Consider the following 103,179-nt stretch of genomic DNA (forward strand, 5'->3'; position numbering starts at 1 on the left):
ACCTATCACTTCTAAAACCATGTTGAGATTGGGTTAGAATCTCATTTTGATCAAAAAAGATTGAATATGTTTTGCTAATACATACTCTAGAAGTTGACAAGTCATGCAGGTAAGAGAAACAGGTCTGTAGTTGTTTGGCTGGCACCTGCTACCTTTCTTATAAATAGGTTTCACTCGAACCATTTTCCATATTTCTGGTAGTACGCCTGTGCTAAGAGTATATTTAAATATTTATGTTAATGTATGAGCAATACACAAAAAAGTTTGTAAAAGTACTCCAGTGATTTTATCAGGACCACATGATTTAGATGTTTTAATGTGTGTAACAGTGCATGAACACCATCAGAGTCAACTATTAAATTTGACTGGTCTGAGGTGAAAAAAACAAAATCCTCCGGGAGGTTTGATCCATCATTAGCTACATAAACACTTTGGAAAAAATCATTAAACATAAAAGCTTTTTCGGTAGGCAGTTTTGCTACTTCCCCATTAAAAGACAGGTTTGGGATAATATCACTGCCATATGCTTTATTTTGTTTGATATATCTGTAGAAAGGTTTGCTATCAAAAAGAATTATAATAAATAAATCCGTTATTAACTAAACTTATATCTTGAGCTACAAAAGGAGACGGTGGTGCGTGCCTATATAATAAACATGGCGGTTAAAATTCAATGTTCAAGAGACGAAAACAATACGTTTGTGTTACAACAAAAAAGCGTAGACATCTTTTCAAAATCATTTATTCAAGTTGATTTATTTAATGAATCGAATTTATTAAACTTGTCTATCTAAGTTCAGAAAGGGGTATACACATGTGCATGTAATTGGCTTGTCAGCTCTAGTCGTCCGCCTATTACAGTCTAAAGTGTTTTTTAAATAGTGGTATCTGTTTTTTTTCGTGATGCCACATATCTCGAAAAGAGAAGCCATTAAAAAGAACTAGCCACGTCTAAACTTTTTGTCACATATTTAAAATACTATACGCGACGTAGGGCCAACAATAAGACCAGCGATCTAAAATAAAATTATCCAACTGCATTAACAGTGCAGTAGGACGCAGCCTTGGAGATGTGAAAACAAGCTTACAGCGAGTAATATTTAGTCATTATCATTGATCTCGCAAGTCATTGTGCATGACAAACTGAAGCCATAATAGAAATCTTCATTTCACGCACCGCTAATCGTTTTGAAATATGTCTGCATAGACTGAGCGTTAACAATGTGACAATATAGTCTTCAAGTTCATTAAAGTGTTTAAAACAAAGCCTACCCCTCAATCTTTCTTTACCGCTCGCCGCCATTTTAGGAGCGCTTTACCTGCATTACTTATTTGGCGTAAATTCTCTGATAGGCTCTGATTGGAATAGTACTTAGCTTCAGATGTCTCGTCTAATGAGGCCGCCTAATACATCTTTATTTGTCCGCAACGTTCCAGACTATGCCAGGTAGTAATGATTTAGTTATGCGTTTTGTTGTAGGCGTTTTACCATTTGTAAATTTATATGTAAAAAATGTCTTTCGTAACACATTAAAAAGACATATATTCTATCTACAATTTTATCATTGTAAAAGAATGTTGTTAATATGCGTTTAATAGCTAATGTATTATCTAGTATCTGCTCTGTATTAATACCGTTATAGTGTAGATCATTTTGTACTGCGCTTTGCGGTAAATATTGGTATTGTTATATTGTTTTTAGGACTGACGAACTACGTGATTTATTTGGTAAATATGGCCCACTGAAGGATGTCTATGTTCCCTTGGACTATTACACGCGTCGTCCCAGAGGCTTTTGTTACGTACAATATCCTTGCCCTTACACCACTTTTTCATGGTTTGTATACGTTGACGGTATTAACATTATAACAATTTTGTTTTCTCAGATCCAATATTAAAAAAAGATCAAAGGGAAAGAGCCGTAAAGAGGCCACGCTGATAAGTGTTAGAGAAAGACAGAGCAGAGGGTTTGCCAAGCTAAAAAGTACAGTTCTGTAATTGATCCATACAGCACAGATTAACTATGAAAAGAATTACAGACAAGCTCTGACAGCTACAGAAAAGAATACTGCAGCCTCTCACACCGAATGCTACTGGCAGAGTCGGTTGCTATGGTGGTGCATTCAAAGTGATGGAGCTAAAGCTTCTCTCGGTATTCTTTTCTCAAAATGTGGTTTTGGCTCAGTACTTTAAATGTAAAGCGGTAACTGTAGTAGTTTTTTTCTGGGTCTTGGTGGTTACACATTATACCGTTTAGCATCTTCTTTGTCCTTGACCTTGCGAGTGTAAGTATGAAGATGAACGAGATGCCGAGGATGCTCTGCACTACCTAGACAAAACCAAATTTCTTGGCAGAGAGCTGGAGATTGAGTTTGCTAGAGGTGACCGTAAAAGTGAGTTGTTTGCTATGGTATTACCATGCACCACACAAGATTGTTCCATTTTAATCACTGTCATTTTTATTCATGATTGTCTGAAGTGCTGCTTGGATTTTATGGTCGCAAAATAGCAACATAGTAGCTGTTCTAAGTGTAGGGCACTCACTGAGTTACTTTATACTGCCCCACAATCTCTTATAATGTTGTTTCTATTGACAACAATACATTTGTGTCTATTAATTATGTAAGTTTAATTAAATGATTCAAACGCATCATTTCAAAGTAGATCCTGAATAAAGGCACATGTACTGATACATCACTGCAAATGTGTATGTATTTTTAATATACCAGAGTCATCCATTGGAATCATTTGTTCATTGTGATGTACGTGTTCTCCAGATCAAATTTTTAAGATGTATTTTCTGCTCGTTTATTGTCTTCACATGTACCGAAACATAGACTGCATGATTTATAGGCCCTGGCCAGATGAGGGGAAGATATGGAGGCGGAGGAGGAGGAGGTGGTGGAAGGTATGGTGGTGGAGGTGGGCGCTACAGAGAGAGACCCAGATACCGCTCGTGAGTTGAGTTTATGTTGTTGCTCTGTCATTCTCATCTGTCGGAATTGTGCAAAAATCATGGGTAACATCTTTTGCAAGCAGTGCCAATTTTATACGCATATCTCCAGTTCTAAATGATATAACTTTAGGCGAAGCTATAGCCCTAGAAGACGCAGTCGAAGCAGAAGTCGTTCAAGGAGGCGTTCTCGCTCCAGGTCATACGATAACAAACGTTCTAGGTCTCGCTCTCATGGATCTAGGGATCGCTCACTTTCTCCAAAACCAAAGTCGTGAGTAGTTTTGCTCGAAAACAGTCTCTAATGTCAAGTATAATCAATAACTACTGAATACAAGCATTTTATTTGAAACCACAAAACGATACTGCACACGTTGTAACTCAAGCTTTTTAATAAGTTCTCGACAATAGTTCTACAAATTATACAGAGTGGTCTTGCAGTATTTCTATTTGTTCTTTGTACACCCAGGTTACCAAGTAGCCGATGTTTAGTCAATTAGCTGTGAGAAACCAAAATTTTGATTTTGTGGTCATTCAGATGGAAGGGAGACAGTTTAGGAAATTATACAGAATGCATGCATGTTAATCAGATGTTTTTATGTAATTCGATATAGTATGCAAATGTTGTAGTAGAAGCAGATCTGGCAGTTACGGGAGACGGTCCCGTAGTCGAGACAAGAATGGCCATGGTGATAGCCCGAGAAGACGTGGAAGTATGAGGAGAGATAGTCCAAGGGATGAGAGTCCTCCTCCGCCCATGAGACGCATGAGTCTAAGTAGATCCCGTTCTGGCTCACGCGGATCACTTCGCTAATGTAATATGACACTGGACTCATTCAGATCCTTGTACATACCTTCTCATCCATATTACATAGCTCTGCTTGCATCCTAACTTTGCGTTTGATTACTTTTTATATATTGTATAGAGAATGTACAAAAAAGAATAAACTTGGCAGTCAGTTTTAATTAGTATCTAAGTAAACATAAAAACCGAACTTCCAAAATAGAACATTATATATCACACAACTGCTGTCAAAGGATATAATATGCACGGTGCCCTATTGTCGCTGGTCTATCTAGTCTACTACATGTATTTCAATCAGGACATTGTCAGGAACTGTTTCTACTACTTCTGGTGCAGTAGCTACTTCGGAAGGTTCTAGATGGACATCTGTGTGCGCTAAAGAGCATCCTACCATTGTTGGTCGTATTTGTACATTGGTGTTATTGCCTTGTTGCAGTTGCATTGCATCAGATGTGGCTTGCAATTGATTCATGTCTGTGCTGATGCCTTCCAACTGTGTTATGCCTGCGGGCTCTTGAAGTGTGATATCACCAGTGGGAGCTGTCTGAAATCGGTCTGACTTGTCCATTGATTCATCTATTTCCAGAGCTTCTCTTGGTATTTGGCTGTGCAAGGCTGCAGCCTGATAATTGTGAAAAAAATGGTGTAGGACTACATATTATTGCAAATGTAATACAGGCTGACAAAAATATATTGGCAGAAGCAATAGTTGGGAAAATTTCCTCCTGTATGTTCACAAAGGTAGGTATGTTAGATGATACCAAATCACATTCTTGATTGAAGTGACAAGGACTAATATTAGAAAGGTAAATTGTGCTAGTCGTGGATGGACCTTTAGGAAAGAATGTCCAACACTGTTTGAAGGATGCTAAGGGTTGTAGCTATTTCAAAAACACGAATATATAGAGGAATGGTTTTAGTACTACATCAGTAGTAATTGTCATACTGTTGACTCGATGATTAGCAAAAAGGTAGGGGGCAGGTGGAGAGTTCTAATATCACAAAATGTGTGGAAGTTGACTTCAATAGAAAATCCGTGTTACCTGCAGTGGATCCATCTCCATAGGAATTGATTGTGAAGTTTGCTCTTGAACAACAACTTCTGCAGTTTTGGCAATTCTAGTAGCAGTCGGTGGAATTTGAAATGAAATCTTGTGCGCCTTCAATCCTTCTACAATGCATACAATATAATGAATAAATCAGGAGTAAAATGAACAACTGACTAGTTATCTAATTTTTCATTCTCTTGTATTAATTAAACTGAACAATATTTGTTATCTTGGTGCCTGATGGCGTCCATCTCTGCAGCCAAATGCCTCATGTTCTTTGCCAATGGATGCCATTCAGTTAACTCCCTTATCCTCCTTGACCTCTTGTACCATTCAGTTGACTCCCATGCCTTCTTCAACCACTTTCACCATTCAAAAGTTCTACTATGGTTGTTAAGAAAAGTTACTAGTATACCTGAATGCACAAAGAATTTAGTCACTACTCCAGTGGCACCTCCACAATAAAAGCAAACTTTGAAAAAAATTGTGCTAGGCTTACGATTAGTACATTTAATCTTGCTGAGACAATTCTTTTATTTGTGGCTGGAATATTTATGAAGTATTTCCACGAAACACTGCTCGGCTAATCAACTCAGCTCACATACCCGTGGCGTATAAAACATGTCTCCTGGTGCATCAAAACCACACTCTGTACTTACTGTGGAGATATGCATACAATCTTTACTATAAAAAGCTGTGTCTGTTTATCTGAAGCCACAATTATATATTGGGAAAAAGAATGTTTTACACAGGAATCGAACCCATGACATTCCGTTTGGTAGAACGACACTATCACCTGTGCCAATCGATGACCTTACTGCATTTTGGAATAATTGTGCAGTTAGTTATTACCTCTGATGAGCTCTCATGGCTCACCCGACTACCAGACTATTTGTAGATATATACATGAGCAGAGGTACACATTTATATACGAAGTACAGGCGCGTATGCTCTCTGAATAGATGTATACATGTATGTACCTACCTGCAGTGTTGGCTATGGTTTCAATTGTTGTGTCAATGTGTCCTGTCACTGACTCTCCGTCTTCACTCAGACTAGGTGCAATTGCGTTCAGAGCGGATATGATGAGTTGAGTGACATTAGCAGTACCATCAGTAAGGTCCGTTATGGTCCCCAGTTTGATAGAACCATCCTCGCTGGACGATGGAACCAAGTCGGACTGTCAAATAACGACAGGGTGCAATGAGTTGGGTTACTAATAGTAAGAACACCAAACAATTCAATAAACATAAGCAGAAAGCCTTTGAAACAACATGAAGCCAACCAATATAAGGACACGTAAACACTTTTAGTGTCGGAGACTTTCATTTAGCATACTGCTATGAAAACTCCAGCAGAACTTCCAAGATTTGTGAGAATTTACGGTAGACGCTGCTATAACATAAACATCCTATATTGTAAATCACACTTGATGTAAAGAATTTATGTAAATTTTTTGCTCCGTATTACATAAAAGCCGAAGGACAGATGCAGCTCTTACGATAGCAATTATGTATTTTTGTTTTAGCTTTTTGAGACCTAAACAATATTTTGTGTTTTTTTTCTTTGCAACATAAACCTTGCTGTCTAGGAAAAAAGAGAAAAAATCAATTAAATTGACATAGAAGGTGTGTGCTCTCCTTAACTTAGCGTAAAACTACCGTAATCATGAACACTAAACCAAGTGATAGTGATCAAAAAGTCGTTGATACAAACCAATAATACCAGAGTTACTGTACAGTCACTAATAATACCAGAGTTACTGTACAGTCAGTAAATTAAAATGTTAGGTTTAGCTTTTCTCCGTTTGGAGGGCCAAAGGGATGAGTTTGGAACAATCTTGGAATAGATTAGGCAATTTAACCACAGATTTTACTATTCGTATAATGTGAAATTACTGTAACATAAACGTCTTGGAATGTATTACGGTATTTACATTGTGTGAGCGTCTCCTGTATATGGTCTTGTAATGTACATAAGTTTACATACGGCTTTTTTTAGGTTGTGAGACTTGTCACAAACTAAAAATAGACATCTAACTTGCATACAATATTGTTTTTATCAGCCATTAAAGCTACTCACTAATACATATTAATATAATAATACATGATAATAATATAATCATAATATAATACAATAATAACACATAATAATATAAATACAATAATAAAGATGACAAAGCCTACCTCATTGATGAGCCCCATGTCATGGTCCCTCATGTGATTAGTGAATAGTGTTTTATTGACTGATCGGTAGGGGCACTTGCTGCAACTGTAGCACTTATCTGAACCGGGGTGTTTGCTTTTTAAATGTAGCTTCAGAGAGACAGCCTGTATGCAGGCATAACTGCAATGAGGGCACTGGTAAGGCTTGTCGCCAGTGTGTCTCATACGGTGTCGTCGCATCGAATTGTGGTCTGCTGTCACATACTCACACAATGGACATCTATAAATATATGAACATGAGTAACAAGTACAATGGTATGTATGCATAGACCTATTAACTATACTTATATAGTTAATACTTGTATAGTTAATAGGTCTATGTATGTATAACATTATTAGGAGTGGTCATCATCAACAACATTATGTTTTTCATGACGAAAAGAAGAAAAATTGAAAAGACAAAAATCTGGAATTATTGAATTATGGTAGCAGAAATACTTAATGACTAGAGTTACATAGAGACTTGGCTGTCAAATAGGCATATCAGAGTAGCAACTATCCTGGAAATGCAGCAGATCCAGGATTGACAACTACATACAGGTAGGCTAGTAGCTAACCCAAGGGGTGCAGGAATTGAATTTGAGTTCTCGTACAAGTTGTTCATAGCTTTATCAGACATAAAGCAAAGCAAAAATCGACTCGAGTAGATAATTTCACATTGGTTCACAGCCCTTAGAATATATTGAGTTGTCTGTACGAGTCAATAACTGAACAACCCACTGGAAAATATTTCTCACAAAATTAAAACAGCACAGCCTATAGTAGCCAGACACTCTTCTGCCATAACATTCTGGTTTATTTACTAGAGAGAGTTGGAGAGCATTACTTGAAAGGTTTCTCTCCAGTGTGAGTCCTCATATGAAGCTGCATCATTGCTTTTGTAGCCGCTGTGTGGCCACAGAACTTGCAAGCGTATGGCTTTATCTGTATGAGATAAGTTTATGAGTACAGCTGTTAGGAACTCAGTCTCACAACATGCTGAAGGCTCAAATGAAACCTAGGATATTTTCAGTCAAAAAGACAGAAAACGCACTTGGAATTTTAGATTTTTCCTGAACCTCCGAATGGCACAAATTCCTTCTGTTTTAGCGGACATCTGCGAAGGATGACTGCTGAGCTAATGTGAGCTAGAATAACACTCTGGCCTCTCTTACAATTGTACAAGCGACAACGCGCTGCATGAATAGCCTCAGAATGATGATTATCTCTAAAAAAACTATTCAATGATTTTTAAGACTGAACAATGAATAAAGACATACAAAAGACCGGTTACTACCTATAAAAATCTAATTGTGTTCGCATCAATATAAACGTCTTCACTGTGTAGAGGTGAAGTAACCAACACAGGCTGAGTATATGATAGCCTGTGTTCCTGAGTATATGATAGCCTGTGTTCGTTTCAAAACTATGAAATTATCTATGTACCATATGTTCAGGACGATTAGCAGCTACTTTTTCAGATGTTTTGAGCCATGTGGCTTATTTAGAGGCTGCGGCTATTCTGTGGTTTTTTCTTTCACCGCTAGAGGTGCATTAACACGAATTAGAATCAAAACTAAAGAAAAGTTACGGAAATTTTTTTTAGTTATCTGACAGTGGGGAAGATGACTTCATGGGTTTCAACGGAGATGATTAATGCAAAGCATGAGAAATGAAGTTAAGTAAATACTGGTTATTTTCTATTGCTTCTGTTCCGTTTTAACCAACAAAATTTCTGCTGTGTTAAAAAGCATTGTTATGAGTTCTGCGGTCTGTACAAAAGGTGTGGCCTATGTATTGTGTTTTATTATTGGTTTTTTAAATACAACAGACGCGGCTTATATAGTTGTGTGGTTAATAGTTCGGGAAATACAGCATATATATAAATCTCAGTTTTTGTCATTTGTCATCCGTAAATGAGAACAAATGACATTAAGAACGAAAAATGCACTTCACACTGAAATTGAACTCAGAACCTTCAGTTCTACAGACAGGCGCGCTATCCATTAGACTACACGTCCAATTAGCATTACCAATGAATAATTATGCACATACTCATTACACTGGTTAAAATACTCTGGTTACTAACAGAACGCTTGAAAATCATGAATGCGTGAGAGATCATGAGGCTTAACGTAACGATTACAAGATAGCTTAATGACTCTTATTATAGTAAAGATTTAGACAAACTTATGTTACTAGCTTAAGTTACTCAAATTAGCAAATTTGTCAATTTTGCCATTGGCTAATTAGTCAACTTAGCCAATGGCAACTACATTACCTGGCACTGTTTATAACTGTTTTTATTACCCGTGCAACGTACCAAACAATTTCTCCTAACTTTTGGTCAGCTGCTATTGAAATAAAGTTAAGGATAGTATTGCATCTAACCCTGTTTTGTTCTAATAATGACATTCAAGTTCATCCTGGCAATAGCATTTATCCTATTACCAGTATTTCGGTAAAACGAATTGTGTTCGTCCAAGTCACAGTGTTTCTCAGCTACTACAGAACCATCCATCTTGGTAATACTGTTTTGAAATATTCCAAGAATTTAATATCTGACAGTTCGTATAACCTTGTTTATCTTGGTCGCACAAAATTGCTACTATTCTGTAGCAAAACATCAACATACAAAAGTGCAAAACATGCGGGATATAGCGCCTATGAAACAAGAACATTATTACCTTGCAATATATAGCATTAGAAAAATCACTGACCTTTTGATGCACAGCGTCTATGTGACACTGCAGAGACTTCTGGTTCGCAAATGTTCTTTTACAGGTCTCGCACTCTGCCTGAACAAACCAATGCCTGCCAGACACACTCTCTTTCTCCTTGATATCTACACCAGCTATATGCATTAGAGAGTGGTTCTTTAGCTGTGCCATCTGTTTGAATGCCTGCATGTATGTATCATAATTTATTAATTAGTAGAAATATAACATTAAGCGAAATAAAGATATGGTTTTAATATTCATTAAGTTAACCAAAATAAATGTAAGCTTAATTCCAACTTGTTAAGGTATGATGAGGCCCACATGTGCAGTAGCACTGCAGCTAGTCGAGGTGCTGGGCCCATAGGAATTGGCACACTCAAACAGCAAGGCTTAACAAATGGCTTTTAACATTAACTCTAAAACTAGCAAATGCAGAGGTTTTGCATAAGTCTTTTGGAAGACTGTTCAATTGTGATGGTACTCTGTATTCGATTGTTTGTTGACCTGAAGCAGTATAAAATAATGGTAAAGGTAAATTGGTTTCTAGAAACCTGGTTTTATAGTGTGACTCTTTTTTTGTTTTGTCATCACTTGAATAAAATTTTAAATAAGCTAACATTCAGAACTCAACACGTGTATGAATGGATCGAAATATCAGTGTATGCAGCTATAGCCACTTACTTTAGCTGCATGTATAGAAGTTATCAACAAGACGATGAACAAGCAGATGTTTTTTGCTAAATTTGTCACCAAATTTACTAAAAACTAAGGTTGCTAAGCAATGAAAAGGTGGGTACGAGAAATTAGTTTTTGAGCAAGTGAGATTTAGATAAAATGATTGGTTCATCGGTTAGTCAATTGCTGTAGCGACAGACTTCAGTGGTCATGTGACTTAAGCTTCCCATGCGCTGACAGTTGAGGTGCTGTTATCTACTTATAATACTTATCTACTAGCTTTCTCTCTTTTATTAGAAACAAATATTTATTCTGTTTATAAGTAAAAATTTTAAATTGTCTAGTAACAATGTTTAATTGTATTAGAATTCCCCACTTCTAGGTACCAGCCAATTAAGGGAGTTAGATGTGACTTACCTCTTATTTTAAACCCTCTACTACAAGCTCTGCACGAAATCACAACTCCTCGGCTAAAGTTTTTTTAGTCGCTCATTTTTTGTTAATCTAGACATGCATGCGATTTCTCAATCAATGCAGCTTGCCTAACTTAGAAAATATTTTTTCGTCTAGAATAAACCCTGAACGCAGACAAGCTACTCTGTCAAACAATAAACATGAAACCATGTTAGCTCACCTTATGGCAGACCTCGCATGTGTAGGGCCTCTCTGAACTGTGGATCTGTTTGTGAATGACCATCTTGCTTTGCACAGTGGTTTTATAGCCACACAAGTCGCAACCAATCATGTCCAGGTCTATCTACAGTCAAAGACAGTAGTCATGAGATTATATCAACACTCCCAAATCTTTAAATCCAATTTCCTTCAACTTTATACTCAAGCGTAATACCTACTTGGTGCAACTTCCATGCATGCTGCTTCAAGTCAGCCCAATACACCGTTTTAAAAGCTGTCTCTTCGCTGCAAGCCGGCTCAGGACATTTGAAGAGAAGCAACTGTGTTTTTGCATCAACCTCATTGCTGTGGGTTTTCATGTGATAGTCCAATTTGTCCTCAGTGGTGAACCTGGGCAGATGTGAGCAAACAATAGCGTGGCTTATGAACGCCTCACTTTGACTAATATCACCATCACATGTTGAATGATTAACTCATTTCATAAATAATTACAATGTACATACAATGATAGCTGTTCTCTAAGTACCAACTATCTTTTGCTGTTTTATTAGAAACAATTATTTATTCTATTTCTGAGTAAACATTTTAAATTATTTAGTAATTATGTTTATTTTTATTAGATTTTACAATCTCTGGCACCAGCAAACTGATATTGAATTACCTTTTTATTTGCATACAATAAGACTCTTAAAATATTACAAAGAGTTTTCTTCTCTTGTTCTAAATACTACATGATGACGCAAGCTGAAATAGGGCAAATCAACCTAGCTTACCTATTCATCAGATTTATTAGGAACGTGAAAAAGTGAAACTAGAGAGAACCGAACTATAAACCGCGGATAAGTGCCAGACATGGATTCATACTCACATAGAGTAAGGCTATAACAGTCAGTTATACTTCGACATATGAGCTTAATGCGTTCTGGGACTGAGCTTGTATGTCGATGTTCTCTTATCTCAATGCAATATTTCCTATGTAAAACAACTAAATACATGTATACCTGTTCCCATACTATGACATAACCCCTTAAAAACAGGATATTACGATAGAAAAATGTATTTTTAATTGCTGTAATTTACTTCCTACGCTCACAAAGTAACAAATAACTATATGGTGGTTAAGATCTGCAATAAAATTTAATATTACTATATAAAGTACTGTATAGAGTTCTTACCTTTAACAGACATGGTGGCTAACAGGGGTGTGAGAGAGACTTGAAAGCAACACGGGCGGTACATTAAACTTTTGTGATGCTACATAACATAAACTTTGAATTTACCTTTAATGAATTAAGCTCACTAAACACACACGCTTAAAGCTAAGTTTTAATCTCTTACTAAACTTGACTTTAACTTTGTCATTGTCTTATTTTTTTTAGTATCTGTTTCTGGCTTGGCACTTTTTGCTTTGCGTTCACTTTAACTTTTAGCGGACTTTTCTAAAACTTTTCTAATTTTTAAACTGATTCGACGAGAAAGCTTGAGCAATGCAGTTCTCGACAATGGCCTCTCGCATACTTAGTCATTTAACGGCTATCGATAACCGGCTCATATGCTCCAATCTCAAAGATTACTTGCATCTAAAGGCAGAAAATTGCTCAAAATTGTGCTTGTATCTCAATATTCTTGTATGTAGGAGCAGTTGTATCTTGAGGTATGACTGTATTTGACAGAGCCACAGAAAAATAAGCTAGGTGAATTATTACTCCTATTACCTCGCACGACATTTGTTGCATCTGTTAGGGGAAACTAGAGCTCGAGAGAGGTTTCTTCTACGAGGTCCTCGATGATGAAATGTGCTCGAATCATCACTTGCGTCCGGATTTGTCATAAACTTTGTCTTGAGTGGAACATAGTAGCTATCTGTAAGATGTCTGGGAACTCGGCGCTTTCGCTTGCCAGGAACCTCTATCTCGATATAACTGTCAAAAAAACCTATCTTGTTTTTAATCTCAGACTAAAATCTGAAAACTCACAGAGGTAGAGGTGACATTACCTTGTAATAAGCAGATTGTCATAAAATTATAACAAAATGCACTGTGTATTAGCACTGACATGATAACAACACTGTTTTGAGAGGTTCCGGATGAAATCATACAAATTTTAATTCAATGCAAAAGTATGACCCCATGAAAAGTGATGTGATGCTTTCAGTTTTTCATAACTATGATTTCAGAGATCAACAACAGAATTTAATCGATTTAAGCGTTCAATAATAATCAACAATAATAGTCGATAATTGATTCAAAATTTAAGCGTTTAATCAATAGAACATTATTAGATGTACTTTTATAAGAACATCACCCCACAGTTGGTATGGGAGCAAGGAGTTGCATCAGTGGAAAAACTGGTTAAAACAATGAGTGCCCTGGAAGAGACTGATGGCTCTAAATCCAATGACCCATAACTAAACCAAACAGTTAAGAGGTCTATTCACACACTCCGGCTTCGTAACTGGCAAGATTAGAAAAAATTTGACGGAGTTCTCGATGACCGAATAGATCCTTCATCTCCCACAGCTTCTGACTGCAATAACGAAGTCGATCTCATATACCAAGTCGAAGAGTCATCAACTATTGCTGGCAATGATACATCCAATGCTAACCATCCTGCCTTTTATTTACTGACAAAACAACAGTAGCAACTTCACACATTAGAGTTGTCTCATCCTAGTCTTTTCTACCCGCAAACTCTGACATTAGAGTTGTTTCATCCTAGTTTTTCTGCATGCAACCTCTGACATTAGAGTTATCTCATCTCTGTTACCAGTCACCAATAACTAGGAAAGAGCGCAGTGAGAATAAGACAATAGCCTGTTAATCACTGATAACAATGAGCTGTTATTAGTAGGAAAGTTGTCCGACAGATATCTCCATATGAAGTTATCAGTAATTCGTATGCTGCATCCCTAGACCTACAAGAAGTTTTCTCATGATGCTAAAAGCTAATACTTACGTTACTGTAGAGTCAGCTGGATCTTCATCAGGATTATCAACAGCTGTATCTGTCGGTTCTGGACTAGTTGGTTCAGAACTAAGGCCTTCCCTCTTCGCCATCTCTAAAAGCTCCGCTTTCGACTTACGACCCACTTTTTTCTTTACAACCTGAAATAGTTTGAAGAGTTGTGTACTCCTTGGAACAACCAAATGAACTGTAGATATACTAATTTGGCTGAAGAGAAACTTTCTGATCAAGCAATAATTTCATGTGAGCAAGTAGTTTTGTTTTGATGGGTTTGGTGTGCCTCTGGTTTCGCTGAAGCCAAAGTGTGAACAGGTTGCCACATCTCCGATTTCTGCTTGGGAAAGCCAAAAAAAAAGATTCATTGACAAGGAATTAAAAGTTGAAAAAAAAATTTCTGTACAAATAAAACTTCTCTAACCATCACTAAACTTCTCTAAAATAGACTACTATTCCACAAGAAGAATGTTTGCCTGCTATCTGCTATCTAACTACTGATAACTGATGAACAGATGTAAAACATGAGGTATCAGAAAGTGGGTTACCAAGGCAACACTACATTTAATACACTATGACCTCGATGAAATTCTGTCAAGGACTTCAAGTCTTTCAAAGGCATTCAATCTGCTTACAAAAGGTTAGTCAAACTAACACCCTGTAGACTGAAAAGAATGACATTAACCATCTTCAAAAACTCTCCAATGATGGAAGCTAAAAATGTATTTATAGAAGAGGTTGAGATGGGTAATTGCTCAGGTGTCATACCTGGGTGCCCATGCTAACTCATCATACCTGGGTGCCCATACTAACTTATCATAACTAGGTGCCCATGCTAACTTATCATATCTGGGTGCCCATGCTAACTTATCCTACCTGGGTGCCCATGCTAACTTATCATATCTGGGTGCCCATGCTAACTCATACCTGCGTGCCCATGCTAACTTTTCCATTAGGCATCTCCTGGCGATCTGCAATAGCTAACTCAGTGTGTTCTTTGCTTGTAGTTTTAAAAGTAGTACTACTATTACAAGTTGGAGGGGCATCCACTCTGTCCGTAGCGATTTCAATAGATGTAGAATTCAAGCTTATTGCAGTCGCAGGAGCGGAAAGATTCTCAGCATCAGCTTTGTGAGATTGAACCATGTGTGTCTTGCAGTTTTCCACAGTCTGCAGTCAAGTGAACACTCTGTGATTGACAGTCTTTAGTACACACACAGAACATTCATAATATAAATAGTATGTACTGCTATATAACCTTATAAATCTGCTTGGCAAGTTGAATCATGCACTAAAGTCTGAGGCCATTTGCAATAATATACCAACAAAAAAGTGGAACTACATCAATAAATTTGCCACCATTTTCAAGTTCAGAATCTCTCTCCGAGTTTCTTAGCTATCAGCCTTTACCGGCAATGTTCTGTCTTGTTATGTCGCTAAGAGGGTCTTCAATGCAAAAATGGCCTTCTTCAGTCTGCGTATCGTAGCCTGACAGGCGCCAAGCTTGAAACGGTGTTATAGTTGCCATGTGAAATTTTAGTCATAAAAATCATCTGGTCATATGTTTAAATATATATAACTAAATATATAAGCATAAAATGTGTACGCATGCCCACACACATATGTACTTCTATAAATATATATTTCTAAAAGTCCGTCTGTCGTCCTTCAATATGTCCAGCAATAGCTATTATTAGAATAGCTGTAGCTGGACAATGCTGATGCAACGTAATGGCATACCGTCATTAGAAGCCTAGCATTTAGCAAGCTCACCTATTTTTCCATTGGCAATGTGCCAGGCCATTTGGCAATGGCCTGCCACTTGCTGGAGAGTTGCTTGCCAGCAAGTGGCAGGCAACTCTCATTGCTTCTCATTGCATATAAGTTGATTTTCAATACCATTTTTTATTGGCAATATGCCAGGCTAATAGCAAGTGGTAGGCAACTTTCATCACATCTCATTGTTTATAAGCTGATTTTAATACCCGGGCAATGCTGGGAGGCACAGATAGTGTGATATATACATGTGTGGATTTCTTTATCTGCTGCATAAACTTCTGATAAAAAGACAAATAGAGTTTACGAGATTGTTGAGAAATATATTGATGCGCTGCTTGACACTAACCTAGAGGTCTCTAGGTATGTCGATCACTAACCTAGAGGTCTCTACGTATGTTGATCACTAACCTAGAGGTCTCTAGGTATGTAGATCACTAACCTAGAGATCAACTTAGTTATTATAATGTGATAATAACTAAGTTGATAATTATAGATGATGTCAACTTGTGTTACAAGAATAGAAGAGACCTACTTGAAAGCCCATGTTGCATTGGCCACATAGAAAAAGCTCTTGTTGTGGTTCAGTCTGAGGAAATATCTCTCCAGCTGATCTTCCACTTGCTGTATCCACCAACACCACCTGATTTTAATAGAATTGAGCGCTTATTCACTTATTTCAAAGGAACTTAAACATTCTGAGCAACATTCGGAGGTTCCGAGAAAAGTAGTAACTAACTTGCTCTGTCGTCGCATCATTCACGTATGTCTGTATGCTTATCGGCTGTAGACCACTGCCCTGCATGTACTGGCCATCTATCGAAGCGCTTGAGTCATCTACAAGGGTCATAAGTGTGTTGGTGCTATTTGCTTCAGCTACATCCTCCAGGCAATCAGTTCTGCTCTACAGGAGTGAATTAGAGCTCATAAATATAAATGCCATCTAGACAAGAACTGCAACAACAGAATATGATAAATTTGACCTTGGAATGTATGAAGGAATTGCTTCACCCTAAAGTTTGATAATCTCCTAGCAGCTTTGAGTTTACTCATATTTGTGAATAAAATATATATCACAGACACTCAAGGTCACAAAGGAGGATGATAAAATTGAAGAAATGCTTACAGCTGTTTGTTTCTTTATTTAAAACATAAACTAGGGTTGACATACACTATTTAAATTATTGATTTATCGCAAACTTTTTTATAATTAATTACATGAAATTTGAAAATTTTTCGCTTACTCTCACTGCTTCAAGAGCATTACAGTGAATGTATACCACATATCTGAGTGGAGTGTCAGTTTGTATTTATTTTTTGGTCCAAACCATGTAGCCCAATAATGCCATTATTACAAACTATAATTTTAAACCAAGACGTAGAGTAAAATTTTGCAGAAGATTTTAGATGCGACAATATTTTATTTTAGCGCGCGTGTACACACCACAATTAGTATCATTACGTGTTCGGAATATCAGATAAAATTACAATTCTGACCTTAAATTTATTTATTCTAATCTACAATTTATGCATTTTTTAATCTGAAATAGCATTTACTCAAGTTTGTAACCCAATATAATTAGTGTCGAATAAATTACAGTAAACCAAGTACATATGATCATTCAAATAATTCTAAACTTACTTATTGAAAAAATATCATTTTGCAAATTAATTATTAAAAAAAATTATTATGAAAAAATTATATATATTTTCAACTATGCTTATGGTCAGTGTTTGCTAGTTACTCGGCTAGCAGTTGATTCTGGTTAGTCATTTTCCTTATTGCCATTGTTGTCTAGCTATTTTAAAAGGAGGAAAGGTATGCTTTTGAATTTAGAGAACTTGGATTTAACATCTCCCAAACATGCAAAATTTGTTACAGAAGCCATGCATTTCAAGTTAAGTCATTCTATGAAATTTTGGAAGTACGCGAAAACTCGCGTAAAAATGGTCATATTTGTTCTTTCCAAGAAACCGTAAACATAACGCATTTTCAATGGTTGAAAAGGTATTTCCACAACACCGCTGAAGCTTGGAAGTGCGGATAGCAACATTTAAACTCACAGAATCAAGATCTGGTTGAGAACTGTTAGAGTGCTGTGATGGCAAGTGTTTGGCCTTCACGTGATTCACCAGGTCTTCTTGTTTGTAGCAAATGAACGGACACGCTTTACATTTAAATGTAGTGATAACATCAATGAACTGAGACACCACATCCATAGCGTCTGCTTGAGGTTCAGAGTCATCCATGAGATGGTATACACAAAGGCTGCAATATATGGATAGTATTAGAATGGCTATGAGTGCGATTGAAATAAAATAGTTTACCAATGTAGCCTATATAACCTACCAACAGCGTACCAGACAAAAGCGATTAAATACTTCAAACACATAAAAAGCTGCTGAGCTTTGAGTAAATCATGATTAATAGAGACTGAATTTTACAACATTTTTTTTATTGCCTTGAAAGTTGACAGTATTGGTATGTGCAACGTGAACACCATTTATTGGTCAAAAATACCGAATAAAAGTATAAATCAATCAGTTCATGTTACAAAACTATAAAAGAGAAACAGAACATTTTCTCCTTAGCGATGTAGAGACCCTAAAAAAAAACAAGGTCATACAAATTCAGACCTTAACCAATGACAGGGCTGACAAAGGACAGCAAATGAGAAAGCAGAACTTTAACTACTGCAAACATCGGAGAGTCCTAAACTCAAAGAAAAGGAAGCTCAAACTTGCTAAGTTAACTAGAAATACAAACATTTCTGACTGCAAAATAATGGACAAATTACATGACGAAGTAACACTGAACACACTGAGCTGCATGTCATATAAATGTTTAACTATTCCTTACTTCTGTAGATAGGTGAAACTCTAGTTTTCCATTACTGTGTTTAATTAAAAGAAGACTTCAGTTTCGCACACATACACTAACCCAAATCCATCATTTATTCCTTTCAATAGAATACATTCTTCTGAAGGTAACAAATTTCACCTATCTGCAGAAGCTTATTGCAGTAGCGGAAAGATTCTCATCATCAGAATCTTTCCGCTCCTGCTACTACAATAAATGATAATTAAATAACTTTATTTATTTGTACTCACCATGGCTCAAACGTACGTACAAGTCGGGATACAAGTATAGCCATACAAAATGATGAACAATAATTAACGCTTTGGAGTTGTCTTTCCACAAAGTAAATAAGAGTTGTCTACCTTTTACAACAATCCGCCATATTGTTTGTTACACCAAAAGTTGTAGTCTCCAAAATCATTCGTAACAAAAACTGTTTCGTATTTAGAGCAACCAAAAGAAATCAAATATCTAAAAGTCTCTACACTTACTTCAAGACTTCAGTAAAACTTTTTTCTTTTTCAGTTCTAGAAATGTAGACTTTCACAGAAACTTTCAGTTTTTAACAAGTCGCGTTATTTTAGGTTAGGGAGGGTAGAAAATTATGAACAGCAACTTGATTCGCTGTATCTTATTTTCCACATTCAAGCAATTCGATGGAAAGAATATTGTTATTATTATTTGAGTAAAAATTAAAAAAATGAATTTATTATAATTCAAAAATTAACTATATATATATTTCATCACTAAATTCCCGAATAGCATTAATGGTAACATTACTCACTAATGCTACGCATCCACTGATAAGAAAGGTAAAAGCTAGTTCCCATCAGAAAAGTCGTGCGCTCTAGGCCTGCGGTATATACGGTAGTTATACCGTATATATCTGCATGTATATACTTAGAGGCCTCAATAAGCTAAAAAAGTTACAATAAGCTGAGAAAGCTACATAATCCTGCAAACCTGTCTGATAGACTTTTTCTTCTAAAGCCTAGCTGGCTTCCTTAACCTAAGTTCCTGTAACATAGTCAGGTACCCGAGATACGCGTGCATAAACACAAGCGAGACTTTTCTGATGGGATATTTCTACCGTATATACCGCATGCCTAGGGCGCACGACTTTTCTGATGGGAACTAGCTTTTACCGATAAGAAATTCCAAACTTTTCCACAGGATGGCTTTTCCACAGGATGGCTTTTCCACAAGGATGACTCACAGTTTACTTAACAACAAGCAATTATTTAATCAGTATTTTAGGCGTAGTCACTTTTATGGTGAAGGCACAGTGGTCAAACCACACTTATAGTCGTTAACATTTTTTGCTATTAGACATAATTTGACGTTAATGCGTAATTGTGTATAATATATCGTGACTTCATATTTATAAACATTTCATGCATTTTGCCAACAGGCAGGTATAAACAATACATTATACTTTTTACATTATCAATATTGGAAAGATGTTGGTTTTTTTGTTGTAGAGGAACTTGCAGCATTTTGTAAAAGTGTATTTTGACTGAGTTGATGAATTTTCATCTCTGAAGCGCTGAGCAGCAGCCAAAGAATCGCCATAATAATCATCATTATCAGTAGACATGGCAATGGTAAGTCTGTTTAAGAATTTTATTGTGATTATACCGACTTTGGATGATTTTTTTTTCATGTTTTTTGAATTGTTTTTGTACATTACTAATTCAATAATAATCCCTTAACTGATGACCACTAAAATCAGGTTTGCGACTTTCCTGGGAAAATCAAAAATCTCCCAGACAACCCAACGACCCTAAAAACCCGATGTTTTTCGGACGGCCAGAAAAAAACAGGTATTCATTGGGAAATAATGGCAAAAACTACAGTTTATAAAATCTCTTCCTTTTGCTAACAAGAAAAAATAACATTAGTCTTTCACATCATGATGGACCTACTTAACATTACACGCTGAGAATTCATAAATAAAACTCAATTTCTGGGTTGATTAAAAAACCATTTTTTTGATTTCGGGCTTGACAGCCAAAGATTTTCTGCATTGACAGCCACTCAGTTTGCAAGTTGGAGTTTTGCGAGTTAAAGCTGGATCAGATTTACTCGGGTAGACTAGCGGAGTCAACTTTACTTAAAACCATCTTTTTGAGAAATACATCTTGTCAAAACAATCAGAGGATTTCAGTGGCAATATCAACTCAGTCCCATTCAGACGCACGATACAACTGGTTCATTTTCATTCTGTTCTCATTATTGTTCGAACTTTGCGAAATACATTGATGAGATTTAAAATAAGGAACTAGTTATTGTTTACTGATTTATTTAATCCTTGAGGTATCATTGTTTGAAGTGGATAACAGTAGCATCACCACTTTATCAAAAAAGGATACAAGCTGCATTTTATATCAGTTGAAATATCAATGCCTTTATTCTATAGCAGTTCAAGGTTTTAGTAAACATATTTCAGTGCATGAGAATCAAAATGAGAAATGTTGCGAAATTTTCTCTAGTGTTCACTTTTATATTTTTCGAACTAGGTTTTCCCCTGCCCAGTGGTTACCGGAATTTTCCAAGTGGAAATAATTATTAGGAATTTCCGGTAACTTCATCACAGGTTTTCCATATACAGTGGACCCGCCTTACAATATTTATTCGTTCCAGTGTTGGCATCGTAAGGTGAAAATGTTGTATCAAGAGGTGTAGATCCCATAATGATTACCTAATGTAAACACAAAATTCAACATCAAAATTTTATATATGTACTGTACATATTAGAAATTAGTAGCCAAATAGTATGTCAACTTTAGTAGTTACAGTTACCTGACGTAACTTCAGTGTATTCAGTGATTATGATTTACAATAAAATGTAGCATTACAATACGTGTACTATGTGCAGTACGTACCTAATGGGGTTTTTACCTTTATGACAGACATATGACATAAACTTCGCATTTACCGTAAATGGATTTAGCTTACTAAACCACACTTGAAGCTAAGTTTTAATATGTATTTTGTCATTGTCTAAAATTTATCACTTATCTGTTTCCGGTTTCTGGTTTTCACTATAACTTATAACAAATAGTGCTGAACTGAGGGAGAGTTAGGGTTTCAACCGCGATCAAGTTTCGTCGATTTTAATCTTTAAACGTCTTGGCCGTCAGATCACCTGAAACATCAAAATTTTGTGTATGTTCATTTTTAAATAGCAAGTTGAGCAGGTTTTTGTTTCGAGGCGGTTTTAAAAGTTAACATTTTTGTTAACAAATATAAAATTAGTATAATAATATAAACATGTTAAAATAGCTCAAAGTGGATGTTTTGTACTGTTTGTGAAAATAGTTATGTTCTTGCATTCAGAAAACATTGAAAGCTGTCAAGTGTCCAACTGATGAGCTCAGTCTGAGCAATTGCGCGATTGTGCAAGTTGGTGACTTTGATGCCAAAACATGTCCGTAAGTTATTTAATGTCATCTTTACTAGGTAGTTTTGGATACGGTTCTTTGAAAGCTGATTAGTCAGTCTTTAGCATAACATGATCTTGCGAGTGACTGGTGCAACATAATTTTACTAGCCACTGGTCTACATGGATTCTCTAGCTATACTAATTACATATTGATTCATAAGTTAATATTGCCTGTGGGGATTACAGGATGTGCATTCTCTCATTTTTGTCCACTTACTGTTGTTACATACTTATTCAATTGTTAAATTCCTAGTTTTTGCAGAGTATTTTGTAGTTTTCATAATAAATAGGTTACACCTGGGTGCAGTAACTTTATATTTTGATCTTAATCAGGCATATACACGGTTCTCAGTTTAACACTTGTGTAGTCACACAGGATCATTTAGAAAATAACATTGCGTTGTTCTAGAATAACCAATGGTAACTAAAGCTTCGCTATTTCAAAAAAATCTCTAGAAGATATTGCAGATTTATTCGATATTGCAGATTTGCAATATCGGATAGCGATATATCGCTAGTCATCTACTTACAGATGACTAGCGGAATGTATGGCGTTGCACAGGTAAGCAAACAAGTTTTTGCACAGAAAATTTACCTATTATCAACATAACACAAAATTTACCATTACAATTTTTAAATGAAAGTGTTTTCTTATTTTTGTGTACTGTGTTTATTTCTGTGTAATTTACGCTGCAGTACCTATTAAAGCTCTATACTGGTTGCAATAGTCTTGCTGCCCATGTGAGTTTAAGCATTGTTTTTCTGGCCATTTCTAGCATGATGCTAAAATAATGCTAGCTGAAATGTTTAGCGTGAAGCTAATAAAGAAACACTTGCAACTTAATTCACATTACAGTTAATCGGTATTAAAAGGTTTAGCATGTCTTACTCTGCTTTGTTGTAGGTGCAAAATATGTGGAAATGTGATTACAAGCTCTTAAAAGCTCAAAAATGAACAGTTAATCGCAGCCATTACAAAAACGCCGAGGTTGGAATCCCTTTCCAAAATGGCTCACATGGGGCGTAGTTGAACACGATGTGCTGTTGTTTTCACTTTCATGCAACCTTAATCGGCGAAATATTTTCACAAATATACTTCACCCAACAAGTCGCTATACCATGAAGCTCTATTAGCAACAGTTGATGCATACTTTACATCACATTACAAAGGTTTAATTTGGTGTTCTAGGCACATAACTGTGACTACGGGTCCCTCACAGAACTTTGTATTCAGCATAAAGAATGATGGAAAAGTTGCACCTGGCACCATAGGATTTAGTCTGCCGCAGAGAAAGTGGGCTTCTCTCTCTCTTAACCAGGAGATCACAGTGAGTCATTTACTCCACTTTGATTTAAGAGCCTCAGCATCTGGCATGAGAGGTTATCTTATTGCGCCTGTATTAGCAAGATCTTAATGCTTTATCGATTGTAAGTTCATAGGCCTCTTTTTTTCATCACTCTATAACATCCCCACTTTTTCTTTAGTTGTTTTAGAACTGATGATGCTGTTGTTTAGATGTTAGTCTAGTTCCTGAAGTATTTCTTCAACTGATATATGCAATATTTATCATTTATGCATAACAAGTCAATAACTATTATCCTCTTGTGATCTGCCCTTGCAGGCAAAGTTCTATAAGCATGTTAGCTGTGGGACCCAATAATCAATACATGCCTTTACTGTTCTCATAGTCCTTTTATTATGAATGCTGGCTATTCAACGCTGACTGTTATGTTGCTGACTATGAATGTATACTTCTTTATGGACATGTCACTTTAATAGCACACACGTAGCAGATTTAGTAAAGGTTTTGTGAGGCAACTCCTTTCACCTATGTTACAAATAGAGAGCACAAAGATTTGTATAGATATGTTTATTAGCAAGAACAAGTACAAGATAAACTGGTCTGTAGGTAATTGCACAATAGTTTTAAAGAAGGTTTTAGAACTAGAGTGGGCAAGTTGAGAGCCATGCATCGCAGCGAATAAGTGGCTATCTGATCTAGATCTCGAGTAAGCATTTGATCACGGAGACAAGCGTTCAGTCCAGTGCTTATTGGCTGGCTTCAGTTTTCAATCTCTGATTTCAAAGGCTAACAATTTTTAGTATAACAAGAGCCGTGTCCGTCTGCCCCAAACAATGCTAAGAGTGTTAATAAAAAAGACTGCACGGAATCAGTTCCAGATACTCGGTTTTCCAGCTAGGTGCAGTACAATCTGCGCCACTTGACCACCTTTACACATCTAGGAATAATTGAGCACATAGTTATTGAGCACTATGAGAACAGCCATGACCTAGTGGTCTAGAATGTCTGACCAACAGGCAACGGGTCGGGGTTCAATTCTCAAAACAAAATGTCACTGGTGGTGACGAAACGAGAACTACTCAGTTAATAACAAGTGTAGGTCCACAGTTGTAGGTCCACAGTTATAGATCCACAGTTGTAGGTCCACAGTTGTATGAATAATGAGAAAGTCACATGATTTTGTTGAATGTCTCCCATTCATGTAACTATAGACTGCCTACTTGTAAACAACTTATTCATTGGTACCATAATGTTCACTGATTAATAGCCCGAGATTGATGGCCCTTAATGATTGATTCTATGCAATAATTCGATATTCTACATGTACAGTGGACTCCTTAAGTTATTAGGGTGTTCAATTATAGTGCAGTAGACTCCCACGATAACTAGAGATGTTATTGGTACAGCGAACTACTGCAATAGCTAGAGGTTTTATAGGTACAGCAGAGTATACGATAACTAGCGGTTTTATAGGCACAGCGGAATTCTACGATACTTAAAGATTCCGTAGGGACAACAGACTTCTGCTATCATTCGATGTTCTATAAGTACAATAGGTTCTAAATACCGGTATGGTCTTAGATATTAACTGCATATCCTCCTACGCTGGTCCCAGTTAGCTTTTATCAAGCTCTTGCTATTTGAAGGTTAGACCGTACATGGCCAATCCGGCCAAGGAGTATATTTCTAATCTGACGCTGGCTGTAGACTATCTCTCCAAAAAGGGGTGAGTAAGAATACCTAACAACAGGTGCTTGTTTTATTTTTAGCTTTTCATTCAGCTTTGCTCACTTATATCAAATGATCAAAAGACAGCATGCGCTGTCAAGAATGAACTATGGTCATGCGTGGTTGAAACGCGATCATAGTTAAAATGTGATCATACATGTAGCTGTCTGGTGTGCCTATATGTGCTGTGACCATTTGAGTATGGTCATGTGCCAAGCGCTTTCGAGATCTGACTATAGTTATGTGCTGTCGAGATGTGATTATTGTTATGAGCTGCTGAGTTCTGATTATTATTGAGATGAACAATTAAATTAGTTTTGCAATTATAACAAATGTAGTTGTACAACCTCCAGTTGCAGCCAAAGTGTTGATTTAGAAAAAAACTGTTTGTGTATTAGAAGTCATAATTTTATTATGGCTGTTAGTTAACCATGTGCTTGTATAATATACTTTAACTGACTTTAAGTTCTCAACAAGAATGCTTTACATGTACACATTGCGCGAACTTGTATTTTAGGGCCAATTCTGCAGAAGGGTATGACACAGAGAAGATGGAAAAAGAATTTGGTATGTCGTTTGCTCCCAGCAAACTCGCCATGAAGGAAGACCAATTCCTCGTTTTCCAATTCCATGATAAGAGGACGCTGATGCTCCAGGTGAAGGAGTTGGAAGGTAAGTGAAGCTTGACCTGATATCCACGATATTCATTTTCATGTCCTTTCTCAATCACTACAGTATGTTAATTCTAAAGACATCGGTAAGTGTAATGAATGGTATATGGACTTCATACTATGCCTTCATTTTAGACATAAAAATATGGAATTTCAAGATGAACTTGCTTGAAATTTGTTGCATTGATGTTGTAATTGATTACTTACTTTGTAATCTTCTACTGATGTTATATAGATTAGACTTTAGTATAAGTGTAGGTCTTATGAATTTGTTCCTTTGTAGTACTGACGATGTCAGGGGGAGACCAACCAAAGCCAAGAAAGGGCCACTTTGGTATCCTCACATCAAACACACAGATAAGGTTTGAAAAGGTAGAAGGCAGCACTATCAAGCTCACCGGCAATCGAAAAGGGTGAGATAACTACTTCCTCTCTTGTATAGCCAACATTTTCTCTGTTCGTAGGCCTAGGTAAATGTCACTCTCTTTATTTTTGTAGAAAAGTGGTCTATCAGTCCGCCATTCCACAGGACTGGGACTTCACCAAGATGGGCATCGGGGGACTCGACAAAGAGTTCTCTGATATATTCAGGAGAGCGTTTGCTTCTCGGGTCTTTCCTCCTGATCTTGTTGAGCAACTAGGTTCGTTAAAAAATTTTCACTTTCTTTTATTTGTTTTGTTTTATTTCATCAAAAGATATGAAAACAGAGAAACAACGAAAGAAATAATGATGAGGCCCAAACTGCGCAGTAGCATTGCTAGTCAAGGCGCTGGGCCACAAGTTAACTGCGAGCAGCCAGAAACTATTTAGTCACCACTCAACAGGTACAGCTTGAGGGCACGTCTAAAAGCGGGCCCACTCACAACCCTACGCAGTTCATCAGGCAGAGCGTTCCATTGTGCTGACTGCTGGTGCAATGAGCAAAATTCTTATCAGTTAGACTTGGTCTATCCAAAGTGTTTCTTTGAACTTATCCGATCTTGAGTTAGATAGCATGGTGCCAGTTAGGATGTCTGGTGATGAAGGCATCATTGCCAGTTTGACCAGGGATAGTGTATTGCTGTTCATCTTGTTTTTCTGCGCCATCCTTCCTCTTGTACAAGCATTTGTCCTCTCGTTTGATTGTAGGTGTTAAACATGTGAAAGGAATTTTGCTCTACGGTCCTCCTGGTACAGGAAAAACTCTGATAGCCAGGTAGTGACAGCACCATGTGTGGGGCGTGACAAAGACGTCACATTTACATCTACTTTGATATTGATGCTGTCATTTGCAAGTCATCCAAAATTATTTTGCAAATAGGAAAGAAGTTTTTTTAGTATTGCCTGTTTGTAGACAAATCGGTAAAATGCTTAATGCTCGGGAGCCCAAGATTGTCAATGGTCCACAGATTTTAGACAAGTATGTCGGTGAATCTGAGGCTAACATCCGTAAACTATTTGCTGACGCCGAAGAAGAGCAAGCCCGAGTGAGTGATCCTAGCCTCTGCATAATGGCTCCTCTTTCTGTTCATACATCATGTTCTAGCCTCAGCTCTTTGTCTTTTCTCACGTACAGCCGCCTGGTATCGCAGTGGATGCTTTGTATGCCAACCACTGCACTAACTTACTGTAATGGTTAACTTGAACACCCGCAGTCACACTACATTGCTATGGCTCATTGCAGTAAGTTAGTTACACAACTACGGAAGTTCATGCCTGCCTACTGAATTTGATGATACCTGATAACAAAGATAAGATATTGCAAAATAGATCAATAATGCTTCAGTTCAATTAGTTGATTGAAGTCATATTTGTGGTTAGTTATGACAGCCTGTTCTCAGCGTAAAAATGAATGAATAGTATAATAGCGTAAAAGCACTGAAAATTCAAAGTTTTTGATCTTGCTAAAATCTTCAGATATTCAGTACTATGTTGGATCATTGGCTTGCAAGTACTTGTCTGTACTTGTCAAGTATTTGTTTATATTTGTCAAATAACTGCCCATACATATCAAATACGTGTCTATACCTGTCTATATTTGTCAAATACTTGCTTATACTTGTCAAATATGTGTTTATACCTGTCAGATAGTCGTCTATATGTGTCAACTGCATGTCTATAATGGTCAAATACTTGTCTATACTTGTCAAATACTTGTCTGTCACAAAATATAAGTTGCAGAAGGCTGTAAATGTCGAGCAACGAGTAAGTGGCTTCAATGACTTCAACACAGAATAGGTGTTGTTAGGCAGTTCTTTGTCCACCTACGCTTCTAGATCGCAATGCTTTGTTCTGTGATGAATGAATCCCTTGCTGGAAATTACACTTCATAATGTTTACTTTCCAAACACAGTTGGGAATTCCAACTTCTTTTGCAGTTGAGACACCTTGGATTTTCCTTGAGTTTGAAAATTTCCTTTTTGCTCATGAGAACCAGTGTCGTATAGTTTCACAGAGTCCCGTGACCAAAAACCGGAAACAAAAACGCTTGATTCCAAACAAACCCGATCGACATACTGATCTCTAATGGAATATTCTTACCTCGCTCTCAACATCTCACTCTTTTGCATTTACTTTACTTTATTACAAAAAATCATTTGTAGTTTCTTGTAGGGAATTTTGTCCTTTTTCAAATGGTGTATAATACAACAATCAACTTCAGAACGACTGCCAATGGGAGTAATTTTTGTTGGTTAGTGTTGCGGCCTCTCCATTATAACTTATATAAAACAATACTGGGTGCGGCTTGTTTGTTTGGAGCCGTGCGAGCTCCGATATGCACATCCGTTAACAGCGAAACTCTGTGAAGCTATACAGCTCTGTACTGGCAGAGTCATATAGCTTTAAAAAGTCTCGCGACCAAAACCGGAAACAAAAACGTCCGATTCCAAACAAACCGGATCGACATACTGATCTCTAATGGAATATTCATACCTCGCTCTCAATACCGCTCTTTTTTGCATTTACTTTACGTTTTTACAAAAACGTTATTAGCAGCTATTTGTTGGAAATTTTGTTTTTTTTTCAAATCGTTCGTGATACAACAATCAATTATAAACCGACTGCTAATGGGAGTAGTTTTTGTTGATTAATGTTGCAACCTCTCCATTATAACTTATATAAAAATAGTAGGCGTGGCCTGTTTGTTTGGAATCGAGCGAGCTCCCGTATACGCTTCTGTTGGTCGCGGGACTCTGTGAAACTATACAGCTCTGGCGAGAACAAGTTTTAATAGATTGTATTCATTAGATAGGTCTGTCTCTCTATTTCTCACCTATACCAGTCTACATTGCTTGAATGTGTCAACATATGATTTTCTATTTGTTTTTATTATTTATTTTTTTCTAAAGAAAATGAGGTTCCTAAGTTATAATACTGAAATGAAGCTGCCTAAATTCTGAGATAAATGAGTTTTGCCCAATATTTATTAGATTTCAGTTAATGAGCACACAATTTAAACATCTTTTTTGACAAATTGTACTCATAAACTGTCTGAATGCTTAGAATGTATAGTAAGTTGAAACCAACTTTATAGTAAACTAAGTGCTGAATCAACACCTAATTTTGTTTAATACATAGACATAGAGGGAGGTATAGCTATTGATTTAAACAGATATTGATGTACTGTAAACTTACACACAACCATAGATGTAACATAGTCATAGACATAAACAGACCAGAACATAGACATAACCATAAATGTACACATACTGAGACCCAGCGTAGAAATAGAGATAGTATATATTTACATACAATATAAACAAGTAGACAATTCACTATATACTTGTATTTGCTACCATATACTTACAGTGTGGTAACATGAGTGGTCTACATATAATCATACTGGATGAGATAGATGCTATATGCAAGGCAAGAGGTTCTGTAGCTGGCAGCAGTGCTGTTCACGATACAGTCGTCAACCAACTGCTTTCCAAGATCGATGGAGTTGATGAGATAAACAACATCCTTGTCATCGGTTTGTTTGCCATTATTCTATTCCACCTTCTTGTCGTTTGTAGTACTTTGCCCTTTACTTCATAATATGTAATGATCAATCACACCTAAGGCTTGTTAACCCTATACCGCGATATGGGGGGTTGTCCTTTCACCGATTATTTGTTGTCTGTGGGCACCATAAACTGACACCATCGCCAACGTAATGCGAGTATGTCGGAAAACATTGCAGCTATCAAACTTTTCTGATATTTTGTAGAGCATCCACGGCAGTCTGTGCAGTGCGCACCTCTTCGGCGATGGTGATTAGCTGTCGTGGATTGCTTGATCTATACTTATTTCCTTTCATGACAGTTGCTGCGGTACTAGTATTTCATCGTTTCCACAACAGCATTGTATAATGAAGATGCCATAGAGCAGACCATTCACTGAAGTAAACACTGATGGGTTTTGTGATAGTGTGAACAATGTTATCACAGACGATCACTGATATACTTTGTCATTATCGTCGACATCCTGTGATACCGTGTGAACCTTTGAAAATCACCGCTTCTTCTACGGCTAAGACGACCTGAATTTTTCTAGAGTTTCAAAATTTTCCTTTTACTCTTAAAAACAGGTTATAGTTTATGGTAATCATTATACAATAATGTTTGTGAGGTTTCATTAATCTTGTTTCTTAAATCTCCTAAAGCTATCAGAGTTCAATCAAACTTTTTGCCGTATTTCTAAAGTTATTAGTTTATGCTACTCAATCCACGCTGATTCCGTTGCCAGGAATGACCAACAGGAAGGATATGATCGATGACGCGCTGCTGAGACCCGGCCGGCTTGAGGTGCAGATGGAGATTGGTCTGCCCAGCGAAGACGGCCGTGTTCAGATTCTCACAATTCACACATCGTCGATAAAGGGCAATGACAAACTAGATAGTAATGTTGATCTCGTTGAGTTGGCTGCACAAACCAAAAACTTTAGCGGTGCTGAGCTGGCTGGGTTGGTTAGGGCAGCGACCTCAACAGCCATGAACAGATATATTAAGGTTGGTGCTCAGTCGAGCTTGTTTTTTACTGTACTAAATCAAATTTGCTAATTACTGTAAGTCTTTATGATTATACCGAGATTGTTAATCTGCCAAGCATTTCTTTTGTTTCTCTACAACATACAACAGCTCTATGAACACGACATTTAGCTATACAGTAACTCTTAATTATGAATGGCGTCCTTCGCAATGAGTGAAAATCCGTGAAATAGCAACTAATTTGTTAAAGTATAAATGTATGAGCCAACTTTTAACACCAGGACACTTAAATTGAAGTTGAAAAGTACATTGAAGGTACGCCGATTGACTATCCGAGTTTATATTTCAACTTCATTCCTAGTATTTTAAGCCAAAGAATGCATTTACGTAGTACAGGTGTATTTCGGACTTAATCTCGTCTGAATATGTTTACTCGTGATTAACTGGGTTCATTGTGAAAAGCAAGTCACATGTTGGTATTTTATTTTATGTGTATATATTTTTGGATTTTAATTTTTTAATGTTTTTCAAGTTTTTTAATTTTCTAACAAACATCTTTTAACCGCAAAGTACTGAAACATCGAAATGTGAGCCATGAAGTATCGAGGCAATACTGGAATAATTTGATTGGAAATTCTTCTAACTCTTTGCACAACATGTACTGCGGTTTTCCACAAGACCTAACTCAACAATAATGCTGAATGTAAATTGTTGTTATATGATACACAGAGAGTTCACCAATTATGAGATATTAGTTTTTAACCTTGAGCTATTTTAAGAGCTGTTACATTTACCTATCGTATATGCAATAGATTTATGCAAAGGGAAGTGTCAATGAAACTATATATTAAATTTAGACATTTCTCACCCACCTGTCAATCCTTCCTGATTTATGTTCAACAAGAAATGCTGAGCTGCAAAACTGACTCATTGACTTATTTCTATGATGAGCCTCCAATAATATACTTTTTTTGTTCTAGCACACCTCCAAGATTGAACTTGAGCCAGATGCGTTTGAGAAAATGAAGATTTTGCACCAAGATTTCATGGCAGCCTTGAAGGATATAAAACCGGTATGGCATATCTTTTTTTTTATCTTGTAAACCTTTTTTCATAGCTTTTCGGCTTTGCTCATTTTTTTGACTGCCACAAATGGCTGAACTCAAATTCAATTTTTTTAATTTTTAAACGTGCCATCAATGGTTTGTAGCAAACATTATAGTTATGAAACATGCTATTAGCTTACGCAACTTGTAGAAAGTTTTTGTAGATCATATCAAAGCCACTGGACTTTGGTAAGTCATGGACAACTATGAGTAGGCAGTGAATTGTTAAAATTACTAGACTTCCATGCTTTCGGAGTGGAGTTTCTTCCACTCCAAATCATAGAAATGGTAAAATCTGAACAGATTCAATACTATGTTGCTTCGCTAAATTTGTGCGAAGGCATTCACAGTGAGACCACTACTTGACCTCACAAAAACACTCTGCTGATGATTACGAATCGATTATACCTGTCTAAGCTCTTTCTAGTGGAGGTAAAAATATATACCGCATTTCATCATACCACCACGCGGGTCTCTTCTATGTACTATCACAAGCGATGGGTTGCTCGCACGACAATATCAAGATAATTACCTTTTTATTTATTTTATTATGATTTGTGAATATCCTAAAACATCATTTTTTTATTTTAACTACAATATCTATGTTGGTAGTATCACCCTTTCATCTTGCCTGCAAATAGAGGCTTATTTTCCTATTCGACTCAATATAGAGTTCATCATCATCATAAAAGCGACTGTCGTTCATGCGACCTCTGAAGTAATAACTCTACAGCGAGTAATTAATGTTGTTGCTGTTTTGTAATATAAGAGTGCAGCAATAAGAAAAACAAAATGAAAATTCTGATTAGCCTCCTGGCTGAGTTAGTGCAACAAGTGCATGAAGTGTGAATTAAAAAGTTGTCGAGACCCGAAAGCGGTATGCTTTAACTTGTTCTGTTTTGAAGAGTACATCGCTAGTTTTGGAAAGATTGATTCAGTGATTGAACCTGGATTGTTGGAACAGTCGGGTATGAGTTCAATGGCAGAAATCAATGGCAGAGGTCAATGGCAGAGGTCAATGGCAGAGGTCAACTCCAAATTCATTTAAAACATGGAAACTCAGTTATTGTTGGTTCGGTAACATTAGAAATTTTTATAATAGAAACTCATGGTGATAGTTTGGTTTGTGCAAAAACTCTCTACTCAAGTTTAACAGCTTCTTAACTCTTTTGCTATCGCATTAAATTCTGACTGAATGATTATTCTGCCCGAACTAATTCAAATGGATTTTCAAAAAATCGATATACTGCTATTATTTAAACAATATCTCGAGAATTAAAACAGATATCATTTTACCGTAAAATGCATCTTATTCAGAACAAAATTCTCTACAGGATAAGTATAAAATTGTTTAGTGAATCCCACTCTCGCAAAATTTCTGGCGCTTTCTTTGCGTTAATTGAACGCAGTGTGTTTCTTATTGCCATGGCGATAACGATCTGGTTTTCCCGTTTTGAAAAACAATGAGAAATGAATTGCTGAGCCAAAAGATTTTTGATTGGTTGCACGTGATTGGCAACAAGGTTGTTTCATTGGCGTCAAAATTTGATTGGTCTAGCTAATGTGTAAGTTTCGTAATGAGAAGAAAAGTGAAACCCTATTGATAAGCAGATACATCTGCTTATGATCTGTACTTCTATTACCGCGACACCTGATACATCGGCTTACAGTAGCGAGAGAGTTACAGATGATCATATCTATTAATAACAGAAAACATGAGACTGCTGGCACAGCCATATGCATCTTTATACAGCTTTTTCCAGCTATACAGTATATCAGTATATAGGCTACAGCTATTAGTATTCAGCTATCTACCGCTATATGCAGCTATATACAGCTATATACATTTTTATGTAACTATATACTGCTGTGTATAGCTATATATGGCTGTATATACCGTGAAACCTTTATTTGAACGCCATGGCATTCTATTTTTCAACCTATTTATGATGGCGTCTAATTAGAGGTGCCGTTCAATAAAAGGGTGGTGTTCAATTTTTCGACTAGCTGCTCAGAATTTTAGGAAGTTAAATTTCATTTATTGAATAATGAACATTAACATAACATTCAACATAAATTTATAATATGAGTTAATTTAATGAACAACGAACGATAAAATAACACCCAACATGGAATTATAAGACAAGAAATATGATACAAGACATATAACACAAATAACATGGTGATTACTGGTATCTAATATAATGTTTATTGTTGAAAAATCAATGATACATCACTATTACAATAGTTCTCGTTATTCTCTGGAACTTGCTCATCAGCCTCGAACAGTTGAATTTTATTTTTATTGGTAACACTAGCATTAGCCTGCGCATGCTGGAGACATTTCGGTCTAGTCTTAATCGGTCCGTCTGACATGAAACGATGAATTTTGTTATCCTCAGAAGTGGCTAAAGCCATGGTCAGCCCACATCCCTTGAACGACTTGACTATTAGCATCTTCAAAGTCGTGCCTATGTCACATGTCTGCCAAGGTTTACAGATACGTTCTCGTAGTGCTCCATAGACCTATTAACTATACTAATATTAACTATACAGTTAATATTAGTATTAATATTAAGTATACTATATATAATTATAAACTATAATAACTATAATAGTATTAAGTATAGTTGATAGGTCTATGTAGTGCTTTGAGAAAGTTAACACACAACTTATGATGCGATAGGAGCGTTTTAATTTAATTCCAAGGACTCAATGTAGTAAGCTCAATCTCCAGGCACCATGAACTTCACACAACATAAACTTCAGCAGTCCCATTGTTATAAGCCTGGCTAAAATTATGCATTACAACACTAGTTGACCTATAGCAAATATTTAGTTGAACCAATGTACACAAATATTTTTATAATGACCTTGACATAGTTTGTTATAAAGGTTTGTTATAGTTTTATTTTATAAAAGGCTTTGTTGAAATTTCATGTCAGTTTATCATGAATTGTGAAAGACGTCTCATACTGTGCTACTCGTCATTTGGCAGGCGTTCGGATGCAGTGAGAACCAGATTGAACCACTTATGGCTAATGATGTTTTCAATTGGGGCGAGCCTGTACGTAGGGTGCTTAATGATGGTGCCTTGCTTCTTTCTCAGGCTAAGAACAGTGAGCGAACACCTCTTGTGTCTGTCCTCATTGAAGGTGAGTAGCGTCCACATACATCATTAATGAAAAAGTTGGTGGTGAACCTGATATTTGAGCAGTATTCTTTATCAGATTTTGTAGTGGGGAGCTGAACAGGTGTGTTACATCTGAGTTCTTAAGTAATGACATTTCAGTCTACTAGCAAATGTCTACTTCTTCAGGTCCACCTCAGAGTGGAAAGACCGCTCTGGCAGCTAAAATAGCCCACGACTCTGACATCCCCTTCGTGAGAGTCTGCACTCCAGAAAAAATGGTCGGCTTTACAGAGAGCGCAAAGTGTCACGCGATCAAACAGGTTATTGTTTTATGCTTATCAGTGCTTTTTACTCATTGTGTTGGTTAAACATTGCTTACTAATTGCTGAATAGTTGTAGCTCAAAAATGGGTGCACTGGCGCGCGCACACACACAGACACACATATATATATATTTTGTATAAATGTATAGTAAATATACTAATAAGTATGGTATATACATGTATATAGTTTTAATATGTAGTATTAATAATATAATACTATATATTATAAAGTATTATAATATACTATTATATGATTATTATAATATACATAGTATAATTATAATATGGTATTATATCAGTAATATAATTTTGTAGTTTTTATTATATATAGTTGTATATGTATATATATACACTAAAACTACAAAATTACTCCACTTGTTACTATTTGTGTAGAATTCTTCTTGGTTTTGAATTTGATCTTATCTCTTATTTTTTAGTCATAGAATTGCTTTTGAACATAAATGTAAGATAACTATCTACTATATATGTGTATATATATATATAAATTAAATTAATAAAGAAGTAGATAGAGTACCTATCTTATACGCATAATGATATTATTTGCACGAGATTCGTACGTATTATTAATATTATCGTACAAATAATCTCGTCTGTGTTTTGTTTTAGTTTGGTGTTCATAAATAAACTATGTTGCATTACTGCTCTTGTAGGTATTTGAAGATGCTTACAAATCCCCCCTTAGTCTTGTGATAGTTGATGATATTGAGAGGCTTCTTGGTAAGTATAAACTCCTCCCACATCCTCCTTTATATCTCGACTAGCTCTTCACCTGTCTTAAATGTCTCCTGAAGTTGGCTCCTTCTCAAATATCTAGCTTATTGTCTTTACTTCCAGGTTTGATCTCATTACCTCTGCTGCCTCCTTCAGCGATTCTCTGTTCAATGCTTTTTATTTTAGGTTGACTATTAGCATACCTTTCTTGTTTTCGTACGTTGAAACACAGCAATAACATTAGACTAATCACTTTGTATACATTTTATCTTAAAGTGATATCATTTTATCTATATTTAAGCATTATTCAGTAAAGCATGAACTTTTGAAGAAAAGGGCCAGTAAATTAATTACCGTACTTTTCGGACTATTAGCTGCTACTTTTTTCTGATGATTTGAGCCATGCGGCTTATATAAGGGTGCGGCTATTCTGTGGCTTTTTCTTTCACCGCTAGGGCGCATTAACCGAAATCGAAACATTAAAACTTACTGATACGTTTATGCAGTGCTCACATTTTGAATTTATACAAAACATTTAGTTTGTTGGTGAGCAAAGTTGGCAGGACCTACATGTATATTATATTCACTAGAATGTCTTCATTGATTAATTTTTAATTACACAGCATGCTTGCCAATCTGCAATACCTTTGTCAAGGTCAAACAATGCATAATTTTGTTATAACTATTCGGATGGCTATGGACTCATCTAATGAGAAGCTACTTTCTATGATTGGAATGTTTTTCTGGAACCTTATTTAAGATAATAAAGTATTATTGCAATAAATACGATTACCAATATAAGTATGAATTATTTGTTATACTCAACTGTTTTGGTTACCCATTAGTTAGGAAATGCTAGTTTACTATAGTTAGTCAACCAGGGACATGGGTGTTAGTAGTTGATACACGTGTTGTTAGTGGACCATTGTGTAATGTCACATGCATTTGTAGACTATGCTCCGATCGGGCCTCGATACTCCAATTTGTCTCTGCAAACACTACTTGTTCTGTTGAAGAAACTGCCTCCCAAGGTCAGTAGGCTGTTCAACTATAATAGTTTTAAGGCTAACTAAGCTTCTGGAGTTTGACTTGGTTCAGAGAGCATATTCTATAAGTTTAGCTTGTCACGGTATTGTAAGGCGCTTCTCCTGTGTTAATTAGTGAGTCATAGCTTTTTTATTGAGTTCAAATACCCTGTACTCTAGATGATGTTAGAAAGCTTATCATTAAGTAGGGCATGTAACAAAAGGTTTGACTAATCCAAGATGGCTTATCAGTTTCCGATTCTGTCAAAATTTATACAAATTATAAATTATCTACAAGTCTAGCTGTTTGTTGACATAATGTTTTGCACATTGTTCCTTTTTATGTAAAAGCTAGGTGAATGCCCGGCGTTGCCCGGGGAAAAAAACTTTTGGGCAAAAAATTTATTTTTGTTTAACATATACAATATTTACCATTCTAACGTTTGAACTTCATATCATGAAAAGATTTTTTTGTGCAGTTCAAATAAATTAAGAAAAAAAAATAAAACATCTAAAGATTTTCAAACTTTTTTAAACAACTGTAAACTTTGAATTGCATATCATGAAATAAGTGTTTTGTTGAAATAAATTAGGAGGAAAAATAAAACTGTAAATGTATTTAAATGTAAATGTGAAATCATTGGCAAGTAATGGCTAAATATAGTCTGTTCTGCTATGATTACAGCAAAAAATTATTTGGTATTCAATTATATGATTTTAAATCGTTTCAGTATTGGCATCATATGGCAAGAATATCATATAGAGTAGTATACAAACCCATAGTAATTATCTAATGCAAACACCTCCTGGTAAAAATCATCAAAATCATCATCATTAATATTGAGTAACAAAACAATATGTTAACCTTAGTACATGTAACTATAATTACCTACAATAACTTTAGTGTATTTATTGGTTATGATCCGCAAAAAAATGTAACATTACAATGTACAGTTCTTACCTTCGAGACAGACGTGTAACATAAACCCTGAATCTAACTTGAAATGAATTTAGCTTACTCAACACATACTTGAAGGAAGTTTTAGTATGTATTTTACTAAACTTCAAACGCTCAACAAAAATTTTATCACTTATCTGTTTGACAATTCTGTTTTTACCATAACGAATAACGCTGAACTGAGATAGCGAGCAGCATAATATATCTATTTTCGGCGTTGTGGAAGGTATTTCGGCAAATAGCATTTGGAAATTTTTGGCATTTCGTCAAAATCGGTACAACAATCGCCAAATTTTAAATTCAATAGAAATTTTTGTTGATACCGTATGGCGTAAAACAAATTTGCTCTAGTATGGAGAGAATGAGAAAGCATCGCGTTTTATAGTTAGGCGAAAAATATTTTATAACTGAAGCATCATAACCCGTGGGCGCAATTTATCAATTAATACGTCCTTGAGCTTTTACAATTGGATAAAGGGTATACAGTATATAATAAGAGGAATGGCATCGTAGGAACCTCGTAGATTTGTGGTTAAATGATTGGTTCACAAACTTGCGGTTGTTAACTTTGTGAGTTCAAATCTTGCAAGAAGCGAGCTTCTCATTCCAAGATTTGAATAGTTACCGGATTGGGAACCGGACAGACCGAATCACAGAATAACAGATGACACGAATTCTGAGATTTATGTATATAGATGGTTCGACTCTGTCACTACAGAAAGCCTTTATGATGGCTCACCTATACAAAAACATTTATCACAGAGTTAACAGATCTACCCAAAATTTTGCCATGATAAATTCAGGTTATTGAGTTATCATTGCGCCAATAAATGAATTAGCATTCTTTTTTCTCAGAATTGACATAATATCATGGTTTTCAGATTTTTTTAATTATAGGATGGATGATAAAAAATTGTAAGCACCGATTTAAATGTAGTTCTGCTAGTAAAAATCCCCAACATATGCCCTCGGATATGTCTCCTAACTATATTTTTATATTATAAAATATGGGGCTGCGTTTTGGTCAATTGGTGTTTTTCTTTTGAATCCTGTATCACAAAACTACAAGAATATTAAAAATTCCCCTTGTGCAATTGCATTGGTTTTTGTGCAGAAGTTTCTGTTGATTCCAAAAAAGCTGTAGAATAAAGCTTTATAAGAGAAACTCTAGCTTTTACACCAAAACTACTGAATATACGTCAGCAAAAACTCTGCAGCATGAATTAATTCCGTCAGAACTTGCAAAAAGTTTATTAGAAAAGAATTAAGCAGAGGAGATAATCAAATGTCTGTTGATTGTGTAGGGTCGTAAGCTGATGGTGATTGCCACAACGAGCAGGAAGGATGTATTGAGAGACATGGAGATGCTCAATACATTCAATGCGATCATTAGGGCCCCAAATCTGACAACTGGAGAGCACCTGCTTGCCGCACTCGAGTTGATGGACAGCTTCTCTAAGGAGGAACTCACTTCGCTCACCAAGCGTGCACAAGATAAGAGGTCTGACTTGACACTCATCAATAAGCTGCTTCCTCATGATAGGCTTTCTGGGGGCTGCCTAACGTTGTTGTAATAAATGCACGTAGTTTTTAAGATCCTATCTTAGCACTCTTAGTTTGGTTCAAGACTGTCAAACCTCTACATATGAATTTAATTTATTCTGCAATCCGATTCATATGTTGGAGCAAATATTCTCATAAGAATATGTGATTAATTATATCTTTGTTCCACAGACCAAAAGCCTATGATGGCTCAATACTACAGTGCAGGTAATTACACGTAGCATTAAAACCAATCCGTTATATAAAATTATTTGAAAAACTAAATTATATGTAGAAAACCAAATCAGGAAAGTAGCCTTTACCTCAAAGACGATCAGTGGTGCCTTGAGATGCAACTTGCATTCCTTCTAGACCCGAGCACCAATTCCAAAAATACTCGTTTTTCAAGCATTAATTTATCTTTCAAAATAAAGTAAATGGAATTAATCTAGTCCAGCCTTTTAAAACGTTTCTAACTCACCCCATAACTCTCTCAACTATGATATGTTTTAAACAGAAAAGTATATTTCAATGTGAAATACCCTTACAACTAAAAATTTTAAATAAAAAATATAATGTAAATACGATCAAAATGAATCGAACATTTTTGCCTTTAAGACAGACGAATACACCTACAGGTGAATTGCAGGGGAGCGAATTAAAGGCGCCTATATGAGAAAGATACAATATATAGCAAGAAATATGTCTGCAAAACCTAGCTAGAATGTTCTAAACTAAAAGCTCTAACCTTTTCACTAACGACTGCACAAGCTAAGCTCATGTTTCAAATTTAGCTCGGATTACTAGCAAAAGTTTAGCTCAAGTTTGTGCACGAATTCTGAATAATTCATGGCTTAAACAACTTGTATCTCAAGAAACAATTGTATAGACTGGGCAACGTGAAGGTTCAAAGATTGCCATGATGATATAGATTGCCACTTACACTAATTTACCTACTTACATGTAGTATTTACTATATTTTCTATTCTTGATACTTTAATTCTTTCCAGTCTCTTAATTTCCACTTATAAGATTACCATGCTTCAAGAAGTTTCATTCTCCGTATGTTTGAAAATATTTCTCATTTAAAGTCTAATATTTGCATCATATTTTAAACAATTCAAATTTAAATAAGTTTTGTAGATCTTTGACTATAAGCGATTGCCGTCAACAATGAAATAGCGGTATAATATAATCGTACATTTTTGCAGGGTTTGGATAGGCATTAAGAAGTTGCTCTCACTCGTGGAAATGGCCAAGCAAATGGATGAAGGACAGAGAGTAAACAAGCTTCTTATGTTGCTCGAAGAGGAACAGGCCATTGAACCTTTTCTTTAGCTGTTTTATTACTTCCATGTCAAGTGACATCCAGCCTCTACGAGCTGCCTCTAGTAGGAGAGGGTCATCACTTGAAGTGTCTGCTGCTCATTTTTCAGAGGGTCTGTGCATTCAGCTGTTGTCAAATAATAAAACTTATGTTTTCCCTGTTGCTCTTATTAACGCACGAGAAGTCTGGAAATCCGTATGGTAATATATGCCAGCTATAGTTCGATTGACCGCGGTTTACATCAGCGTGATATCTCTCAAAAAAAAGAATAATTTAGAAAGACTAGTAAAACTCTTCTTGTAAGTGTTGAGGTATCCCAGACTTTCACAAATGCCAACAACAAAGTAATTCCACAATTTATTATTACTTTTTTGTCCAAACCATTTTACTTTCATCCGAGATCGAGTTAAAGTAGTGAGTGATACTTCCATGTTTTAATGCATCGAGTTTTGTTGTTACTTGTTGTTTACCGTTATTTATATCTGATCGTATATATTTATAGCTATTGTTCTATGATTTTTCTATAATAAAACGACATATTGTTATTATTATATTCAACTAATAGTCATTATTGGTAACTTTGCATAATGAAACAATGCCTGGGAGGGTAAGCATCCTAAACCGTCATTTCTCAAAAGCTTTATGGTATAGCTGGTTATTGTTAGCTTTTTGGAGCTCATTTGAATTACAAAGGCAAAATTATATTAACTCTTATTACCATTATATACTATAGTTGTTGTATACACGCCTTCCTGTCTTATTGCTATGCGAAATACCTGAGGATTTTGGGTCGTTGAGTTGTAGTTATCGTCGTCCATTTTCTAGGCGGCTATAAGAAAAAAGAAAATTTTTTTTTCATTGAGCAGAAAAAAATTGGATGCTATGCATGTTTTATTAAGCAGGATTGGTGTTTACAAAAGTACTAATTTAAACTTGAATAGTTACAAACGGATAAGATTTTATAAGCTTTTTGAAAAATGTTATAATAGATAGTAGGTTTGGTAATAATTGGTCCAGCATTACATGAGAACAATAATTTTTATTGACCTGTTGATGTGCATGTGAAGATAGGTCTATTTGTCATGACGCATCTTATTGTTTCAAATGCTGTAGAATTTTTATCAACCTTAGTGAGAGAAACACTAGATGTTAAAACTCATCAAAATGCAGAAAAATAAACTAATATGCTATAAAGACTTGCTTAGTTCATATTTTATTATTAACGACAAAGCATGGTAATGTGGAAAGGCGCACATCACAGCTCATGGCAGTATACCCTATAGGTTACGGATAGCATAGCTCAGTGTCGTGTATGATATAGTCCGGAGACATTCAAATATACTTTTTTGGATTTCTTGTTACCATAGAAACCCAGACAAGGTAAATGAATACGTGTAAGTGGACAGAAGTGTAGTACTGGCTGACCTTGCCAAGATTCACGGTGCATTTGCTTTATAATGATACTAGGTGGATGTTCTGGTATTAAAAATCAGCCTAAAAACAAGGAGGGTTAATGCAGTTGTTTGCCACTTGCTATTCGCTTGGCACATTGCCAATGGCTAAAAAAGCATAAAATTACGCTACCGCGCTCCGTGAGGTTGAGCCATCACTTTGTGTCGTAACGAAGAACGGTAGCGTTTCTACAAGCCATATAACTACATATATTGCCTAATTAGTCTGTCAAGCTTGTGTTGCTTAATTGGTAAGGAATTGGACTGGTGAGCGGCGACAGGAGGGGGAAGGTTCTGAGATCAAATCCTCTGTGATACGGAGTCTTTATTCCAAGATTTTAATAGCTATAGCTGAACATATGCAATGACACAAACTTTGAGATATAGATTGGCTTGCACTACTTACAGTATATATATGACACTATATATAGTTAAACGCCCGGCATTGCACTGGCAATATAAAACAGTTTACAAACAGTGGCAGGTAATGTACTTGTCATTGGTTAAGTTGACTAATTAGCCAATGACAAAATCAGCATATTGGCTTATTTGAGTAACTCAAGCTAGTAATTTAAGCTTGCTTATATTGATAAACTTACTATAATAAGAGGCATGAAGCTGGCTTGGCTTACATTACGTGTCACACAATGTCGTCATGGGTATTTTAACCGATGTAATGAATATGATGCCACAATTATTCCATTGCATATGCGTCTTGGACCAGTGGTTTAGCACAACTGTCTGCAGACCAGGTAAATCTGAGTTCAAATTCAGTTTGAAGTGGGTTTTTCAATCCTAAAACTTTATCGCTACAACTGGACGCACGGATGTTAAGCGACAAACACTGAGATATATAGATTAGCAATAATTTCAACTCAAACAAATTTTTTCCAAATTATGCCATACATAAAACAAAAAAGATCTCCAGTTAGCCATTGAGATGCTTCAAATAAATGCTTCGGCGTTTAAAAAGCCTTCCTCTGTTAAGTGAATGGATATTGGGTGGAAAATTGTTAAAGCAGGTAGCAATGATATTTTTAAAGTAATCGGTAGAGGCTGTATGCGATTTGTTCATATCACGTAAGTTGAAATGAGTTGAAAACCTGTTATTATAGAGCTGAAACTGATGAACCCTGGAGGGCTGCTAACCAATTGCTTTCTTGCTTTGCTCATCCCAAGTTGCTTATCAGCTAGTTGAAACCCAAATTAGTATTCTTTTTTAGCTATTATATATATATATATTATATATAGATATATATATATATAATATATAGATATATATTATAGTATATATAGTATATATTATTATATATACATATTATATATTATTATATATAGTATATATATATAATAATATATATACTATATATATATATATATAGATATATATATATATATATATATATATATTATATATATATATATATATATATATATATATATATATATATATATATATATATATATATATATATATATATAGTACTTTATTGGCAATAATTCCATTTCACAAATAGAAATGTTTTTCTATTAATAATTTAAACACACAATTGGATCATGATTTATAACTATGACTAACTGAATTGACTAACTGGCAGTGGAATGGTAAAACTGATAACGTTACTGGGCAATAGCAAGTCTCCCAGTCCAGACGGCATCAGAAAACCAGATCTTATCATAGACACACCTAGTACTGCTGCATGCTTAGGCCAAGTATTCCATGCCTCACTTGTGTGTGGGCGCCTTCCGAAACAGTAGAAATCAGCAAATGTTACACCCACCCGTAAAGGTGAAAACACAACCTGTATATCTAACTACAGGCCTATCTCACTAACCTCCATACCATGCAAAATATTAGACTATATAGTGTTTCATAGCCTCAACAAGAAACTTGATAGTGTACTACGCAATCGCCAACATCGTTTTAGGAAAGGACCGTCATGCGAAACACAACTTTGCGCAACGTTTCATGATCTCACTAAATCACACAAAATTAGTCATGCATTGAAATTCGACTTGAAAAAGGCTTGTGACAAACTGACTTGGTTTCATATTAGAAAAACAGACAGATACTTGATTTAAATTTCATTCTGACCAAATGGATACAATATTTTTTCTAGGATCGAACACGATGTGTCATACTGAGGGGTGATTATTCAAATTCACGTACAGTATCATCTGGTGTGCTACAGGGCTTGCTTGGTGCTATAGGGCTGACCCTCTTTTTTGCATATTAATGATTTACTAGCTGCTGGCAACTGTAGAGTCAGCTTATATGCTGATGACACCTTACTATACGAAGAAGTTAATAATGAAGAATAAATGATTACTTTCCGGGAGAATATAAGTGCAGTAGAAAGGTAATCCCAATGTTGGAAAATGCATTTTAATTTGGCAAAGTGCCATGTCTTTAGGACCAAACCCTAACTCTCAGTTACAATACAAGCTTGGCTCGTCTCATGAGTAGAAAACACCAAATATCTAGGTGTCATTCTGCAACAAGATCTGCACCTCAATCAACCCATTGCCTTAAAAACTGAGAAAGCCAGTAAAATCTTGGGTAATCAAATATAAGCTAGGTTCTGTACACAAAAACAGTCAGCTGCTCACATACATCAGCTTGATACAATATGGGGCCCTACCAACAAAGCTATGATAAACTCAATCGAAGGCGTACAGAGGAGAGCTGTTCGGTTTGTGAACAGTATGAAAAGTTGTGACAGTATCACCGAAGCCCATGAACAGTTAGCTCTCCTAACCCTATTCAAGCAAATTCAAAATCGTAGGGTAGCTTTACTCACTAAAATTCTCCAAGATGAGAATCGACACATTGTATTCTTATCCAATTAGGATAAAATAATCAGAAACAGATCTGAAACAACAATAGTCATTCAAAACTCACTTCAATAGATACAACCTCCAGTATACTTCCCAACAGCTGACTACCCAGAACTATAAATGACATGAGAGTTCTACCAGTATAACTAGTATGTTTGCCGTTACAAGAGACACCACAAGTGGCAGATCGTCATTTGTCTCTCACGCCTCTGATGCTGCCGTGAGAGATCGTCATATGTACTAACTATGTATGTGCTCAATTATTGGTAGATGACAAAAGGTGGTTGAGCAGTGCAGATGGCAGGATGCTAGCCTGAGAATCTGAATATCATGGTTTGATTCTTGTGATCGACATTCCTTCTCCCTGATTGTTTTTGGACAAATAGACTGACGGACAGAGCCCTTATTATAGTAAAGATTGGATTTTTAAAGTTTTAGTATAATGAAAACATGCGATGCAGAACTTTGAAATTGGCCATTTACAAAAGTTCAACGAGCAGAAACCGTTAGCTTGCTTTACCACTTTATAGCTGACCCCATCACGACCCCATCACAAAAGAGCAGGAATTATTATCTTAAAAAACTTCTCCTCATTCACACAGCAGAAAGATGAGCTCTACACTAAGCTCAATTACTGGCTAGTAAATGCCAGTAACTGCTAGTAAATTTAGTAACCACGTATATAGTAAGCTCTATCTTGATAATAAATTTTATATTTATTTATCCATAACAACATCAAATTCAACACAATGAACCAATTAGCTTTAAGGTGCCCTGTAGTAGTGCACTCCACAAAATATAAACAAAATTTTTTATTTTGATGATAATAAAACAAATAGAAATCCATAGTTTTACCAATAAAACTAGCAGTTTTATTAAACGGTAAAGCCTAGTCTTAGTTCCAATAATGAGTCAGTGCAGATATGGCTTGACCCTAATCTGCAAAAAATCTTTTCATCAGAAACTGCTAACATCCGCTCATCATTCCCCTCTTGTGGAGACACATATTTATAAAGTTGTCAATTTCTTTTTCTCGTTTTAATCCATGAGCTTATTTATAAAAGTTTTGCTGTATCATAGAATCCTATGCCGAGCTGTCAGTCTCTGAGATTGAACTTCATCTGTAATTCTTTTTAAGACGATGCCTGCTGCTGTTATGGTAAAAGTTTTTTTTTATTTCGATTGGTTTTGCATAATTATTGCTTATATTTTTGTTTGAAGTTTAATATATGAAAGTTTACTAAATCACAAAAGCTAGAGAGATAATCTCTTTTAAAATTCCTTATTGCTCGGTTTTGAAATATAGATTTATGATGCGGTTATCTACATGTATGTATATAAGTTGTAGAGTTTGTTGGAAACTCTAAATAATGAATTCACTCAAGATTTCAAGAGAGACGATTTCACTGGCAGTGCAGTTCACAACCTTCATCAAGTATAGGCCTACCATGAAACCTGAAATAACATTTCAGTACCATTTTTATACCAACTTGCTAAGTATAATAAATATGAATGCAATAAAATATGAAAAGTTACAGTATAATAGAAAGTAAAAGTACTAAACATCAACTGAAATGTGCCAATAAACAATATAACATGGTATAATAAAATAAAATGGCGTATGCAACTAACCTGTAATCTCTGGTAAATAATCCCTTAGCAATGGACAACTTAATAATTAAGAGTAGTAATTTAAATCTGGCTGCCTTCTACAGAAGCTAGAGAAACGTAACGCTATGAGTTAAGCAAAACCTTAGCTTATGACTCAATGCCGGCAACTATCATCGGTCAGCACGGATTAGGCCAATTTGACTCGACATAAACTCTAGGAACGCTAAACTAATAAACTTTTCCTACATAAATTATTTACCACTCCTATACTAACAAGTAACTGAAAATTTTTTAGCAAGTTCACCATTTTTTAATTAATTAAATTTAATTTATGATTATATGCTTGTAGATTGATTTTGTTAAGAGCTCGACATACTAAACTTTTAATATAATATTTTCCATATTTAAGAAAATAAAAAACTTGGGGGTCTCAAGTTAAAAGGGCTTACAGCTGACTTCCTATAACTTTTATTTAACTTTACTGCTAGGAATTGAGTTGTCCCATAACTGGTACACCACTATGTGAGTTCAAAGCTAACAATGGTTTTACCGGGTTTTATGCAGGTTTTACCTATTTTGTCAACTTTTCAATCAAACTGACAAATTTTACCTTGCTGTTCAATATCGTAGTTGATATAATTTTACATTACAGGGTGAACTTGCGTCAACTCAGAATGTTGACACCAGTCAGACTCCCATCTGCAATCCTTATTATAGCATTGCAGCTTATTATACAATAATAGGAGTCACAACTAAAGACCATTTAGCAACACTCAAGTAGAGTTGAAGTTATCCAGCTTCCAGTTTCAAGTTATCTTTCCTTATTTGTTTACAGTTTTGACCCTATAATATGTGCAGAGAGTGACAAACATTTGTAATATGCAGTTAATGATAGACTTTCAGCCTCATAACGCATAGAAATAAACTAATATGTTACAGTTCATGTTGCCCAATCAGTTCAAAGTGAAATGAATAACAAAGCGGAAAAAGTTTGACTAGATTCTCCAAGTTTTATAAAACTATTGCTTTTAGCATCGCAAAGGGGAGACAACTTGTGTTTACACTTGCTATTTGTTTTTGTATCTCGCATGGATTATAAATTTTGGCTAGTAAATAAAAAAATATGTCTCGACAGCCAGTACTTGATCAACTAATTATGAGGTATATATACAATTATCTATCTGTATATATATAAAAATCTAAGGTTTCATTTGTTGGTTGGTCTGTCGTATGTCCAGTTAGAGCAATAAAATACACAAGCTTGCAGCTCTAGCTGATGTTAAGAATGAAATACCACTTTGCATTGGCATTGAACTCGAAAACACCAGTTTTGCTATTAGGGCCACTAATTGCTGTCACAAAACTACCTTGTCATACTATGAAACAATTATGAACATACTTATTATACTTGTCAATCTTCAAGCCAGTGTAAGAAAAAAAACATGTGCCTAGACTTACCCAAAATGCTATAAATATGTGTATACTAGCTGCCTTCCAAGGTTGAATTAAGCATGAAGCCTTTGGTTGTCGAGGCATTTGATTTGTTGACTGCGCTGTAATGTGTAACATTTGATTTTAGATGGATTCCGAAAAAAAAAGCTGATACAGGCATCGACAGCGTTTACAGCCAGTCATGCACTTGTGTTCATTGCTCTTTCAGAGTTATGTTCTCTTTGGGGTCTAAGGCTTGAGGTAAAAGTAATAAAATTGTATAATACATAGTAACTTTATTATATTAATAACTAGCTGTGCCACCCGGCGTTGCCAGTGTAATAGAAGAGTCTTTGGACAGAAAATTGATTTGTATTTAACATATTACAACATTTGCCATTATAACTTTCAAACTACATATCATGAGAAAAGTGTATCGGGTAGTTGAAATAAATTAAGAGAAAAATAAAGACAACTGTAAAGGTTTTAAAACTTTGTCAAACAACTGTACCTTTCAAGCTAGTGGCCTGGCATATTGCCAATGGAAAACTCCACTAAGCTAGTTAATAAGGTTAGGCTTTCAATGACGGTAAGCCATGACTTACCACTCTGCATTGTTGTCTGCATTGTTGTCCAGCTCAGCTGTTTAATAATAGCTATAGCCGGATTTCCAACAGACAGATATATGGACTTTGAGAAATATATATATAGATATAGCATAAACTTAACTTCAACTTACAGCGCACACAGAAAGAAACAAATAGCTTTATTTAAAAGCTAAAATGTTTTATATGCTGATTAAAAATTAATTTTCTGTTCAAACACTTTTTTATTACTTGTGCAACACTATAGCCTTTCACCAACATACATATACCACCAGTTGTCATATACCAAGCATCAGTCACCACCAACAACGGAACAAAAGAGACATACGTCGGCTTGACACAAAATACTTTCAAGACTAGATATAAAAACCATAAGGCTTCCTTCAACCATACATCAAAAAGGAATGCCACAGTGCTAAGTAAATATATATATATATGTGGCAACTAAAGGATAGTGGACTAGACCACAACATCAAATGGTCAATCTTAAAAACTGCAAGATCTTATAGCCCTACCACTAAGAAATGCGAACTCTGTATATGGGAGAAGTATTACATAAGATGCAAGCCTCAATTAGCCACCTTAAATAAGCGCAACGAAATGCTATCCAGTTGTCGTCATGCCTGTAAATACCTGCTAAGAAACAGTATTACTTAAGACTCTGGCTTTCAGCTTTTATACAACAATACTGCTAGTGGAATATTTATTTTTAACATTATATCTGAAGAGTGCAAGCCTAATGCACGAAACTTTAAGTAATAAAATGTTTTACCAAAACTTGTAGTTTTTTAGTACTCATAGTTTTATATCAGCCGTTTTTACTCAAAACATTGAGCACTCTTTTTACTAATGTGTGTAAGTATAACTTTTATACATGTTTGTATATATATAATATTGTATATATATAATATCATATATATAATATTGTATATATATAATATTGTATATATATACAATATTAGTAGACAGCTTTATAGCTTTGTACTATCATTGTTATAAATGTGGGCGGTAGAACCCAGAGCCGAGTATGTCTTACACAGCCAGCCGGTTGATAAAAGAACAGCCCAGTCGGGCCGAAAAGCGCTCGGGCAATAGCGCTACTGAACAAAAAAAAAGAGATGCCAAACCAAAAAAAAATTCCGGGCAGGCCGGAAGTACAACCGGCTAGCTGTCAATTGGTAAAAAACAAATCGGTCAGCCACTGAGCCATCAACACAGATACCGGACTAGCTGCCAGGGCGGCAGAAGATGGCCATCCAGTCCCAAGAGCTAAAGGAAGACCCAAAGCTTTTCCAAATAGTGTATTCGAGGCGAGACAATCGTTAGCCAGCAGAGCACAGAGAGCTTTGTTATATGCAGTTGTTTATTGCACACACGTTAACTGTATTTTGATATATTCATATATAAATATAATATACCTTTCTACACGAATAAGTGGTTAGTTTATTGTGGAGTACTCAAAGGTTCGTGGCAAATTCTTTACAGTAGTCCAATTATATGAGCTGCAGTTACCAACTCAATAGGTTGTCATTTTAGAATGGTATTTCATTTTAAAATTTAACTGGCAAAGAAATTAAAAAAAAACAAGCACGTTCAATCATAGTGCAATGGAGTTACAAGGCGTTTGTGTTCAATATTGCCCATTAGCTACATTTGCATTAACTAAGGTTGATTGACTAAGATAAGATAAGATAAGATAACTCATAATTTCTAAAATATTAGAAGGCCCCTTCTAGATTGAAATTTAAAAGTTAAATTTCAAAAGCGGAAGTTTTAAGTTTCTCAACAATTCCTGTTGTCAGTTATTTAGAGTTAATCTAGCAAGTTACAAAACACTTACACACCTGATAGATCTCAACCATGTTTAATTTTTAATCGAATAAACTTTGCCTTTGATAGCCGTCTAAGTAGAGCCGTATAAGTTATTTTTTGACAGCTATTTGTATAATTGACACAGTCCATCAGGGTAAATATTTATGATGAAGTTCAAGAGGCCTTCAGTTTTAGCCATAACTCTAGCTGTGACACGAATTACTTCCGGTAAGCAAACATATAACTATTTTGTTACAATTTTCTCAAATTAATTAAAATCAAATTACAAAACTAATATTTTTATACTCATATATATATTTAGTGAATACTTGATTCAACGAAAGCTTGTTTATTTGACTTTCTGATAGAACTGCAGTAATTATGGTCATTGAGAATAAAGACACTTAAGGTGACATCAGTAAAACATTTAAAAAAACAGGAGGTAAGTCGTGATGATGTCAGCTGCTGGCTCTAATACAGATTGTTAAGCATCAATAACAGGACACCAGATATGTAAATATTGATAGACTCTCCATGGCATTACTCACGTAGTTACAATTTACTGAAGAGGATAAGGTTAGGTAAGAGAGCAGCTGTGGTTCAGTGGTTACTGCACTAGCATTTAATCAATAGGTAAGTGGTTCAAATCACAGAAGGACCACCAAAGGTGTTAGGAATGACATCCAGCCACAATTGTTCCAGTAAAAAATCTCATGAGCAAATGGTCACAGTATATTTTGTGCAAAATACGCTGTTTGCGTTGGTGACCCCTACATGAATAAGCAAAAAAAAGGACGAGATTAGGTTAGGCTGGAGGCTTCCAATAGTAATATATTTTTGTGTAGGCTGCTCTGTTTCTTTTACATCACATAATCTTGGTGTATTACTTAGTTATTGTATGGTAGCAAAGTTATTAACTGACTCGGATCAGCTGAATAGATGATATCACTCAGTATAAATTGTATTTGAATATTAAACAAAGCACTTCTACATCTAAATAACTCATTCCCAATTTGCTATTACTCTAGAGTACAATTAAAAAACTACAGACAGGCTCATTACTACTATGAGCAAGGCTATGTGACATCCAGTGAGCTCATTGCGGCAAATTGAAGGTGTCTCTCTAGGCAGAGTGTAGTATACTGAGGTATTGTTTGGGTTGGGTATGAAGTATTATCACACTACCTTCTGACTGGATATGGATGGTATGATGCAAAGTCAAAGAAACATATAAGCGACAATAAAATTGATAGTTCCTTGAGAAAAGGCTACAAGTCCAAAGGCAGTTATCACAACTTAGAAAACTGAGAAAACTAATTATGTGCTTATGAAAAATCCGCAGAACAAATTTAATTTAGAAATGCACTCTCTGCAAATAGGAAATAACATATTAAACCAGATGGATCATTTTAAAATCCTAGATATTTGGCTTGATAATAATCTGAATTGGTCTACTCATATATTTAACATACTAAAGGACCTTCGCCCAGTGGTTAGACTGTTCTATAGGTTATCAAAGTACTTCCCACGAGAAATAATGATTTCATTATGTAACTCCTTAGTGAATTCTAAACTTATTTACTGCCTCGAATCTTGGGGCAATTCACCTGACATAGTTTTAAATAAAATTAAAGTCTTTCAGAAAAAGCTAGTATGTATTATATGTCATAAACCCTTTGACCATTCATCAAAAGAATTGTTTACTCAAACTAATATTTTACCAATAGATAAGTTGTATACGTTAAAGCTGCTGCTAAGGGGTTATACTGTTTTTCATTTATCTGGGAATGGGGGACCACCACACTCTGATAGCACTCGTCACTCTCTTCTAAGTCTTCATATTCCCTTATTTACATCTAGTGCTGGGCAAAAAACTATTCAATATCAAACAACCTTTTATTGGAATAACCTACCTGACAGATTGAAGAAAATTGTAAACAAATTTGACTTTAAAAAACAAGTAAAATGCTATCTCCTTTCTCTCTGACTGGGGTGGGCTGAGGCCTGCCTTTGTTTCTGCTGCTGTTGGCTTTTTTGGGGCTTGCGGCGACATTAGCTGGGTTACAGTGCACCTATGGCTCTATCACCATTATTTCATGCTCAAGTTGAGTGAATTTTGCTATAATTTTTTTTTTCATTTTCTCACTAATTTGTATTTAACCTGATATATTTACTAATATGCAGTTTATTTTTCTGTATTGTTTCTGTTGATGAAAATAAACGCACGCACACACGCACACACGCATGCCCACGTGCACGCCACATGCGCGCACGCACACACACAGCTGGTTGAAATGTTTGATCTAATTGCATACTCGATCGATAATCTTCTCTAATCTGATAATCTAATACTCTAATCGGTTTTAATTGCGTGGTGATAGATCCACAGGCACCTAACAATGCCTCTGACACGAGAACTACAATGTATACCATAGGAATGTTATGTTGAATGATATTTGCTCTTCATCGTACAATGAATTATCTATTTATATAAATCTAAGTGTTTGTCTCTCTTTGTTAAACCCTGTGTCCAGTTATAGCAATTAAAATCTAGAAACGGAAAATCTGCACAGCACAGGATTTGATCTCAGAACCTCCAGATCTAGAGGCAAACTTAACCCTTAAATCACACAGAATAGATTCATTGGGCAAATAGTCATTACATTGGTTAAGATACTCATGCTTGAAACGCTTGTTTGTGGTTAATAACTAGCACTGTTGACTGTTATGGTATAACGATTGTTAAGCTGGCCTGAACTGCAGGTATCTGGCCTGAACTGCAGGTATTGTCTTAGTAAAGATTTTAGTAAATATCTAACTTTGCAGGTAAGTTTTAACAAAAATGCAAAAGGGCGCACTGAGATTTATATAGATATACACGTGTGACAGAGCTTACCACACACACCTGTTTAATTAAACTCCCCTGCATAATGAAACCCTAAACACCCAAAGACTCAGTACTTCAACGCACATAGCCTCCGAACTTCAATGTTATATGGAGTTTTCTACTCAGAACTAGCTTCAGGCCTCTGAAGTGTGAAGGAGCTATCACAATGCGAAGTCTCTGTACCTAAACTCGTAAAAGAGAAGAACTGACTCAACTCATAACTTGAATGACAAACAGGAAACTGACTTTCGGCATATTTTTATATCTGTCTACTGATCGATATCTGTCAGCCGCACCAAAGACGTAGCTCATACCAAGAAACCTGTCTGTTCCACTAAACATGATGAATATTTAGACACATTATTGTTATATTATGATATATATATTTGTCTTCTATAATTTGACATTGTTTGTATTACACTTACACAGTGATTCACGACTGCTGAAGTGATCAGACCACAAATGCTTTTTCTCATGCTAGTTGTAAGCTTGTGTTTGCTGTTTTGCTACTCACAATTTTCATTGCTGTTATCAGTTCTGTGAATTGTAGTTCGGTTGTTGTTAGTGAATAGAACAATAAACAACTACTCATAGAGTGTAGATAAATATTTTTGTCTTGTTATTGCTATTTTAATGCTATTTAATGTTATTTTTATTTGTTGCACAAACTATAGTCTTGTTGCTGTTGATGCATAAAACAATAAATGACTACTCACATTATTTAGATAAATAATATATATTTTGTAGGTTTTTTGAATCAGCGACTCAAAATTGTTTGATATTTTCGTTCAAATAGAAAGCAGATCTGTTACTTTGATGTTATTTGCACTCTTATAGGTAGTTATGATTCCTCCAATATATTTCTTCCTGCAATAATATTACTCTCAAATTGCTGCACTAACCTTACTACTAACACTAGACTGAACAAGTAATGCATGTCAACTATATTTTAGATTGTAGCAGTACACAAAAATAAATTTGACAGTAATCAATGCAAACAAAATAAAAAAGCATTAATGTATAACATAAACATAACTAGAACTTGAAGCAGTCAGCCAGAAGAGAGTTAAACTCCTGGTAAGCAGGAGTACACGGAGCCTATGATGCCGGAACTGACGGTCTAGAACATTCCACAGACGCTGTGATAGCAACCAGTTAGACCATCAATCTTGTAGACAAAATCACCTGCACTAGTGCACCGCTGGACTGTCAGGGGATACGCAGCCTCAAATGGGTACCTGTAGGTGCAACGCAAAGAACCTCAGTCTAACTGCAGGATTAGTCTTTGTACATTGGTTTAAATAAAACCTCAACTCGTGTGATAGACACCCTTATGACCAGTCAGCTAGAGCATGTTTGAATTGAAGTTTATTTTTAAACAATTTTGAATTTGCTTAAATTCAAACTTGAATCCGAATTAAATTTATTTAAATTTGAAGTTAGAAGTAAATTTGAATTGAGTTTGAAACATATTTATTTGCTAAGCATACCTGCATAAAAACTGTCTAGTAACATAGAGTAAGTGCAAAACAGGTTTTTTACTGAATGTTTCCAAATATAATCATTCATTAGTCTAATATAACTATAATATAATATAACTATAATATAATATTACTATAATATAACTATAATATCATATAACTATAATATAATATAACTATAATATAATATAACTATAATATAATATAACTATAATTGTGTAAAATATCCTGAGAGACCAGAAAAATAAAAAGACTAATTTAGATAAAAATACTTTCAAAATAATGATAGTAGCAAGGCTTTGGGTTGCCTCAGCTATTCTTGAGTTAGGTTGAGAGGTGTGGTCAGTCGTTCCATAATCAACTAAACTTGATCCTTTGTTTTTTTAAATTTTGGTGGTTGGACTATTGTTTATTCTGGTCGGTCTTGTTGATTGATGACACCAGCTCAAGGATGATTTACTTTAGGCCATTCTTTTAGTCTAGTTTTTCCAAGCAAACAACAGAAGTAGACATGACATACTTATTCACATGATTTGTAACGAAAAATTTGTTTATTTTGCTCTGCTCAAAATTATTAGTGTTGATGACAAAAAAAATTAATGGTTTTTGGACTACTTGTAGACAATCCATAACACATGAAATAAGCAATGGTTTGACAGCAATCTTTACTATAATAAGAGCCCTGTCCGTTCGTTCGTCTGTCTATCCGAAGACAGGCATGCACTGAGGGTTAGAAAAAAAGTTGCACTGCACGGGTATCGAATCCAGTTATTTAGATTTACAGCCAAGCATCTGCATCACTCAACCACCTTTCCACATTTAAGAATAATTGTGCACATAGTTATTACGCCTGCAGTACATTATATCTAATGGCACTGACTGCCAACATACGAGTGCTAATAAACAGAAAATGTGCAATCACTAAAATGTCAGCAAGCTAAAGTGAACTGATAAAAGCTGTCACACATCTAACATTATGGCTTTTATGCATTTAGGTTTTTATTCTCATTTTTTTATATGATTGGTTCAATAACATCAGCGACTCTCTCATTTTACTGGTTGACTGTTATTTACGGGTCAGTTTACTTAATAATGGCTAAATAGGATGACTAACTAGTAACTGTATGGCCTATTATTGAATACGAGTAAGTTCTTACCAGGAGCAGTCACCTGACCAGGAGCCATAGAGCTCTACCTGAAGGGTCTCTCCTACATCAGTCGGCATATCGGCATCTGTCCAGATTCCACCGTGACTTCCACAGGAGTAGGCAGGAGAACAGGAATCTCGAATTCGATTTCCACCATCGCCAGTAATTCTTCAGTAAAAACAGGAAAGGCAATTAGGTAACTTTTAAATGATAAAAATTGAATACAGTTTATTTTTATACAGTTCAGAGTAATTTCTTATCATAATAAAAAAATTAGTATTTACATAGTGGTAATGTAGTGATAACAGTAGTAGTAGTAGTAGTAGTAGTAGTAGTAGTAGTAGTAGTAGTAGTAGTAGTAGTAGTAATGGTAGTAGTAGTAGTAATAGTAGTAGGAGTAGTAGTAGTAACAGTAGGAGTAATAGTAGTAGTAGTTGAAGTAGTAGTAATATTAGTAGTAGTAACAGTAGTAGTAATAGTAGTAGTAGTAGTATTAGTAGTAGTATTAATAGTAGTGGTAGTAGTAGTGATAGTAGTAGTAATAGTAGTAGAAATAGTAGTAGTAGTAGTAATAGTAGTAGTAATAGTAGTAGTAGTAATAGTAGGAGTATTATTGGTAGTACTAATAGTAAGAGCTAGCTGAGTTAAACTTTCCTACATTGACTCAGTAGAGGATAGCCTGTCTTGACAAACTGTTGTTTTTGCGGAGTTGTCCCCCGTCGCGCGGGTGAGCCACACAACTTGTGTTGTTGCTCGCCCACTCGGCGGGGGACAACTCCGCAAAAACAACAGTTAGTCAAGACAGGCCAAGTAGAGGACAGCTGTGCCAGCTGTCAATAGCATGACTGTCAACCTGTACATGTAATAAATGTACTGCCATAAACTAATAGAGCTATTAACAAGACTTAGTAAGTTGTCAGATAACATCTGAGTCAGGTCATCAATTTTCTATTAACCGGTCTGAACTTGTTATTCTGCAATCACTCATCTCTCAATATTTTAAATAAACAAAGAATAGTTACAGCATTGAACTGCAGTTACTGAATTGAACTGCAGGTACTGTATTGAACTGCAGGTACTGTATTGAACTGCAGTTACTGAATTGAACTGCAGGTACTGTATTGAACTGCAGGTACTGTATTGAACTGCAGTTACAGTATTTAACTAAAATTAAATTGAATCACAGATACATTAAAATTGGATCTGTAATTAAACCAGACTCTACACATACATTAAAAGGTCATGAAGTTTGTTCTATATCCTACCTGAACCACTGTGTGTTGTCAAACAGGTAGGCATCGCAGTTGTACTCCCCGTCAGGCTGTATGTCTGACCCTTCATTATCTAGCCGCCATGATCCCGTCAGATTAACTGTATTGGGAGAGCTGCAGGGACCTAACAAGCATGCTGTTTTATCAACTGTTTATGGAACTGAGAGGTATTCATAATCAATGCTAAACACTAGAAATTCCCCTGTCATACAGCCCACGACCAAAGTGATATTGGAAAAAAGAAAGGGTACTGATGGTTGAGAAATGCAATATTAGCAGCCAAATGGCACTGCAGTGCAATAGAATAATTGCAATGGTAGCTGTAATGTACTGGCTGTGGGTGTTATTATGTACAACAAACAGCAATAATGAAAGGAAAGGATTATATGTTTATATCTCTCCCCTGCAATAGGAGAAATGCAATATTAGAAGTAAAATGCACTGATATTATTAGAATAACCAATATTATTAATATAGTAATACAGTAATAATATAAAACCAATGCACAATTTTTTTACATTTCAAAACGTCATAGCTAACAATATCAAGAAGTTGTGATATTTATATAGATTTTTAGAAAATCTATTTAACAAAACTGTTTAGAAAAAATAATAACAGTATCATACTGCCCATCATCGATGTTGTTAGTGTGACTATAACACTTCAATAGTCATCCAAACTTATAATTAAATATTGTAATAATCTCATAAGATTCGTTAGAAAAAAATATCATCGTCATTTCCTTTACTTTCACTGCGTTGGACATCAGTTAGAATACCAAAGTACTCAAAAGTGTCTAAAATGTCAGTTACTTTGAAATCGGGAAAAAAGAAACGATTATATTTCAGTACTTCTACATTAATTACAGAAACCTTGGGCAATTTGACAATGCTATAGACTGGTGAAATGTGCACGTTATTTTTTCGTGAATTGCACACGACTTAATGGTTTTATTCTCTGTCACTTGGCGTTTCAATTGCCAGTCTTAATTTTGATAAAAGTAAGGCTTGGCAAGTTTTAATAACGATTTTCAGCCAAATTAATCTGTTTATTTGTGTATAATCCGTTCAGATTGGTAAGTTTTAAAATACTGTCAACACTTTTCAAAGACTTGGTAATATATTTAAATAGGTTTATATCAGTTTTGTATCATTATTATACTTAAACGACTCCAGAAAAATGGTTAAATTTGTTGATGAGATTTCGTTACAAGGGTTTGCGACGTTGTTGATGAATAATTTTCGTGAGTTGTGTGCACATGCATTTATCATAGAACTCTTAAACATTTGCTCCGCTCATTTGGTCATGGGAATAGCTTTCTTTAATGCCCTTCAGATGAGCGTGAAAAATTTTGTAATGGATATTTTAATTACCCTATATCCATTAATCTGTGTGAGTAAAATATTATGCTATTATTATACAAATTGACTGTGAAGGAAAAAGGCAGCCATTTAATTTTGTTTGATAAGAGGCATCAGTGCAGTGCTTAACACTTGGACGCCTCTAGTATACAAATCAGCCCCTGGTACTAGACAGTATTTACAACTTTCCATTGGCTATAAAAGTTCTTAGAATAGCACATGCTCTTTTAAACCAAATACCGTTTTTTTCACATTTTCAAAGCAGTGATGCCCTAGAGGTAACTGAAGAGACATAATGATTGCTGTACACCGAGTCTGATAGTTGGTGAATATTTGTTATGAATGGAAAAACAAATAGTTTAGCGTAAAGCTCTTGTTGCTGCGGAGAAGAAGCTTTCTAGCTTTGTCTGTTATGGTTCTTCCTTACCAAGAACTTCAATCAGTGTGTCAATGGAAACGAAGGTTGTGGTCCCAGCCATTTTCAATTCTCAAAATTTCAAAATTAATAATCCAGTCAACTTAAAACTTTGGAGTTATACTGAGAACAGATTACGCACAAAGCAATAAAAATTCCATACTCTATGTAAACAGAAAGTGCAAAAAAAACTAAGTGATATTACCCAACAGGGTTTATGCAGGCAAAGAATCGGGTGAGAAACAAGTTCCCGAATTATCTTGGAACCAGGCTTCAAAGTGGTAACTGATTTATAGAATTTTATATATTTCTCAAAATTATGTAAATATCTACTGTTTTTACTGACTTCGCTATGTGAAAAAACAAGGAGCTTATCACTGGAGAATAAAGAATATGTGAGAATCGATTATACAACTAACACAGATACGTTGAAATGCTGGGTTCTTACCTTCAGGCAATGGATCCTCGGTTGTCTGCACATCAAAGCATTCTGAGAAGAGCTCAGAAACAACTCTTCTTAAGATGCCTGCCAGATCCTGATCGATTTCTCGCTTGCTCCGAAGGCCTTCATGAATAAATTTTACACGTTCATTTTAATTAGAAATACTGCCATACAACAATTTCAATGCCTAAACACTTTTGGATAAAAGTTTAATATAAACTACTATTACTACTACTATTACTACTACTATTACTATTACTACTATTACTATCACTACCGCTACTACTACTACTACTAGTACTACTACTATTACTGCTACTATTACTACTATTACTGCTACTATTACTATGATTACTACTACTACTACTAATACTATTACTATTACTACTGCTGTTACTACTACTACCACTACTACTACTACTATTACTGCTACTATTACTACTATTACTGCTACTATTACTATGATTACTACTACTGCTAATACTATTACTACTACTATTACTACTACTACTATTACTACTACTACTATTACTGTTACTATTACTATAATTACTATTATTACTACTGCTACTACTATTACTACTACTATTACTCCTACTACTATTATTCACTACTGCTATTACCACAACTATTATTACTGCTACTACTGCTACTGTTACTACTAATACTACTACTGCTACTCCTACCACCATTATTACGGCTACTATTACTAAAACTACTGTTAATACCACAACTGGTACTGATACTAACACTGTTACTGTTGCTATTGGTGTTACTAAGTACTATTACTACTACTACTTCCATGAGCTCACTTACTTGTGCTAGAGGAATGCAAACCCGAGATTGCTTTCATGATTTTGGCAACACCTGCCTCTCTCCTATCTCGAAGAGCACCTTGCATAGACAAGTTCACTGCAACAAACACAGCTGCTGAGTTCCTTTTTAAAAGCAATTCTTATATTATCGGTAACTTTCTACAAATTGTTGTACGTAGTTCATAGGAAATAGTGGACACCATACTCACTTCAACGCCTTATTTTACCAATTATGTTATTCAGAAACTTGAAAAAAAGATTTCGGACTCACCTGCCCCAAGCAGTACCAAAACAGTTACTAGATTGGTAAAGGTGTTCATGTTGATGGGTGAAGATCAAACCAGTAGTGACAAAGCAAAGATGACATGCTGCTTTTATACTAATTTGCATGCTTGAATTTTGGCAGCTGGCATGACGCTTGCTCAATTCTGCTGGCTGACTGGAGCGTTGCGTAACTGTGAGTGACAAGAAATGTTTGTTATGTGAAATTCTGGCTTTTCGCATTAGACCCAACAGAATAAGGAAAACATGTAGAGACTAAAGACTGGTTAATTGTGCATATAATATGTACATATATTATTAAACAATGTCTAAGTTTTGTTGTACAGCTGTCGATTAATCATATCTGACCCGATATTAAGCCTTAAATTACCGCAGGCTGTTGAGAATGAGCCCCATCACCGTACCTTTCTTTGTAATTTAATCATAGTAGAACAAGAACTACAGTAGGTAGAGTCTTTGTAAGTTACTTTGTTTAATGTGAATCAAAGAATTAGGTTAATTATGTAGTGCAGAGTTGTCTCCCCAACAAAATAATTGGTGTAGACAATTACTTGTGTGTCAACTCTAGTAATAGATTGCGAGAAGCCTACAACATGGTTTGAAAAATAATACGGCTCATGTAACTTGGATACTTGACAAGTACTGAATCTGAGCTAAGTCGCGAGTTCAGAATTCAATATAATAACAGGACTATGTGACTGGCCACATATATACACATAAATATACATGTACATATATACTGACATATACATGTGCATATACATGTGCATATACATATACGGATTAGCCAAAGACTAATAATGGATTTCGACTGAGGTTCTTTGCGTTGCAGCCACAGGTACTCATAGGAGGCTGCATATCCCCTGACAGTCCAGCGGTGCAGTAGCGCAAATGACTTTGTCTACAAGACTGATGGTCTGACTGGTTGCTATCACAGTGTCTGTGGAATGTTCTAGACTGTCAGTTCCGACATCATAGGCTCCGTGTACTCCTGCTTACCACGAGTTTAACTCTCTTCTGGCTGACTGCTTCAAGTTCTAGTTATGTGTATGTTATACATGAATGCTTCTTTGCTTTGTTTGCATTGATTACTGTCAAATTTATTTTTGTGTACCGCTACAATCTAAAATATAGTTTACATGCATTACTTGTTCAGTCTAGTGTTAGTAGTAAGGTTAGTGCAACAATTTGAGAATAATATTATTGCACGAAAAAACTGATTGGAGGAATCATAAACTCCTATAAGAGTGCAACTAACATCAGAGCAACAAGTCTAATTTCTGTTTGAACGAAAAGCTCAAACAATTCTGATTCGCGGATTTAAAAAAATTCACAAATGTATATTATTTATCTAAATAGTGTGAGTAGTCATTTATTGTTTTAAGTATTAACAGCAACTAAGCTATAATATATAAACTTTTAAATAGCATTAAAAATAACATCAAAATGCATGTGCATTGAGTACATATACGTACATGTATACATGTACATTTACGCATACGTACACGAATACGTACACGTACACGCATACATATGCATATTTAATTGTAAATATTAGAAATAAATCCTGCAAATAAATGAATAATTGAGAGAGATGTAATAATAAAAATATTATGGTATTATTAAAATATAAATTTTTATTTTTGTAAAATTTTTATTTTTTAATAATTGTTATACAAATAATCTATTATTTTTACAACAGGTTTTCAGATTAACTTGTTCATCAGTTCTCCTGTTTCTTAGCGTACTTATGTCTCTCATATTTTCCCAATGGCTCCTATTTATAAATTTAAAATATATGTGATTTTTTCACAGTTTTAGAATTTAAATCAGCAACTGATAAATTATGAGGTTTTTAGAATAAGAATATGAAATCCTCTCTCCCTCTCTCTCTCCCTCTCTCCCTCTCCCTCTCCCCCCTCTCCCTCTCCCCCTCTCCCTCTCCCTCTCCCTCTCCCCCTTTCCCTCTCCCTCTCCCCTCCCCCTCTCCCTCTCTCTCTCTCCCTCTCCCTCTCCCTCTCCCTCTCCCTCTCCCTCTCCCTCTCCCTCTCCCTCTCCCTCTCCCTCTCCCTCTCCCTCTCCCTCTCCCTCCCTCTCCCTCTCTCCCTCTCCCTTTCCCTTTCTCCCTCTCTCCCTCTCTCCCTCTCTCCCTCTCCCTCTCTCTCTCTCTCTCCCTCCCTCCCTCCCTCCCTCTCTCTCTCCCTCTCCCTCTCCCTCTCCCTCTCCCTCTCCCTCTCTCTCTCCCTCTCTCTCTCTCTCTCAAAATAAGATAAAAAAGAGATAATTAAAAACCTAGAAAGTTAGAAAAGCGAGTTGTGTTTTACAATTGATTTTATCGATTTAATACCCTTTATTTGCTTAAATAAATCTAGACTTCTATTAATGTTTTTCAACTCATCTACTGAGCTACACATTGATCTACTACCGCTATCTCTGGTGTTCAGGCTACAGCACTCACTGTAAAGGTAATCACAGGAGTCTTCACAGTTATGATGATAGTAGGCGTTAAAACTGAACTTACACAAAATCTTTGGTAGATTTTGTTAGAAAGTTTTGAGATTGTTCAATTATTTGTGATTGTTTTTGATGTTTGAGGTGATTTGACTGCCAGATTGTTTTAAAATTAAAATTGACAAAACTAAAATGCTCAGAAGAAAATTAAGTATGAAATGTTGTCGCCAGTTGTTGTCATTGTGATAGTTGATAATGGCTATCGCCCATTAAAGTTGCAGCGGTACGCGTCTCTGTTCTTTCAGTCTCTTTGCAACTATAGACATCATAAAAGCACTTTCGCTTGATCTGAGTGAAAGTGCGTTTATTTTAACTGACTCATGACCGACACAGACTCATGATAGAAAAGTACCAATAATCTCTGATAAAATCTACTAACATTTTCTGCAAGTTCATTTTTAAGATTCTGACAAACACTTCACTAAGGAAAGCAGATGTCTTTAATACCACCACTGAAACAAACAGCGCATGAGGATTTAAAATTCTTTATTCATATTTTAGCGAAGAGCAATTCCAACATAGCTACAACTAATGCTCAGTTGAATGCGTGAACTAATGAGAATCTGAATGTTTGCAGACGCCAGACCAATATAATCATTTCTTAGCTGTAAACCATATTAAACCTTTTCCACCATTGTCTATTGTATAGTATTTCTCGGACCTAAAAAAATACAGTTTTTTATTTAAAACTGTTTTAGACAAATTAAAACTTAAACAATTTAAAATATCAATTTAAATAATTTAGAAATTGCGTACAACGTTAGAAAGGTCACAGTTATCTGCTAGAGCTCGTGGTGACCACCAAGGGTCGATTCTTGGTTTTCAATATACTGTACATGTATATTCACCATCTGGTACAGCTTACAAACTAACTAGTACCAATTCTATGTCCATGATACAAAGTTTTTTTAATGAATTAGACATTAAAAAAGATATTGAGGTAATCAATCATGAGCTGAAAATATTAGAAAACTGATGCAATGAAACAAAGTAATTATAAAAATGGACAAAACAACTTCTATAATCATAAAAAACTACCAAAACAAAAAATATTTGGGCAAATTTACTAATCATTCAACTCAAGCCATAAACAAATTGACCAATCAAATTTGTACGGGTATATTTAAAAGGTAATATATCTTTAGGCGCTCATGTAAATTTTATGAGCAAACAGTTGTGATCTATATCTAGTTTAATTGCTATGAATGTTCCAAAATTTTACTAAAAATTTTTTTACAACTTATATATTTTTTTACAATTTTCTACCTTTTATTAGCTCAAAAAACACAGACAAAGTTTATATATCATAGATAAAAACACAAGTGCCATTTTCAATAAAAAATTTGCTTCCTTATCGAAACCCTTTGGTTCAGTTTCCAGTTCTACCAGTTCTGTAGAGAAGTTATATTTACTAGAACATTCCTTTATTACACACTTAAATTGGTATAATTTAGATTTTACTAATAAGCACATACACGATATAAAAAGATTGTCAAAGACTGTTTTAAAGTTTTTTAACTTTCAAATTTTATGCTACTCATTCCGTAGCAGCTTACCACAAAATTTACCTGAGATCAAAATGGTTAATACTTTTCAAACTTACTTTAAAAGATACTTGTTGAGTGGTTAGCATATTTCTATGCAGTACTTTTGGCAAGTGGCCAACTCTAAAAACAAAGATAAACTAACAAAAGAATATTTTACTAGACACTCTCACTCACTTGTCTGTCAACTTAGAGACTATTGGCTCAATTAACTCCTGAGCTATCGGGTACCTGAATCTCATAGTCAGTCACAGAAGTTTACAAATGCTGCTTATAGCATTGTCATAACTATCTTTTTTTTAATGTTTTCTTTCAATATGTTATGCCAAACATGCAGACATGCACACGAAGTGAGGCTGAGTATAGACCATAGCCATTCATGTACTATAATGTGATTATAAAGTTCTTTGAACTTTAGAAGTTATTTATCATGCGTGTGTGTATATTTGTATTTAGAGTACTTCCCAAAGTACAACGGTGGTTAGATCTTTGTTGACTGTGACTTTATTTCCAACCGACCGTGAAACCTGAAAGGTTTTTAAAAAACAAATTGATTCACAATCTTTAAAGCAAAATTGCTGTCTGAATCAGAAAATGTTACGTAAATTACGTGATATCAAATGTTATAACCAAAAATATGAGATAAAAGACAAGTAAACACAAAACATACCTCTGCCATACTCCAGAATATACATATAAGTTTCTTGTCCGTAATATCGTTAGAATAATGTTTGTTTGTCAATGGCACACACGCAACTGACTTGATCGAGCCAGGTGTCAGACAGTCTTTTGTGTAGTTCTTTCAAAATAATGTCTGATGACAGTTTATAGGTGAAATGAGTAAAAAATGTTTATTGAACGACCACCATGGCAAGTGTAAAGGCTTGGAAAACTCATTAAATGTTTGGCGACTCGTGAGAAAAGGCAGCTGTTTTATTGTCTTTGTAAACAGGTCAATCAAGTTGTTCTACAGTCATTTTTTATGGCAAGCGATAATAAGTGCTGTACGTATACATCTTAAGAACTGGTTTATTTTTGTAGATTTCGTGCTTTTGCAAACTTTACACTCTCCCACCTAAATTTTTCTAAAAAATTTACTAGTTCTATCTGAAGTTAACAAATCTAAATCTAGTATAATGTAATTGTACTGAGTGTATTCGTGTATACCTAAATTATTGATATTTGGTACTACTATGATAATATTTATGCAGGAAGAGAATAACATACGTTTGGTTAAGAACACTGCACGTTAGTACTTGGAGTTTATGCTAACCAATAGCAGTAGTTTCTGTATGGGTCTGTAAAGCATGTTAGGTTCCCCTTTCCGCTTGCCGGAACGCGTTATCTGTTCTGGGTTTGAGATTCTGACAGTAGCGGATCTGACCAACCCATCTCTACCTGTATTCACGGAGTCGACGGCTCCCACCTTCCACTGACTACGCCAAGTGTTTTCATCAACAACTGCGACAACGTCTCCCACCTTAAGGTTTTGGCATGGGTTTCTCCATTTTTGTCGGGTCTCTACCTTTGTCAGGTAGTCCTGCCAGTGGCGCCAGAACTCATCGGCGAAACGTTGCGTCTTTTCAAACATGTTTTTTCCGTATACCTCGCCGTCTGGCACTTCACCTATCTCCTGATGTGTAGGTACTGACACAGGCTTCATGGTGATCAGATGATGTGGGGTTATAACTCCTTCATCGGGATTGTTCAGATTTGAACAGGTCAGTGGTTTCCCATTGATTATGCTGCAGATTTCGTACATGGCGGTCCGTAGTCCGGTGGTGTCCATCCTCGCGGAAAACCTGCCTTTCATTTGGTTGAATACATTCCTAATCATTCTTATTCCCCGTTCCCATACGCCGCCCTGGTGGCTAGCACCGGGAGTGTTTGTCTTGAAAGTTATTCTTGATTGAAGCATAGTCTTAGAACCCATGAAATTGGTTCCGTTATCGGAGAAAATTGTAACTACAGGCCCTCGTATGCTTTCAAGACACCTTAGCGCTTGTAGGAAACTCTCTGTGGATAAGTCACTTACGACTTCGATGTGGATCGCTCTGGAATACATACAGGTGAAGATGATACACCAGCGTTTCATCTCCTTCCTGCCTTCTTTGACGAGGAAGTGTCCAAATGTATCTACCCCTACATGGGTGAATGGAGGGCTATGTTCCACTCTTTCTTTGGGTAAGGATCCCATCTGTTGACGCAAGGGGGCACCTCTTAGGCGTTTGCAGCCTACGCAGGTTCTGAGTAATAATTTGATGAGGCCTTATGCACCTATAATGTAGAAACCCGATTGTCTGATTGCAGACTGTGTAAAGATCCTCCCTTGATGGTGGACCTTCTCGTGGAAGTGTCTGATCAGTACTGTGGCTAGGTGACTGCGCTTATGTATGATTGCGGGTCGTAGCTCTTTGTCTGTGAGAATAGTTGAGGATTTTGCTCTACTGCCTATCCTTAGGATTCCTAGATCGTCTAAGTATGGTGACAGCTGTCTGAGACAACTTCCCTTGCTTACCTTTCCGTGTGCTTGGATGTCCAGTATTTCTGAATGGAAGTACTTTTGTTGATCAAGCCTGATGAGAAGAGCCTCTGCATCTTGAGAATGTTCTCTAGACATTTTTTCAAGTTTCCAGATTGGCTTCAGCTTGTCCTTGGCTCGTTTAGCGACTGCACGTAGTTGTGCTGTTGCCCTGATGAGATTGTCCCACTTTGAGAAGTTTTCGACTTTGATGGGGTAGGTAACCTGGTTCATATCTACCCTAATAGTTTTCCTCAGTTCTGGATCTGATGCAGGAACATTGAAGCGCGTAGGTTGATTGAGCAAGATGTCGTCAAGATTTTCCTTCCATAGGAAGTCTGAACCTGAAAACCAGTGAGAGTTTGTCAGTTGATGTATGGTTGCGCCTCTGGAGGCCATATCAGCTGGATTGACTATTCCAGGAACGTGGTTCCATTGTGCCGGCTTTGTTCTGTGTCTAATTTGGGCTGCTCTGTTTGCTACAAATGGAGAAAATCTTGATGTTTCATTTCTGATATAGCCCAGTACGATCATGCTGTCTGTCCAGAAGAACACTCCGTCTATTGGCATCCTCAGTTCCTCATGCAGTTTCCCTTGGAGCTTGGTAGCTAGCACCGCACCTTGAAGCTCCATACGAGGTATGGTCGTTCGGTTCAGGGGGGCCACTCTAGCCTTTGAGAGGACAAGTGCGCAGTGGATGCGATCTGTGGTATCGATAAGACGGATGTATGAACATGCGCCATAACCATCTTCACTCGCGTCCGCAAAGTGATGAAGTTCGGCTCGTTTGATAGTTCCAAAATCCTTTGGCTTTATGCAGCGGTCAACTCTAATATCATGAATAGTGGCGAGTTGTCGCGTCCAGGCTTCCCATGACGAAGTAGTATCTAGATCGATCTGTTCATCCCAGTCAAGTCCTTTGCGACAGACATCTTGTAGCACATTCTTTCCCATTAGGGTAAAGGGTGAAACCAGACCAATCGGATCATATACCTGGGCTACGGTTGAGAGAATACCGCGTCTTGAGAGTGGTCTTGCGTCGATATTGCTGGTGAAGCAGAGCTGGTCACTCTGTAGACACCAACTAACTCCAAGTGTTCTTTGTGTCGGCATGATGCTGTTGAATGAGATAGCTTCCGTCTCTTTCTCGGATTCTGGCAAATCGGCAAGAGCTGCGGGCTCATTACTGACATACTTGTGTAGGCGAAGGTTGCCTTTAGAGCAAATTTCCCTCGCTGAATTCACCAGGTCTTTGGCAGTTCTGATGTCATCCACGCTGAATATTCCGTCGTCCACGTAAAAGTTGTCTTTGAGGAATTCTGCCGCAATTTTAGATATTTCTATGTTGTCTTCAGCCAGACGCCTCAGACCAAAGGTGGCTACCCCAGGCGAAGAGGTTGCGCCAAATATATGGACTCTCATGCGAAAGGTTTTCACTGTTGATAAGTCATCGCTATACCATACGAATCTTAGGAAGTTCCTATGATTTTGACTTACCCGAAAATTATAAAACATGGATTCTACATCACACGTTACTGCGACCTTCCCTGTGCGAAATCTGCATAAGATACCAAGTAAGTCATTGAGCTGATCTGGGCCAGTGAGAAGGTGATGGTTGAGGCATGTGTTGGCGTATTTTGCACTCCCGTCGAAGACCACACGTAATTTCCTTTTCTTTGGATGAAGCACTCCAAAGTGTGATATATACCAGCACTTACCATCTTCTCTTACCATCTCTGAGACTGGGACTTCCTCCGCAAATCCCTTTTCGAATAGTGTGTTCATAAATTTTCGATAGTCTGCTTCATATGCTGAGTCCTTCAAGAGTTTGTTTTTGAGCAGTCCGAGTCTCTGCTCTGCTTGATGCCTGTTGTTTGGCAGTATTGGCGTTGATGATGACTTGAAGGGCAGAGGCATGACGTAGCTCCCGTCCGGATCTTGGTGAATTCCTTCGTCAAGGATTTTAAGAAATTGCATGTCTTGTTGTGACAGGGGCTTACCTCCAGGGTCTTCAAAGTCTTGTTCCACTATGGGAAAGAGTGTGGCGTCCGTCTTAAAACTTGTTGCCAGTTTGGTTTTGAGTTTACCCCCGCATAGTGTCCATCCAAACATCGTCTTACAAGCTGATGTCTCCCCAGCTTCTCATCTTTTTGTCAGGAGTGGTGTGATGATTTCTGGACTATCTTTACCTATCATCAGTCCGATCGGGATGTCCAGCTTTGGTGAGAGATGCCTTGCAAGGGATCTTAAATGTGGTATCTTGCGGCACTTCTCATCTGTCGGTATGTTGTCTGAGTGGCACTTTATTTCTGGTCGTTCAACTGCGTCAATTGTTGAGATTTCATCGGTTAGGTATCCTCTGATTTGCAGTTTTTCATACCTCAATGTGGATGATCGGCTTATGGCGTTCATGGTTTCTAGGTTTAGGGTGTCGGGGATGCCACTTGCTCCAATCTCCATTGCGGTTTGCTTGTCAATGAAGGTGATGTCGGACAATGTATCGAGGAGGGCATACACTAGTTTTTCATTGTTTCCAGCGGATACGTATACTGGTACCATCATACTGAAGCTAGATTGTCCGTAGACTCCAGTTGAATTGCATGTCTTAGTTTTTGTTTGTTCTTTGCCTTGGTTGCTGGTAGTAGGTTGTTGGCTGGAATTTCGTTGTGAGTCCGATTTTTCTGTGGGCTTCCAGTCGGGATCATGTAACATAGTCGGGTGCATTCTATGGCAGTTAGAACATGTCTGCTTGCGGTTACAGATGCTTGATCTATGTTTACCGTTCAGACAAGAGAAGCACAATCCCTTCTTGTGTACAAAGTCTTTTCTTTCCTTTAGTGATTTCTCGGCCAGTTTTCTGCAATCCCTTGTGTAGTGTCCTTTGTCGTTGCCGTTGCAGAAGTAGCAAAATGGTTCTCTTCTTGTTCGTTCAGTTTGGTATGATGCAGCCCTTCTGTTTGTCCTCTCTTCATATCTGCCCTTACTTTTAGGCTGATCATGCTTTTGATCCTTACTCTGTGATGCCATGATGTTGCTCATGTAGCAGTCCGCTTGCTCGAGAACAAACTCTGTGAAATCAGAAAATGACAAATTTCCTGTCCTCATTCGCTTAGCTCTACATACTCTCTGCGTCCAAGAGAACTTGGCACTGTCGGGTAGCTTTTGGCAAATGCGTTCGTTGTATAGCTCAGTGTTGAGGATCTGTAGGCCTTCTGTGGAGCTCATGCTTCTTCTGACTTGATCCAAGAAGTCGCCGAACTCTCTCATCTTCTTTCCGTCTCCGGAGCGTATGTTTGGCCAGTTTTCCAGCTTCTTCAACAGTATCCTTGCGATGCCGCCTTCCATACTGTATCGATCTCGCAGTTTTTCACGAGCTTCCTGATAGGAGTTATCGCTACTGTATGTCAATAAACCGATTATGGCCTTTTTTGCTTCGCCTGCAACAAATTTCTTCAGGTATCGCAGGGCCTCCCTGTCTGTTAGTCCTTCCTCGAAAACGAAGGTATCCATATCTACCTCCCAATCTGCAAATTCGAGGGTATCGCCAGAAAAGATTCTCGGTTCAACGGACTTCCTGTTTGGCTTCGACACACTAGCTGTCAATGAGTTCATTTTGGCATTGAACGATTCTGCTAGGTTGTCGGTGAAGGCTTTGAGGATGTGGCGGGTGCCAATTCCAACTTGCGGTTCCTCAGTTTGTGGTTGTTCGGCTTGTGGTTGTTGGGCTTGTGATTGCTCAGCTTGTGGTTGTTGAGCTTGTGGTTGTTGAGCTTGTGGTTGTTGAGCTTGTGGTTGCTCGGCTTGTGGTTGCTCGGCTTGTGGTTGTTGAGCTTGTGGTTGTTGAGCTTGTGGTTGCTCGGCTTGCGCTACCCTCAGGTTGATGCTATCGATTGCACTTGGTGCTGAGGACGATTCGTATCTGTCTGTGTTTGGAGTTGAAGATGCTGTAGCCCTGATACTTGGACTGCTCAAACGATTTACCCTTACTGATGATGATTCCATCCTTCTCAGGAGATTTTGTCTTTTCACTGTGTAAGCTCGCATTTCTTCTTCCATTCTCCTTTTAGCATCTTCGAGTGCCTTCTCTTCAGCTAGGATTTCACTCTCTTCTTGGCACTGTTCCTGGATCTGGGTTTTGAATGACTTGACATCCGCTTGAAATTCATTTAAGAGTTGTTCATGGGTGGGGTTCTTCTCATTTTCATTTGTTTCAATAATTTTATTATATAAATTGCCTATATCTTTGACTTTCAAATCAAGGTTGTGAACAAAGGCATCAACAGCAGGTATATCAATGACATGGGTGGCATTTTCAACAGCTTGTGTGAACTTGTCTAGGAAATCTATCATACTCTCAGACTGTCTACTTATTTCATTGATAAAATCACTGCCTAGTTGTAAAATAGTGCGCTCAGTCAGTTTTTGACTCCTTGCGAGCGCTCGTTGTGTTCTAGGGTTGTTTGATTCAGTTACCTCATCTAACTGTAGCTGCTCTTCCTCTACTCTACTTTCGCTCAAATCGGAATTTGAATTTAGCTCAAGGCTTTCGCTTTCCATGATGACCAATTTAAATCACTGATAATTACTATTAATTTTGTTTAGGCCTTTTTACCCTTATTGTTGCTACAATCTTAATATGAGTACAATTATTTAAACCACTAAAGCTGTCTGGCTAAATTGGCTCGATCGCGGTTCAGTTTTACAACACAGTTTGATTTTTAAACAAAATTATGATAACAACTGTTTGCAAAAGAAAAAATCCAAAATGTGTGACAACTCCAAATTTACTTTACTATAATAGTGTTTATAGCGCACACTAGGTTGAGCAAGGAAATGTCAGTTAGATTGAGTAAGCAAACCTTTCAACACAGTACGTATACTTAGCTGACTGATGCAATGTGATGACTTCCTCGTTGCTGACTATCTGATATGCGGCTTGATGGCTAATAGGTACGCTTTTGCTTGGCTTGTTATTTGTGAACAGTGACGAGCAATGTTTGTTGTGTGGGTTAGTCTTTCTAAGCGACAGGCTTTCGACCTCGAAGTGTTATGATGTCTTGCAGTGCTGATGATTAACGTGAGTGAAGTATTGCGTAACCAAATCTATATCAACTGTCTGTTCCTTATCCTTGATTTGTTGACAGATGATGTCCGTATTTATAACGCAAACTCGGTTCGTCGATTGTCACCAGTTGTGTAGCAAAACACAATCTTCAGACTTCGAGACGTTTTGTTTGAGGCTTAGTATTGAATTCAATAACTTCCGTGGCTTTAGATGAGGGTTATCGTCCATAAATAGCACTTAGGCTCCGTATTTCGATAACTTCCGTGATGAGTTTCTATGAAGGTTATTGACCGTAGATTAGCACTTAGGCTCCGTAGAATTGTATGATGTGAACACCTCAGTATGTTGTATGCTTAAGGTTTCACTATAAAGTTCTTTGAACTTTAGAAGTTATTTATCATGCGTGTGTGTATATTTGTATTTAGAGTACTTCCCAAAGTACAACGGTGGTTAGATCTTTGTTGACTGTGACTTTATTTCCAACCGACCGTGAAACCTGAAAGGTTTTTAAAAAACAAATTGATTCACAATCTTTAAAGCAAAATTGCTGTCTGAATCAGAAAATGTTACGTAAATTATGTGATATCAAATGTTATAACCAAAAATATTAGATAAAAGACAAGTAAACACAAAACATACCTCTGCCATACTCCAGAATATACATATAAGTTTCTTGTCCGTAATATCGTTAGAATAATGTTTGTTTGTCAATGGCACACACGCAACTGACTTGATCGAGCCAGGTGTCAGACAGTCTTTTGTGTAGTTCTTTCGAAATAATGTCTGATGACAGTTTATAGGTGAAATGAGTAAAAAATGTTTATTGAACGACCACCATGGCAAGTGTAAAGGCCTGGAAAACTCATTAAATGTTTGGGACTCGTGAGAAAAGGCAGCTGTTTTATTGTCTTTGTAAACAGGTCAATCAAGTTGTTCTACAGTCATTTTTTATGGCAAGCGATAATAAGTGCTGTACGTATACATCTTAAGAACTGGTTTATTTTTGTAGATTTCGTGCTTTTGCAAACTTTACAGTGATTGCTCTTGGCAAATTATGCTATGTTCTAGGAAAACAATGGAAAGTTTTGTTCAACAACTACATGTAGTTGAACTTCGAGAGAATCTATAAAAAAAGCTGAAATACAACCAGCCATATTGAAGTTTTAGCGGACTTAGAGCAGACACGCTGGCTAAGGAAGATATGCTTATTTTGATTCACAATGCAGTTGTTCTAATCATAAAGTCATTGGAGAGAAAACCATTTCTAGACAGCACAAGTTGGCATCATTTCATGATTGCTTATCCATGCAAGCCCAAAACGGCAGATTTTCTGGTACCAGTATCATTGGCTTGTCTGATGCCAAAAAGTGTTACGGCACGGCATTTGTTATAGCCTGCCAGACTTATAGGTGGCAGATGCTGGGTGACATCTAATTGCATAATTAACATGCTGATTTAATGAAGTAAACATGCAATAACTGTGGATAAATGAGACAGGATAAACATAGCTGTGCTGGTATATACACATATGCAGCTATTAAACTAATATGATATAGATCTCTGGATCGAATTACACTAGTATTCTAATAGACTCATAGACTAACACATCCGACTAGCGTGTCTAGTTACGGATGCTTCTATGATTAATATATACCTCATTGGTATACTAAAAAACTTTATTTCAATTCATCTATAATGACCTGGCATCAACCAACAATCGAACTATAAGAAGGAGATGGTGTGACTGTGTAACCTGTAAAACCGTAAAACCTGTAAGAATGTAAATAAGTAACAATGAAAATATATATTCTATTCTTTATTTTATGGTTTTAAATTTTAGCAAGTTTGGCAAGATATTTTATTGGATCGACCAGTATATTTACATGTGCAAAAGACTTTTAAAATTTTTAATACCTCCATATTGTGTCACATAATATAACACAACTAGTGCAAATAAGTATTAATAAATCATTGGTGTCCTCATAGATATAATAAACCCTATTATTATATCTATGGGTTTATTATATCCATGGGTGTCATTAACCATGGTGTACCACGGGATGACTTGCCATACTCACTCTTACCTTGTTCCTAATTTAAGTAGGTCATCTTTTAGACTCATTACTCTGGTCTAAAACTTTTCAGGTACTGCTGCTCAAGTCTGCCGCTGCAGCAAGTGTCTTGCACTAGTGGTGATAAAGTAGATACACTGATCTATAGCCAGTAACAGTTGGTATAAATTAAATACAATGTCAAATAACATAGCCAAACCTAAATTTTTTCTTCACACTAATCAAAATGAAATTTAATTCAATATTGTGGAAAGCTCTCAAACGACAGCATGGAACTAAATTGCTGGGCATGGTACTAAATGATATGCTCACTTAAAATAATCATCTACATTAAAAATCCAAGACTTTTATTGTGTATGCATGTGTGTATGTGTGTGTGTGTGTGGTGTGTGTGGTGTGCATGTGTGTGTGCATGAGTGTGCATGTGGTGTGTGTGCGTGGTGTGTGCGTGGTGTGTGCGTGGTGTGTGCGTGGTGTGTGCGTGGTGTGTGCGTGGTGTGTGTGTGTGTGTGGTGTGTGCGTGTGCGTGTGTGCGTGTGTGCGTGTTTGCGTGTGTGCGTGTGTGTGTGTGGTGTGTGGTGTGTGGTGTGTTGTGGTGTGGTGTGTGTGTGTGTGGTGTGTGTGTGTGGTGTGTGTGTGGTGTTTGTGTGTGGTGTGTGTGTGTGGTGTGTGTGTGTGTGGTGTGTGTGGTGCCTGTGTGTTATGTATGTTATGCATATGTTTCATTTGCATGATATCTCAAGTTTGAACTATTTTGTAAATTGTATTAAAAAAATGGCAAAGGTGATTGGCTCCAGACAAATTAGAAAAAAATCTTATTTAATAAATTGCCTAAAAATTCTTATTTTCGTGGCGCCTTAGTCTAGTTTATCTCTAAAATATTCTTAGGTAGTATTTTGTGCAAGTGTGTGCCTGTGTACATGTGTGTGGTGTGAGGTGTGCAGTGTGTGAGTGTGTATGTGTCTGTTAGTCCGCGAAAAACTCTAAGTGTTTCCACGTTTTTGGCAAAATTTATAAATCTCTACGGCACATATGCTCCGTGCTTTTTGCCAGGTTGACAAAAAATGTTTGGTTTCAAAACTCCATCTGGTTCTTAAGAACTATAGCCACTTAGAAACTCAAAAATCTGCCTTCTCATGCATTAAGGACAAGTGCGCTCAATGTTTGCTTTCATGCATTGTTGTCATGGAAGCAGTTCGCACAGAAAATTTACACGCATACTCTGGATTATCTGATTGAGTTGAAAAATACCCCAGCCAACACTTACAAGTGCAAAATCACCAAAAAGAAACCAAACTGTTAACTTTTCGCAGATTTGTAGACAATTTCTGAATATAAAGGCAGAGATCATCTTTTATTATATATTAATTTATTGGCAATAGTTTCATTTCAAATATAAATGTTTTTCAATAACAGTAATTTTCAATAATTTTACAATAACAATTAAACTTAAAAAACATAATAAAGAGCAACAATTAGCCACTAAAATCTAATAAATAGTATGACAAATAGCATTTAATAGTGTTTATTAACAGTTTAATTTCAGCCTTTTAATGTATGGCGTACTTATCTATAATCACCTTAATTTAAATTATGTTTCAGACTTTTGCCTAAAACATTCGCATAGAATAATAGTCAGAATGTAACTTATAATATTATGTTAATAATTTAAATAATTAGTAACATTAATTAATTAAATTTATAGTATAATATGGTATTTCATTTCAACAAATGAAAGTCTTTTGTATCTAAATCTAATTATTCTTCCAAAGCATTTTACTTCTGTTATTGCAGTCAGGATTTACCACAAACTATGTCCTAACTTCATTAGAGATTTATTAAACTCTAGAAATTATTATATTTCTCTAAAAGATGCATTATCGTGTATGTATTTGATATGTTAGATTAAATACCTACATGATAATACTCTTTCATCCTTATTTTATGAGTTGCATTTATACCTATGTTTTGAACCTGATATTAAAAATTTTAAAAGGCAGTCAAAACTTTAAAGATGTAATTTATTTGTTTTTAAAATGTTGCTCTTTTGTACCTGTAAAGAGTTCGTTATGAATGACATTAATTCCCATAATCTGTAGTGTTAAGGAGTTCATCATAGTGAATTATGAAATGTGAAGTAAGCATGGCAGAGTGGAGGAGTGAGTAGGGTAGGAGGAGAGAGAGGGAGAGAGACTGTTCAATAATACCCTGGATGGTATAAAGATGTCTGATGAATAGATGAAGAATGTAGTCGTGATCTTTTACAAGAATGAAAGTGACGTTCAGGGCTGTGGGATTTACAGGTAGAGATCAAGCTGATGAGTGCATAATAATAACAATAATAATATTAATAATTTATTATTATTATAAATAATAATAATTATATTATAAATATATAATTATATAATAATATATAATAATATATTATAATATATAATTATATTATAAATGGTACGACCACAGCTTCTGCACGGTGGTCATACCATTTTTCTGTGTGGGGCAACTCAAGTATATGCAAGAAACATGAGTTGCCCTACACAGAAAAATGGTACGACTACCGTGCAGAAGCTGTGTTGGAGAATAAGAAAGTGAAGCTGCTATGTATGGCGTATGGCGCCTTACAGTGCCTCGCGTTGCGCGTTCACAACTCGAGTTGTACAACTCGAGTTGCCGTGTTGTCCAACTCGAGTTGCCGAATTGTACAACTCGGCCTGGGTTTATGACCTCGAGTTGTGTTACCTATACGCAAAACTAACACGGGTTCGTAAAGAAAGCAAAGTGAGTAATTGGGGTGTCTCATTTACAGAAATTTAATATTAATAATAATAATGATTTAAATATGTATACATATTTAAATTATATATTGGCATTATTATATTATTAAAAAGCAAACTAAAAACAATCTATATGAGAACCGAGCAGCGAATTTTTTTTTCCCAAACAGGTTTACATACGGCAGTAAAATTTTGGTTCATGATTGGCTTTAGTAATCGAGTTTTAGTAATCAAAACCTACATCATTACATTGAAAGTCAATAGTTGTAATTAGAGAGGAACACAAAATTCCAAAATATTATTCAAAATGGCTTAAATTAATGAGTTTTAAGTGAGCGCCTCTTACGCTTTAACAGCACTTTTTGAATGATAACATCAGTTTTGCTACGTTATTTAGAATTTTGTGTTGCTTTCTAATTATAACCATTGATTTCTAATGTAATGATGTAAGTTTTGGTTACTAAAACTCAATTACTAAAGCCAATCATGAGCCAAAATTTTACTGCCGTATGTAAACCTGTTTGGGAAAAAGAAATTCGCAGCCAGCCGGGCAACTTCTTTTTCAAATAAAAAAAGAGTCATCTCTCTAGAATCTGACAAGAAACTGAATGAACACCAAAATGAACATAGAAATTATTTTAACGGCGTTTAATGATGCACCAAAATAAATTCCGTATATAGAAAATATTGCTAGAGAAAATAAAATGATGAGATGTTCTCAAGCCGAGTTGTTGAACTCGAGTTGCTGTTGAAAGAACTCGGCTTGGGTTTTGATGAACTCGAGTTGTGCAACTCGAGTTGTACAACTCGAGTTATATTTACAAACTCGAGTTGTACAACTCGAGTTCTGCAACTCGAGTTGTACAACTCGAGTTGCAAACTCGGCACAGTATAATTCTAATAATTCGCTATTAGTTCTAGTTTTACAGTACACACATAGTTTAATTTCTATTAGCTAACGGGTGCCTCTTGATGTACCATCGTTAATATAACCATATCTACGGTTATGCTACCGTAAAACCAATATATTGCACCTTACTTTTGAAAGGTCGTGTTGCGCGTTCACAACTCGAGTTGTGCAACTCGAGTTGATCAACTCGAGTTGTGAACGCGCAACGCGAGGCACTGTAAGGCGCCATAAATAGTAATTGGTGCACTTGGAACAATATCAATGAGGCATATAGCATACTTGGCCGAAGTGGGAGTGAACATGTCTTTTAAGACTATACAGAAGACGACCATTTTAGGAACAGCTCATATTTTGAGCAAAGCCCTCTCTTAGTGGAATTGAGGAAGATGTTGGATCCTTTGGCCTTTCGTTAAGACCCGGACTCAACACGGACTAAAACCAGTCACCTACCACCACACGACTGTGAAGAAAAACTTTTACAATAATAATAACAACAGAATAATGAAGAGGAAGAAGCGCCGATCTTTGAGCAGTAATATGTCTAGAGGAAGATCAAAAGATGCCAAACGTACTTTCAGGAGAGTAGTAGGGAAGTATAGAGGATGGAGTGAATAGCACTGTGTTCATAGATCTGAAAACAGTGTATGATGTGTGAGAGTGCAAGTTCGATAAGGCAGCTTGAATTATTTCTATTTGCTAAATATCAGGTATCTTAGCAATTTAGATGTTAGCCACACGCCGCTGACAAGTTCGTCTTCATGGATTTGAAAAGTAATATTTGAATTGTGTAAAATTATGACCTAATTAGATTAAACTCTTTAAACACCAATGGAATTAGCATTTAGATTTAGCATTTTGCATGTAAATATTTGTAGTCAAAAAAGAATTTTGATTGACTTTTATAGTTGCTTGTGTCATTCAAAATTTTTTTGAACTTATTGGCTTAAATGAAACTTTTTTTATTGTAATCATCATGCATTTTTTTCCGGTTCTAATTACATGTTTATAGATAACAGCTGTCCATCTCGTTGCGGAGGCACAGAGGTCTATGTGCACAGTAGCATGGCTGTTTTGAACTCTTCAACTGTGTCAATATATGGAGCAGAGTCTATTTCACTGAGGCTTGCCCGGGCTAATGGGAAGCCACTCTTGATCACATCTCTATATCGTGCTCCATCTGCTGACACCGATAGGTTCTTAATTGATTTATACCGGTACATGCCATCTCCTAGGGTGAGGGGGTGAACCATGTAGTGGATGGTAATTTTAATATTAATACTATGTCTACTGATTCAGCTGATTATCTTGATTTAATTCACCAGTATAATTTCTAAAATATCATAGACTTTCCTACTCGAAAAACTTCCTATTAGGCTACTTGTATGGATCATATATTAAATAATTTTCATCATTTAAATATTGTTTGTGGCCCAGTAGAAAAAGACACATCTGACTGCCAACCTATATTTGCCTGTTTTGATAAATCTTTGATAAACAAGTCTGAAAAAATTCTCAAACAGCGTTATAAAAACTTTAATCCTGACAAATTAAGAGATCTTTTGAATTGGGTTGACTGGGACTCTTTGGTTTGTTTGAAAATTTTTGAGCATCTTATTAACCAACAAATCCATAACTGCACTATTAAAGAAAACATTATTGCAAAAACTCAATTTGGATTTCAGAAAGGGAAAGGAACTCGTGAAGCATTGATAGAATTCACTAACAATACACTTGCAGCTTTAAACAATAGTCTATCTGTTTTAGGTACACTCATTGACTTCTCAAAAGCTTTTGATACAATAGATCACTCTATCTTGGTTAATAAGCTAAAGCAAATAGTTTTTCCTCATTCGAGTTTAGAATTAATTCAAAATTTTCTATCAAATTGTCTTCAAAGTGTTATAATATCTCCAAAAATATCTCAACCTTTAGTAATTAAATGTGAAGTACTCAAAGGATCCATCCTTGGACCAACACTATTTTTGTTATATATAAATTATATAAATGATCTTGTAAAGAGTACTGATAAATTTAAAACTACTTTGTATGCTGATGATGCTAACTTATTTTATACCGCTAAAAACTTGAATAAAGATACAGCTATAATAAACAGAGAATTAGACGTGATATAAAATTGGTGCAGCCAATTTTAATTGGCTGCACCAAATTTTTAAAAATAAATTTCGATTAACAAAAAACATTTCCATGAATGGACAAAACATGTAAATGACAAATAGCATAAAATTTTTAGGCGTTACAATAGATAGTAGACTGAACTGGTCAAGTCACATAGAATTATTGAGAAAACAACTGCGACAAAGCTTAGGACTTATTTACCAGGCCTCATTGATCTTACCGGAAATGCCTCTTTTGCTTTTATATAATATTCTAATTAACATTAACATAGTTTATTGCTTGGAAGCGTGGGGAAATGCTCTAATGAGCTACTTGAACAAAATTGTAGTCTTCCAAAAGCGATTGCTTAGAATAATGTATCATAAAAACTTTTATTTTCCATCAACTCCTTCAGTTAAAAGATCTCGTGTTTTGCCTATACAACAACTATACAAACTAAGAATATGTCTTTTAGCTTTCATTCAATTTAAATCTCAAACTAACTTGTCAACATATTTTAACACTTGTCATTCGGTATTTTCATTCCCACTTTCACCCTCCTCCTCTACTGGTAGCCATAGATGGGTTGCCTATCGTGTGTCATCAGCTTGAAATTCCTTGCCAATTTGGCTGAAGAAAATTGATAGTCATGATGGTTTTGGAGCTGCTTTAAAGCAGTACTTGCCGGACTCTCGGGAATAGATTTGTTCTGATTTCTTTTGCTTAGACTATCCATGTTTTCCTTATTAACAATCTCATCTGTCAACTCAGGCTCTGTGCCTCAAATAGCCATGCAACTGCGCGTATAGGCCCTCATTACACTTTTTTTCAATTTAAAATTTTTTTTTTCAAAAGTACAAAATTTAGAGTTGTCTTCTGTCGCTAAAAAACATTGAACTACAACAAACAGAAAAAGAGTAAGGCTTGCTAGTACTTTATTTGTGTATTTTGAGAGAATAATTTACTCATGAAAAGAATCTTTTATGGCAGTCACCTGAAGCAGATTTTCAACAACTTGTTTTTAAAATTAGGAATCAATTAAGGTAAAGTTTTAAACCTAATGCTTTTATTTGCATGATATCTCTAATTTGAACTATTTTGTAAATTGTATTAGAAAAATGGCAAAGGTGATTGGCTACAGACCAATTAAAAAAAAGCTTATTTAATAAGTTGCATAAAAATTCTTATTGTCATGCCGCCTTGGTTTAGAATATCTCTAAAAGATTTTTAGGTAGAACTTTTACCTTGTTGTATTGGGGCTGATGGCTGTGAAATCTGAAGGCTGAACTTATGGCTCTAAAATAGGAGACAAGAGCAACGATCTCTCCAGTGCCAAAGTTAATCTCACAGATTGATGAATATATATTACTACATGTAACCTTCAAGAGTTTTTTATTTGATAAAGCTCCGGTCTATAAACTACACAAAAACTGCTTTTGCCAACATCATGTCATGTATTTGGAGTTGTCTTTTTCTGTGTTCTCCTGACCAATGTTCTCTGTGGTAAGTAATCTGTAAAGATATCCGCTAAAAAAATTAAACCTGGATAAGCAAACTTTTAATTCAACTTGCCAACTCAGTCAACATTTTTTAATTCATTCTATTTTTATGAATGTTTGTTGTGTTGTATTCTGAAAAAACTAAATTTTGATAAAGGAGTAAACAACTTCAACATTTAGTTGTGTTCTCTCTACCTTTTTGGAACACTTGCTGTGTTTTTGTGTATTTTGTTTTAATTGTGGCTTCATAATTACTAATCAGATGTGTTATAAATTTATTTAAAATGGTTATTGATGTTTTATAGAATTATTGTAATCACATCTGCTTGAAACACATTGTATTTTAGCACTGTACAATGAATACACACGCACACATATACACACACACAAACACACGCACACGCACGCACACACACATGCACAGCTGCACACCTGCTCACACGCATGCGCATGCACGCACGCGCACGCATGCACACACACACACACATTGATACACAAATATATATGTACTAGGTAAGTGCCTGGCATTGCACAGTTAATATAAAATCTTTTTTACAAAAAATCTGTTCTCAATCAACATATGCAACTTCTATTATTTTAACATTTAAATAAAGGGGTTTGTTTATTTCTGGGCGTGCTATAAGTTTAATTAAGTTTGTGCTATTTATAACACTTATACGCTGTTTATAGCATTTTGGAAATGTACATTGCAAGTTTTGTACACCATTAAGAAGGGCAGGTGTAATAAATATGCCTACAATTATTCTAGAGTATTAATGAATTATAATTCTATCATAATTTGTTTGCTCATAATACCGTAACTGGTATTGCTGCTAGTGTATTAGTATGCTGGGCCCCACAACACTTGATCAATTGAATCTGATAGATTTTTATAGCCTCACATAATTATTTAAAATGTTAGGTATACTTTCTCTAAGCTTTTTGTGTTTCTACAATTTTCAAAATGTTGTAAAAATTGCAACAACCCCTTAGTGCACTAAGTTTGAAAGAATACAAAAATTCCACGAGAACATAAATAGCAAAGACATTATTAAAGTGAACACTAGATAAAGTCAAGCATGGCATAACTACTCTACATACAAGTTATTTTGGAAAAAATTATTATATTTTGATTACTCATTTTGTTTTGGAATTGTGTTAAAATGACTGCCAGCGTAAATTTCAACTACCAATGTTTTGAAATTATCAATAGGCGAAATAAACAATAAACAACAAATAATAGTAACAAGTATAAAATATTTTTTCACATGGAAAGTTGTAATTGGAATCATACGTGTATTTTACTTTTTAATTGGCTAGTGCTTTCTGAGAATTTTATATTTGCATGACCCCAAACTTGGAGTTGTCAGCAATTGTGAATTTAATTAGTAATCTATATTGAAAGTTAGTGGTCCCTAAAGCGAAGTCTGGTTTTATTGAAAGCCTGTGTTTTACAAATATAATACTATGGCTCTGTACTATTGGCTTTATTTCCATAATGCAGAGTGTTACTTCCAACCAAAAATGCTCCTGTGCCAAATTTGGTCGGGTTGTCGGCGACTAAACCAGCTTCTCCATTTACAATTCAGAGTGTATGAGGAGGGTGCCTAGCAACCCTGCAAAACTAAAAACAAAACCTGACAAAGGTTGAAGGAGCTTCTCTGTGAGCCAATGGCCAGCTAGCTAAAGATGGTGCCTCAATAAAAACACTCAACAGAAGGCAATAGCAATCCACTGTTGAAACCTGCCAAGAACAATCATGATTATAAAAACTAGGGAGAACCATGATCACCTATGTCCTCATAGAATATGGCATTTGAGAAAGATAGAAAGAGAGAGATAGAGATATAGAGAGATAGAAAGAGAGAGATAGAGATATAGAGATATAGAGAGATAGAAAGAGAGAGAGAGAGATAGAAAGAGAGAGAGAGAGAGAAAGAGAGAGAGAGAGAGAGAGAGAGAGAGAGAGAGAGATAGAGAGATAGAAAGAAGAAAGAGAGAGAGAGAGATAGAAAGAGAAATATAGAGATATAAAGATATAGAGATATAGAGATATAGAGAGAGATAGAGAGATAGAGAGATAGAAAGAGAGATAGAAAGAGAGAAAGATAGAGAGAGATAGAGAGAGAGATAGAGAGAGAGAGAGAGAGAGAGAGAGAGAGAGAGAGAGAGAGAGAGAGAGAGAGAGAGAGAGAGAGAGAGAGAGAGAGAGAGAGAGAGAGAGAGAGAGAGAGAGAAACGTATTTCAAACACTACATGTCAAACCCTTTATTTGATTGTAGTGGCTGTTGCCCTATTTTGGTTATGGTTAGTTTATGATTGTTGTATGGCATAATTTGAAAAAACAGTTCTGTTTGAAATGAAATTATTGCCAACAAAGTCCTATATTATATACATGTATCTAGAGAGGTTTATTTTTTAACTAACTCATGCAATCATCGACACCCGCTTTTCATTTCCTCTAGTGAACAGAAGCAACTCAAAATGAGCAAGTGGAATACTTGAGGTCTTAATTGGGATTAGAAAAACTGAAAACGAGTTAAATGATTTTCGAACTTTTCTGAATTCATAAACAATTTTTGTGAAAGCATATTCTTTATTTTATAGCTGGCTTTTTTGTTTGGCTACGCAAAATTCTTCAAGCTAAGTTGCTACGTAATAATATAGTTGTATTGCGGACCATTATGACCAGTCAATTCGCGTTGTGACATAAAATATATTTTTATTCTAAAATCGTGTGTTTTTATGTCATATTAATATTCATATTTATTGAAAATCATATATCTTGATAGTGCTACATTGACTGTTCAACAATTGCATTTAAGTTGAAGTCATCTATGCCTAATCATTAAGCTATCATTAAAAAGATTTAGGCATGAGGAAGCAACTTCACACAAATTTGCTGAGATCCATTAAACAACATCTACCTATAATCAATAGCTAGGGAACTGTGTTTGGAGTTGTTCTATATTACACACTATGCATAGACTACTTAATGCTTGTTTCACTAAATACTTGAGCTTTATTTCTGCCAACAATCAATCAAAAATAGATGAAAAATTATTCTCAGACAAACGAATGATGGATAACCTCAAATATTTGTTATATAGTAACATCACCATGGTGACACAGTTTTATGTTGACATATATGCTCTATGGAAACGCTAATCTGACCATAAGGAGTTAGTAAATTGTTTTATTATTGTACCTTATTGCTATGTAGGGCTAATGGCTACCATCAGATTGCCAGTATAAGTCCTTTGCGCAGCCGTGTAAAGGATGTGTGCTGGGAATACGTATGAACAGCTCAAGATGCTGAAGCAAATTATCAGCGATTTGCTATTCGTGTTGTATTAATAACATAAATGGTTGCAGACTTGTAGAGCCTTTGTTATACAGATTTATTATTTTTCTAGAGACCTTGTTCACACATGGACTATATCACGGTAATTTCTCCGAAATGCTAAAGACGCATGGGACTATGATATTTTTAACTGAGCTTACTAGTCAGTTGGTCTGGTCAGTTAATGTAATTGCAGGTAGACCTAGTTGTAAAACCTCTAATTGAACTCCATGACGCTCTATTTTTTATTGTTTTTGTAGTATTTTATGGAAATCACATCATGCACACAGTTTGAAGTTGTTTCCTCATGTTAATAAAATAGTCAAAGGAGGGGCAACTCCTTATAATACTCAGGTTTCTATCTGTGCAAACCTTTTACTTTACTGTCTCCTGTTCTCTCTGTATTTAACTGTTTGAACGAATACAAGACTATGAGAGCCTAGTAATTTTCGACATTTTTCAACCCTTCTCCTATAATGGTAGTCAATTGTAGGTGGCGTTCAAATAAAGGCTGGCGGTGTATTTTTCAAATGGCTCGTCAGAATTTCGAAAAAATAAACTTAGCTTTTTTACGGGCTAAGCAAATGACACCTACATTTTGATCTCTTTTCTGGTGGAACGTTAGTAAACCTTTTGGATGCAATTAATCTGCTAACTTATCCCCCACTTGTCAAAGATCTCTTAATAATTATGTATTGCGAAACCAGAAATATCTCTACCAGTTGATATCTATTGCTTGCAATTGACCTGCGATGAAATTATAGCCTGTGTCCTTTTTGCAATTTTTTAACACTTTCAATTTTATTTCATTCTAAATTTGAAGACATAATTTCAATTTTATATCTATATTTACCAATGTTGAATAAAAGTTCATTGCACTCATTGATATTTTTGCTACAGTTTGCAGCCAGAACTAGCGTTTTATGTGCAATAAAAAAGGAGTTACGAGCGTTGATCAATTGTAAGATCAGATTACCACATTGATGCGATCAAATAATATGCTATAAACTTGCAAATTTATAAGTTATATAATGATAATCCATTAAATGCTACAAATATGTATTCATGAACAAGTGACATAAACGAACCATTCTTACACTACATGCAGAAACAAAAATTAATGTTTTTAAAACAAAAATATTTGCATCGTTTGCTTGAATACATGTAGCTTTGTTGTGATTGTTGCTTCTGATGGAACGAACATCTTCTTGTTGTCCAATACCTTCCACAATGTCTTCTGATCTCAACTGTACATCTGCACTGCTGAACTAGTCAATATTAACGTTCAACCAATTTTTTGTCAGAGCAAAACTTTTACGCGTTGAATTTAGCACAAAGACAACACGTAAAAATTTTGCTCGCTAAACGTAACCTTTGGCCCGAAACTTGCAAACCGTTTTTTTATATATGTACATCAAAGTATTAAGACTGCGTTGTTCCAGGAACTAATATTAGCCTGAAACAGTTATTAATTATTTCTATGGTGTTGCTTTCAAAGTTCATCTCTACCATCATAAGTTTAAACGGGTTTTTTATATGTACTTCGAAGTATCAAGATTCAAGACTGCATTAAACAAGGAACTACTATTAGCCTGAGACCGTTATTGATTATTTCTATGGTATTGCTTTGGAAGTTTTAACGAAAAAAGCAAAGATCTTTGGAGTTGGACAACGAAAGAAATAATTGTTATTAATGTAAACAATTCATTATTAATGCAATTTTGTGGACACTTTTTTACCGATCACTTGATATTATGGGCTCTTAAAGATCAGAGATAGTCAAAGTGGCAGGCAAATGGAGGTGGCGTTCAAATAGAGAGTGACGCTCTATTTTTCGACACTTCTCTCAGAGTGGCTGTCAATTAGAAGTGGCATTCAAATAGAGGTGGCGTGCAAAAAGAGGTTTTTCGGTAGGCTATATACTTTTAAGGGTTGGATGTTTCCAAATGGTCAGTCTGTTCAGGGTCAGGCTAGTAATGTGTAATTTATAGGAATTTTATGAGGCCACCCTGATCAATGATGCTACAGCGGCCATAGTCAATGTCATTTGACTTTTTGCTTCACTGCCTTAGCTGATCATGGACGCATTCTTGTGGCCGACTTACTTTTTTGTAGGCGGAGATTAAATCAGATGCTATAAAAACCCTGTGGCTAAATTATAAACTAGGTTGACACTAAAACCTGTCACTACAAGACAGGTGCTTGCTTTTTTAGACAACTTGCTTTAAGCTTTTGCTAGAGAGCAGTTATTAGCTGTCACAGAAGGATTATTGATGAACGTCAGAGGAAGGAGGTGATTATTGACACCGATGAACAAGTGCTTGAGCTCACGTAGGACATCTCTGTGAAACATGGCAAGCAAACGAGCCTACATGAACCTACTGTACTACTCTGTTCATCTACTTATCTACTTCCTTGTCAGCTGTTGGCAGAGTGTCAGCTGGCGAATCACAGGAATTCATAAACATCTACAGAATTGCCAAGACGGAAAAAACTACGAAACGTCGGCTCAACTTAAAAAAGTCTTATTTACCCCACGAACTCTCAAAACGATGGCAATTGTTCAACGTCGTAACTTTATAGCATCACACGTTTGTTTCCTTCACCCTGAATATGCATTGCAAAAGCATATAGTTCTGCTGACTGTCTCTAAGGCTCATGCAATATTTTGTGTTCCTCCAAAACATGTGGATGTTTATGACACAAGAAAATTTCCTTTTCTGTTTATTTCAGCGTTATTCGCAGCAGAATATTTACTGGTTGTGCCTATTGCTTCATTTAACAGGCTAGCAGAGTCTATGCCTGATAATAAGGCAAAAGTCCTTTGGATATACCACACAGGAAGGTGTGGGTCTACAGCGTTAGCTCAAGCATTCAATTCTCTCCCTGATGCCTTGACCATATCTGAACCCTACAGCTACGTTTCTCTACTTCACACATTCAATGATGGCAAGTATAACCTTAAAATGAATGAGAAATTCCGCCGACTTTTTCGCAACGTGGTACGAGTGTCTCTGAAACCGTCGCTAAAACCTGCAGATATTATAGCCGTCAAGTATTCGCCCGTGAATGCGTTGCCAAACATTGACCTCCTGACTGAATTATTTCCAGAGTTCAAAGTTATCTTTATGTACAGAGACATGAAACCTGCGGTTATGTCGCTTTATCGAGCAACTAAAGGCCTTGAGCTTGCTTCGACCATTACTGGATATGTAGCAAGCAATTCCATTTTGTCGACATTATTTCCGAGCGTAAGACCAATGAGAATTGAGTATTACCGGTGCCACAGCACTAAAGAGCATGCTGAGTGGCTGTACAGTCAACACCAGACAAAGCCTGTTGATATGTTCATGCAATGCGTTATTGGCTACGCAGAAACCTGCCACCATTACAGAGATTTTGTTGAGAGAGAGAAGTCAAAAATACCCGCCTTCAAGTATGAGATTCTTATGGCTGACATGAAACAACAACTCTCAGCTCTGTTTCAGTTCTGTGAATTAGCATTTACTGAAGAAAGATGGTCTCTACTTCAAGAAGCGTTAGGTTCAGACAGTCAGGGCCAGTCCGAAATCAGCAGGGCGGAGGCATCAAAAAGAAACGTGCAGATAACTCCAGAGATGATCAGTGATGCTAACAGAGTTGCAAAGTTTCTCAAATTACCAAATTGGGATGAGCCAATAGTTCTTCCAAATACAATACACTAGTTTTAGGAGAATACAATGTGCCAGACATAACAGTATTACATACATTGCTGACAAATTGTATTATCAAAATGAAATAGAAGAAATCTTTCTGAAATGGGTTAGTTTGCAGTTTTCTGTTTTTAAATCTACATGCATATAAAAATTAAAATACATAAATATTTGAAGGGGTAATAACATGCATTTGGTTTATGGTTTGCAGCAGGCTGGAGTTATGTTGGCCAGTAGAAAACAACCCCTCTTTTTCATATCTTTAGCAATGCGTTAGTTAAAGCCAACTTGAACAGCTGCAAGTACTGCAAAGCAGCAGCCTCAATCCTGCTGTCGTCCAATGTACATGTTACAATAGAAAAGCGATAGCTCACAATGACTAGCCTATGGTCTGTAAGGCTTTTAGTGAACCATATGGGGCGTATGTATTCTCCCTTACACATGTAGTCTTTACCTAGCGGTCTATTATTTACTAAAATAGCGTGCAGTCATGCTTGTGATTGATGACATAATGGAATGCCTGAAGAACTGGCAGAAAACAAATATTATCATTGGCATAGTCCAAGTACTAAAATAAACAATGAATACTTAATAGCTTCTTCCCAATCATACGACCATAGACATCTAATGCGTGCCAATGGAATGTGCAATTCAATGCATAGTGAACAATGACCATGAGGGCATGTTTTGGCTCTCATCAGTATGTTCGTTTTATTGAACCTGAATTGCTACGAATAGCAGAGTGGAAACAAGTTTTCTGTCAACTTATTCATGTTCTTGCCTTTTATTACTAAAAATATAAGAGTCAGTAGGCCTTGAGCCTCTTCTGGGAAAGTATCAGACTGGGATTTTGTAAACTCTACACAAAGATAGCTTTTTTATATTGTAATTCATCAGCAACAGTTATAAATTTATTTCTGCACCTCACATGGTGAGGTGTTCAAATGCTGTCAACTACACATTTCGGTTGTTGCTCATTGAGTGATATAGCCATATATAGAACAAAATTGAGATAATTGGCGGTTTGCATATTCCCAAAGAAGCTGGAAATGGGAGATTTTGCGAGAATTGTTTTTGTAATATTTAACAAAGTTTTATAAAAAAAGAATTAGATATAAATAACTAGGTAACTTTTCTGACTGTCATGTTAGTTGGGGTATTGCTGTACTATTGTTTGGCTAAAAGATAGCGGTTTGCAATAAGACTGAGTTCCTTACCAAAGCAGTGAACATCGGATTATTTTCAAGGCATAATTCATTTTTATAACAAATATATGATTATCATAAACAAAAAGTCCTATCTCCAGAAGCCTATGCGATAATGACACATTGTTTATAATATCAAGTTCTTTTACCCGCCAGGTAGAGAGAACAGTAGTAGGTATAGAACTATAGCAACGGTACTTTGGATTTGTCATTCACTTGTAGTGCAAGAAAACAAATATGGCAATTCTAAATGGTTCCATGTGAAGCTTATTCTGAATTGAAATGAAGGTTTTCATAAGAATAATAATATTACTCAGTTTAGTGCTAACAGGTTATATCTACTACCTTTGAAAATACTAAAATAATAGGCGGAACTTTCAACTCTTGCTGCCTTGCTTGTCTAACATCAACCCCTGCTAGCTTAGTGTTCACCATTGCTTGCCTAGCATCAACCTTTGGTAGTCTAGCTTCAAGCCTTGTTTGTCTAGCAGCGACTCTTCCTATAGAGCCCTTTCCATCACAAGAGTTGAAACACCCAGAGCCAGAAGTTTATGGCTGGCAATATAGCCAATCTACTGAAAACTCATAGATTGGTTTTTAATTGAATGCATCCAACTAAGTAACTGTATTCAAATTACCTCATCAATTCATTGCCGGCACCAGCCAATGTGAAAAATTGGCTAATGAAAAGATGTTTTATTGAATATTAACTAGTGATTTGAATGCCAACAGTTTGGTTCGCTGAAGTTTAAAAAATGAAGCAAAGATAAATCACTCAAGTCTTGCTAACTGGTTGTTGATTAGCATTTAGTTGTTTGCTTGGTGAGTGGATGAGAGGGTTCTCTATAAACTAAAGGATTTTTATAGAAGTCAACAGAATAGACAACTACATGTATTTTAAGAAGAGTATTTTATTAAATAATACAAGTAGCATTTGATATAAGCCATCAGCAAACCTGAATAGCGGTAGTAATACTGTTTATTTATCCCACAACCAAACGAGCGGGAGTGAAATTTGAGAGTCTTTATGATAAATGCATGTGCACACAACTTACGAAAATTATTCATCAACAACGTAACAAATCATTGTTGTGAAATCTCATCAACAAATTTAACCATCGTTTTGTAGAGTCATTAAAGTATAATAACGATACAAAACACATATAGGCCTAAGCCTATTTAAATACATGTATGTTACCAAGTCTTTGTAAACCGTCGACAGTATCTTAAAACTTACCCATCTGATCGGATTATTCACAAATAGACAGATTAATTTGGCCGAAAATCGTTATTAAAACTTGCTAAGCCTTACTTTTTTCAAATTGAAGACCGGAAGTTGAAACGCCGAGCGACGGCGAATAGAACGATAAAGTCGTACGCATTTCACAAAAAAATAACGTGCACATTTCACCAGTCTATAGCATTGTCGGTTTCGGTAATTAACGTAAGAGTACTGAAATCGTTTCATTTTTGCCGATTTCAAAGTAACTGACATTTTAGACACGTTTGAGTATTTTGGTATTCTAACTGATGTCCAGCGCAGTGTAAGTATAGGAAATGGCGATGATATTTTTTTCTAACGATTCTTATGAGATTATTACAATATTTAATTACGGTATAAGTTTGGATGACTACAGAACAATGACTACGTAGTACAGATTTTCTAAATATCTATATAAATATCACAACTCTTGATATTGTTAGCTATGACGTTTTGAAATGTAAACAAAATTGTGCATTGGTTTTATACTATTACTATATTAATAATATTGGTTATTCTAATAATATCAGGGTATTTTACTTCTAATATTGGCCAATGTTGCATTTCTCCTATTGCAGGGGGAGAGATGTAAACATATAATCTTTTCCTTTCATTATTGCTGTTTGTTGTATACAATAACACCCACACCCAGTACATTACAGCTACCATTGCAGTTATCCTATTGCACTGCAGTGCCATTTGCCTGCTAATATTGCATTTCTCAACCATCAGTACCCTTTCTTTTTTCCAATATCACTTTGGTCGTGGGCTGTATGACAGTGGAATTTCTAGTTATATGGTGTGTATGATGTGCATACTATAGTGAGAGTGCAGTTCTATGTCTATTATATTAGTATCAAGCATTTCTTTGTGCGGGGGCGGGGCAATCCCTTACAGATCGAGTATGATGTCTGCTTAGCTTACTGAGAGCTGAGGCAAGAGCATTGTTACATAAACAATGGCTATGCGATCTGGAGTAGACCCATCTGAATCTAGCGGTAAGGGAACCTAGAGAACTGGAGACACGCCCAGTTGCAGAGAGCAATTAATTTTAAGGTTGTATGCCATTACTGCTACTGCAGGGGAACATTTTTTGAGAATTGAACCCTCAACCAGGAGAGCAGTTCAGCAAGCAATGCACAGAGGTGGTGACTAATAGACGCTAAGCTAAACGGTTATAGTCATCAATACTAGAACGACTCATGATTTACATTCATTTTTATAGCATCGGGGCTGAGAAGAGGTGAACATCTGTGTTTATTAGTATAGCCTTTTCTCTTTCTCTTGGTATATTACTAACATTAGTTAATTCACGGCACTAAACTGATCTTATTAGTGTCTGCTATAGTAATGCAATGTTTTTTCTAATGTCTTTAAATAAAAGGAATCTTGTAGTACTGCACATCCGATAACGACCACATTAAATGGCTAACCTTCTATTTGTTTGGTTTATGTTTGTTTTACATATTTAACATCCCTAATTACTGATTTTTTACGATCTGATCATTTTATATTATGAAAATAACCATGAATATGCTGGGTTTTTTCAATAATATGTCATCTAAATGTCATTTATATGTCACCTACTTCTCCAGCAAATTCACTACACTTTATACCAGACACCAACACCATGCCAATTTACATTATAGAACAGAGTTGCGCAAAAAAGCTTTTTCTTTCTATACTCATAATTTATTTTATTATTTTTGGCTTTTGTCTAATTTGCTCTGAACAGCTTTGACTGGTGTGAATAAAGTGAATATCTATCAATCTAAACCTTAAATACACCATTTAATTCAAATTTTTATCCCTCTGTAATGGATTAGTTATAAGCAGTTAATATAAAAAAATATATGTGGCTATATAAAATATGTGGCTATTTATTTATAAACCATGAAATTTTACTAACATTTGGTGCATTCTATAATAGCATGGCTAGATATTTTAAAGACTCTGCAGATAGCATATTAAATACCTATTCATTTATAGTGATGATAACTTCTTTTTTAGAAATATTTAGATGCAACAATTGTTATATAAATATAACCTTTTGTGTAGGATTAAACGCAGCAGTAACAATATACAAAACACAAATTATACTCTTCTAAATTCACCGACAGCACATATTCTGGTTTTTTCTGTGATATGAAGGGCTGTCTGTTGACCTTTGTTGTTATTCTACATTTATCAGTAGGCACTTTCTCGAATTGTATTATTTTTCATTTTACATGTTTAAATTTTTTAAATTCACAAAGATTCAATTTGCTGTTACATAGAAGCTTTTATTGGCAATAATTGACAAAAGTTTCAAACTTTCAGGCAAATACATGTATATATGGTTAAAATATAGTCAACTGATTGGAGGAATAATGTTTTAATATCAAATAAATGTGATGGAGTCAGTTTAATTTATCAGAAAAATAAATAGTTTGAAAACTTTCAAAGTGATTTCATTGTTGTTCCGTTAGTCAGTGAAAGTTTGCTGAAACTTGTGGGACATGATTATGCAAGCAGGATCCAGTAATAACATATAAATTGACCTAATTCTGTAGTGAACTTTAATCCAGAGGTCTATAGTATATCAGTAGATTATCAAGCATCTGAACTAACCAAACCAGGAAAAGCTGTGTTTGTAAAGCATTTGATCATTTACGCAGTAGTTCGTGTAGGAACTTAGGTGACTAATCCCTAGTCTGTTTCTAATAGACTTGCACTCCGTTTTAGCTCTGAATGCCAATGTTAAACAACAGGGCACCCTCAGCTTTAGACGCCTCTCATTACAAAGCCTTTGTGCTTCTGCATTCTTTTGGTTAAATGTTAGCCAGAACAAAGACCTACTCATGAAAAACAACGTTCAGTGCTCTGGCCAAGTTAGTTGAATCTTGACTAGTTAGTTTTAACTGACTGTTAAGACATTCTTGTTATCTGATTGAAGTTGGAGCATTTTACTAAATAATCTATAGCTAGTTGATGTGGACATCACACTTAGATGTTTGTCTGCAAGGGTTGACCTGACTTTGAATAATGAATGAAATTCTAGATAGTTAAGTAACATTGATTACGTATCACCATTATTAATATTCATAGTTTTGTTAAAAAAACGCCTTTCACAGAATTATATAATGACAACTCTAGAGTAAGATAACTGTATTAACTGAATAACCTTTTAATCAGAGCATTTTTCTACCAACTTGTCTTGATATCTTGTTTTGCGATATAATATACCACCGACAGAGCATGAAACAGCAAAATTGAAATAATACTTCTCATCTATCGATGTCTAGCTTGTGTTTATTTCTAGTTTTACTTTCTGTCTATAAAACACTAAAATACAATTTTTTAGTTTAAAATGAGTGACTGTGTAGATATGTTTGGGGATAGACCATCCACTCTTCCTATTTTATCTTACAATAACAAGTCTTTTCTAGTAATAACCGCCTTTACACTCTTACTAGTAGCCATTCTTAGAATCTAATACTTGTAGATATGCTTTTAGTTTATCGACCAACGATAAACCGGTATTTACTGCGAGAGTAGACAACTTGTGGTTTGAGGCAGTGATCTTAGTTAATATTCTGTCAGGCTATAATGCAAAGCAATGGTGAACTAAATTTTATTGCTTATATTGGGCTTTGGCACATTTCCATCAAAACTGATGTTTGCATTTGATTGTCTTTCTGTTTTTACTTCTGTCAGCGCGACGAGATTTGTGTCCTAACTTATCTGTTTTCCTTATCAAAGTCTAGCAACTTATATCTGTGCAAACCATATCATTTGTTTCCTTGTTCCTTCTTCAACAGAAATGCAAACTTTTCTTTTGACTGCTGAACGTTTACGCTTATGCTACCTTATTTTCAGCCCATTTTCATGGCTACATACTTTTTCAAGAATAAACTAGAGTGACCAAGGATTACAAGAGTATCCCAAAGCCTCCAACTCTTGCAAAAGCAGTACAAGGCCGCCAGGATAAGTATTTTAGTGCAGCCAAATTTTGCGAAGACTGTGCAAATGCAACTTACGGCCTTTGATTTTTGTCAGAGCAATTCAGGTCTGCCAACTTGTGCAAAAACATTTCAGAGGGGACCACCCATTTTGCAGAGGCCATTCAAAGCTACGCCTTTTTGTAAGTTAATCTGGGTCACCAAAATATTTTAAAAACAGTTTAGGGCTACCAACGATAGCAAGAGCAATGCATGACCATTAACTTTTGTCAGAGCATCCAGGGCCACCACATTTTAATGAGCAGTACTTGACCTTCACCTTTTGCAAAAGCAAACCATGACGACAAATTTTTGCAAGAGTAATCTTGGATGATCAACTTTTTTCAAAGCCTTCCAGGCTGTTAACTCTGGCAAGAGCTTTTTTTTCATTATGAACTCTTGTCTGAACAGTTCCGGGTTACCAATTTTTGCATACGCAATTCATGGCTGCCATTTCCTGCAAAAGCATTCCAAGGACACTAAATCTTATTTGAGCAATGCATTAATCAATCTAATCGTGATAAAGCAAAGGGAATTAATGCGTAAGCCTCCAATGTGTTAGTATAGTGTTTTTGTAAGTTCATTGAGTAAATATTGAAAATGAAAAGAAACTGATCAATCCATGCGCGTAATCGCTCAGCGCCTACGCGCATGGGTTGATCAGTTTCTTTTCATTCTTGCTAAACATATCAAACCTATTACTTGCAAGTTTAGTAATCTCCAGAATGGTTGAAGGAGCGTACTGGCAGCTTCTGCACTATTCCATCCATCTTATAGCATACTTCATACTTAGCTGCTGGCAGAATATCTCCTGGCGGGTTAATGGAGTGCGTAGACATATAATGGCTAACAGGAATTTAAAGAACTACGGAACATCAGCTCAACTTCTTAAAGTGTGGTCAAGGTCAAGGATGATGAATTCAGTGATACCGCAGTTGCGTCACTTCTTAACTTCTCATGTGGAGTTTGTACATCCAGAATTCGCTCTACAAAGACACATCGCGATACTGAGTGTTAGCAAAGAATATGTATTGTTTAGTGTACCTAGGAGAGATGTTGATGTTTATGATATGAACAGATGGTCATTTTTATTGGATGCTGTGTTCGAAGAAGCAGAGTATATCATCGTTATGCCGACAGTCTCATTCAATAAGTTAGCCTCATCTATTCCTCCAACTAAAGCCAAAGTTCTGTGGATATACCATACAGGAAGGTGCGGCTCTACAGCCTTAGCCCAAGTTTTCAACTCTCTCCCTGATGCTGTGGCAATGTCAGAGCCTATGACTTTTACTGCTTTACTTCACTCCTTTAGGAGCTACAAATTCTCTAATAAGCATGATGTAACCATAAGACAACGGTATCGCACGCTGTTCCAAAGTCTTGTTCGTATGACCTTAAAACCGTCTTTAAAGCGAGCTGATATTATTGCCATTAAATCAGCACCTTTGAATGCATTCGCTGATTTCGACTTGATGACGGAGATGTTCCCAGAGATAAAGATAATATTTATGTATAGAGATGTGATGCCACAGGTAACTTCATTATATAAGGCCATCGAAGGACAGGAACTAGCGACAACAATAAGTAGGCTGGTCGCGGGCAGCGCTTTGCTGTCTAAATTGTTCCCCAAAGTGACATCTATAAACTCAGACTATAATTTCTGTTATTTAGACGAAGAGCATACACAATGGATGGCACATCAAGAGCGCTTTCAACCATTAGATAATTTTTTGGCATTTGTTACAGGCTTTGCGGAGTTTTGTTACCACTACAGAGAAATTGTACGGCTAGGAACTTCCACTATTCTTGCTTTTAAGTTCGAGTTTTTTATGTCCGAAAAGAGAACACAACTCTTAACTTTGTTTAATTATATTTGTGAAGACTTTACAGAAGAACGATGGCTTTTGATGCAGAATTCTCTCAAGTCAGACAGTCAGCTGAAATCATTTATCAGCAAAGAAAAGGTAGCCAAACGCATTGTGAACATAACTCCTGAGATGATCACTGATGCTAACGATTGCTTAGAGCACTTTAAATTACCAAGATGGGGAGAAACAGTAACTCTTCCCAACACGGTCATATAATCAAGGACGCTGCCAAAACTCTGCAATAGCCAATCAAAATCTAATTAATTTTAATCTGTATCAAATGTTTCAAATCACCCTCTTCTTATTCTTCAATATAACAGGCCCTGCTGGTGAGATAATCAACAGAGCAGAAACAGGTTTCACCCAGACTTGTCCTTACTAAACATAGACAGTGTCTACAGTACTTTAAGTCTGATTCTTTAACAGAGTGAGTCAAGGTATGATAGTCCAAGCAGTCTGGTTTAACTATTACTAACCAGTTTAGTGATGCGCTAGCTAGGAGAGAAACTCTCAACTCCCACAATAGATAGAAGCAGCTTGGCCTTGGGTAGGCTCTAAAATAGTGGCAATGTTAAGTCAGAAGTCCTCCAAGTTGTATACCTGCCATTGGGCATATATATTAGAAAAGATTGTTTAGTATCCAAGGCGATATCTGTTAATAACAGCTAACATTAATCATAATCTTGAAGATACCACTTTCTAGGAAAAGCCGATAAGCCCGACAGATTACAGAGAGTAGGGTGATAGTCAAAGTTAAAGATAAAAGTTATTATGTCTTTCGAATGAGTCTTCTTGTGTGGCAGAATTTACAAAGATATAGCTTTTCAATTTGGAAATTGCTTGTTTTCTATTTCTCTAGAATTGAGGAATGTTATTACCGTATTTTATGTACAAGATGCATTTCTGTGCAGAACTCACCCAAATTTTAGCAGGACTTTAAGGAAAAAACATTCATGAGTTTTTATATGTGTTTTATGTTATCCCTAGAACCTAAGAACTGTTTTATTTGATGGCATAGCAAAGATTAGGGGAGCTTCATCCATATTTCCAATGAGCCATAATTCAAAAAACATTTCTAGCCGCTACAACAAACTTATATAAAAATTTACCATTTTCTCAACATGGATGGCTGGCATCCTTAGTGCAATTGATAATTCTGTTTGCACTCAGAAACCGTTCATTTTAATAAAATGATAATACCACACTTCTGAGCCTTTAAAGTTCTTAATCCTCTGTTGGTGAACATATTGTTCCTTGCATTTATCTAATTCATCAACTTTTGTTCCTTGTACTTTATCTAATTCACCAACTGTTGTTCTTTGTACTTTATCTAATTCATCATCTGTTGTTCCTTGTACTTTATTTAATTCATCAACTGTTGTTCCTTGTACTTTAGCTAATTCATCAACTGTTGTTCCTTGTACTTTATCTAATTCATCAACTTTTGTTCCTTGTACTTTATCTAATTCATCAACTGTTGTTCTTTGTACTTTATCTAATTCATCATCTGTTGTTCCTTGTACTTTATTTAATTCATCAACTGTTGTTCCTTGTACTTTAGCTAATTCATCAACTGTTGTTCCTTGTACTTTACCTAATTCATCAACTGTTGTTTTTTGTACTTTATTTAATTCATCAACTGTTGTTCCTTGTACTTTATTTAATTCATCAACTGTTGTTCCTTGTACTTTATCTAATTCATCAACTGTTGTTCCTTGTACTTTACCTAATTCATCAACTGTTGTTTCTTGTACTTTATTTAATTCATCAACTGTTGTTCCTTGTACTTTATTTAATTCATCAACTGTTGTTCCTTGTACTTTATCTAATTCATCAACTGTTGTTCCTTGTACTTTATCTAATTCATCAACTGTTGTTCCTTGTACTTTATCTAATTCATCAACTGTTGTTCCTTTCGCTTTGCAACTTATCACATCATTATTTCTAACTCATGGAAAAAAGGAATAGCATAGCAAAAGCAATAGAGAGATCAAATATATTCAGAATATACGTAAAAATGCAAAACTATTGTTTGTAATAAAATATGTTATATTTATCAATAATAATCTACCTGCAAGTATGTATACATTATATAATGAGTGAATGACAGGATAGTATTATATAGTATGAAACCATTAAGCGCTAAGCTGACTCTTTCAGTTCTCCCGCAGTCTATTTGTTGCCTCAGAATTAAATTAAAAACAATGTCATAGACAAATTTATTTAGAGTATTGTGAATATATGACAATATTTAATAATTTGGCAGTTATGAGTTTAGGTTGGTGTTAGAAAAGTTTTAGGAGGAGTGTAGTGCTAAAATATACAGCCTAGGTAAGAGTCTACATAGCTTTACTACACAGCCCAATTTAACAAAAGATAACAAACACAAAGGTCACTTATTATGCTAACAACAGATTTCTATGGTTATCTACTCTTTCCTAGAGAGAATGTAACTCTAGCTGATATATTGAGCTAACGCATGCGCACATACTGTCTACAGAGACTTGCTAAAGTTTAATAGAAATGTTGTATAGATCCAGGGTGTCACAGATTCTGAGTGCTGTATATAGTATCATAAACAATGTAATAGCATGACAATAGCTATTGCGCAATACGCTGATGAGTCATGATCATAAATTTAGAAGCATTGTTCTATTACTAGATTTTTCCTGAATGGATTTTCTGGAAGTTTCTAGAATAATTGTAAGGAGGTATAAATAGCCTGACTGCAGCAGTTCATGAAAATTAAGAATTCAGTTTATATTATACATGTCTACAAGTCAGCAATAAAGGATTATTTTATACTCTCACAGCAATCCTCGGCATATTATTATATAGACACTATATTACTTATACATAGTTAGCCGCAGTATTACACCCGGACGTCTTAACTCTTAGCCTTGCGCAGACATCAGGATACAATCACAACACCAGATATCTCGAACCTGTCACATTGCATCACCACTTTGTGACACAGGGCATCAATAGATAACCATGCCATCAAAAGAAGATCACTTTGTTTCGTTGCTGTCCGTGAAACAATTTACCAGAAAAGTTGTGAGCTCTCTCCACAAACTGTGAATTGAAAGGCTGGCCAGTCACAACACTTTTAATCACGGTGCCATAGTGATAAACCAGATGAATGCCTACAACGTTATTGATCAACATGAGACTATTAGGCTTTTGAAGAGACAATTAACCCAAAGCTCTGGTTTATGTGACAAATAGAAGAGGCTTTGAGTAATACACTGTATCTTAATGAAACTGAAACCACAAACTGCTCTGCACTCTGAACTGAAACCACAAACTGATCTGTAGTCTGTATCACCTGCAGTACTTTGTATATCATTAACCATAACCCTGCGGTTCCTGACTCAGCGCATAGGTAGAACATGGTAGATTGAGCTTCTGCAACTAATAGTGGAATCATAAAGTGGACAGTTTTTTTAAAGTACTGCTAAGGCCCACAAAGACTTTCCAATCTATATAATTTTTATATACAATCATTACATAGTCAGCCAAAGGATGTAGATATTCAAAGAGGCTGTAAATTTCTAACACAATATTTAAACTTATAATAAACAACAATATTTTGTGCTGACGGTGGTATTTGTTATTACATAAATTACAGCTGAACTTAATGAGGGCTTAACACATATTCATGTGTTTTATACCAAGGTATTACAATTAAGATTTTAACAATGTCAGTTAGTCTGAATTAAGATCACTAAATGCTTCACTTCAGTGTCTCAGGTCGAACAAAACAAGTAAACTTATTTGGTTAACTGTTTTACTTTGATCGGTTTAGTGTTATCTACATTATAGCGAAGGTGAAGGTTATCTATATGAGACAGTTTCTATTACAACATATTACCTTAAAGGTTGACTTGCAACAAACTTCACATTACAGTTATTTGGTATCAAAAGGTTCACCATGTCCTACTCTGTTGTGTTGTAGGTGCCAAATATGTGGAAATGCGATTACAAGCTCTTAAAAGCTCAAAAACGAAAAGCCGCCATAGATTGGAATCTATTTATCTGACGTATTCATTACAGTTTGGTTATTGTCTTGTCATGTGATGTTCTCACGTGAATTGAAAAGCCAATAAAAAGCTCAATATAAAACTTATCGTAGCACTAGTTTATGACAAACACCTTGGGTTTTACCGAAGACCCCGTATCAAATATAAATGCTCGCTACTTGACAGTTTCGTTTCGGCTTGATCTAATCGCCAAATCGTAATCTCATCATGTGACCCAATACTTCGCAAATAATTTCTGCAGCACTTTTCGATTATCACAGGTGACCAACAGGCTCGTCATAATTATCAGACAATGATATGTACTCCTTCGAGGTAAGGTTAAAAAATTAAATGAATTTTTACGGTAAGTTATAAGTTATCACTGCTAAAAGTGACAGCATTACAATGATGATAAAACAGGCGCTTAAGAACAATAGACATGGTTTTATTGCATGCGTGAAGCATATTTGTGAAAATATTTCGACGAATAAGGTTGCGTGAGAGCGTAAACAGAAACCATCTACCACAACTATATCATATTTGAGTCGTTTTGGAAAGAGAATCCAAACTACGGCGGCCTTGTGTGCCTGCGATTAACTGTTCGTTTTTGAGCTTTTAAGAGCTTGTAATCACATTCCCACATATTTTTCACCTACAACACAACAGAGTAAGGCATGGTGAATCTTTTGATATCAAATAACTGTAATGTGAACTTTTTTGCAAGTCAACCTCTAAGTGTCAAGGTTTTGCCAGACTATAACTATTTATATCCAAACTTCAGTGACTGTCCTATCTACCCACCCAATAAAGCGATATGATGATATGTCTCAGGTTTGCTTTATTTGGTAGGTGAACCAGGTTGAACACAAGTTAACTTTGTTGGTAAAGGGTGGTTTACACTCTATCGCTGTATGACGGCGTTTTCCTTTTGGCGTTCATCGTCGATTATGTGAACAGTGAACTGATGGCATCGACGAAGCAATGTGGACACGTCGGGAAAGTTTGCAGCTGTCAAACTTTCTCGATATTTCGCCGAGTATCGACAACTACCTTGTTAACAAGAGCCATTTCGGCGATAGTAATTTGCGGTCGCGAATAACAAGATCTACTTATTTCCGTTTATGATAGTTGCTGCAAGATTAGTATTTGATTCAAGCATGCGAAACCAAAAAGGTTTCTTCACAAATATTTACCAAGAAAGTAGAACACTTCGTCAACAAGTATATGCTAATGCAAACGTTGATGGGTTTGTGATAGTGTGAACATTGTTATTATTGATGATCACCGAAGTATTGTGGAATCAACTCTGAGATACGGTGATATAGTGTGAACCAACCTTAAGTAATACATGATCAGATATATACAGACCGCATCACAGTATTAAATTAGTATAATAATATGAACTGTAATAAACTAAATAACGAGATTAATAATCGTAAATGGCTTCCACGAATCTCGAATTTCCAAATTTTCATTGTAAGAAGAATGATTAGCATAGCCAGCAGTAACAACATCCATAATAACTCGCTAGAGTGGGGCGTACAGCACTACTCCCCTAGTACAGCCATGTTGGATAGCAGACCATCAGCTTAGCCATTTAGCTAATAGTGTGGACCCTTTGTTTGCAGAGTGTAGGCTTATATACCGGTATGCAAATACCCCAAAGTATCCCTTCAAGCTGCCCATAATCGGTCAGGTTTTGAACACCTCCTCACTCTGTAGCTCTTTGTAAAATAAGGGCAATAAGTGAGGCTAAAAAACTTGGTTATCAGATCAGGGCAAGCATAATTTAAAAAAGTTTTCACTTAAATATGGAAGCATGTGTACAGATGCAAAGTTCACTATTGTCACAGGGCTTGTGCAAACTCCGCTCAGACAATATATAGAAATTTTATGAAACAAGATAATTCTAGCTGTTTTAATTAGTAAATGCAGGATATGTACTGCATAGCGAAGCCTTAATTATTTTGGTATAATCCACTTCTACGTTGAAGTCAAGGTCAGGGGCATGGTAAAATGTCGTTGTCATTAAACAATTTTGCTTTTGACGAAGAAGCGGTATGGCGCA

At 35.9% G+C, this 103,179-nt stretch overlaps 6 protein-coding genes across 9 annotated transcripts; 2 read left to right on the forward strand and 4 right to left on the reverse strand.

The window, feature by feature from the left end:
• Positions 1–1,279: 1,279 nt before the first annotated feature.
• On the forward strand, positions 1,280–3,919 carry LOC137386754 (serine/arginine-rich splicing factor 10-like). 4 transcript variants are annotated; one of them, XM_068072883.1, is made up of 6 exons: positions 1,280–1,447; positions 1,703–1,806; positions 2,289–2,393; positions 2,854–2,956; positions 3,087–3,227; positions 3,584–3,919. In XM_068072883.1, exons 1-6 carry the CDS (start codon positions 1,383–1,385, stop codon positions 3,765–3,767), a joined length of 702 nt encoding a protein of 233 aa, XP_067928984.1. In that variant the 5' UTR covers positions 1,280–1,382; the 3' UTR covers positions 3,768–3,919. The 4 variants fall into 4 exon arrangements, with proteins under 4 accessions (XP_067928984.1, XP_067928986.1, XP_067928985.1 ...); XM_068072885.1 differs by having other exon boundaries at positions 3,587–3,919; XM_068072884.1 differs by having other exon boundaries at positions 1,703–1,802; positions 2,285–2,393.
• A 75-nt stretch (positions 3,920–3,994) lies between these two features.
• Positions 3,995–14,970, reverse strand: LOC137386753 (uncharacterized). The gene is made up of 11 exons (XM_068072882.1): positions 14,925–14,970; positions 13,995–14,143; positions 12,755–12,961; positions 11,258–11,429; positions 11,041–11,163; positions 9,732–9,914; positions 7,859–7,956; positions 6,994–7,252; positions 5,792–5,987; positions 4,802–4,929; positions 3,995–4,380 (listed from the first exon to the last, which is right to left on the reverse strand). Exons 1-11 carry the CDS (start codon positions 14,955–14,957, stop codon positions 4,030–4,032), a joined length of 1,899 nt encoding a protein of 632 aa, XP_067928983.1. The 5' UTR covers positions 14,958–14,970; the 3' UTR covers positions 3,995–4,029.
• Positions 14,971–16,275: 1,305 nt separating this feature from the next.
• LOC137387983 (uncharacterized) lies at positions 16,276–17,993 on the reverse strand. The gene is made up of 3 exons (XM_068074500.1): positions 17,838–17,993; positions 16,513–16,677; positions 16,276–16,416 (listed from the first exon to the last, which is right to left on the reverse strand). Exons 1-3 carry the CDS (start codon positions 17,991–17,993, stop codon positions 16,276–16,278), a joined length of 462 nt encoding a protein of 153 aa, XP_067930601.1.
• Positions 17,994–20,108: 2,115 nt separating this feature from the next.
• On the forward strand, positions 20,109–41,406 carry LOC137388712 (vesicle-fusing ATPase-like). Its single transcript, XM_068075163.1, has 18 exons — positions 20,109–20,237; positions 21,973–22,067; positions 23,268–23,406; positions 25,029–25,108; positions 25,628–25,782; positions 26,065–26,194; positions 26,280–26,422; positions 26,911–26,977; positions 27,116–27,248; positions 29,572–29,737; positions 30,493–30,755; positions 31,715–31,807; positions 34,839–34,995; positions 35,160–35,293; positions 35,967–36,033; positions 36,979–37,058; positions 39,315–39,511; positions 40,764–41,406. Exons 1-18 carry the CDS (start codon positions 20,229–20,231, stop codon positions 40,888–40,890), a joined length of 2,235 nt encoding a protein of 744 aa, XP_067931264.1. The 5' UTR covers positions 20,109–20,228; the 3' UTR covers positions 40,891–41,406.
• Positions 41,407–54,367: 12,961 nt separating this feature from the next.
• LOC137387860 (oncoprotein-induced transcript 3 protein-like) lies at positions 54,368–60,779 on the reverse strand. The gene is made up of 6 exons (XM_068074375.1): positions 60,719–60,779; positions 60,449–60,544; positions 59,639–59,755; positions 57,409–57,538; positions 56,153–56,311; positions 54,368–54,752 (listed from the first exon to the last, which is right to left on the reverse strand). The coding sequence occupies exons 1-6, from the start codon at positions 60,765–60,767 to the stop codon at positions 54,635–54,637; spliced, it is 669 nt and encodes a 222-aa protein (XP_067930476.1). The 5' UTR covers positions 60,768–60,779; the 3' UTR covers positions 54,368–54,634.
• Positions 60,780–66,033: 5,254 nt separating this feature from the next.
• Positions 66,034–71,655, reverse strand: LOC137387984 (uncharacterized). The gene is given in 5 exon segments (XM_068074501.1): positions 66,034–66,577; positions 67,307–68,115; positions 68,236–68,654; positions 69,024–70,995; positions 71,176–71,655. Coding segments are annotated over 5 exon segments (4,224 nt in total).
• Positions 71,656–103,179: the final 31,524 nt, after the last annotated feature.

This window comes from Watersipora subatra, chromosome 2 (assembly GCF_963576615.1).
Source record: "Watersipora subatra chromosome 2, tzWatSuba1.1, whole genome shotgun sequence".
In the NCBI taxonomy this organism is placed as follows: Eukaryota; Metazoa; Bryozoa; class Gymnolaemata; order Cheilostomatida; family Watersiporidae; genus Watersipora; species Watersipora subatra.

Excerpts from the sequence above, each read along its gene's own strand:
- LOC137386754 (XM_068072883.1), top strand. The coding sequence starts at position 1,383 with ATGTCTCGTCTAATGAGGCCGCCTAATACATCTTTATTTGTCCGCAAC. Across the intron at positions 1,807-2,288 it reads CAGAGGCTTTTGTTACGTAC|AGTATGAAGATGAACGAGAT; the intron begins AATATCCTTGCC and ends CTTGCGAGTGTA. Across the intron at positions 3,228-3,583 it reads CTTTCTCCAAAACCAAAGTC|TAGAAGCAGATCTGGCAGTT; the intron begins GTGAGTAGTTTT and ends CAAATGTTGTAG.
- LOC137386753 (XM_068072882.1), bottom strand. The coding sequence starts at position 14,957 with ATGCCTAATGGAAAAGTTAGCATGGGCACGCAG. Across the intron at positions 9,915-11,040 it reads CATGCGAGGTCTGCCATAAG|GCATTCAAACAGATGGCACA; the intron begins GTGAGCTAACAT and ends ACATACATGCAG. Across the intron at positions 7,253-7,858 it reads ACTGGAGAGAAACCTTTCAA|ATGTCCATTGTGTGAGTATG; the intron begins GTAATGCTCTCC and ends ATATATTTATAG.
- LOC137387983 (XM_068074500.1), bottom strand. The coding sequence starts at position 17,993 with ATGGATGTGGTGTCTCAGTTCATTGATGTTATCACTACATTTAAATGT. Across the intron at positions 16,678-17,837 it reads CTCAACCAGATCTTGATTCT|AGCAGAACTGATTGCCTGGA; the intron begins GTGAGTTTAAAT and ends TCACTCCTGTAG. Across the intron at positions 16,417-16,512 it reads ATGATGCGACGACAGAGCAA|GTGGTGTTGGTGGATACAGC; the intron begins GTTAGTTACTAC and ends TATTAAAATCAG.
- LOC137388712 (XM_068075163.1), top strand. Across the intron at positions 30,756-31,714 it reads CCATGAACAGATATATTAAG|CACACCTCCAAGATTGAACT; the intron begins GTTGGTGCTCAG and ends TTTTTGTTCTAG. Across the intron at positions 39,512-40,763 it reads AAGCGTGCACAAGATAAGAG|GGTTTGGATAGGCATTAAGA; the intron begins GTCTGACTTGAC and ends ACATTTTTGCAG.
- LOC137387860 (XM_068074375.1), bottom strand. The coding sequence starts at position 60,767 with ATGAACACCTTTACCAATCTAGTAACTGTTTTGGTACTGCTTGGGGCA. Across the intron at positions 57,539-59,638 it reads CGAGGATCCATTGCCTGAAG|GTCCCTGCAGCTCTCCCAAT; the intron begins GTAAGAACCCAG and ends CATGCTTGTTAG. Across the intron at positions 56,312-57,408 it reads GACAACACACAGTGGTTCAG|AATTACTGGCGATGGTGGAA; the intron begins GTAGGATATAGA and ends TTTTTACTGAAG.